Source organism: Pinus tabuliformis, chromosome 5_1, assembly GCF_031772625.1.
Source record: "Pinus tabuliformis cultivar Carrire ecotype Pingquan chromosome 5_1, CPIR1, whole genome shotgun sequence".
Lineage (NCBI taxonomy): Eukaryota > Viridiplantae > Streptophyta > Pinopsida > Pinales > Pinaceae > Pinus > Pinus tabuliformis.
The window spans coordinates 266,260,985-266,405,163 of NC_142305.1; the positions used below are offsets into that span (position 1 = coordinate 266,260,985).

General features: G+C 36.7%; 1 pseudogene; it reads left to right on the plus strand.

Annotated features, from left to right (window-relative positions):
* The first annotated feature begins 14,286 nt into the window (after positions 1-14,286).
* Positions 14,287-96,879, plus strand: LOC149164413 (putative histone H2A variant 2 pseudogene; annotated as a pseudogene).
* Positions 96,880-144,179: the final 47,300 nt, after the last annotated feature.

The window sequence follows — 144,179 nt, forward strand, 5'->3', positions numbered from 1 at the left end:
ATATTCGACAAGGAGGATGAGAATTTTATACAGAAGCATCCAGAACTACTAAAGAATTGAGGACAACAATCTTTTGAAGGAGAGGGGAATGTTAGGTCCCTATAATACTAGTGATTACCCCATTACTGATTTAGTTGTATCCCTTATTAAGATTTTTGTGCCCCTATTGTCCCCATATTGTTGTTATTGTGCCCCAAGAATCCCTCTATTGTTATTTCTGTGCCTTTATATTATTATTGTTAGGTCGGCTAGGTTATATTGTGACTCCTTAGACACCTATATATAGAAAGGAGGTTTTTTCATTTGAATCATCAAAGAATCATTCATTTGTGTAATGTAAATGTGGTTGCCCCCTCGAAGAGGCTGGATTCTAAGGCGTTGGTCTATCTTTTCTATCTTTTTGTGAGCTGGCTTCATAATAGCTAATAACCTACATATTAGATCTCATACTATATCATATATTCGATACCTGCACACTTGGCCTAATGATATTCTCCTCCTTTTATAATTTTAGGCCTTTCTCAATACCATGGACCAAAACCACTTACGACCAATACCTTGGACCTAATACTTGTGGTCCATACCTCAGACTCGATACCTTGGACCAATACAATGGATCAAAATACCATGGACCAACTGCTTCAGACCAAACATAGTTTTCCAAGGTATACACACCTTTCCTTTTGTGAAAGTGTGTGTGTACGTATACACGACTTGTATACAGTGAACCTGTGTGTATACACAACTTGGTCAACGATGAAACTGCATATACATCTCTTTCTTCATTCTATGTACTCTGATCTGTAACTGTGTGTTGTTAACCTGTATTAGCGTGATTTGTTATGTGAGTGAGTTGCTTTCTAAACTGATTCCTTGAAGCTGCCCCACATTTCATCACGTTCGCAAACACTCCTATCATGCATTCTGTCACATCTGATATCTCTTCTGCAGATTCATCTAGTTACCATATATAAGATATTTTTTCTACTACAAGTGGGTTTCCATCAAGTATAATAAATACATCATAATACCAACAATCTCCCACTTTTTACTTGATGGCAACAACCACACCAGGTCACTCTCCCACTTTGACATCAAGGGCAAAGTGTCATGCTCCACCTTAGTGCATGCTGAATTTTCTGATATGTTGTAGTGATGATTGAGCTCGCATGATCAATTCCATGGTCCCACTGAGCATAAGTAAAGTTTTCAAAAGGGTGTTCTAAAAGATGAACATGACTCTATACATACATCACAAATGACCTTCCTATCGTCAATGACTCATACATGCGTTCATCTCCCAACCAAGTGGGGATATACCAAATTTGACTCATCCACCCAACCAAGTGGGGTTATATCAATTGTTTATACAAGTCAAAAAACAAGAAACATTACATCATTCATCCCATGCATAGTGGGGTTACAAATTAGGTCTTTTCATGACCATTACATTAAAAGATATACATGACATATATAACAGAGACCAAATGTCGTAAACAAGACCATGATAGACATGAGAAACCAGCAACATTTGTCAATATCATCTAGGCCAACAACCTGTATATGTACATCAATAGTTCCCAAAATATCATCAACCATGTTCTCCCCCTGAACTTGTGCCACCTATTCACTGATAGATCTGATCATTGCATATGTGAGTAAAATATATCAAAGCAATATCATCAATGAGATATTCATCAAGTGATCAACAACACTATGAGGACCAATACATCAATGCATTGAAATCATCATCAAATAGAGCAGATAATTGACAAAACCATAGCAGACCCCGTTTTTCCTAAGTCAGACCTAATATTTTTTCTTCAAACTAAATTATACACGATTGTGTCAACAGAAACTCGCATATGTATGTGACTACACTTCATGAAACTCGCATATAACAACCTTTCTATGAAAAATAGGATTTAACAGCAAGATGATGCAGAAACTACTCCCAGCTTTTGTGTGAGGAATTCAAAGTCTCTTTGGTCAATGGTTTAGTGAATATATCAGCAACCTATTCTTCGGAGAGAACATAATCCAATTTCACCTTTTCTTTAATCACTTATTCATGTAGGAAATGATATTTGATGGGTATGTTCTTGGTCTTGCAGTGCATGACTCGATTCTTTGAAATACTAATGGCACTCATATTATCAAATAAAATGTAGATGGGTGGAGTACATGTGATCTGAATATCTTGCAAGGTTTGCATCATCCAAAGTAATTTTGTGCAGCAAGATGCAACAACCATGTATTCTGCTTCAGCTATAGATAATGAAATTGAGCTTTGTTTCTTGCTAAACCAAGACACTAACCTAGAACCCATATAGAATGCACCACCGCTAGTGCTTTTTCTATCATCAACACTTCCTACCCAATATTCATCTGTATATGAATGAAGTTTAAGATCTGTATCTCTAGGATACCATAAGCCAAAGTTCTGTGTTCCTTGAAGATATTTGAAAATTATTTTGACTACCGAAGATGTGATTCCTTTGGATTTTCTTGGAATCTTCCAACTATTCCCACTGCATGCATGATGCGTGGTCGGGTACCTGTTAGATAAAGCAAACTACCAAACATGGATCTGTAAGTTGGTTGATGAACTGCTGTTGATTCATCATTTGATTTGAGACTACTTCCTGTTACCATTGGAGTACATATTGGTTTAGAATCTTCCATGTCATACTTTTTCAGGATCTGTCTGAGATATTTGGTTTGTGAGAGAAAAATACCATATTTATTTTGCTACACTTGTAGACCAAGAATGTAGGTAAGCTCACCAAGCAAGGATATTTCAAATTCTTTTTGCATTACTGAAGCAAAATTCTAACTCATGGATTCTTCATTGCTACCAAAAATGATATCATCAACATACACAAAAATTATTAGAAATTTATCAGTGTCCATATTTGTATATAGATTGCTATTTGCTGACCCCTTTGAAAAACCTTATTGATGGAGATATTTTTCAAGACTAAAATACCATGCCCTTGGAGTAAATTTTAGAGCATAGAGAGATTTTCTGAGTTTGCATACAAGTTTTCCATCATTTCCAAGAATGAATCCTTCTGGTTGTTCAATACAAACTTCTTCTTCTAAGTCTCCATTAAGAAAGGCAAATTTTACATCAATTTGGTATACTTTGAATTTCTGAAAACTAGAAAGAGAAATAAACATTCTGATGGCTTCAAGTCTAGCAACAGGTGCAAAAGTTTCTTCAAAATCTATACCTTCTTGTTGAGCATATCCTTTACAAACAAGTATGGCCTTCTTTCTAGTAAGTTCTCCATTTTCATTCATCTTATATTTGAATATCCATTTAGTTCCTATGATATTCTTAACATGAGGTCTAGGAACTAATTCCCAAGTATTATTCTTTTCAATTTGCTCAAGTTCTTCATTCATGGCCTTGACCCAATGTTCATCTCTGCAAGCTTCATTTATATTTTGAGGTCCAGTGGAAGATACTAATGCTAGATAGCTTGAAGTTTCAGCAATGGTTCTTCTAGTCTACACACCTCCCCCTTTTTATCCTAACATTTGAGCTTCTGGATGATTTTTCCTAACTTACCTGGACGAAGTCTTTTCTTCTATCATTATATCTTCTTCTGGTGCTTCATTCGTTTCTTTTTCAGTATTAGTGTGATTTGATGTGGAAAATTGATCCTCATCATCTTCATCATCATACTCTTCGGTTTTTATCTGTTTTCGATTTTTGCATGCTTCATCAACAACAACATCAATACTTTCAATAATTTTCCCAAGTCTTTTATTGTAAAATTTATATCCTTTACTTTGGGAAGAGTAGCCAAGAAGAATACCTTCATCTACTCTGGGTTCAAACTTAGCAAGTTTTTCATCAGTCCTTTTCATGTAAAATTTTCTTCCAAAAACATTGAAGTATTTTAGTGTAAGAGCCTTACAATACCAAAGTTCATGTGGAGTTTGAGTGTTGTTTACCCCAACATTTTCTTGATTGAGAATAGTGATGACGACGAATGGAGGTTCACCCTAGAAGGTTGCAGGAGTTCCAGATTCATCTGGCATAGCACGAGCCATTTGTTGAACAATTATGTTCATCCTTTCTACCACTCCATTTTGTAGAGGAGTCCTTGCAGTGGAGAATTGTCTTTTTATTCCATGTTGTTCACAAAATTCAAAGAATTCATCCAAGCTAAATTCCCCTCCTTGATCAGAGCTCAGGAATTTGATTTTGCGATCTGATTCATTCTCAACCAAAGCTTTGAAGGCTTTGAACTTTTCAAATGCTTCATCTTTATGCTTTAGAAGACCTATCTAGCACATTCTACAAAAACCATCATTGAAAAATAAAAAGTGTTCTTCTCCACGAGGTGACCTTTTCCTTGATGGACCACATAAATTAGTATGAAAACGGTCAAGAGGCTTACTATCTGACCCTTCCATTTCGATGAATTGAGATCTACTTTTCTTACCGAATTGACATGATTTTCATATAGTATTTTCAGGAATGTTGATATTTGGAATATCACGAAAAACCTAGAATCTGCATGCTTTTCTTATTTGAGGAAAGCTTAGATGTCCCAATCTTCTCTGCCATAGCCAAATTTCATCATTTTTTCTTAGATAGCACTGTTGTTGTCCTCACTTGAGTAGTTATAGGTTGCTTGGAGTTCTTCTCCCTTTAATCATGGTTTCCCCTATATTATGCTCACAAACAAAACATCCATTTGATCGAAGCACTACTTCATTTCCTTGATCAAACATTTGACTCACACTCAGAAGATAATGCTTTAAGCCATCAACATACATAACATTCCCACCTTTAAATTTTTCTTTCAAGAAAATAGATCCTTTATGTTTTATGATAGCAGCAGTGTCCTTTCCAAATGAGACACTCTTTTCGTTTTCTAAGGCATTATATGAGTGTAGTTTTTCTCTGTCACCTGTCATGTGTTTTAAGCATCCACTGTCAATGTACCACGAGTTTTCTTGTCCTTCTGGATACAAGGCTATACCACATCTTTTTGTTTGTGGTTCTTTCTTTCTCCATATTTTGGGATTTAATGGAGTTTTCTCCTTCTGATCTATTTGCCAAAATTTACTCTTGCATTTAGATTCTTCATGGCCAATGTTGTTACACATTGAGCATTCTATTTCATTTTCAAGAAGAGAAAAGTTATTATAGGAACTTTTCTTGATCCCTATAACATTCCTTTGATTTCGTGCTTCTCTAGTCATGATAGTTTTGTAAGCAACACATTGAGCAGCTTTGTGTCCAAAATTATGACATGAGAAACATTGACCATTAAAGAAGTTCCTACGATTATTGAATCTATTGACCTGTTGATTGATATTCTTTGAAGCAAATTGAGTATGATTTACCCAAGATTTCTTGTGGCTTCTGTTCATCCTTGAATTAAAGTCATCCTGATTCACTTGGTGATCTGCATTATGCCTTTGCTGATGATTGTCGAAGTGTTCACTGCTCTTTTCTACACCGCGATAGCTTTTAGTGGAGGTTGATGGCTTTTGTGATTGAGATGATTCTTTAGTATATCCAAGACCTATCTTTATGAGAGGAGAACGCTGCACTTTGATAATTTCATTTAAGGTATCTAACCCTTTAGAAAATCTAAGATTGAGAGCTTTTGTTTTCTCAAGATCCTTTCTTAGACCCACAATTTCACATTTTAGCTTCTCATTGTGTTCTTCTCTTTCAGCAAGTTGGTATGTCAAGGTATCTATAATCATATTCTTTTCTTCTAAACATATTTTGACTTGAGAGATTTTTTCATCAAGGTCATCTTCAAAAGCCATCAGAAGTCTATAGTCATTACTATTTTCATGTTCATCACTATTTGATAAACCATCTCTATCTTCATGAGTGTAGTAGCTCCTTTTACTCACACTTTGTTTTCTATTCCATTTTGCAGATTGCTTCCCTTTATCATATTTATATATATGAGGACATTTGGTAGCATAATGATTGACTCTTCACCTAGATTCTTCATGCAATTAACAATCTCATCTATGCATAAGAAGTAACTAGCTATACTTTCATCATTGTGCATCTTGAGAGTTTCATATTGAATTCTGAGAGTTTGCAGTTTAGCACGTTTTACCTAAGAGTCTCCTTCATATCTTAGAAAAATTTTGTCGAATATTTCTTTGGCTGATTTGAGCTGCATAATTTTGAAAAACTCTGATTGTGACAAACTTCCCAATAATGTATTAACAGCCTTGGCATTGGTTTCATATTGTTTTCTACCTATTGTATCTGTAGGAATTGATGATGGAAATGTATATCCTCCTTCCACGATTTTCCAGACATCTGTTCCAAGAGATTGAAGATAGGTTGTGGTTCTTACTGTCCAATAAACAAAGTTGCTCCCATCAAAGATTGGTGGTCTAATGGATCGCCCGCTTTCTTGATTACTCATGATGATGGATCTTCCTTCAAGCGGTCAAGCTTATTCTCAAGGACTTGCTCAAATACAAATTGTTGGAAATAATACTAAGTGGGGGGGTCAATCAGTATTATCAAACTAATAATTTTTCATTTCCATAATGAGATTAATATACACTAATTCAATTAATTGAACTCACGTGTACACGCAACTGTGTTTAGTGCAACTAGCGTATATCCAACAAACTTATGATTCAGTTAATTCATCAAATATTGATCTTTAATCAATGCATGAGAACCATATAAACATTAACGAGGTGTAGTAAACACATGATAGATCATCACACATAAGAAACACATATTACACCAAGATATAAGGTGGAAACCCAATGTGGGTGAAAACCACCTGCTGCAATCATCTATGTCTTCTTTTAATAATAAGAGAAATCTATTTACAATTTTTGTATCAGTGTAGTCTTATACGAGTACGCAGGCTTCTACTTGTAGAAGGCTACAACCTTCTCTTTCATTCTAGGGACCATGTTTCATAAATTTTTAGACTGGATCCATTAACAACATCATTCAATCATCAAATATATCTGCATCAACCAATATTTTTTGAACCAACCACAACTAAACCAATCAATCACTCCATCAATCTAATCATTCAAAATGATGTCACCAGAATAGAGTAACCAGAACCCAAGCAATAACCCAAAACACTGTAATAGCCAACAAAAGAAACTAAATTTTTTTTTATAAGGTATACGCTACTTCCATGTGTCAAACCTGCATTCATACGCGCATTCCTCAAAGCGAAACAACATACAGATCTGCAAATCAAATTTATGATGTAAACGTTGTTTTGATACGTAGAACCAACATGTATATGCTCCTTTTATAAAGTGAACCTGCATATAGATCTGTAGAAGATGATTTAAACATAACAACTATTCTAAACTTCAATCATACCTAGAGCATCATATTTACAGACTACAACATGCGCCAGTTATTCAGATACATGACCAAAACACATTAAGATAATCCACATCAAGCCTTAAGATCTTGAAACATCATTAGATCTTATCCTTCATCAAGTGCTAAGGTTCTTCCTCGGTTCATATCAAGCACAACACCATAAGCTAGTAACCCGCATATTAGATCTCACACTATATCAAATATTCGATACTCGCACACTTGGCCTAATGATCTTCTCCTCCTTTTATAGTCTTAGGCCTTTCTCAATAAAATGGACCAGAACCACTTAGGACCAAAACCTTGGACCTAATACTTGGGGTCAAAACCTTAGACTCGATACCTTGGACCAATACCATGGATCAAAATACCATGGACCAAATACTTCGGACCAAACATTTAGTTTTCGAAGGTATACATGCTTTTCCTTTTGTGAAAGTGTGTGTGTATGTATATTCAAATTGTATACAGTGAACCCATGTGTATACGCGGCTTGCTCAATGGTGAAACTGTGTATACCTCTTTCTTCATTCTATATAGTGTGATCTATAACTTTGTGCTATTAACTTGCAGTACTATGATCTGTCATCTGAGTGAGTTGCTTTTTGAATTGATTCCATGAAGTTGTCCTGCATTTCATCACATTTGTAAGCATTCATGTCATGCATTCTGACACATCTGATATCTCTTCTGTAGATTCATCTAGTTACCATATAGATGCAGGAGCATCCAACACCCTTCTACAAAGGAGGAATCTGTTATGAAACCAGCTCAAGAAAAGATAGAAAAGATAGATCAATGCCTTAGAATTCAGCATCTTCGAGGGGGCAACCTCCTTTACATTACATAAATGAACAATTCTTGGATGATTCAAATGAAAAAACCTCCTTTCTATATATAGGAGTCTAAGAAGTCATAATATAATCTAGCCGACCTAACAATAATAATATAAAGCCACAAAAATAACAATAGAGGGATTCTATGGGCACATTAATAACAATATGGGGGCAATGGGGGCACAACAATATAAATAAGGGGTATAACTACAATAGTAATGGGGTAATAGTATTATAGGGACCCAACATGCCCCTCTCCTCCAAAAAAGTGTTGTCCTCAACGCTTGAATAGTTCTGGATATTTCTGCATAAAATTCTCATCCTCCCATGTGGAATCTTCAGCGGATAATTTTTCCACTTGATAAGGTACTCTAAAATTGATCGATTTCGTAGCTATCGAGTTCTTGTTTCTATAACTGCTTCCGGTTCCAATGTAATTTTTCCTTCCCCGTCAAGTTTTGGCAATATTGTTTGAACTGGGAGCTTGTCGCCTATAACCTTCTTTAAGCATGAAACATGGAAAATTGGGTGCAATCGAGAAGTTGCAGGAAGCTCCAATTTGTATGCCATAGTACTAGTTATCACCCAGGTTGTTCCCTATGACTCCCAAGGGAATACGACTGGGGTAACCACTAACCAATCTTTGGATTACAGCTCCTAGCCAAACTGTAATCAGAGAGGGCTCTCTCTTTATGATTTGTCTCTGTTCTGATAGTATTTTAGGCTAGTTATGATTTTCAAGATTTGTTTTTTGTATTTGGTTGGAGAATGTTTCAGTCAAGATATATATGTGCTCACAGTAGAATGTTATAGGTCATTGGGCATGGAGTCAGTGGTCCTTTAGATGTTTGGTGTGCTATGTTGATATGATAGTGATGCTGCAGAGCTGGATAACGTATCTGGGAAACAACGCTTTGGAATTTTGATTAAGTGTGATATATTCAGTTTATGAAAGGCAATTAAGAATCTTTCAATGAAAGGATGTGTGAAGAAGTGATAATATTATTTAGAAGCAACTAAGAATTTCTAGATAAACATTCACAGTTATTGAATTAACGCAAACATGAGCACTCAAGATTTCATGTCCATGGTTAATTCAGAAGAAAACATTTACATCAATAAAAGATTGAGCACAGAGTGTTATGAATCATGTCCTGTACTATTCCTTTTCTCTATTTCTAGATTTGATGAAAACATGAGTATGCAATAACATAAGAAGACAAACAAAGATTAAGAAGACTTATTATTCCACCACACAGCACAAGAATTCTGCAACAGCACACAGGTCATCAGCAAGACATCAAAACTTCAGGAAATCACTCAGCTAGTCCAGCCCTTTGTATCAGATAATTCTGAAAGTGTACAATATATTTTCCTCAGAGTAAAAATTACCAACCCCTTATGCGTTACTAAGGGGGGTATATATACAAAATTTACATGAAAAATATCAAGGAAATGAGTTAATAGCTCATTGATGTTATGCCAACTCCTGGAGCGTTGTAGCTGAGAAGGTTAATGCTGTAATAACTCTTCAGTGCTTTAGCTGTCAAAATGGTCAGAGATTGTTGACTTGGTGGCTGCTAGAGTCGGCTGAGGATACGCTATCAAAGATATGTGTTTTTTCTTATCCTTTGGGCTAGCTTTCGTTGTACATGTGCTGAGTCATTTTTCAGCTGCTTTAAATGCTAACCTTTTTCTGTTGTTTGTCTTCAAGTGAGCTGGGGATGGCAGTGACCGAGCAACTGAGGCTAACGTGGCAGAATTTGAAGCATTGCCTGCCACCAATCCTCCTTAGGCATTTGATGTCTTCGAATCTTAATCAAAGTTTCATCGGCCTCTGTATACCTGTAAAAATTAGGAGGAATTTCAAAAAGGTGCTTCACCTCACTCTTAATAAAAAACAGGCCTTCAAGTTTATTATATAAGCTTTGTCGTGTTGGAGGCCTTGTTTCCTGAGAGGTACTAGCAGATGCAGTGATTTGGTTTTCAATATAAGCTGCCATCCTGTTAGCAAATTGATCTCGGGAGATCAGCTTTCCTGCACCGCTTATTAGGCTGGGCAGTCCTTTTGCTTGCAGTGCTGCCATCTTGTGCTGGTAATCATGTACTTCAACTTGTATCTCAAAGCACTTTCTCTCCACTGTCTGTACATAATTCCTGAGAGTGAGTACTTTATTGGCTATAAGGACGACCTCTGTTCTGTTGACTATGCCCATGGCTGCCAGTTCCTCCTTTTCTTGCCTATTCAAAAAATCTATCATTCTGTTGGCCTGTTCTGGCTTGTCTCCCAGTGTTGTCTTGGCCCTCTGAATCTCTGTTTGTGATAGGCCAATTAAATCCATCTGCTCATGTATGGTTTTAATTGATCTCCATTGTTTATCGATGGATTGGCCAATTTTGGCCCACAGAATTCTCCTTATTTCGGCCATGGCACTTTCCAGATTCAGCTCCTTTTCCAAGGCCTTTATCTTTTCTTTTAGGGCCTTTATTTCTCTGCTTTGTTCTGCCACTGTCATCTTTGATTTGTCATACTTGGCATCCAATTCTGCCAATTTTTCTTTGGCCTTCTTTATTTCATCTGCCTGGAGCTCCATTTCCTTAATGGCCTTGGTTAATTCTTCCACACTTGCACTGAAGCTTGGAGCTGTTGTTGCTGCTTCTGTAGTAGGGGCCACTGCTGCCTCTGTAGTTGTTGCAGTGGTTGAAGTAGTTGGAGGAGCTTGGGATGTAGATTCTCCCTGTTTATCTTGCAATGCTCCTTCAAGCTCCTTCTCCAAATCGAGGACCTTTTGATTTAGCTGCATTATGAGGTCCAGTTGCTCATCAGCCTGTTTTTCCTTTTGTAGCTCAGCTGTTTGAGGGTGCTCTGTGGGCTGCAGCTTTAACCTCTTCTTCAATGCATTGAGGTCATCATCTTTTTTCTTCATAAGGGCCTTTACACCCTTTGGATCCTTAGGATCATGCCCTAGGTCAACAATAATGTCCTCTAGTGACTTTATTCTGTTATCTTTGGCTAGGGAGGACATTCTCTCAAAATCCAACTGAGTGTTGGTATTTTTGAGTGACTCTTTTAGTTCATGGGCCAAGGTTGCCCTCTCCACCAAGGTTGCATAGACCATTTCTCCAGTCTGTTTGTGGAGTTCAATCTGGTCCATTGGATGGATGTCTTTGGCTAAGACCTCCACCCTTGTCTTCACATAATCTGCTGTGGATTTTGGATGGGGCACTGTAGGCTTGAAATCGCTGAGGATCATTTTCTCCTCCTGGATGTCATACACAGACATTAGCCTTTCCTTTTGGGCTGGTGTGGCATTGAGAAATTGCTTATAAACCTCCACCCTCAGCAGGTCATTCTGTGCCTTTATTTGTTTGAAGAAGTCCTTAGTGCCTTTGGGCTTCTTGCTTTGCTGTGAGGAGGAGGACACCTACAAACCAAGTTGTAATCCTTGCTCCTGCTGAAAGGAGCTCGTACCTGTGTGCTGGCTGCCCTCCCTATTTTTCCTTGAACTGTCAAGGAATTCTTCAGTGATGTCTTCTACCTCTGGGGAATCAGCTCTTGGCCTCTTGGTCTGGGGTTGCTGGGAGGATCCACTAGCAGGAGTGGACTCTTCTCTGGCTCTCTTCGTACCCGTGTCCTCCTGTGCTGGGGTTTTCAAAATTGGAGCTGTGGGTGCCTCAGTTTGTGGAGGGGGAGTCTGCTCTTGCTGCTGCTCCGGTTGCTGCCCTTGTGGCTGCTCTTGTTGCTGTTCACTTGAAGGGGCAGACTTTTCTTTCATGGTTTCTTCCTCAGCACCCATTATGCCTTTCCCTTTATCTGTAGCTGGTGCTACTGTGGAAGGTGCCTGTGCGACTGGTGCAGTCCTTGAGGCCGAGGTCCCTTCTCCTGCTGAATAAGGTCATTTGAAAGGTACCTGCTGCACAGAGTCTAGGTCAATAGTTTTTTCAAGCTCCTTTACATTCTTTAGCATTGTCTCTTCTTCAGTTAGTTTTTCAACTAGAGTACCCTGCTGCCATTCTTGCTGGTTGGCATATCTTTGAATGTGTGGGTATTGACAATGCCTATAACCTAGAAGCCTGTACTTGGTTCTTCTAGCAGTAATGAAGCCTTGAGGGTCATAAGGGACCCACCGAAAACTATATGACAACTTGTATTTATCTTTGAGGATTAGGTCGGCATCTTCCCATCCTTCTTGCTTATTCATGATGAAGGGGCCCAACTGGTGTTTGAACTTGAGGTGGGCCTTCTTTTTGGAGCTGTGGAAGTGGGTGAGGTCGGACTGAATCAACTGCTTGTAATACTCCAAGGCAAATAACCTCATAGGCACATATTTTGGGAGCCTGTATGGACAGAGCTCACAGCCATAGACTCTGATGACTGTATGATTCTCATATAGGTACCAATCACCTATTTTGTATTTTTTGGAAAGATGCAGAGCTTTCTGTATCTCAGTTGATATTCTGGGAGGAGGGGACCTCATCAATAGGCAAGAGACTGGGTATACAAATTGGTCAACAAATTCACAATAGGAATAGTGTGAATTTGAGACTTTGTGATAGACAGAGGTCCTGAAGATAACATATCTTCTTTCCCCTCTATAATCTAGCTTTTTGATGTAGCATGGAAAAGCCTCAGACTGATAGTACATGAAAAGGTGATAGATATAGGCCGAGTACTTGAAGACACCCTGTCTATCCACTTTGCCCAACTGATCATGGATCTTGTTAGCTATGAACTTGGCAAAGTTATATTTGTGGGCAGGGGGTTGGCCTGGGCTGTAAGCAGCTAGCAATACTAGCATTGTTTCATCCACATGCTCATTGGTATTATATCCCAGCACATAAGCAATCATGTCTAGTAATAGTCTGCCTACTTCAGTAAAATAGACATCCAGATAAGGAGGTGGCCCTGTAGGCTGGCACTCAGGTCTCATGAATGTCCTGGTGACCTTTTGAATCTCCTCACTGGTCATCTTGGCACCAATTTCGAGCACATAATTCATGGAAAATGGGAACAGCAGCTCTGTCTGATCAAAATGGAGCATTTTATTGATGGATTCAGGATTAATGTAAAAGAGGATCCTCCCAGATGGAGAGCTAATAGCTCTGTGTTGCACATCATAGTTTTCTGCACATAGGCGAATGATCTCAGGAAAGACATTGACAGAGGGGAGACAATAGTATGGCAGGTTTGACTCCCATATCCCATATGTATCATGAACATTCAGGTAGTCCTCTCTCAATTGCCTGAAGGTCTGCAGAAAGTCCCTGTTACCCACAAAGTCTTCAATGAGGTAGTCCTTGTCAGCAAAGGGCAAGGCCTCCAGGTCTTTATTTGGTGGATTTAATGGAGCTACACTGAGGGTTGAGGGTGCAGGGGCAGCCATTGTATAATATGATTTTGAACAAGGTGAGCGCAATGGATTGCAAGGTTCCTCGGAGCTTAAGTGATAGACTCAATGTAGACAATGTTTGAAATGTTTTTCACAGTGGAAAGGGCAGGCTTGTTTCTGCAGTTTTTTGGTAAATTCACAGGAATTGTGAATTGCTAGGGGTAAATTGCAGAGGGTATGTGAGATTTACTTTTGTAAGAAGCTGCAGCTCGTCTACACCCAGCAAAAGGGAACAATGCCGGGCACCTCGAGGACAAATTTACAATTTTGGTCTGCGAATTGCCTGTTTTAATGTTAAATTATGGTGCTGGGGCAATGCAGGTTAGCTTAGCTCACTTGTAGGTAGGAGACAGAGTTTAATTTGGAATTTGAGAAGTTCTTTAATGGTAATTTGCAAAGAAATGGTATGTATGGGCAAAATGGGAAGATTATGGTGAATACCTGGATAAAATCGCTTGACAAGCCTGCGGGCCGAACTGTGAAGGCTCAATGTAGCTAAGTTGATGAGCATGGACGCGGTCGCAAATTCAAATTTGGAGGTTCGGGAACAATCTGGCGTGGAAGCAGTGACAAGAGCTCTATGTATTTCGCTCGAAAATGACATAAAACGACTATTTCGGGCGTTTATAGCGACAATTTTGGTAAAAACGGGTTATTGGCGCTTTTCCACCGATGACATCAGCATGACGTCATGGTGTGCCCGAGTACGGAGGGTGACATGGGCGCTGAGGTGGAGGCCAGCGTGGCCGGACATAGTGGCTGGCGGATAAGGTGGCAGGGCCACGCGGCACGGGGCGGGAGATGGTCCGACGTCATGGTGACGTGTGGGTGACGTAGGAGGGAAGGTGGTAACGGGGAGGGTGGTAAGCGGTTTCCCCGCACCACCTTTGGGCAAAGGCGGTATCGGGGAGGGGGGCTCCGAACAACCCCGCCGCCTGCCACGCGTCCCATGTACGGGGCAGAAAACCACCGTTCCCCGGACGCTAAAGGACGACAGATCCGAATCTGGAAATACCCGCCCACCGTTGGATCGGGGGTGGCAGACGATGGATGGCTGGTGGGACTCCCAACGGATCGTCCATGTTGGGGGGGTTCCGCCGGCATATTAAAATATTTAACTTAATATTTTGGGTGGAGAACTTTAGGTTTAAGGGCTTTTTGTGGGCTTTTTGGGGCAAGGGTTAATCTGAGGGGGGAAAAAGGGTTAAAAAGTGGGTTTTAAGCAGAGGGAAGGGGTTTTTGTGGAATTCTTGAGCAGAGGTGAGGTGAGGGCTTAGGGGGAGGTTATCACTCCAACCAGAGGTTAGAGCAATCCCATGTCAGGGTTGACCATATTCCCTGGTGGACTAATGTCTCCCTTTAGACAAACTTATTTAGCTATAGTCCTAAAAAGGGAGGATATCTATACAATGCTTGGGATTTATACACCATAGTGTTATAATAGTAGGGAAAGGGTAAGATAAGGGATTTAGATAATAGAAGCCAGGGGTTAATATGGATGGAAAAGTGAATGTGGAGTTATATTACTAAGTTAACTTGAAAACCACTTAGCTTAGGGAGTAGATCAAAATGAAAAGAATTTTACACAGGAAATGTGGCTTTTAAAGGTATAAGAACCAGCATAAAACCTCAAATTCTTCCATGGATCTTAACTGATGAAGGGAGGTTAGTTATGAATGTGAAAAGGGGAAAGAAGGGGGGTTAGACATGCTCCTTTACTTTGCTGCCCATGATGGAGAAGAGAACCTTCTCAATCCACTGATATTCCTTTTTGACTAGGTTATCAAACACTTAATTAAAAGGAATGACATTTCTGCAACCCCATCTACCTACCCATCTACTTGCCTAACATTTTTTTTGTTTCTTCATGGAGGGTGCACTTAGACTTGCAGACCCTTATTTGCCTTTTCTTTTCTCTTGGCTTTTTCTTTTGATTTTCTATCTAGAATTACCCTTATTGCTTCCAAGGTCCCAGATTAAGCAGTTGGGAACCTTAATTCTCTACCAAAGCTACTGGTCTGCCAAGATTAAACCGTTTTGACGGACTTCTTTCTCTATTCTACAACAGAAAATTGAAACATGGCATGATCCAGATTAGGCTATTGGACCATCCATCAAAATTTAGTCAACATAAAGCTATATACACACATTGTTTTTTCATGGAAATATGGGATCTTTGTATCACCAAAGCAGAGCATATTTGGAACTTTCTTTGCCAATCATGAAATATGAAACCTATTGATATAGGTATCCAACAGTATTAATCTTTTGCAACACCTTGTACAGACCATAATACTTTGGTGATAATTTATTATCCTTCTTAGCTTGCTTGAGGGACATTTGCTTATATGGTTGTAGCCGTAGGAATACCCAACCACCTACATCAAAACTTCTTTCACTGCGATGTTGATCTGCCTGTTGTTTCATTCTATTCTGTGCCAACACGAGGTTATCATTTAAGAGTTGGAGGACTTGTTGTTGATGTTCGATGTGATGTTCCACTGCCTGAACCTTAGAATTTTCTCTTAAATATGATGTGATGGATGGTGGTTGATACCCATAAAGTGCCATAAATGGGGTCATTTTTGTTGCTGTATGAAAGGAAGTGTTATACCACCATTCAGCCAGAGCCAACCATTTGACCCATTGTGTCTGTTTATCAGTTACAAAGCAACAAAGATATCCTTCCAAACATTTGTTTACTATCTCAGTTTGCCCATCAGATTGAGGATGATAAGATGAGCTATGAGCTAACTGAGTACCAAGACGAGAAAATAATTCTGTCCAAAAAAATCCACTCAAAATGGGATCTATGTCACTTACGATAATCTTTGGGTTTTCATGTAGCTTTTGAATTGTTTCCATAAATGCAGTAGAAAATGTACTGGCTCTAAGTGGATGTGATAATGCGCAAAAGTGTGCATACTTGGTAAGTCTGTCAACTACCACCATGATGACACTCTTTCCCTCAGACTTGGGTAAACCTGTGATAAAATCCATTGATACCTCCTCCCAAAGTTGGCTTGGAATGGATAAAGGTTGTAATAGACCCAGTGTCTTAATTGTTTCAACTTTATTTTGTTGGCAAACCAAACATTCTGCAACAAACTTTTGAATATCTGATTTAAGGCCATCCCAAAAAAATTCCTTCTTAATCCTATGGTAAGTTTTTAAAAATCATGAGTGCCCTCCTAAGGGAGAACTGTGAAATTCCATAAGAATCTTTTGTTTTAGCTGGGAATTCTTACAGAGGTATAAGCGATCTTTGTACCATAACGAATCATTTTTCCAGCTAAATGTATCAGACGTACTGGAATCTTGTTGTAGCTTTCAAATAAGTGCCCACACTTCTTCGTCATTTTTCCATTCCTCCCCTGCTTCATTTATCCAATCTCGTTGCATGATAGAAATAGCACACAACAATGCTTCCACATCCTCATACTTTCTTGAGAGTGCATCTGCCACCACATTTTGCTTCCCTTTTTTGTAGATGATTTCAAAGTCATAACCCAACATCTTTTTGACCCACTTTTGTTGCTCTTCAGAGGATAATCTTTGTTCTAAAAATTATTTAAGGCTATCATGATCCGTTTTTACCTTGAAGTGTCTTCCCATTAGGTAGGGTCACCATTTCTTAAGTGCATGGAGTATTGCCAACATTTCCTTCTCATAAATAGCTTTTCTTAGAAACTTTCCCTTGATTGGATGACTTTCAAAAGCAATGGGTCTTTCATCTTGCATTAGAACAGCACCAATTCCATTTCCTGAAGCATCACATTCCACAATAAAGGTTTTTGTGAAGTCCGGTGTAGCTAAGACCGGTGCTTGGCACATTGCCTCTTTAAGATGTTCAAAGGCCTTTGTTGCTTCCGGAGTCCATGAAAATGCATCTTTCTTCAATAATGTCGTTAGAGGTGCTGCTATTCTCCCATAATTCTTAACAAACTTGTGATAATACCTTGTCAACCCAAGAAATCAGCGCAAATGTTTTATGGATGTGGGGATTTTCCATTCCTTAATGGCTTTAATTTTGCTAGGGTCTACCTTAACTCCTTCATGAGATACAATATGACCCAAATATTCCACCTCCTGGACTCCAAAAAAACATTTGGATCTTTTGGCATATAATTGTTTCTCCTCCAATAGTTGTAGCACCCTGTCAACATGTTCAACATGATCCTTCCAAGACTTGTTGTAGATAAGTATATCATCAAAAAATACTAACACAAATTTTCTAAGGAATGGTTTGAAAATTGAATTCATCAAACCTTGAAATGTTGAAGGTGCATTGGTAAGGCCAAAAGGCATGACCAAAAATTCATAATGACCCTCATGAGTTCTAAATGCCGTTTTCAGAATGTCTTCAATCTTCATTCTGATTTGATGATATCTTGAACGAAGATCCAACTTGGTGAAGTAAATTGATCCATGCAATTCATCCAGTAATTCATCAATGACAGGAATGGGGAACTTATCTTTAATAGTGAGCTTGTTGAGCTCCCTATAATCCGGACACATGTGCCATGATCCATCCTTCTTGTGCACCAATACTACTGGAGCAGAGAAAGAACTTTGACTCAGTTGAATTATACCAGCCTCTAGCATTTCTGCAACCATACGTTCAATTTCACTTTTTTGGACATAGGGATATCTGTACGGCCTGATGTTTGGAGGAACACTTCCTGGAATCAGATGAATAGCATGATCATGATCACGCATAGGTGGGAGACCTTTGGGAGACTCAAATACCTTGGAATGATTTTCCAGGACTTTTTGGAGATCTGGAGAAATAGATGATTCTAATGTGGAAACATCTAGCGAACATAATTGTGCAATTACACCCCTTTGCTCCTTTTTTAGAAGCTTTGTCATACCATTAGAGCTGATTATCTTTCCTGGTTTCCCTGCAATACCCCTTAATTCAACTTCCTTTCCTTCTGTAGAAAATTTGATGGAAAGTTCTTGAAAATTAAAAGCTATTGTACCCAAGGATTGTAGCCATTGGACTCCTAGTACAACATCAGCACCTCCCATTGGAATGGAAAGCATTGGGCTAGTCAATACATATTCTGCCATGGATAGCTTGATATTATGGCACTTTCCAGAGCAATTTATTGTTCCTCCATTTGCAATCATCACTTGACACTCTGGTGCTGGATATAGGAAGCAATTCAATTCTTTTGCTACCCTACAATGAATAAAATTGTGGGTGCTTCCTGAATCAATCAACACTATTACCTTTTTCTTCTTGATTTGTCCTTCTATCTTGATGGTTTGAGGAGTGGTAATTCCCGCTAATGCATTACAAGATATGGTCGGATTTATTTGTTCTTCATCTATGCTTTATTCCTGGAGCATATCCTATTATTTTGACCTTTCTTGCTCCTTTTCTTCTTCCTCTTCACAATCTATGTAGAATAGTTTCTTCTCAGCACACTTATGACCTTTAGTGTATTTTCTATCACAACTATAACAAAGCGCTTTTGCTCTTTTTTCTTCCAATTGTTGTGGTGTCAACCTTATAGGTTGTGGAAGACTAGGGGCAACTGCACTTCCGTCTTTATAGTTGTGAGTGGTATGCTTCCTGGTTGCCATAATTTTGCTTTCCATTTTTCTTGCTAACCTGAATGCCTTCTCTAATGAATCAAGTTCCCAAAGTCGAACATCATGTTGGATATTATCCTTTAAAGACCCTATGAACACATCAATCCTATGCTCCTCTGGAATATCTTTTACCCTTATGTTCAATTTTTGGAACTCCTCAATGTGCTCCATTATTGAACCCTTTTGTTTGAGACTTATCAATTGGCTAAAAAAAGTGTTGCTTTTTGTATCCTCATAATGTGCTATCAATTCTTCCGTGAAAATTGCCCAAGTGATAAATTGTTTACGAGAGCAAAGCCATTGATACCATACAAACTGATTTGGTTCCAAATATAAAATGGCCATACGTACCTTTTGTGTGTTTTGCACATTATTGAGATCGACGAATTAATCCATCTGTAATATCCATGTGGTGGGATCCTTGCCATCAAACTTCCTCATATCGATTTTTGGAATATGGTGGGTCTTCGATCCAACATTAGAGTCTATGGAATCATTATTAACATTTCTTTTGTTCACATCATGAGTTTCCTTTACAACCTTTTCACCATTAGTAAGTATTTCTTGTAGAAAATTTGTCGAATCTGTCTTCAAATTTGCCATGTCTGTCTTCAAATTTGTCCTCAAATCTGACTTCATATCATCCATCTTAGCTTCCATTCCCTTTATCCTAGATTCCACGCCATTTATCTTAGCATCTGTTATCTTTTGTGAGCGTGACATTTGTTGCATTTGTTCTTGTAATTTTGATATATCATGTAGCATTTCTTCCTCTTCTTCATGAGTCAAGCTAGAGCTTTCAGGTTCCTTACTAGGTGTTTGAATTTTCTTTCCTCGGGGAATCAGTTACCGATAATAATGCTTTACTATGCGCTTTGAATTCCTTCAAACCAAGCTTATGCAAAAATTTAAAAAAAAAAACTACACACCTTTTCTTTTCTTTGTAGAAGCCTGATATTGAATCGGATGTATCTCTGTAATTTTGAATCATCCAGTTCTGAAATTGTGACCTGTAGTAGCCTTATATGTCCTCTTTCCAATGCCACTAGTCTTATCCAAATTGGATTCTCCAAGAAATAGTTATGCACAATCTCCCGCAGTGACCTGATTATAGACTAGTTCAGTAGAACGAACTTGTATGAAGTGCCACATGTCACTGTTTCAACCTTTGACTCTAAAAAATATACAAAAGAAAACTACAGTCCGTCCTATTTTTGTACCTTCTGACGAAATTTCAATCCTATGCTCAAAAAAGAAAGTTATGACAATTTTCCCCAGGTCACCTGTTTTGAGTGTAATTCAGGAGTCTGCAAAAGACCAACTTCCTCAAATCATATCTCCGAAAATATAGCGTGAAAAGCTATGAAATTCGGATCCAAGGTTCAGCGTGATTTCCTCTCAAATGGGTTTTTTTTACGACTTCTGAAACGTCACAGAAAAAAAGTTATAGCGAAAATTCCACGATGACCTGTTTCGAGCAGCGAAAACCTAGAATCCAAAGCTCTGATACCAAATGTTATGAAACCAGCTAAGGAAAAGATAGAAAAGATAGATCAACGCCTTAGAATTCAGCCTCTTCAAGGGGGTAACCTCCTTTACATTACATAAATGAACAATTCTTGGATGATTCAAATAACAAAACCTTCTTTCTATATATAGGAGTCTAAGGAGTCACAATATAATCTAGCCGACCTAACAATAATAATATAAAGCCACAAAAATAACAATAGAGGGATTCTATGGGCACATTAATAACAATATGGGGGCAATGGGGGCACAACAATATAAATAAGGGGTATAACTACAATAGTAATGGGGTAATCACTAGTATTATAGGGACCCAACAGAATCCAAAGCAAGTGAACGTGTGCCACAGGAGAAAAACAGAGGAGAGTCTTCTTTAAAGTAGAAAAATAGATTTAAAGTGGATTAAAGGTGTTGTTAACAGCCATGCATGCTTTTGGAGAGCTTTTGTTGGAGAAAAACAAGGAGAGGATCCGATCGATCCTTCCAATCTAACACTTCTTGTATATATATGTGACAGAGATAGAGTGCATGGGATATAGAATAATAGATATGACTTTTTGTAAGTTGGCAGAATGTAATCGAGAGCAAGCTTGTCTCTGAGGCTGAAATGCCTTAACGTGTAACTATTCTGTAAATATATAAAAGTATGTTCAGTGTTAATTTTCTACGCCTGCATGTGTGTGTCTTATAATTGAGTAAATCCTGTGTTGTGAGCTTGATCGACCATCGATCACTTAAAATATTGATGGCGATCAAAATATTCATTTAAGGTTATATGTGATTATCTGTTGATGGCAGAATTTATATGAACTGGGTGATAAATTTGTTACAGAGTGTGGCGCAGAGAACCACTCCACATCGTAACACATTAAAATGGGAGTAGATATAGGTAGATGGGTGTGATTATACGATGATGACGATTCAAAGGAAGGGAGCAGATTGCCTTTATCCGATGGGCAATGGAAGGAAAATGTTGGACCTTGCGCAACTCTCAACTTGAGTCATGTAGTTGGCAGTATCGATGACGTGTAATTACTATCTCATATCTTTTGAGAGACAGCCCATCCAGTATTTTTTGAATCCTTCATTCTGTTATTGAGAGTTTGATGGTATTCCAGCTTCTTTTAGACAATAGTGATTGTGAAAGAGTTTTTCTTATTAGACCATCTTTTCAATATTATAAGAGAGTTTTGTCGATTACCTTTGATCTTTGGAAACCACGAAGAAACAACCAGTTGCGTATTTGGGATATACTGAGAATTCAACATTTCTTATGATTTGGGTTATATATTGTCGCTGACAAAATATCTTCATATTTTAGAATGTAAGCGAATTGGAGTGGAATTATATACTCCGATGTGTTCGTATTATGTAAGGTGTGGGGTTTTAAACCTGAACATCTATATATTAATGATTGCGATGGTGATTTAGAATCCCATTAAGGAGATGGGTGTGTTGTAGGGAAAGGTATCCGATTCGGATGACCCTATCCCACTCTAAGGGTGATAGTACCTCAGCAACAACTATAAAGAAAACTACTTAAGGTTTACTTCTTTATGAAAGCAAGAGAGAATGAAGAAATGCACTAACCGTTGCCTTGCGCTTAATGTCGAATCCAAACTCTTCTCTTTGCTTGCTTGCTCCCAGCTCCTTGCTCTTTTACTGGCCCAGCTACAATGAGATCCTGTAAAATAACAAAGAAGGAAACTACAAGAAGCATGCAATCATAACTGATTCAAGGATTAGCATAAATCAAATATACAATTATCACAACACATCATTGAAACAAATGTATATAGAAGAACCTCAATAGCTTTTATTAATAGAAGAAGTAAAGTTCTGAGAGTGTTACAACCATTGAAGGCCCCAATCCAGCAACACCTCCCAGCAGAAAGAATTTCTCCTCTTCACCTCCTTCAAGCAATCACCCAATAGCTCTATAGTGAAACCAACAGCATATCGTTACTGTGCACAAAATTCCAGCCTCCTGAGCTCATAGGAGAGAGCTCAATATATAGATGAATTGAGAAAGGATGAGTCAGCTTGCAACTGATGTGTAGCTGCCTTGTGTCCTCTCTCTCTTCAGTTGATCTTCAGTTCTTGAGTCCACTTGGAGAACCTTGCTTCCACTTGGAGAAACAGAGCCTCTGACTCATCAGAAGGCGAAATCCCTGATCCAAGTGTCATTTTTGGAAGATTCCAGAGCAATGACTCAGTGTGCCACTTGTCCCATCTCGCTCAGCGCAGGTGGCCTTTGTTCTACCTGCTTTGCAACGCAGGTACACCATGGAGGAGTTGAGTTTCAGCGCAGAAGCCTAGTGGAGCACCTGCTTTGATTTCAGGATTGCTTGTTTTTGAGTGTTTTCAGGAGGAGAAATGATCTGAGAGCTGTTGGTTTTCTGACCTTGTTCCTCTAGGGGTAGGAACATCATGTTTAGGGACTTTGGATCCCTTGGATTATTGACAATTCATGCCTGATGCTGCAAGGCACAAAATTGTCTATAACAGATGCCCCCTAAAGTATGAGGTCGTTTATCAGGTGAAATGCTTTATTAGGAGGATCCGAAGTTCATTCAATCTGCTGAGAAGTGTCCTGTAATAAGATACAATACAATACATTATTCTTTCATACTTTTTCATGATCTAGCTGAGGCGGGAATTCCCATGCTCAGCTTTATAAATACATTTTGGTACATAGAACAGACGATTGTCTGATGATAGACTGATAATTCTCTGCTGAAATTATCATCCTTTGAGAAGGATGATCATCTGCTGCAATGATGTACATATCAAATGTCTTTATATCCTGAATATATATCGCAGCCCGGATGGATGAAACTAGATCCGGGGTCTTCAATCTCTTCCGATCTTCACTCGATGTACAAGTCGATCCATGTGAGAATTTCTTGAAGTCGAACATGGAAAGACATCGCTTGATTACCGGTCAATGATGTAAACCGTTAACAAGCGCGAGAGGAATCACCGATAAGGATGATGACCCTCAAGGTACGGCAGTACAATTCACATGGTGGGAATAAAGGACTTGGTGTCGACCACCATGCAAAATCTTCTGGTCGAAGGTCATTGATGTATACCTATCGCCGGAAGTGAGAAACTTGCCATTGAGGCATGCAAGCTTCAAAGTACTGAAGGGGTTGTTCCTAGATCAACTCCTTGGATAATGAGCTGATGTCGACAAGGAGGGATCCGTCAAAGGAGGGCCTTAATGAATCCCACATCATTGACACGGAACGGAGCTAGTGATTGTGATGAGGTGAAAACAAACTGTGATGTATGATTCAGGGTGGTGGTCATGAAATGGATGAAGGACAATGTATGGTAGTGGATGGGACACGGTTGACTCTTTGCAGAACAACATCTCTTGAACATATAACGACACTGATGTGATGGATCGGTAGCATTACCTCAAATGTGGATGGTGTGGCGAGGACCATGGTGATGAGACCGGTGAATGAAACAACCCAACCCGATGTGATACGGAGGACAAAGTGTCATGTTCAAGAGTGACTTGCTACCATTAAAGCTATGAGGTTCGCCCAATTTTTCCCCAGTCATTGCTGACCAGTACCTCTTTATTTTTGTCAAGCTTGAGGAGGATAACATATGCTTGTTCTATAACCTGCCCTTCGGGCAAGCCCATCGCTATGTTTTAACGAGCCTAGCGATATGGAAACTCGTTCTCGTCTAAAGACAAGTTTGTCGCTATTTAATGAATTTAACGAGTCTAACGACAAGGATAACTCGGTCCTTTTCATTTTTAGAGAGTCTGAAAAGGTACGTAAAGTCAACTCCAAAATTCCTTTTTCGTCATCTAATCCCTTGAGTCCGAAAAAGTATAAAACAATACAGAAGGGATGAATTTTCGATTTCTTTAACGAGCCGAACAAAACAAGCGCTCGATCTTTTTGTGCAATAATCCCTCAGGTCCAAAAAGATTAAAATCTAAAGGAGGGATAGCTCTTCCGGTCCTTTTAACGAGTTGGAAGGCCAAAACTCGGCAAACTTTTCATATTTTACGAGTCAGTGAAAAGAGCTCAAAGAAGACTCGTCTTTTGAGGAACGAGTGATAAACAGGGATAGCAGCAGATTCCAGGTATAGGTTGGAATTTTCCAATCACGGCAGTGTCACAAGGATGGCTAAGTGAAATCACTCTTCGCAGCTGTTCCTCAAAATGGGTAAACAAACATATGGAGATGAACGATTGGCCAAATGAACGGATGGAGGTGATGGCATATAAACACGACCAAGGGCTTTTAATATGGCTATCAAAGGTTACATTTCTCAAGGTTATTTACCGGTTCATTTTTCCTGGATGAGCTTGAACTGTAGGGAAAGATTGCTCACAATTTATGTTTATTTTTTAACGAGCATGAACTCTGTACAAAAACTGCTCGAATTCTTGCGTTTATTTTTTTAACGAGCATGAACATTGCTAAAACTGCTCGATGATGCCCCCAGCATAATAATGCAGACGAGGCACATGTCCCTTAATCCCTAAGGGAACATTTCATTTTTTAATGAGGTTGACCTTGTAAAGAACTGTCCTCTTGACTCCTTATTTCATTTTTTAACGAGGTTGACATAATATAAGAACTATCCTCGTAACTTTTAGATCCATTAAAAATAGAAGGCTTCATATTCCGTTGCACCCATCTCCGTAAGATTACTCGACGGTGGTGGGGCAAAAGTGCCCATTAAAGAAGGGCCTTTTAGGAAAATTACTCCGATATATTGGAGAGGATGATTGCCTCCATGGATCGTTGGAATGCTTCTCGTGTTGGATGGCGGCACAAATTCTTTTGAAGTTGTTGTCGAACTGCCTATTCGACCTTTTCTCTCGCCATTCAACAACTGCGGGTTCCCGTTCATTGTCAAAGTTAAAGCATTGTTTGGTCGCTTAGCACTTGACAACATTAGAACTTGGCACCCGGAAGTGTTTCCACTATCAACCAGATTTTGACTTGGGTCGGGAAAAGGATCAGTCAACACAGCCGGAGTATGCGGATTCTTTACGAATCTTTTAAACTCAGCTTTGTACGGGCAATCTGCCGTCCAATGATCATCATCACATATGTGACATCTCCTAGGTGTTTTCTCCTTTCTACGAGGAGTTTTTCGAGGAGATGACTTTCTTTGATCTTTCTTCCCTTCGTTTTGATTCTTCTTGCTTCCTGGTTGATTGGTTTCTTTGCCCTTATCTGTTGATACGGCATTTACTTCCGAAGCAAGAACTTCTTCATGCGCATTTTGATTCGAATCCTTACGGGCCTTCTTTTGATTGGTCCTTTTCGGATTCGTGTTTGCCGTGCCAATCACGCCATCGCCAGCATGAGAGTCACTATTTGATTTAGGAGGAGGAGGGATTGAAAACTCTGGTCTAGGGACGTCTGGTATTTTGTCATAGAGCGTGCCGGACTGAGTATATACTAAGTCCAAATATTGGGCACGAGCGATAACCTGCTCTTCTGTTACGACTCCTCCCTTTGCCACATCTTCCGTTATGGCCGGAAGTAACGACTTTATAAACCACTCAGCTAAAAGCTGATCAGGAACGTATGTTTTAACCATTCTTCGTCGACGTCGCCACTCATGTATATGATCTGATATATGAGTTGCGGTTGTCTGTTTGAAGTTGGTCAATATCTCTGTTCCCGTTTCATACCTTATTGGTAATTGAAAGTGGGTTAAGAATGTCGTGGCAAGGGAGCTAAAATTGTCGAACGAAGATCTAGGCAATTCTATATACCATTTTGCCGCTGGACCTGTCAATGTCCTCTGAAAGAGGCGAAGCCTTATCGAATCGTCATTTAAAGTGTTCGACGAACACCATAGATGAAATGTCATCACATGATTCGCCGGGTCTTCACCTGGATTTCCATTGAATTTAGGAATGTCGGATGGAAGTTTGTGCGGAATCACTGGCCACCATGGGGCGTAAGCAATTGGATCATTGGTTAACCGATGTAAATCAGGCAACTCTAAAGTCGCCACGAATGGTAACTGTTGATTCAAGTTAGGTGAAGCGTAACCAGGATACGACGGAATCGCCTGAACAGTTGGTCTTTGCATACCAGCATAATGGAGTTGATGTTGGTATGATTGATACGGTTGATGGACTTGACCACTATAAAGTGGTTGATTTTGACCATTTTGGATATATGGTTTTCCAGTATTCGCAAAGATTTGTTGTTCAGAACCTTGGTACACTTGTTGGAATTGTGGCTGTTGGTACTGTACTATCCACGGTTGTGATACCATGGGTTGTTGCGCTACACTAACCATTGGACCAAGATGTGAGGTGATTGTACCCGATTGTACTTGTGTCGCCCCACCAGTAGGCGATTGTGGTTGGGTCGCAGGGTCAAAGGGCTGTTGCATGAGAACCTGAGAAATCTGAGGTTGACATACAACAGGCATTGTTTGAGCTTGCGACACGGTTACAATAGCCGGTGTAGTTGGGATGTTCGCCACAGTTACACATTGTTGCATAGAATATACAACTCTTGGTGGCTGGGATAGCATAGGTACCCAACTACTCGCTGCAATTCCACCATAACTTGAATAAGGTTGAGAACTCCCGTATGGGTACCCTCCCGGAGGGGGTAATGAAAGGGCATACTGCCCCCCATACGGTAGCAATCCAGAACTCAAGGCGATTGATTGTCCTAGAGGACTGGATGGCCTAATTAGATTCCCAAAAGGGTCAATTTGATGAGTCTCACCATAAGAGTTACCAGACATTACTCCGGAACAAACAGGAATAGACCATACTGTCGAGATAGTCCCTTGGTGGACTCCTTCTAGCGATTGAGAGCTAGTTGGGACAGATGGTATGCCGGCGAACATTGTTGGATTCGCAGCAGGTACTTCTGCTGTCGCCGTGTCATTTGACACAGTCCTAGATGTCGACGGTTGTTCAGACATTTTGAGTCTATCCAATTGATTGCCTAGTGATTCTACAGGAGCTTCCACTGGTGATGGACAAACTTCTGTTGTAGCAGGAAATAGAGTGACCCCTACTCCAAAATGAATTGGAGTGGATACTTGCGGTTCCTCTATAATTTCCTCTATCGCAATCAGACCAGGTGGAAGAGGAAGACCGTCAGGTCCGTAAAAGATTTCCGGTGCCGAAGAAGGGGTTGTATCAACAGCGACAGATGTTTGAGGAACAAAACTCTTTGGACCAGTTACAGATGGAACTGGTTCAGTTATACAAGTATTTGCCCCCAGACTAGGATCAGTATTACTGTCCTTCTGTGGCGGTTGAACTTCTTCTATAGAGGCAGGATTTCCGGAAATGTTTGGAGTAACCAGAATCTCAGATGTTGTCGGAACACTTGTTCTAACTTTTAAAGGAGATTTTGAACTGGTTCGACGAGCTCGCTTTGTCCGGATTGTTTTCGATTCCGGAGACAAAGATGGTTGACTCGCAAGCCTCTGAGAACGACGGATATTCAATTGACTTTCTTCCACGATTGCGGATTACTCGATCAACTAAAATATAAAGGGGGAAATTTGTGTTTCCGATTTGAATGAATTTTATTAGACGCTTTTAAATATAACTTTGCTTTTTCATGTTTTAAGAGTCGAGAAAAAGCTAAAGATGACTCTAGTCTCCTTCGATGTATTAACGAGCCCGAAGTGACAAATGCTTGGTTGGACCTTTTCAGTTATAGAGTTTGAAAAGGGCCAAAAGAAACTGCTCTGGAGATCTAGGCAGAGGGTGTGCCAAACCTTTCGCGAAACCACAGAATACGTTTTACGGTACGGGTGGTCGATCTTCGTGAATGTTGTGTTCACTGCATCGCGATTAGTAGGGCGGCCGACACGGCTTCCTAAGGATAAAGGATAAATGCCTATAGGGGTCTCCCAATATATACGCAACGGTACGTGGGAGCACAAGTCCGTATTAGTGCCACCGACTCTCAGGAGGAATCACCCACCTTCGTAGAGATCGACAGTCACTATGTTTAACGACGCCGGAACACGTCTCTACCTAGACCTCTATGTGTTTGCATTATGTTTCAAATGCGTTGTTAGGTTCATTCAGTATATTTTAAGTTGATCTTTTTAAAGTTTGCCTTTCAAGGTTCACCACGAGATGTATATGAACAATTCCTAAATGCAGCCTAAGATGAGAAGCAAGCTTTTCAAATCTTTTTGACTGATGAAAATCTTAACTACTGAGAGAGAAGAAAGGCAACTCTTTTCACACAGTTCATACAGCACAAACTAATGCACTTTCTCCTAAATCATCATGCAAACTTTCTCAAATGCAAAATGCACAATGCATGTATTTTTCTTTTCCCTTTCTTAATGTTGATGTATTACAAAAAGAAAGTTGTTATATAACTTTGATTTCGATTTAAAGTGAAAACAAACAAGTTTGTCCAAAATCAAAAGACACCTTTTACTTGTTTAATCACTGGAAATACATGAAATCAAACCATAATGATGAAAGTAAAAAGACTAATCAGCTATGGACAGCAAACAAGCTAACTCTTTAGACCAGCAAAATGCCTAACACAGGTTCAGATCTAAGAGGCCAAAGCAAGACTAGTTCACTTTCGTTATGGGAAATTGTAAATGATGTAAGAAATACAAAAGAATAAGTACAATTTCGCTATATAACAGAGGCGGAATGATGGCAAGTAAGGTTGGTTTCAGAACAGGTACAATACTGGTAACTGGCAGCCAAATTTATAGTGAAAACAGTCAAGAAAAAGGGAGGAAACCCCAACTGCACTAGGCAAAATTGGGCCAACGCAGGTGCTGCACAGCCAGTCTGGCTCTCAGCGCAGGTAGCCCCTTCGGGACCTGCGTTGCAAAGCAGGTAGCCTGTGTACTACCTGCTTTGGAAAACGAAAGTTGCGTTTTCACAGTTTCCGGGTCACAATTTTCTCAAAAATGCACAATTTTTGCTCAAATCAGAAGCAATCAGTCAAGCACACACAAAGGGATGATTAGGAGGATGAAAAGCTATCACTAAGAGCTTACAAGGATCCTTGTAGATCAGCTCTTCAAATCATGAACAGGCTCAGAAATGAGCTAGAGTAGCTGCCCTCTACTTCGCTTTTGATATAGTCAAAAGCTTTTCGATTTGGTACTCTTTTGTTTAGGAAATGAATAGCAAAATACTACAAACAATCAAACAGATACGGTCCCCAATGGAGTCGCCAGTTTGTTGTAGGGAAAAGTATCCGATTCGGATGACCCTATCCCATTCTAAGGGTGATAGTACCTCAGCAACAACTGTAAAGAAAACTACTTAAGGTTTACTTCTTTATGAAAGCAAGAGAGAATGAAGAAATGCACTAACCGTTGCCTTGCGCTTAATGTCGAATCCAAACTCTTCTCTTTGCTTGCTTGCTCCCAGCTCCTTGCTCTTTTACTGGCCCAGCTACAATGAGATCCTGTAAAATAACAAAGAAGGAAACTACAAGAAGCATGCAATCATAACTGATTCAAGGATTAGCATAAATCAAATATACAATTATCACAACACATCATTGAAACAAATGTATATAGAAGAACCTCAATAGCTTTTATTAATAGAAGAAGTAAAGTTCTGAGAGTGTTACAACCATTGAAGGCCCCAATCCAGCAACACCTCCCAGCAGAAAGAATTTCTCCTCTTCACCTCCTTCAAGCAATCACCCAATAGCTCTATAGTGAAACCAACAGCATATCGTTACTTTGCACAAAATTCCAGCCTCCTGAGCTCATAGGAGAGAGCTCAATATATAGATGACTTGAGAAAGGATGAGTCAGCTTGCAACTGATGTGTAGCTGCCTTGTGTCCTCTCTCTCTTCAGTTGATCTTCAGTTCTTGAGTCCACTTGGAGAACCTTGCTTCCACTTGGAGAAACAGAGCCTCTCACTCATCACAAGGCGAAATCCCTGATCCAAGTGTCATTTTTGGAAGATTCCAGAGCAATGACTCAGTGTGCCACTTGTCCCATCTCGCTCAGCGCAGGTGGCCTTTGTTCTACCTGCTTTGCAACGCAGGTACACCATGGAGGAGTTGAGTTTCAGCGCAGAAGCCTAGTGGAGCACCTGCTTTGATTTCAGGATTGCTTGTTTTTTAGTGTTTTCATGTGGAGAACTGATCTGAGAGCTGTTGGTTTGCTGACCTTGTTCCTCTAGGGGTAGGAACATCATGTTTAGGGACTTTGGATCCCTTGGATTATTGACAATTCATGCCTGATGCTGCAAGGCACAAAATTGTCTATAACAGGGTGATGTTATAAAGAGTTGCGTCACATAATGAGAAGTCTAAGACGCTTCCATTTAGGCTTAGTGGTCCATAACCCACAGGCCCAGGTTAGAGATTTTTACATGAAAAAGGGATTTTGGCTTTACCCCAAGATCTCATTTTCATCATTTTGGTATCAAAGCAGGGAAAGTTTCATGCGAGGAGAAGGATTCCATAGAGGAAGAAGAAGAAGCAAGAGGCACAGTTGGCTAAAGCTGGAGAGTTTGTGGTCTTACTATTGTGCAGATGGCGGTAGCGGAAGGTGAGAAAATTTGCAGCAACCTAGAGCAAGGTATGCTCAATTGGTTCGAGAGAAAAGAACCAGAAGGATGCCAAAAGACCGAGTGCGGAGGGCTTGGTGAGGTATCGTGTAACAAAAGAGACTGTTACTGTAGAGGTTGGCTGTAGCTCAAAAAGATAATAAAAGCAGTTCCACTGAAGATATGCAGTGGTAGAATTACTAAGGACAAGGAGAACCATATGACCAAGAGGTCATGAATTTTTGTGCCTCGAGAGTCTGATGCAGGAGCATCCAACACCCTTGTACAAAGGGAGGAATCCAAAGCAAGTGAACGTGGGTCACGGGAGAAAAACAGAGGAAAGTCTGCTTTAAAGCAGAAAAACAGATTTAAAGTGGATTAAATCAGTTGTTAACAGCCATGCACGCTTTTGGAGAGCTTTTGTTGGAGAAAAACAAGGAGAGGATCTGATCGATCCTTCCAATCTAACACTTCTTGTATATATATGTGATAGAGATAGAGTGCATGGGATATAGAATAATAGATAGGCATTTTTGTGAGTGGGCAGAATGTAATCGAGAGCAAACTTGTCTCTGAGGCTGAAATGACTTAACTTGTAACTGTTCTGTAAATATATAAAAGTATGTTCAGTGTTAATTGTGTACGCCTGCATGTGTGTGTCTTATAATTGAGTAAATCCTGTGTTTTGAGATTGATCAACCATCGATCACTTAAAAGATTGATGGCGATCAAAATATTCCTTTAACGTTATATGTGATTATCTCTTGATGGTGGAATTTATATGAACTGTGTGATAAATTTGTTACAGAGTGTGGCGCAGAGAACCACTCCACATCCTAACACATTAAAGTGGGAGCAGATATAGATAGATGGGTGTGATTATACGATGATCACGATTCAAAGGAAGGAAAATGCTGGACCTTGCGCAACTCTCAACTTGATGCATGTAGTTGACAATATCGATGACGTGTAATTACTCTCTCATATCTTTTGAGATACAACCCGTCCAATATTTTTAGAATCGTTGATTCGATTATTAAGAGTTTTAGGGTATTCCAGTTTCTTTTAGACAATAGTGATTATGAAAGAGTTTCTCTTATTAGAGCATCTTTGCAATATTATAAGAGAGTTTTTCCGATTACCTTTGATCTTTGGAAACCACGAAGAAACAACTAGTTTCTTGTTTGGGATATACTGAGAATTCAACATTTCTTATGATTTGGGTTATATATTGTGGTTGACAAAATATCTTCATCTTTTAGAATGTAAGCAAATTGGATCGGAATTATATACTCCCGTGTGTTCGTATTATGTAAGGTGTGGGGTTCTAAACCTTAACGTCTATATATTAATTATTTCAATGGTGATTTAGAATCCCATTAAGGAGATGGGTGATGTTATAAAGAGCCACATCACATAATGAGAAGTTTAAGACGCTTCAGTTTAGGCTTAGTGGGCCATAACCCACAGGCCCAGGTTCGAGATTTTTACATGAAAGGGATTTTGGCTTTACCCCAAGATCTCATTTTCATCACATATACAAGAGATTTGTTCTGCTATAAGTGGGTTTCCATCAAGTACAATACATACATCATAATGCCAACAAAAGGCCACGTCATGCCTCTGGTGTAGTTTAGACTCATGAATAGACTTCCAACCACCTCTTGTAACCTCATCCTGAGCTTTCATGTGTTGCAAATATCCTACATGAAGAGATTTGACCCTAGTGAAGAAGATCACCAACAAACAATCTTCAAACCTCCTCGAAGACCAAGGTTACCTTAGAAATATTTTCTAGCAAGTGGATATATCCAAAAATGATGGATAAGACTCCTCTATCTATACAATTCGATGTAGTTGAAGAGACCTTATTTTGGTTTTATTGAGGTGACATATAGGAGGCCAACCTTGTTAATTTTTACATAAATTCAAAATCATACTTCTCCTTAACCAAATTTTATGATCTTTAGGTTGATTTTCATCCTATTTAATTCCATAACTATCTTCACCAAAGAAGCATTTCAAAGTGGAATTTTGCCTTAGTTTCCACTTTTAACAATATATAATAAATACTAAGTCAAATTTGATAATATAGAATTGAAATTTAGTAACTCAATGTATGTAAAAGATAAAATAAAATAAAAAATAACTCATACATTTTTTATATCAAGATAACAAATTTGTGGGTTAATATTTTTTTCCATTATCCTATGAGCCACTAAAATAACCATTAGATCGGGTGGAGAAATAGTTCTAAAGATAAATGTTGAAAAGTTTTAGTAGAATTTGGTATTGATTGTTGCTATCAAATCTAAGGGAGGCCTATCATTACTCTACATATCCATTTTAACATAATCTTGTAATCATTGAGCTAAGAGGTAGAATATGCTTTTAAATGTAATGGAATTATTATGTATTCTAGGATTCTCAATATTTGAACTAATGATATTAGCATTTTAAAATAGTTCATAATGTGTTCAAAATATGGGGACTAAGGGGGCATCATTACTTTTTTTTCATGAAAAACCTTTTACAATTTCATTTAACATAAAGAGAACTACGTTTATGACATATTTTTTATCATGCATGTGATCCTTCATTATTATCCCAATATTGGAAAATGAACTATGATCTCTAAATGAAAAATAAAATTCTCCACTAAATTAGAGTCTAACCACATAGGACCTCTAATGGAACTTGAAAAAATATTCACAATATAGTCATATAAAACATTCAATATAGTTCTCTATATCATGCATTAGATCTCGAAAAAATATATTCTAACTAAATATTTAGCAGCTAAAGTACTTCAATGACTCTAATATTTATCAAATGTCACCACATGTCTTCACATAAGAGTGAAATAATCTTCTAAAAGTGTAGTAATTAAATTAACAAAGTTCCACAATAGAATAATCATATTAAAGATCGATCGTCAAATTTAGTGGATTGGTTATCCACTTCCTCCCAAGTGTGACATTGTCTACAAGGTGATGATAATCTAACCTTTGCTATATTTATAAAACAAATTGGGCACCACAATTTATGTTTTTTTAATTCAAATATTTTTTTGAGCAGACCTCCCAAAGCATCCCCACTATCATTACCTTCGAAGGGGCTTGCTAATTAGAATAAAATAAATGAGTGATTTAATCTTTTCCACTCTTAGTGTTTTCGATAAACTAAATAAATATTCATTTATTGTGTATGCATTATGATGAGGTTGAGTATTGCTACAAGGGTTCTTGAACTCCTAGGGATACCAACATTACTTCATCAACCTGTGGTTTGTAGAAACTTCAGGTGACAATTACGTACACACATTAGATGCAACGATATACTCTCATCACTTTTCAATTATGGGGATAGACCACTAGGGTTTTTCAAACCACTCTTCTATTGACTAGAAAGGAAATTTTTCCTACTCTAGGGAATGAAAGTGCTCAACGGAAAAGTGTTATCAAGTGACATGAAATCATCTAGCTAAGAATCTACACATATTTCTTGCAAAAGAAACCTTACTTAACCTTGATTCTAAAATCTAGTTATCTCAACTAAATAAGCATGGAAATTATCCAAAAACTATTGTGAATGATTCATGCATGTACTAACTAGAAATTGTAGAAAAGCATTTTTGATTTTCTATTTTGTGAATGTAAATGATAATTGAACCAATTTTATTTTTGGCAGGGGATACAAGTACTAGGAAAAGGGTCTATAATGGTTTTAAGGATATGAAATCCAAGTGAAGGCCTAAACTAGGCTCATATGATCATTTCTACTCAAGTCAAGCTTAAAACATGTTGTTACAGGGTTTTGTGTAGTACTATAAGATGCCCTAGTTCTACTATGTGATGCCTTCTTTTAATACGGGAAATAGGTTGAAAGCCATAGGGAGGTAGGAAAGGTAGAATAATGTGTGGGGAAGGTGTGTGATGGGCCAATAAGGAAGAGAGGATGTGCACACTATCCAATGCTTATCCCAAGTCTTTAATAGGGTTGAACTTGGTCAACGAAGATGTCCACTTTGCTACAAAAAAGAAACTTAGATCAGGGTTTGGTGGATATTGACAGCATAGGTGGAGAAGACTTGGACGAGGCAAGTGAGATGAATCTCTGTGGAGATTAGAAACTCCTACAACAACATACATTATTTTCTTCATTTATGCACAACTTCATTTACATATGGAAAAGATGAGCTCAATTTAGGAAAAAAAGAGTTATTAATGTCTAATGTCAAAGTCTATGAATAGAAGTGCTTCTAAACCATATAAAACTCAAGACACCAAAATGAAAGCTGCAGGTACTTCTAAGGAATTGAGAAATGATGATCTATTCAACAAGAAATCCTATGCTATGCAGTGATCAATCAATAAATCTATTTTTACATTGTGAAAATGGGACACTCATGCCATGATCCCATAATGGAGATGAGGCAGAGGCGAGTAACACAAGCTTTTCTGAAGTATTTACTCTCACTATTGTACCGTAGATCTATTTGTTCACTAATTGAAGCCAACTGAGTAATCATCCAAATAATCATTGATTAAAGAAAACATAAATCACTTCAGTAGATAACCATTAACATAATCTGAGTAGACATATACAAAATTCAACAATTTTAGGGGGTCAAGTACTCCAATTGGATTTTCAACCTACACGATTTTGATTTGGAATTCATCAAATCCGAGTTGACGAAATCCTTCATTTTTGCTGAGCTAATTTTCGACCTTCCCACTGATGAAACTAAGACAATTTCTAATGATTATATTATGGATGAGTTTTTCCTCCTAATTTTGTCATTTGACCCATGATATGGAGACATTCTCATATATCTCAAAACCTATACATTTTGGTTTGATACCTGTTAGTATGTTTAATTGCATATACGATATAAATCCAAAAGTTACATTATAATCGATGAAACCCTTTATCGTCGTCATATCAATATTGTACTTTGAAGGTATCTCACTCATGAGGATGTTAATAAAATATTAAATGAATGGCATTGTGGGGCATGTGGTGGTCATATCCTTGGTTATGACACCACACAGAAGATCATGTGTGTAGGTTACTTTTAGCCTACCATATTTTGCAACTACATCCTCGCCATCCAAAATTGTAATGTTTCCCTGATATAAGATCGTAAGAACCGTGTTGTTCCTACTCCTTTCCATCTTCTTATGGTCGTTGGGCTATTTGAAAAATGGGGCATTGATTTCATGACATGAAAACCTGACTTGGTTGGGGGGCATGGCTATATCATTGTAGTGTTTGACTATTTTACCAAGCTGATCGATGTGATGGCTACATACAATAATACCAAAGAAAAAATAACTCTCTATTTATTCAACCATGTCATCAAAGGGTTCAGTGTTGGAGAGGCTATATTTAGGGAGCATGAAATTTTTTTACACAATCAGATGATGTGTGAATTGACTTCCAAGCTCAGACTCTCCCATGAGAGTTCCACTCCCTACATTCCTCAAGTGAATAGGAAAGTTCAGGAAATCAAAAAAATTCTCAAAGCAATGCTTCAATGCATGTTAGGGGTCCATAAATCACATCGTGGGTGTATTGAACCTCCATTAGGAATACTATCGAATTGACACCATTCCAAATGTTTTATGGTTTGGAAGCATTCCCCTCAATCGAATGTGAAATTATATGTCTCAGACTTGTTTTTGAACTCCTTCCTCCCACTTCCATAGAAGAGGAACATATTTTACATATGCCACACTTAGATGAAACTCGGCGTGATGCTGCAATGGTTAATGAAGCTCATAAGAAACGTATCAAGGTGAAATATGACAAGAGTGTCAAGTTCTATGTCTTCTCGGAAGGAGACCTTATTTTGTAATACAATAAAGATTCTGATAAATTAAGATTGTGGATGTTTGAGCCAATGTGGCTAGGTATATATAATGTTAAATGTGTTCTTGCTAAAGGGGGCCTATGAGCTTGTTGATTTTCATGGAGTTCTCTTCATGCAGCCTAGAAATGGGTTATACATTAATGAATACTATGGTTGATATTTTTCGTAGTGCATTGTGTACATGTTCTATATAGGTGTGCCGAGCGTATTTTTAGTTTGTCCCCTTCAAATTTTCCTACAGTTTTTTTTAATTATGTTTAAATTTTTTTCGCAGATGTCAACATCCAATGAACCATACATTGGTGATGCTGATGGTGCTAGTCGTAGTACCTAAAACCTTTCTTCTGCATCATGGGCTACATATCCTCTAAATGGTGATTTAGTGAGTTTACAAGGGATTTTTATCAGTCTCTCTACCAATAATAACGTTGAGTAAAACAGAGTGTTCAAACTATTGTTTGAATCTATTTCCTAGGGTATATGTGATATAGTTATCAAACTGAACTTGCAGTACTAGAGTTAACTAAGGTCTATTCAGTTAGCAGTCCAATTATGCTTCACATGTTCTTTGGGGTTCACCTTCTAGAAATATATTTTGATTTCATCCAATATCGACATATTTATAGAAATCTAAGAACATTTAAAGATGCATTTTCTAATCATGTTTTATATAGACATTTGTGACACATGTAAATTAAATTGAATACACATCACATACATTGAAAGAGACAATAGAACCATAAGAATCATTGGATATAGTCGTAGATATATAAAAATATATATACGATTTTTGTTTTAAAAAAAAATTCCGAGACACATATGGCCACACAGCCTAAAATATACATGCAATCAAAATATGGTTATAAGCCTCCTAGTAGACTAGTGATAGTGATGATGGTATCATGCCACTTTGATGCAACAAAGTTATATCTCTACAAAACTTGCTGACCTATGGGTTATGGGTCCATGTCTGGATAAAATATTTCGTTACGTAGGGAAACTAGAAATGGGTGGCCACACTTCGCGACAACTACCACACTAAGATCTCACCCCATGCTACTGCCTTACAAAAAACCTCTCACAGAATATATGTTTAAACCTGAAATGTATTCCAATAAATGCACATAAATAATACGTTAACGAGAATACGTAAAAAAACACATCAATTTCATTAGTATTTCGAACTCGATTACAACTATGTGGCGTCGACGGGCACACACTCGCCTTGGTATTACATTACATCGGCCTCCCCCTTCTACAAAATCAAACTCTTATAGTTAAATAGAATAACACAATATAGATCGGATCAAGTGAGATCTAATCAATCCTATCTTCACTCGCATCCTTAAAAATATGCGTAAAATAACAAATTACAAACAAACTCAATAAGATTTGGACAAAATCTCTTCCTCATGCCATGCATTCTCCTTTGGAAGGTTCGAAAAATCGATTTCGACTTTTGTCATTGATGCTCTTGCATCAGACTCCGGAGGTACAAAAGTTTTTATGGCCTCCTCGTCATATGCCTACTTCATCCCATAGCAATTCTACCCACATCCTTTGTGGAACTACCATTATGATCTTTCTGTGAGCTACAAGATAACCTCTGCAGTAAGAAGTCCTTCCTGCTACTTGATACTTCACCAATCTTCTCTCCACTGAGCTCAGTCTTTTGGCATCTCTCAGGTTCTCTCTCCTTTGGAACCATTTGAGCACTCCTACTCTAGGCTGCTGCAATATCCTCACCTTCTTCTATCACTATCTGTACAACAATGTAAAGACCACATAATCACCAATATTCAACATATTTTCACCTCTATGCAGAATCATTTTCAGCTCTGATACCACTTTGATGCAACAAAGTTACATCTTTACACAACTCGCGGACATGTGCATTATGGGTCCACGTTTGGACGAAATTTTCCGTTATGCAGTGAAAGTGGAAATGGGTGGCCATGCTTTACGATAGCTACAATACCAAGATCTCACCCCACGCTGCTGTGTTACAAAAGTCTTCTCCCAAAATATATGTTTAAACCTGAAACTTATTCCAATAAATGCACACAAATAATACATGAACCAGAATACATAAAAAAAACACATCAGTTTCATTAATAATTTGAGCTTGATCACAACAATGTGGTCTTGATGGGAACATACTCACCCTGGTATTACATTGCATCAGTCTCCTGCTTCTACACACTCACTCTTACAGTTAAATAGAGTAACACAATATGGATCGAATCAAGTGAGATATGATCAATCCCTATCTTTGCTGAGATCCCCCAAAATCTACGTAAACTAACAAATTACAAACAAACTCAATCAGATTTGGAGAAAATATCTTCCTCATGCCATGCATTCTCCTTTAGAAGGTTCCAAAATTCTATTTTGACATGGGTCCTAAATGCTCCTGCATCACACTGCATGACCCATATTACACAATAGCCGACTGATACAGTAGCTTGTAGACCGTAGTCTCAGTTATGTTGTGGGTCAATTCTCCATGTGATGTTAGACCTCCGCAAGGGTCGACATTGCGATCCTTTTGTACCTGTTTTCCTGCTACAACAACTTATGCTATTGTTGGTGCCTATTGTGGGCCTTATACATGATGAAGATAAGAAGAACCCACGTGTGGAATGGGTCCAATATCTGCATGTGTACACTTCAATAGTTTAGTCTTGTATACATAAAAAATCACAAAAAAATGTAGAAATTTAAAATATAAAAACTATCGAAATGTTTCTTACTTTAACTATGGCACCCCATCTCTTTCCATTAGGAAGCACAAGCTACAAGTCTTTACAAAAGTCCATTCCTACATATGGATAGTCCCCTATCATAACTATTTTCATGCATGAGTCACCTACACTAGTGTGAAATTCATCGATGTCTCACCTACATTTCTAGACATGAGATCTGCATGCCTCCTCATCTGTGGGACTCTTAGATCTTTGGGATCAAGCGAGATATTTTGTGGCCTAAGCAACAAAATCTTCTCTAAGGTGAAAGGAATCAATATCAAACAATAGCCCATAACCCATAGGTCCACACAAAATTCTTTTGTAAAGATGAAACTTTGTTGCATTAAAGCAATTTCATTGTCATTAGAACAACTACAGGATTATAGCTTGCAGAATAGCACTTGACAACTTAGAGGAGCCACAAAAGTCAAATGTATCATTATGGAGAAAGTGCAAGGAATGGATGATAAAGCAGAACAAAGATGCATGAGTAGGACCACATGCTCAAGCCATAGATTTGAATAGCGAGCAACAATCACCAATCATACTCTAATTCCTGTTACTTCTTGTTATCCTGTTTTCTTGGGAACAATGAGGTGTCTTTTACCCTTGAATTTAATATTTTGTAATGACTTTTACTTTAGATAGTTAGGAGATAGTTAAGAGGTTTGAGAGTTTTTCATGGTTACCGACTACCCCATGATGTATAAAAACAGGTGAAACTGTAGAAAAAAGGTATGAATTTTGAAGAGTCTGAAGACTATGCTATTGTATTCTTGATAAATTGATGATTAATGAGAGAGTGAGGAGTTTTCCACACATTGTGGGGTATGATTTTGTAATTACTTTTTTATGTGTCATCATGTGTCTTCCTTTCTTTAAATATGGTAACGAAGCTACAAGTATTTGTTTACTTATGTAAATGAAGTTAAAATCCCTTAAAAGAGTGCTTTCGTATTTAAAGTACCTACCTCTACATTTATTCTAAGTAGTCAAACTATTCTTCACTAACCATTTATATTCAACAATCATATGGCATTCTGAGACTTTCATATCATATAAGTATTAAGGGTTAAAAATCTGGCCGTTCAGGTCCTTCACTTGAGGATCCATCATACAGATAAGTGACAAGAATAATCAACATTATTGTCTTAAGCACAATTTCTGCACAACTAAGAAATTGGTTTCTTGAGGGACAAAAGAGGCTACTTCTTGCAAATGATAACCAATAGGGGATGATGGTAGGATTGGAGCCATATGGTGACCGATGAATGATAATTTATCAGTGGTCACTATTCTCCATTTTTGTGGATAACAAACCACATGGAAGAGTGAAGAAAAAAGAGCTCCCATGACATAAACATAGTCGCGCCCAAGGAGATGATTGAAATCTAATGGACCTTGCACTACCATCATGTATATATAGACAATATTTCCTCCCAATGTAATAGGGAACTTCAAAAGGATCCCTAAGGGCTAAATGGTTCCTCCGTTGAAAGAAAACATATTCTGGGTGACAGGCACAAGATTTTGGGAACCCAAAGCTTTCCAAGTAGTATAAGACATGATGATATTACATGCGCCTTCATCTAATATAGTGCATGTACTACCATATTATAGGCTTGTATTATGATCTAGAAAAGGAGATAAGATGGAAGGTGAAAAGTAGTCAATTAACTCCAATCAAAAGAAATGACAAAACTACTTGGTAGGGGTATCATATGACTTCCCACATGCTATACAAGAATAGGAGAAGGACTCTCCTAAATAGCTAGGACAGCAGGGCCACTCTTTACTTCATGAGAATCAAAGGAGACAAGAATAACATGAGCAGTATGATCACTACTCTCTTCGGGAACAAGGTGAGCAAATGAATGCAGAGCTAAGTTGACACTCTTTTTTACCAATGGTTGGTCAGGAGCAGACACAAGAGAGTCATTTTCAAGAAGAACAGGATGGGCAAGATATGAATCAAAGTCAATCTCTCTACCAACTAGGAGAGGGTTAGAAGAAAGCCTTTAATAATGAATAAGAAGTTGGGGTTGAGGTGGTGTAAGGTTTCCCAAAACTTTGGAATGTTTATTCATAAGAGTACAAAGGTGAAAAATATACTCTCCTTCACATAACCTACATGGGAATTTATTTTTTCCCTTCTTCTTACCATCGCTAGCGAAGGGTGTAGCATCGACATGATCTCCAGAGGTCAATGGGCATGGTTGATCCAGAGTCTGAGAGGAATCCTTGACTGCTAGACTCTGGAAATGTTTCCATTAGAATCAACCCTAAAAAATAATTAAGGAATATAACTAACTTTAACGAGGAATATTTTGTGGGTAGTTCATTATAAGAGTCTGAAACAAAAATTCTCCTTTTAATATTTTAAGAGTTCAGAAAAGGGTGAAAGGTGACTCTAGTCGCTTTCAAAGTTGACGAGCTCGAAAGGACAAGTGCTCGATGACATTTCCAAATTTGAAGAGTTAGTAAAGATAAAAAATTGCTACTTAGGGTACTCTAAGCATAAAGGATTATGAGGTAACCATGAACTACAAAATTTCTCCCAGCGAACCGAAAAGTACGAGCAAGCAATCTTCCCGAATATTGTGTTCGGCGTATCACATTTACAAGGCAGCAAACTCGGCTTCCTATGGATAAAGGCTTGCAACCTATAGGGGTCCCCCATTATATACATGATGTTACGTGGAACACAAGTTCGTGCTAGTGTTGTCTAAAGTTAACCACAACTACTAGGTTTAAAGGCATCAGAACATGTCTCTAGCATAGACCACTAATTGTGAGTGTTAAGTTTAAATGCCTGCTTAGGTTAATTCAATAACTTTTAACGGTTAATCTCAAATTAGGTTTCAATTCCAAGGACCTATCACTATCATATGAAAAATCCTATATGCAGCTATGAAAACTCCTCAATGAAATTTTATATTAATTGAGGAATAGAGAACACATGATCAACACAACAACCAAAGAATGAAATATTTTACTAATGCATATCCTAAATGCACTTAATATTCCTTTAACAAAAAAAAAAATCTATTTCATTTATCTTGCCTATGATGATGCAATTCTAGCTTCTCAATAATGCTACTGATGCAATATTTTATCTTAAGTAAACTAGAATGATGTTCTTCTTTTAGTAAAATGCAAAATGAATCTTTCACATAAAGCACTTTTATGAAAATTTTCACAATTCTAAAAAAAAAATCATCGATCAAATCCAAAGCTTTGTAAATGAATCTAAAAGCAACTTCTTCCCTGAATCAAGCAAACCAAACACATAAATGTAATCGACAACCAAGCAATGTTATCTATGATTGTAAAGAGAAAAGAGACAGTCAGAATAAGAGAACAAATGAGAATATTTCACTCATTTAATTGAAAATGAAGCAATGAAGATGTTGTGACTAAAAGATGGATTAAATGAAGCAGCAAATCAAAAACTTGACACAATGAGTAAAAAAACAAATGAGCAATAATTGACCTAGATTCCCTATGGTCATAGAAACCGTCCAAAAAATGCAAAAAATAAAGCAATGAAACTTCAAGCCAATCAATCAACCAAACCAAGAAAAAAAAGCATCCCAGTAACCTCTAGGCGGAAGAAGACAGTACGAGGGTCAAGACACACTGTCACTCGAATGGGAGAAACTTTGATTTTTTCTTAAATCAACGACTGCCAGGACTTTTGGGCTGAAGCTAGAGCTGATCAACATGACCGATATGACTATCAAAAGAAAACTAGCATTGATATGCCTCATCGGTACGACTGTTTCGCCAAAAATAGTGTTGATCGCAGGATTCAAAGAAAAAAAAAGAACTTCACACAAAGTCAGAATTAAGACATAAACGGGTGGGTTAGTGTCTATATGCCTTCAAACTAGCCAAGATAAATCTATAAGACCATAAATAAACAAACTAGGCACACAAGTAGACAAAACAAAGTGATGAAAAGGAGATGTATTTCGTGAGCAAAGTCGCCAATTTGTGGTGTAGGAAAATTCTCTCTACAGAAAGAGTCAATCCCTCTAGCCCAAGAGAGTGGGTCTAGCCACAAACAAGATAATACAATGTAAATTTACTTATATTAGAATCAAATAAGAGGGCCTACCTCTTATAATCCTAATCCACTTGATGGAGATCTTTCTTCCCTGCTCCAACTTCCTTTCGTTCCTTTCGTTCAAGTACATGAGACAAACATGCAAGAAACAACAACTAACATGATAACATCAAATCGAATTCAATATACTTAAAATATCAATTAGTTATAAGCTATCGAATATAATATTACACCTGATATAGGAAATAAACATTAGTTGTATTAAAATAAACTTCAAAGGGAAATGCAAATAAAGCTTTGACATTGAAGATCTCCGTTGCGGTATCCAAGTCCTGCTACATGCCTTTTCAACAGTCTTTCCCTACGCTTGCGTGACATGAAATGTATTCCAAGCTCTAACACTCCCTCGTTATGTTTTAGCTACCAAATACTAGCCTTTTTTCATCTAAGACTAATCTTCTTCTATCAAAAGACAAAGATTTTAGAACTTTGCAGTTGGTTCTATCTCTCCACCACTTTCACTATGTCATTGTTGTATTGTGTTGTATTGTGTCATATTGTAGCTTCTAACCAAAAAGGGTAAGAGGAAGTGGTTTATATAGGGAGAGGAGGATAAGAGTGAGATCCACTTGAGGGAAAAAAAGAACTTATCTCCTTGGGAAGGTCCACTTTTAAGGGGGAAAGAACCTTATATGGAGTTCTCGGCCCTCATCCAACCAAACAAATAACTAACGCATTGGCACTAGAATTTTCTAGACATGAAACTTCATTTACTTTTATAAAAGCTTCCCAAAAGTAGACCGGTGTGGGTATTGGGCTAATAGTAGCGTCAATCAGCATGGGTCACAGTGTAAAACTTTTTAATTAGCGCGGGTGAGACACTTGGAAAGAGTGTTAATATTAAAAACTAGGTTTAAGAAGGACTCTCTTGAAATGATTTGAAGGGAGTGGGGATTAGTTTATTTAAACATCATGGGATGCAAGAGCATAGGCTTCATGGTGAACGTATAACAAAATAGTCACTACTACGGTTCTCCAGGATCATGACTGGGGAGTGACAGGTGAGTGAAAAATTACTGTGTAATAAGTATTCCTACTAAAGCATCCTCATCGTGCTTTCCTTCCTTGATCCTTTCTTTCTTTTCCATTCCTTGGTTCAAATTAGAGTGCTCCAAGAAAACTCTAAGTGACCAAGAGTGAGAGCGAGAGATAGAATAATGAGAGATCTATAAAGATAAACTCAAAAAAGGTTACCAACTAATCCGCATAATCCTTTTTATGAATGACGCCTCTATTTTCTTCATTTTCCATTATTTTCCTTCATCTTCCTCCTCTCATGCAACCTATGACCTTCCACATTCCTTTTCTCCTAATTTCCTTAATTTCATAAATAAATGTGAAAAATTCCTTTTTCCTTTTAATTCCTTTACCTTGGCCTTTGCTATTTTCCCTTAGCCAAAACAAACATTGAGTGATGCCCACTAGGATACCTTTTCCCAATCATTCATCTTGGAATAAGTCTCCCTTAACCGTGGTCTTATTTTTCCTTTATTAACTTTTATTACATGTAATTTTGATGATGGTTGTTATGGAACCCTCCCCCTTAGGGAACACCATCGTTGGTGTTAAATGACAACATGACCTTGGCAAAACCACTGAAAAGAAAACATAATTCCCATGGAGATTTATAACTTAGGTCGATGCAGTATTTACACTAAAATGACCGCTCAAAAGCAAACCACCATGACAACATGACAATATAGCAACCATACTAACATGACACCCATACCGCTTATTAGAAATTTATACCTTAGCTCAAGGCATTATTTACATCCATATATATATACCTACATATACAAAAACATTAAAAAGGCATATGCCAAACATATTCCAACGCAAATGAAAATGACTTTTCCTCAACAGACAAATAATCAAGGATATTGGGCCCACATCTCGTCTGTCATCTCCGATGTACCTTCTTAAGGCATAAAGTGTTTCCTGTACACTTTAACATGCTCTATGGCTATGTTCCTAAGAACGAAATGTTTCTCCTGTAGTATGCAGTGAGGCTCTAACTACAACTATCCTTTTTGCTCCACCTGCAATATAGACCAATCAATAGCATGATCAACATCCTTTATATATTTCTTAAGGAATGAAATATGGAAAACCTTATGGAATTTCACTGCTGGAGGCAGTGGAAGTCAATATGCCATTTGTCCAATCCTCTTAGGGATCTTGAAAGGTCTAAAATACTATGCTACCACCTTAGTAGATGAACCAATCCTCAAAGAGATTTTCTTCGCCTTGATGCGCAAATACACATGCTCGCCACCCTCACACTCCTTGAATACCTTGTGCTGATCAACATAACCCTTCTGTCTATCCTTTGCTACCTTTTGATTCTTCTTTATAACGTGCATTTCCTTCTCCATGTCTACCAACATGTCTGATCCAATAAGAACCTCGTCCACTAGATCACTCGAGCTGATGGGAGTATTACAATTCCACCCATAATGCCTCTTAAGGAATCATCCTCAATGATTCCTGATAACCATTGTTGTATATGAACTCCACCAATGGTAGATAATATTGCCACTTTCTCTACAAGTGCATCACGTACATCCTCAACATATCTTCCAAGATCATACTGACACTCTCTATCTATCCATCTACCTGTGGATGATAAGTTGTACTGAAGGAAAATAGCTCCTTCCAAAACATGGAAGTGACATATGCATCCCTGTCTGACACAATATTCTTTGGAACACCCTGTAGTCTCACCATCTATGTGATGAACACCTATGCAACCTCACTGGCTAAATATGTAGTCTTTACTTGAATGAAATGAGCTTCCTTGCTCAACCTCTCAATGGTGACCATCATATAATCATGTTTCTTCACTGTCTTTGGAATACGTGTATTAAAATCCATCGAAATGGCCTCCCATTTCCATTCTCGAATTAGAATATTTTATATTTAACCACATGGATGCTTTGATTTCGACTTCACCAACTGAAAATCTAAACATCTTGCCATGAACTCTTCCACTTCCTTCTTCAAATTCGACCAATAGTAAAGTTTCATCACCATCGTGAATGTATATTGATATCTTGGATGACTCGAATATGGCTTCATCTGAAACTCCATCAATATAATATTCTTTAGATCACAACAATTTGTCACGTAGATCCTGTACCTAAACCTCATCAAACCATCCATAATGAGACAGTAGTTTACATCTTAATCCCCTGTACATGTTGTTGGCATTATTACACAGGTTTGGCACTATGGCACAGGTGTTGTCCGTGATGTCAATTCACTCAAAGGGAAGATCATAGTTCAGGCTCTCAGAATGACAAAAAATAAGGTATACATAAGTTCCTCTTAACAAAATCACGTATACACGCAGCTGTACCGATCAAAAGGCACGTATACGTATGCACATACTTTCATGCAAAGAAAAGCGCGTACATGTGGGAAAACTTATGGTTGGTCCATGGTATTTAGTCTGACACATTTGAACCTATGGTTTTGGTCCTTGGTATTGCATCCAAAGTATTGAACACAGGTATTGAGTCCCTGATATTGGATCTCTATGGTTTTGGACCTTGGTTTGAGTAAGGCCTAACTCTATAAAAAGGGAAGGAGATCATTTGGCAAGGAATGAACTAACGAATTGAATATCTTATGAAGAGCAAGATCTAGAATACTATCATTGGGTTATGGTGCATAACTAGATCTGAATCAAGGAGGAACTTGAGCACAAGGAGAAGGATAAGTTCTATTGATGGGTCAAGATCTTACGGCGGTTTGAAGGAAATTATCTTTGTGTAATTTTTGATCTGTTATATTTAGTGCATGATGTGATCTATAAATATGATAATCTGGGTATAACTAATGGTTGAATAAGTAAAAAGGATACATTATCTTTTATAGATCTGTATGCAGGTTTAACACAGCAGAGGCACGTATACACGCTAGTTCACTAACTTAAAACAACATATACGTAGGATGGCCTTGATATAGAAGCATATGCATGCAGGTTCCACATATTGAAGTAGCGTACATCTCATGAAATATGTTTTAGTTGCTTTTGTTTATTGTTGCAGTGTTCTGGGTTGAGAATTGGTGTTTGGTTAACGGTACTGTTTTCTGGTTACAACATTCTGAGAAGTTATTGGTTGATTCAGTATTTTTTTGTACAAAGGAGTTTGGTTAATGCAAATATACTTGATGTTTGATTGATATTCATGGATCTAGTTGAAAATTTATGAAACATGGTCCCTGGAAGAAAAGAGAAGGTTGTATCCTTCTGTAGGTCAGTACCTACGTACTAGTACCTCAACTAGTACAGGAGCTAAGGAGGTTGTAGCTCCCCTCCAGGAGAAGCTGGAGAACGAGAGAAGGTTGTAGCCATCTTTAGGTAGTAGCCTGCATACTAGTATAAGACTGCACCAGTACAAAATCATTGTAAAAGGAAGTTTCTAATTTAAAAGAAGATAGAGACAAATTGCAACATGTGGTTTTCACCCACATTGGGTTTCCACCTTACATCTTGGTGTTCATGTGTGTTGATTATGTGTGATGATTTGCTCTGCTTTACTACTCCTGTTTACTGATCATATGGTTAAATAATGTTCTAATGCACTCATTAAGAAGCAACTAACTAATTTATAAGTTCACTACATATACGTTGGTTGCATTATACACAGTTGCATATACATGTTGTTTTACTTAACTAAAGTAGCCTATATGAATCTGAATATGGAAATGAAAAGGTTTTATTGACTAGATAATACTGATTCACGCCCCCACTCTTAGCATTATTTCCAACAATTGATATCAGAGTAGGTCCTTCAGAAAAAACTTGATCGCTTGAAGGAAGATCTATCATCATGAGAAATTACGAGAAAGAAGCATCAATGAGGCCACCAATTTTTTATGGGAGCAACTTCATCTATTGGAAGGTAAGAATCACAACATATCTTCAATCTCCTGGTACAGAAGTCTGGGATATCATGGAAACAGGATACACATTTCCATCAACAACTCCTACATATATGGTTGGTAAGAAGAAGTATGAAACAAATGTAAAGGCTATAAATACTCTATTAGGGAGTCTATCTCAATCATAATTCGTCAAGGTTATGCAGCTCAAAACCACAAAAGAGATATGGGACAAGATCGTTCTGAGATATGAAGGAGATGATCAGGTAAAATGAGCAAAAGTACAAACTCTCAGAATTCAATATGAAAATCTCAAAATGTACAATGATGAAAGTGTGGCTAACTATTTCCTACGTATAGATGAGATTGTTAATTGTATGAAAAATTTGGGTGAAGAAATAAAAGAAGTTGTTTTTGTTGAAAAGGTTGTAAGATATTTGTCTTCTAAGTTTGAATCAAAAGTTCTACCATAGAAGAAAAACAGAATCTACAAAGCCTTACCATGTCAAAGCTACACGGAATCCAAACCACTTACGAAATGAGAAAAGGGGGACCATCAGACAAGAGAGAAGCCGCATTCAAAGCCTCAAGAAAAGGAGATTACTATGACTCAGGACATATGTCAGAAGAAAAGGAAGAATTAAATTTTGTCAAGAACCTTCAACAGGGTTCAGGAAGATTCAGAGGTAAGCTACCTTTCAAATTTTTTGCTTGTGGAAGTGTCAATCACTATGCTGCCAAGTGTCCTCATAAAGATAAGCTTGACGAAGGTAAGGAACCAGTTAGATGTAACAAAAAATGGAATGTAAGTAAGAAGAGCTAATACACACATGAAAACAATGATGGACTTTCAAATAGTGATGAAGATGAACAAGGTAATGATTATAGACTTTTGATGGCTTTTGAAGATGATGATTTTTTGGATGCTATAGATGAAGAAGGTCTTTATGAAGAAATTTCTAAACTCAAAATTTGCTTACAAGAAAAGAATATGATTATAGATACTCCGACACTCCATCTTGCTGAAATGGGGAAACACAATGAAAAGTTAGAATGTGAAATTGTGGGACTTAGAAAGGACATTGAGAAAAAAAAATCTCTTAATCTTAGATTTGCTAAAGGATCTGAAACTTTAGATGAGATTATCAAATTGCAGCGTTCTCCTCTACTCAAGACAGGTAGTGGGTATACTGAAGAGACATCTCAAGCACAGAAGCCATCTACCTCCAAAAGTTATCTTGAAGCTGCAAGGAGAAGTGAACAGGTTGACAATTGACAACAAAGGCACAATGAAGATCACCAGGTAAAGAAGGGCAAATTTATTTCAAGAATGAATAGAAATCACCAAGTAAATCGAGGGTAGTCTACTTCAAGGATGAACATAAGTTACAATCAACCACAGGTAAATCATTCTCAATTTTCCTCAAGAACGAATGGTTATTACAACCGTCTAGATGGAAAGTTTGATGATCGCAGGAATTTCTTCGATGGCCAATGCTTCTCTTGTCATAACTTTGGACATAAAATAGCTCAATGTGTCGCCTACAAGACCATCATGACCAGAGAAGCACGAAATCAAAGGAGTGTGACTGGAATCATGAAAAGAAGCTACAATAACTTTTTTGCTCTTGAAAATGAAATAGAATGTTATATTTGTAACAACTTTGGTCATGAAGATTTTGAATGTAGGAGTAGGTTTCGGAAAACAACTCAGAAGGAGCAAGCTTCATTGGTCCCCAAACCATGGGGGAAGAAAGAACTGCAACCAAAAATATGTGGCATAGCCTTATATATGGAAGGGCAGGAAAATCATTAGTACATTGACAGTGGATGCTCGAAACATATGACAGGTGATAAAGAAAAACTTCAATCATATTGTGCCTTAGAAAAGGAAAATAAGGTCTCATTTGGAAATCACACCCCTGCATTCATAAAAGTTAAAGGTTCTGTTGTTTTGAAAGAAAAGGTAAAAGTTGGTAATGTTATGTATGTTGATGGTTTAAAGCATAATCTATTAAGTGTCATTCAAATGTGTGATCGAGGAAATGAGGTAATATTTCGATCAAATGGATGTATTGTTCGTGAGCTTGATACAGGAGAAACAGTGATCAAAGGCATAAGAACTCCAAATAATTTATACATACTCAAGGGAGGACAACAACAATGCTATCTAAGAAAGAATTATGAACATTGGCTATGGCATAGAGGATTGGGGCATCTAAGCTTCTCTCAGATAAATAAAGCATGCAAATATCAGGCGGTTTGTGATCTCCCCGACATCAGAATTCCAGACAATAAGATATGTAAATCATGTCAGCTTGGGAAGCAAACCAGAACAAATTTCCCTGAGAAGGAAGGATCAACTAGTAGGCCACTTGAACTTGTTCATACTGATGTATATGGTCCATCTAGGAAAAGGACACCTCGAAGAGAAAAATACTTTATATTATTCATTGAAAACTTTTCCAGGATGTGTTGGATAGGACTTATGAAGCATAAAGACAAAGCTTTCGAAAAGTTCAAAGCATTCAAAGCCTTGCTGGAAAATGAATTAGATCACATAATCAAATGCCTCAGGTCTGATAGAGTGGGACATTTTCCTAGAATGAATTTTTTGATTTTTGTGAAGAACATGGAATAAGAAGAGAATTCTATACTACTAGGACTCGTCAGCAAAATTGAGTAGTAGAAACGATGAACATAACAGTTCAACAAATGGCTTGAGCAATGCTTGATGAGTGTGGGACTCCTGCAACCTTCTAGGGTGAAGTTTCTTTTGTTGCTATCACTATTCTCAACAAGACAAATGTCCGGGTGAATAGCACTCAAACTCCTCATGAACTTTGGTATGGTAAGACTCCCACAGTTAAACCCTTCAAAATTTTTGGAAGCAAATGTTACATCAAAAAGACTAAAGAAAACCTTGGTAAGTTTGAACCTAGAGTACATGAAGGCATTCTTCTTGGTTACTCTCCCCACAGCAAAGCATATAAGTGTTACAATAAAAGACTTGGAAAAATTGTTGAAAGTATTTATGTAGTGGTTGATGAAGAAGGAAACATTCCAAGGCAAGTAAAATCTAAATATTTCGAAGATTATGAGGACTATCCTTCAACAACAAATCAAACTCATAATGAAGAAGAAACCCATGAGGCACTAGAAGAACAGATAAGGATAGAAGAAAAGACTCCATCCAGGTATGTTCAGAAGGATCATCTAGAAACTCAAATTTTGGGGCAGAAAGAGGCAGGCGTACAAACAAGAAGAACCATTTCAGAAGCTTCAAGTTATCTAGCATTAGTCTCCTCAACTGAACCACAAAATGTAAGAGAGACATGCAAAGATGAATGTTGGGTAAAGGCCATGGATGAAAAACTTGAGCAGATTGAAACGAATAACACTTGGGAGTTTGTTTCTAGACCAAAAGATAAGAATGTCATAGGAACAAAATGGATATTCAAAAATAAGCTAAATGAAAATGGAGATGTGATTAGAAAGAAGGCCAGACTTGCTTATGAAGGGTATGCTCAACAAGAAGGTATAGACTTTGAAGAAGATTTTGCACCAGTTTCTAGACTTGAGGCCATTAGAATGTTCCTTGCTCTTTCTATCTTTCAAAAGTTCAAAGTATTTCAAATGGATGTGAAATCTACTTTCTTGAATGGAGACTTGGATGAAGAAGTATATATTGAGCAACTAGATGGGTTTATTCTTGGAAATGATCCAAAACTTGTATGCAGACTCAAAAAGGCTCTCTATGGCCTTAAACAGGCTCTGAGGGCTTGGTATCATCGGTTGGATAAGTGCCTCCATCAACAAGGTTTTACAAAAGGATCAACAGATAATAATCTATATATAAAAATTGACAATGATAAGATGCTACTACTTGTTGTGTTTGTTGACGATATCATCTTTGGTAGCAATGAAGAAGACATGAGTCAAAATTTTTCCTTGGTGATGCAAAAAGAATTTGAAATGTCCATGCTTGGTGAGCTCACATATTTTCTTGGTTTACAAGTCCAACAAAACAAAGATGGTATTTTTCTATCACAAACCAAGTATCTGAAGTAGATCTTGAAGAAATATGGGATGGAGGATTCGAAACGAGTATGTACCCCTATGGTAATAGGATGCAGCCTTAGAAAAAATGATGAATCAGCAGCAATGCATCAACAAACCTATAGATCCATGATTGGTAGTCTACTCTATCTAACAGGTACCTGACCAAACATTATGCATGCAGTGGGAATAGTTGGAAGGTTTAAGGCAAATCCAAAGGAAATTCATCTTCAGGCAGTTAAGAGAACTTTCAAGTATCTTCAAGGAACTTAAAACTATGGCTTATGTTATCCTAGAAGTACAGATCTCACACTTCATGCATATACAGATGTAGATTGGGCACGAAGCATGGATGACAAAAAAATCACTAGTCATGGTGCATTCTTCATGGGTCCTAGATTAGTATCTTGGTTTAGCAAGAAACAAAGTTCAATTCCATTATCTACAGCTGAAGCAGAATATGAAGCTATTGCATCTTACTGCACACAACTCCTTTGGATGATGAAAACATTGCAAGACACACAAATCTCTTGTAATCCACCTATCTCCATTTTTTCTAATAATACAAGTGAAATAAGTATTTCAAAGAATACCGTCATGCATTCAAAGACCAAGCACATACCTATCAAGTATCATTTTCTTCGGGAACAAGTGCTTGAACAAAAGGTTAAATTGGAGTATGTTCCCTCTAAAGAACAAGTTGCTGACATACTCAACAAACCATTACCCAGGGAGACATTTGAATACCTCAGACAGAAGCTGGGGGTAGTTGATGCATTATCTTGCTGCTGAATCTTGTTTGTTTTAGAGGAAAGTGGTTTTACGTGAGTTTCACGAGGATTATCCATGTACATATGCCGGTTTATGAAGATACAGACGCGTATATGTTGTTTCAAAGAAAAATAGTGGGCCAGCCTCAAGATGAAAAGAGTCTGATATAGGTCTCGCAGAGACCATCTGGCACAGGTTCAGGGGGAGCATATACTCTTCTAATAATGCATTGTTGGCATTATCTTAGAAGATATTGGTTTACATTCATAGTTGCTTTAACTTCAGGTGGAATAGGTGCATGCGGAAGATCATGGTTGCTGGTCTGAATGATGATTGAGGGTTGATGATTGACAGATGCTAGTCTTGCTGTAGATATTTCATCTCTATGTCATGAATTTCTTTTCTTAACAAGGCCATGTAAAGGCCTATCTTGGTTTCCTTGCTACGGCTGGAATGGATGAAGTAATGTTCTTGTTGTTATCATGTGTAAATTCTTGGTGTATCCCCACTTGATTGGGTCGATGAGTCAGTCCCCACTTGGTTCGGAGATGGATGTATGTATAAGTCTTTGGTCGTAGGAAGGTCATTTATAATGTCATGTTCTTTTTGTAGAACATCTTGTTGTAGACCTTGCCTACAGTCAGGGGGAGCTTGGATATCATAGAAGAGCAGATATTTCAGCATGTATTAAGGGGGAGCATAACCCTTTTCCCTTGATGTCAAAGTGGGAGAATGATTTTGAGTGACTTGGGGTTGCCATCAAGTCCAAAGGGGGAGATTGTTGGAAATATGACATAGGTTTGGTACTATGGCACAGGTGTTGTCCTTGATGGCAACTCACTCAAAGAGCAAATCAAAACTCAAGCTCTCAGAATGACAGAAAATGAGGTATACGCAATTTCCTCTTAACAAAATCATGTATACACATGGGTGTACCGATAAAAAGGTGCGTATACATATGCACACACTTTCATGCAAAGGAAAGCGCGTACATGTGGGAAAACTTATGGTTGGTCCATGGTATTTAGTCTGACATATTTAACCTATGGTTTTGGTGCTTGGTATTGCATCCAAAGTGTTGAACCCAGGTATTGAGTCCCTAGTATTGGATCTCTATGGTTTTGGACCTTGGTCTGAGTAAAGCCTAAGTCCATAAAAAGGGAAGGAGATCATTTGGAAAGGAATGAATTGAGGCATTGAATATCTTATGAAGAGAAAGATCTAGAATACTATAATTGGGTTATGGTGCACAACTAGATCTGAATCAAGGAGGAACCTAAGTGCAAGGAGAAGGATAAGTTCTATTGATGGGTCAAGATCTTAAGGTGGTTTCAAGAGAATTATCTTTGTGTAATTTTTGATCTGTTATATCTGGCGCATGACGTGATCTATAAAAATGATAATCTAGGTATAACTAATGTGTGAATAAGTAAAGAGGATAAATTATCTTTTATAGATCTATACGTAGGTTCAACGCAGCAGAGGCACGTATACACGTTGGTCTACTAACTTAAAACATCATATACGCAGGATGGCCTTGATACAGAAGCGTATGCATGCAGGTTCCACATATTGAAGTAGCGTAGATCTCATGAAATATGTTTTAGCTACTTCTGTTTATTGCTATAGTGTTCTTGGTTTAGAATTGGTGTTTGGTTACTTGTACTGTTTTCTGGTTACAGCATTCTGAGAAGTTATTGGTTGATTCAGTATTTTTTTGTACAAAGGAGTTTGGTTAATGTAGATATACTAAGAGTTTGATTGATATTCATGGATCCAGTCTAAAAATTTATGAAACGTGGTCCTTGGAAGAAAAGAGAAGGTCGTAGCCTTCTGAAGGTCAGCACCTACGTACTAGTACCTCAACTAGTGCAAGAGCTAAGGGGGTTGTAGCGCCCCTCCAGGACAAGCTAGAGAATGAGAGAAGGTTGTAGCCTTCTTCAGGTAGCAGCCTGCGTACTGGTATAATACTGCACCAATATAGAATCATTGTAAAAGGAAGTTTCTAATTTAAAAGAAGATAGAGACAAATTGGAGTACGTGGCTTTCACCCACATTGGGTTTCCACCTTACATCTTGGTGTTCCTGTGTGTTGATTATGTGTGATGATTTTCTCTACTTTACTGCTCCTGTTTAGTGATCATATGGTTAAATAATGTTATGATGCACTCATTAAGAAGAAACTAACTGATTTATAAGTTTACTGCATATACGCTGGTTGCAGTATACATAGTTGTGTATACACACTATTTTACTTAATTGAAGTAGCGTCTATGAATCTGAATATGGAAATGAAAAGTTTTTATTGATTAGATAATACTAATTCACCCCCCTAGTATTATTTCCAACACATATACCTTCACCTGTACCCTCACTGGAACCTGTACCTATACCTGTACTCTGCTGTAATATGTGCATCATCTCCATGTATTTGCCATCCTGTTGACCTCCTTGCAAGATTCTATCTTATAACTCTATCCCATAATAGATTAGAGATGTTATATGATTTACCACTACCTTCCTGATAACCCAATTCTCTTTCCCTTTTATGTATCTGATCTAGAAGTTGAAACCAGTAAGAGTATCTAACTATCTAGCTTTCCTGACATTTAGATTCAGCTGGTTGAACAAATACCTCAACTTAGTGTGACCACTCATCAATGTGAACATCTTGCATAGAAGATAATGTGTCAACATATTCAATGAATGTATAAACGCTTCTAGCTCAATATCATGTGTTGGATAGTTCTTCTCATGCTCATTCAGTTTCCGTGACTCATAACACACTACATGTCCTTTTTGCGTAATATCTCCACAAATTCATCTCTTGTAAGCATCTGTATACACTAAAAAATCATTGTATAGATCCACAATATTTAGCATTACTGCATGTGTCAACGACTGCTTAAGTTGTTCAAAACTAGCCTCACATTCTTCTATCCATTCGAACATGTTACCTCCCCATTGGAATGGCGTGATAGAATATGCATTGTGTGAGAAGTTCCTCGTGGACCTCCTGTAGTAACTTGTCAATCCCATGAATGATATCACCTCATCCACAATCTTAGTAGTTGCCCACTCCATGATAGCCCTTATATTTTCTAGATCCACTGTTGTACCATTCTCTAAGACGACATGTCCCAAATAATGTACACCAATCTGAAAGAAGCTACACTTGTTGAGCTTTTCATACAATTGATGTTGTCTTAGTAACCTCAACACTGTTGCTAAATGTTCATCATGTTATTCCTCATTATTAGAATATCCCAGTATGTCATCAATGGATATAATAAAAGACTTATCCAAATAAGGATGCAACACAATATTCATCAAACACATGAATGTAGCTAGAGCATTAGTCAAGCCAAATGGAACAAAAGCAAACTCATAATGCCCATACCTGGTCTGGAACCCATTCTTGAATATATCTTCTTCCTTAATGTCTACTTGGTGGTATCCCAATCTCATGTCGATCTTAGAGAACAATGCTGCTCCCATTAACACATCAAAGAAATCATCAGTCCTCAACAAAGCATACCTATTCTTGATCGTTACCTTATTCAACTGCCTGTAGTCAATGCACAGTCTAAGAGTACCATCTTTCTTCTTTACAAACAACATTGGTGCACCCCAAGTCGATACACTCGGTCTGATGTATCCTTTGTCCAACATTTCCTATAACTGCAACTTCAACTGTACGAACTTAGTTGTGCTCATCCTGTAAGGTGCTTTCGATGCTGGAGATGCCCCTAGCGCCAAATGAATAGAAATGTCTACCTCCATGTGATGTGGAAAATTTGAAATTTCCTCACTAAATACATCTCGAAACTGTTGCAATATTGGGCACCTGCTTATTGCAACAATATCCTCAACCTCCTTACCCTTGTCATTAGAAATGTGTAATACAAACATCATACAACCTTTTTTTTGAACTATGATTAGCCTACATAGCTGTAACCATCCTCACTAATGTAGGTTTATTTTTTCTCTGCAAAGTCCACTTTTCACCAATATTAAGCAGACACTCAATGGCCTTGTCGAAGAAATCAACTTTGGTTCTATGTTGGTATATCTAATCCATACCCAAAACAATACTATATGATCCCAATGGAAATACATTCAAAAATTTTACTGTATGCATACCATTTAAGTTGAATGCACAAGCTCTTACCCAATGGTGAACTCACTTCTTTGTACCTATAGCCAACTATACCAACCCAGATTCTGCATGGACTTATCTTCTCAAACCATAATTATCCATGAGGTCATGGTTCATATGACTATATTTATATTCAAAATCAATAAAAATGGAAATAAATTGATCACAAAGCTTACCATCCATGTCAATAATTGATGTGTGATGACCTGCTTGCATGTTGTCCACATATGCATAGATATGAGGAATACTATGACCAACATCACCAACTGTATGCGCCTCCTCAGCACTATAGATCTAAAGTCTACCACCACTCTGATGGTACAAACAATCCCTCTTATGAACATCCTTACCACATATCCAACACTGCAATGGTTCCCTAGCACCGCCTCAAGTATATTGCTCTCCATGTCGCTTCTCAGTTGTATTGAATCTTTTGTGAGGAACAATATTTTATTTATCATTTTCATCTTGAGAAATTCCTTTCTTTGGTGTCCATTTTCCTTTATATTTGTAAGATCTTTTCAATTCATTCTTAGGCTCAACTTTACATTTCAACTTCTCCTAACAATGCTTCAACTTGTAGATGGCCTCCTCCAACGATCTAGGTTCATCGAACTCAATTCGGTCTCTGTATGCAGCTATAAATCCACATATGAATCTATGAACCTTGGCCTTCTCCTCCTTGACGTAAGGAACATATCTCAATAGCTCTAATAACCCTCTATTATACTGATCATCTGTCATATAAACCATCCGCAACTCATAAAACTCCTTAGATTTGCCATCATAGTAACTTTCCAATAAACACTTCTTCTTCAAGAACCTTTGAAATGAATGCCAAGTAAAACCGTCTCCATTAATACCTTTAACATTCTTCACATATTCCAACCAAATATCCGCTTTACCTTTGAGAGTGAAAGTGGCTATTCTTGCTTTCATGTTTTTTGAGAAATCTTGCAATATAAAGAATTTCATCATATCAAGAAACTAAGCCTCCGCATCTTGTGATTCCTTCATTTTCCCATCAAAGGTAGGTGGCTTTGATTTCTTAAACTCATCTGGAAAGTATCCCTTAACACCATCCTATAATCATGATAAGGATGACAATCACAATGCCTATCAGAACTAGAAATACAATAATACATATTTCGAGTACCTCTCCTATCTATAGTGTCCAACATCCTGCCATCTCTAATCGTGTCAGATCTATCTGACCTATGTCTACTATGAGACATGTTGCCATATGCCCCATTAGTCTTGTCCTCCTATCCATTTCTGATCTAAATTGGTCCCTGTCACTACAAATATGGAAAACTCTAAAGTACTACTACATTCCCCTCTGCTTATTCCTATTATGCCTACATGATTCCGTCTTTGTCTTGTTTGCAACCCCTTATTTATTCCTTCAAGATTCTCAATGTAACATCCAAACGGGAAGGATTCCCACCGCCATATTGCTCTTTGGATTCATAAGGAGACTCTGTGTAATCAACCATACTTCTATTCGTTGATGTTTCCTCCCATAATTCATAATATGTCAGATAAACAAAATTACAATAAATCGGCGTACCTTAGCATAGCTTAGGGAGGCTAACTTGTCGACAAGATCAGCAAAATCAATGTGATACATTTATAACAAAATCCTAGTCAACTACGGATACACATAAACTCATGTAGTCGAACATAACTGATCAATTCTCATAATTAAGCTACAATACTAATACATGTAATCAAAATATTCAAAATTGTAACGTAACATACAATAATGTATTCAAGTTGCATAAAATTAATTTTCACATAATCAAGTAACCAGTCATGTACTTCTGATGATGCATTCCACAAAATCAATTGTCAAATTTCCCATCGAACCTTACTACAATCATGATAGACATGATGCAATTCTTAAGGAACATGGAAACAAGTCTAAGAGACACACATGCAACTGACATGCATGCCTGACCGACACACACTGCCCATCCAGTTTGAGGGGTGAACCATGTTTGGATAAAAATCTATAACACCCCCTCCTAGGTCTACCCAAATAAATCAAGCCAACATTGGTAAACATGAGAAGAGAGGCTAATATGATGGGATTCAACCTCCTATGTTTCCTTAAGTGAGTGGAATTGATAGAACATCACACACAATCATCCAACACAATCAGAAAACCCCTCAAGGGACAAGTGAGCCACACAAACAACGTGTCTCTAAGTTCCACTATTGTTGGAGAAACTTAGGCAAGAGTAACATACTCTAGCAACAACCAATGTGAGTTATAATTCTTCCCAACCATCACCAAAAAATGCTAGTCCCTAGGGTTATGCACTATGGGCTAGAAATCCCAAAAGTTGACCCATTTTTCTAGCCTAGACTTCTCAGGCTCGGCCCATAACCTATTGTAACCTTCGAGGTCCATTAAAAATAAGATAACAATTCTAATGAATTGAACTCAACCTGAGGATTAGGCATGAGCATCCCCAACCTGGACTGACATTTTGTTAACCACTTGGCATTAATACAACCTACAGGTCTAGGATACAAAACATAGCATAAATGACTGAAATAACCTATGAAACATAACCAGAAGGGTCACCTCCTTATCCAAGGAACTATTATATCATCAATGATTTATTTCATCCATTCATTTAACATTTTCAAGTAAATAAATAAACTAAACATGATATGAAATAGTAATTTACCCATGTTTATAACTCCATGCAAATATTAGACGTAATACAACGATTTAATCCACATATACACAAGTGAAAAAGTAAGAGAGCTTAGCTTTTATTAATAATAGGAAAATATTACTCGGTTTGGGACCTCTAGGCAACATCTAACGATAGACATGGCTAAACCAAATCTCTCTTCCGAGGATGAATGTGGTATCTCATAGAACAACCATTCCAATCACAACCAAGTGAATATAAAGGCTAAACCATCTCCAACCTCATCAAACTGTGATCACATAAAAATGAGTGCTCCAATAACAACTAAGCCAAACTTGGAATGCCATCTTAAATCCATCACTATCCTTGAGAAATTTTCCTTCTCCTTGTCTCTTATGCTTTATCTCAATTGAAATGAGATCACTAGCCCTACACCGAGACTTCTCCCTCAGGCTTTATCCTGTGTCTTGCTAAAGCCAATTGTTATAGACATTTTTGGGCAATGTAACCCCAATCAAACATGTCCATAAACCAAGGGCTCCTATGTCCCTAAAAGTGTTGTTCCATACCCTAAAAGAACAAGGTCATCTGATTACATCATCTCCCAGAAGTTCTCCATGAAAAACTGCTCAGAACTGGTCAAAACTAGACCATCTCACCTGCTCCATGGTCAATGTGTGATGCATCCCACCTAATTCACATAGGAGGTGCGATGCATACTGAAAAGCCCTTCTATGGGGTGTGATGGGAAAGAGTGGACAAATGGCAGAGACAGTTTGCGAGGTGGATGATCATGGAATCTTTCAGAAACTTCTCCTATGACACTTGCCTCTCTGAATTCGCCCAGGGATGAGTAAGAGATCATCAATCTCCAAGTGGAATTGATAACTATCAGAGGGAGGACACTAATCGAAATCCAAAAAGCTGACTCACCCCCCTACAATCATCTATATATGGATCCCTCATCCCAGAGGTCCAGAGGATGGAATTTTGTATCTTGTTAGGAAGTCATGTTGGTTTCTTGTTGGAATATCATAGTGTTGGGTGATCTAATATTTTCATGAGGTGAAAGAAGGGCTTTCATGCTGGAGGGTGACGCTGGGTCAGAATAATTGGTTATAATCCTCTTTGCTTATTCTTGATATTAATAAAGCTATTCAAGTTTTCCTCCACATTCTTGTATGTTTGATGATATATGCACTTGTGTGGTGCATATACATCTGGTCCTATATTGTTTATGATTGTACAACTCTGTTCTTTGATAGTATTATGCTGCTTTTATTCCACAGGTGCTCTTTGAACCTGGGAAGGTGAAGGAGAAGCAACAAGGATCTGCCAGAAGGGAGAGGAATCGAGCAAGGAACCAAGTGCAAGACTGAGGTCGGTGTCCTTCATTCCACTCTTATCTACTTCTCATAAAGGAAAACGAAAGTAGTTTTAGCTTCTTTGTTTCTAAGATAGCTACCAGTCTTAGTGCAACTAGCAGCTCCGAGTGGACACTAGATTTCGCGATAACAAAATGGCGACTCCACTGGGAGCGAATAGATTGTTTTTTTGTCTACATTTGTTTGTTTTAAAAACTTACATATGGAGCCTGAAGTCAAACCAGCTAGCCTTCGAACTACATTTACTATGCAAGTGCAAAGTAGATAAATGTTGCTTCAGTCTATCTCCAGGTTTTGTTTATAAACTGAACAATCAATTTACAAACTTTCTAATTTCCCTAGTGGTGGCTCTAGTAACCTCATTAGATCAGCCCCTGTGATTTCTATTTACTGTACATCACTTGCCTGACCTAAATCCCTGAACTGAGCTGCAAACTGTCACCTGAAACCCAATTGAAGTCTCATCCCTAGATTATCACACCTTTTACTCTTGGGAATCTGGATGCATCACACTTCCCATGTGTTGTAGGTATGCTGCATCACCCTTTCCATGTGTTACAGGTGCACTGATCAAACATGACCTCTTCTTCTCAGACATTTTGGTTTCTATGTTCAATCTCTTTAGCTCTATTCATGAGTTTTGTTGTCTGTGATCAGTATACCGCTGTGGAAACCCCCTTCCTTTCCATTATTTTTCCTCCATTGTGCAAATAACCGTGAAATTTTTTCTATATTTTCTGCCATTTTGAGTTCTCTTTTACAAAGTAGTAGCATAGTCGAACTGTCGTCTTTTGATTTGAAAGTGTCACAACTCTCCTTTTCAGTCAAAGAAAAGAATTCTATTGTTATTGATGCTCGATTATACAGTTACCCCTGTATTTGATTTGAATTAGTAGTTTGTCAAGTGTTGAAAGCAGTTTTCAATTCAAAATAGTAAAGTGTTGTCATTATCTTCCTTTTGATTTTTGAAGAGAAATTTGTTAGTACTATCTCTTTGAAAAGATAATTCAGATTTGTACTTAGCATTATTCTTGTCATTCACACATTAAGAAAGCTAAAAACAAATACATGCATGTGCATTTTCATTTAGACTGCTTGTCGGTTTGATTTAGGACAGTGCATCTAGTGTGTGCTCTCTACTCTATGTTGAAAGAATATCATCTCTCTTTCTTTAGTAGCTAGGATTTTCATTACAAAAAGAAGATTAAACGATTGTTTATCATCTTAGATTGCATTTTAGGAATTGTACATCTACATCACGTGGTGAACCTGAAAGGAAAATTTCTTAAGAAATATCAACTGTAAAATAAATTTAATGAACCTAAAAATTCTTTGGAACCTAATGCACAACATCTAGAAGTGTAGGCTAGAGACATATTCCGGCATCGTAAAGCCTGGTAACTGTCGCTTTCACTGTTGGTTGGGCGATTCCTCCTCTTTGAGATGACAAGTGCCAGTATAGACTGGTGCTCCCACGTACCATCGAGTATATATTGGGAGACCACAATAGGCTATATCCTTTACCCATAGCAAGCTGTGTCTGCTGCTCTATCGATCGTAATGCACTGAACACAACATTCGAGAAGATTGACTGCCATACCATAAAAAGTATTCTCTAGTTTTGCAATTGGTTTGGTAATCCCTCTGTCTAGATTTCCAGAGTAGTCTCTTTTTCCCTTTTCAGACGCTTTAAAGGAAAAGGTCCATTTGAGCAATTGTCACTTCAGGCTCATTAAAAGTCGAAGGCAACTAGCGTCATCTTTTTCTTTTCTTGACTCTTAAAAATTGAAAAAACAAGTTGTGTCAAAGCGTCTAAAATTTATTTTAATCGGAATAATATCACCATTCCCGCATTGGTCTTAGGTTGAGGAAAATGGAGTCCACCAAAGAAGTAGTTCCCCTTGGAGGAAATCCTAGTCCTTTCTCCTCTTGGGGAGATGTTGTGGCACCTCATATGGCCACACTATCACTTCCAGTTTTGACGATTGGCTTGCCAATGTGGCTCTTCTCGACCTCCGTCATTCAGAACACCGTGACTCCTGAATAATCGAGTCAGCAACTAGATGATGCTAAAGTTACCCCCCAACCTTCTACTTCATCCGATTCTCCCTCTCCTCCTTCCTCTTCAATTGATAAAGTCGGTAAGGCCCAAAACCAAGTAACTGAGAAGAAGAAGTAGAAGAAGAAGAAAGAGAAGAAGAAGAAGGAGCTAAATGCGAAAAGGGGCAACCATGCATCATGTAGTGAAAATCCACACGCTACACCATCCGGGCCTAAATCTCCATATGTCATTTGCAAAGGAGACCACTATCATCGAGTTTGTCCTTGTATCCCTCGGATCTTAAGGCACTGGTCTCCCCGTTTGCACAATCTGGTGTCATAGACCTCTAAAGATCATGTTGAAAGTACACCATCAACTAGTGACAGCGAAGCATTTGGACAAAAAGGGAAATGTAAATTTCCTTGTAAACTGTCTGAAGACAATGATTTTTTCCATCATTGTCCCTTCCTAGACGAAGCTAAAAGAGTTTTGGATGACCATACGGCTTCACCGCTACGGCTTCCTTCTGGATATAAGAAACTCTTGCCGAGTCCGTCGCTACCTGAAAATCTGACTGACATGCCATTGTGGTTGGTCGAAGAGTCTGTCATTGAAGATAAATCTGCTGAACCCATGTACCAGAAAAAAGTCAAAAGGTTGAGGTGGCAGTCGACCCAGCCTTGTCTTCGTAAGGTCCATCTTTAGATGACACAATCACCGAAGAGAATGAGAACGACACCGTCCAAATTCTTTCTATAAACACAAACTCCGATGAACATGGGGGCAGTCCACCGATTCCTTTACCGCAGGAAGGAAGTTCGTCAGACTCATATCCGGTCGTCTATTCGATCCCACCTCCAAGCAACCTAGTTGTTTCTTTTGATTGCAATCTACTAGGCAGACCCCAGGTACCGACCAATGTACCATTCTAAATCATTATACAAGCTTACAAAATGATCATGGTTGGTACCATCATAGATGAAGGGGATTCTGTAAGTATCCTTTCCTCAATTGCTTGCGAAGCACTTGGTTTGCCATTACTTCTACCTAAAATGAGAAATCCGATAGGCTTCGACAAAGGAACCAATCGACCATTCGGGATCCTTCCCAATGTGCCCATAACATTGAGAAGGAAAACCATTTACATGAACATAATGGTAGTCTGAGGACCTCTAGATTATAATATACTCCTTGGGTGAAACTATATTTATAGCATAGGAGCCATTGTCTCGCTACTCTTTAGAGTAATGTGTTTTCCGAATGAAGGAAGAGTGGTCAGGCTCGTAGACCAGCTGTCATTTCCTGGCTCACACATAGCTAATAGTCAAATACCATCCCTAAATGGTATTTTCTTGCAGGGAATGTCTCATCAATCTCTAGTCTATCCACCTGATCAGTGCGAGTGATTCAGAAGGACATGACTAAGTCCCAGGGGGCATGCACCCTGCCCTACTCCAACAGGTAAAATCTACGTATAGAGTAGGTTTCCGTGAAGGAAAATGACTGATCCGATACCCATCTGAGATTGGACCGGAATAAGATTCCTTTGTCAAGGTTAGGAGGTTGGGATTTAGAACCACCCTGGTCTAGATGGACTAAGCCAGGAAGTGTTTCTGTCTGCGGTGTGGATGGAAACTATCTTGCGAAAGAAGGAACTTCTATATGGTAACTTGGAAATTTTTCACTATACCTGAGGGCATGAAAACCTTTTTGCATGCAAGTGAAGAGTGACCATTTATTTTCTTAGTTTGTAGATTCTCAAACCCTTTAAACTCGTAGGACTGGTCGTTCCAAACTTGCATAAATAAAGGATTCTGGGTAAAGCTTTGAAAGGTCCAAGCTCCATAAAAAAATGGCATCTCAGATGAGATATCCTTATTATACGACTAGCACGAGTAGTTTTTATGTGGAGTTCAAGCTTGTTAAAAATTAAACATAAGTAATGAGCAAACGTTCCCCCAAAGTTTAAGCTCATTAAAAAATGAACCAATTTCCCACAAATAACCATTGTGAATGTATTATCATCAGCTTTGGGGTCGTCGTCATGTTCTCATCATCACCTCCACTCTATTTTTGTCGATCATTCACCTCCATTTTATTGTTTACCCCTTTTGAGGAACAACAGTATGAAGAGTGATCCTGTTAGCCATTCTTATGACACTGCCATGATTGGAAAACTCCAAACCTTACGTGGAATCAGCTGCTAGGCAAAATTATCACTTGTTCCTCAAAAATGAGTATCCATTAAGCTCTTTTCACCTGACTCGTAAAACATGAAAACATTGCCAAGCGATTGGCCTCTCTAGCTCATTATGATGACCATAAGTGCCATCCCTCCTCTAGATTTTAATCTTTTTGGACCCGAAGGATTATTACACAAAATGATCAAGCCTTTGTCTTGTTCGGCTCGTTAAAATTACCAAAAATTCGTCCCTTTCGTATTATTTTATAATTTTTTGGACTTAAGGGATTATATGATAAAAAGGATTATTGGAGTTTCCTTTACGTCCCTTTCAGACTCTCTAAAATTGGAAAGGACTGAGTTATCTTTGTCGTTAAACTCGTTAAAACCCAATAGCAACAAACTTGTCCATACAGACAAGAACGAGTTTCATTATCACTAGGCTCGTTAAAATATAGTGACGGTTTTTCCTGAAGGGAAAATTATAGAACAAGCATATGTTATCCTCCTCAAGATTGACAAAAATAAAGGGGTACTGGTCAGCAATGACTAGGGAAAAATTGGGAAGAAAACTTGAAAAAACTTTATTGGTAGCAAGGTGCTCTTGAACATTACACTTTCACTCCACATCCGAGTCGGGTTGGGTTTTTCCGTTCACTAGTAATATCACCATTGGTCCATCACACCATCCATATTTGGGGTTAAAGCTACCAATCCATGTCAGTCTCACCAGTATGTTCAAAAGAAGTCGCTCAGAGAATTCACTTGTGCCTCGTCCGCTGCAATACATTAATGCTCCATTCTTTCCTGATTGCCACCCTAAACCCTGTATCATCATATCGTTTTCACGTCCAAAATCATTTACTATGTTCCGTGTCGTAGATGTCGGATTAATTAAGGCCCTCCTATGTAAGGTCACTTCTTGTCGACATCAGCTCATTATCCAAGAAGTCAACTTAGGAACAACCGTTTCAGTACTTTGAAGCTTGCATGCCCCAATGGCAAGTTTCTCACTTTCGGCGACAGGTTTACATCAATGGCCTTCGACCGAAAGAATTTTCACAGTGTTCGATGCCAAGTCCGTTACTCACACCGCACGAATTGTACTGTAGTACCTTAAGGGACATCATCATTATCGGTGATTCCTCTCGTGCCTGTTAACAGCTTACATCATTGGCTAGTAATCAGGCGATGTCTTTCCATGTTCGACTCCAGAACATCTTTCACATGGATAGACTTGTACTCCAAGTGAAGATTGAATGAGTCTGAAGACCCCGAATCTAGTTTCATCCATCTGGGCTACGATATATTCAGGAAAATAAAGACATCAAATGTACATTTTTGTTGCACAGATGATCATCCGAATCAAAGGATGATGATTCTATTAGAATCATCAGTCTCCCGCGCAGACGGTTGTTTGTCTTATGTACATGAAAATGAATTTATAAAGCTGATCATGGGAATGCTCGCCTCAGCTAGATCATGAAAAATATTATGAAGATAATGTATTGTATTGTATCTTATTACATGTCGTCTTCCAGCTCGAAAAAACTTCGGATCCGCATGATAAAGCATTTCACCCCACATCAAAAGATTAACAACCTCATGCTTTAGGGGGAAACTGTTATAGACATTTTTGGGAACTGCAACCCCAATCAAACATGTCCATAAACCAAGGGATCCTATGTCCCTAAATGTGTTGTTCCATACCCTAAACGAACAAGGTCAGCTCATTACATCATCTCCGAGAAGTTATCCATGAAAAACTACTCAGAACTGGTCAAAACTGGACCATCTCACCTGCTCCATGGTCAAAGTGCGATGCATCCCACCTAATGCACATGGGAGGTGTGATGCATACTGAAAAGCCCTTCTATGGGGTGTGATGGGCGAGAGTGGACAAATGGCAGAGACAGTTTGCGAGTTGGATGATCATGGAATCTTCCAAAAACTTCTCCTATGACACTTGCCTCTCTCAATTCACCCAGGGATGAGTAAGAGATCATCAATCTCCAAGTGGAATCAAGAAATATCAGAGAGAGGACACTAATCAAAATCCGAGAAGCTGACTCACCCCCCTGTAATCATCTATATATGGATCCCTCATCCCAGAGATCCAAAGGCTGGAATTTTGTATCTTGTAAGGAACTGTTGTTGGTTTCTTGTTGGAATATCATCGTGTTGGCTGATCTAAGATTTTCATGAGGTGAAAGAAGGGCTTTCATGCTGGAGGGTGATGCTGGGTCAGAACAATTGGTTGTAATCCTCTTTTATTATTATTGATATTAATAAAGCTATTCAAATTTTCCTCCACATTCTTGTATGTTTGATGATATGTGCACTTGTGTGGTCAATATACATCTAGTCCTATATTTTTTATGATTGTAGATCTATGTTCTTCGATAGTATTATGTTGCTTTGATTCCACAGGTGCTCTTTGAAGCTAGGTAGATGAAGGAGAAGCGGCAAGGATAGTATTATGCTGCTTTGATTCCATATGTGTTCTTTGGTGTCCTTCATTCCACTCTTATCTACTTCTCATAAAGGAAAATGAAAGTAGTTTTACTTTGTTTATTTCTATGATAGCTGCGAGTCTTAGTGGGACTAGTAGCTCTGAGTGGACACTAAATTTCTCGATAACACCAATCAAGGGATTCCTATGCCTTTGGGAATGGAACATGAGACCACCTCTGCCCTGAATTCTGAAATCCATCCAGCAAACCAAACCTCAAAAACAAAAATAATCATCCAAACAACATGGAATCTAGAAAAATGCAACGCTAGTCTAAAATCCACTTTCATAACCCAACTAAACAATGCCAACAATAACAAGAGAATAATATACCAACATGTAAATGGATGCATGTACAAACCAACTAGGAAATCACATGCAAAAGGTTACCTACAAGTATTCCTACTGAAGGTGCTTGATTATTCTTTCCTTCCTTGATACTTGCATGGTTTTACTTTCGTTCCTTCAAACTATAGTGCTCCAAGAAAACTGTATGTGACGAAGAGTGAGAGAGAGAATAATGAGAGAGTGCTAAAGCTAAACTGATAAATGGTTACCAACTAATCGTCACAAGCATTTTTATTAATGAGGCCTCTATTTTCTTCATTTTCCATTATTTTCCTTCATTTTCCTCCTCACATGAAATTTGTGACCATTCACCTTCATTTTCTCCTAATTTCCTTTATTTTCATAAATAAATGTGTCAAAAATTCCTTTTTGCCTTATAATCCCTTTTGCCTTTTCCAATTTTCTTTATCGAAACCACACATCAAGTGATGCCCACTAGGATATCTTTTGCCAATCATTCAACTTCGAATAAGTGTCCCTTAACAGTGGTCTTATTTTTCATTTATTAACTTTTATTGCATTAAATTTCTACCGGGGTTGTTACACGAAACTTTTGATGTGTGGGAGATTACCTTGAAATTGAAGGAGGGCCTTTTTGAATGGTTTGTTATGGCATTTGGTTTGAAGGATGCCCCACAAACTTCGTGAGATTGATGGAGGACATCTTGTGACCTTCAGCATCCATGGTGGTGTATTTAAATGACATCTTGTTCATCAACTAGATTTGGGAAGGGAACCTCCCCCATATTGGATAGGTCCTTCAAATATTGCCACAACACAAGCTGTGTGCCAATTTGGAGAAATACAATTTTGGCATGACCCATGTTCAATATCTAGGGTAGATAACTAATAAGCATGATTTGCATGTTAACCCAGGAAAAATACAAGTCTTTTATGGTTTGCCACCCCCAACTAGTCTAACAGAGCCTCGTAGTTTTTTTGGTCTTATCAATTTCTACCGTAGGTTCATATCACTGGGCCATTAGGTCAAGTCACCAAGGGCAGAGAAAAAGCATTTTTTTTTGTGGGAAACCCAACACAAGGTATTTGTAGAGTTGAATAATCCCCGGTCCTCTAGACTAATGCTCAAATTACTAGAACTGCAACAACCATTTGAGATTGAGACAAAAACCTCCGACTATCCTATTGGTGCAAATCTTACTCGAGAGGGGCATCCAATGGCTTACCACTGTGAGACACTTTGAGACAGAGTCTGAAAGTATCTAACTTACAAAAAAGACATGTATTCCATTGTCTAGGCCTATCATCAGTGGAATCATTACATTAAGGGGAAGGAAACTGTCATCCACATATACCATTGACCCCTACAACTCATATAGACACAAGGGAAGTTGCATGATGATCGCCATCATAAATGGTCCACATACATGCAACAATTCCATTTGAACATTAAGTACAAGAAGGGAAACAACAATAATGTTGTAGACTCCCTTAGTCGATCACCAGAAACTGCTTAAAGGTAAGAAAGTTCCAAATTTTGACCTCTATGATGTGTTATTATGCCACCTAGAACATATATTTTCTCCTTCAAGCAACTGTGACAAGATGATTTGGGAGGTGCACTATGGTGAGGTCACTCGACATTTCGGAGTAGAGAAAATAATGCTAGTACTACAAAAGTATTTTTATCGACAGATTCTTCATTGGAATGTTGGGAGGTATATTAAATCCTCCACTACCTCCACCATTACCAAACCAACCATAAATAAGCAATACCTATATGCTCCTATTCCTACTACTTGTCGACCTTGGGAGTTCATGTCCATGGATTACATGTGAGGGCTCCCTTCTACTAAATACAGGAACAACTGCGTTTTCGTGGTCATCGATAGATTCTCTAAAATGGCCATTATGGCGACTTGCAAGAAGAGAATCACAACCAATACCACTACTAAGGTCTTCTCTAAGCAATTGTGGGTACACTTTGGGATCCCAAATTCCATTGTCTCTAATTGGGACAATGGATTCCTAAGGGAATTTTGGTCAAGTATTTGGTCGATGCTAGATACAAAACTCTCTAAGTCCATGGCTTTCCATCCCGAAACTAAGTCAAAGCATCCACACACATGGGATGAAATCCTCCCATATTTCTGTCACAACAACAAAAAATCTCTCCACAGCTCAAGAGACCAAACCCCTTTTAGGTATGGCTGGGATTTTAGCCATTATGTCCCACTAATGTGGCCATACCATTTTCAAATTCTTAGGCATATTCATCTCATGTCGAGTCCGAAGCTGGCATGGATAACAGTTCATTGAGAATATTCAACACATCCGCGAGTAGGTCCATGATATATTAGACAAATCCAATGATAAGTAAAAGTAGTGCCATGATGATGAGTGCGTCTTGTACAACTTCCACATGGGAAACAAAGTTTGGCTACATTTTCAGAAGGAGTGTGTCACTGGACCCCATCGCAAGCTTTTCCCACTCCAATATCGGCCATACTCCATGAAGAAGGTTATAGGGGATAGTTCTCTTTATCTCAACATTCCACTATTCCTTGGTTTGCACCAAATGTTCAATGTAAACTACCTTATGCCACACTTTCCACCATTGTTAGACACATCTCACATTGAAAAACAACTCACACCGAAAGAGCTAAATCTAGATTGCATGGAACATGACACAAGTGATTGAACAATGGATACACAAATGAAGAACACTCACCACCAGAAGCTCCAAATGTACCATGTTGTCAAAGTTGACCAACTCTTGTACCAAGGAAAGTGGTTCACTAGGGACGAAGTTCAACACAAGTTTCCCCATCTCATGGAGGCACTCAATGCAATGTAGACCATTTCATCATAAGGGGGACAGAGAATGAAGGTGGATATTAGTGGCCACCCACCTATTCCACTTGCACCCTGAACAGTATTTCTTTCATTTTTTTAGTTTCCTTAATTGTAGCACAATTCACTATCTTTGGGAGTTTTTCACGTCCTGAACTTTCGAATCTGTTTTTAGGTCCTAAGCCATTTCTCTAAGGTATTCGGAGAAATTGAATAATTCTTAGATTAAAGGGCCTTATTTCTTTACGGCCTTCTCTTTGACATCTTCGAAACATGGTATTATGATATAACAAAGGAGATCATATGCCAAAGTTATGTCCCTAATCAAATTAATGTACCAATTTACCCAAATGAGGCTTGCAACTTTGGTGCTTCATATCCTAGGGTAAGGTTTTTGGATAATTTGGGTTTTCCATTGTTTCTCAATAGAAAATAGACCTTGGAGCCTCATTGTAACATAGTTCAGAGCCATATAGCCACCACATCACTTTTCATAGATAAGCTACCATCACTTGAGCTAGTTTATTTCCATTCTGTTTGTAACCATATTTTAGTATTGTGATATTAAATAAATGGAGTTTTATTTTTGTTGCATTTCTCTATTTATTGTTATATCTGTAATTTCATTTGTTCCTATTTAAGTTCGGATCAAGTTTATACTAGGACGACATTCTATGTAAGTGTTCAGATTAGAGTCGTGGAATATTGTTGTGTTAAATAAACCATTTTGGCTTGGAACAAAGGGATCCAATGAATGCTAACACACGATTTTCTTTGGTTAAGCACCTCATCCCTAAACTAAGGGCTTAACTCCATGATGACTTGGGATTGAAGAATTTGGTATGTATACCGAATTTGAGGGTTTTGAACTAAAGGAACAGAGCACTAATGTTTGAAAATGAATGCATGAATGAGTTTCCAACTCAGATGGTCAAATGGGTAACTTAGAGGAAATTTTAACAAATTCACTAAATTTGGAGTCTACCAAAATTAGAAAAAAAACTACTAAACATTGTAAAATGCAAGAATGGAGGAAAACAATAATTGACTTCATATTTTCTTATAGAGACATCAAATGAGCGATTGAAGACTTATTCTACACATCAATAAGGCATTATAGAAATATAAAAACAAGAAGTTAATGAGATCAAAACCTATGATATTGGAAATTAAGTGCAAGTTCAATAATTTAAAATATCCCTCCTACTTTCTATATAAGAATAATAGAATTTTTAAGAGCATTTTGTTAGTTGAGTGGGTGTGTTGGTTACATATTAGTGATTCTCATGTGCATTGTTGATTGATCAATGATTAGAGGTTGATAAAGTTATAATATGTTGTCTATGTTAACAATTTGAAATTTGAAATTTATTTTTTTATGTAAGGAAGTAACCTTCATGATTCTAGTGAAAAAATTCTATGAAAGATGAATCGTTTAGGTCAAGAAAGTGGTAGCTTGTTGTTGAAAGGTTTTAGCTCTTTCAAGTAGTGGTTGTTAAATAGTTAAGGGTTGGATATCCTTTCGATGATAGCTCATAAACTAGATGTTGTAGCTCCTTTGAGTTGTAATTGATGAATTGGGGAATAATATATTCCTTTTGGTTGTAGCCGGAGAACATTGTAATAGTAAGTAGAATCTCTCCTTTGTGAAGTAGACGAAGAAATTTTTTAAGAATCTATGTGTGATAATTTTTCTTCTAATGGTTGATTCTTGCAATGCTAATATATACAATTGTTGAAGTATTTATTGGTGTCCCAATATCTTTACTAAATAAAAGAAAATTTTAAAATTCCTTCAATACTCATTCACCTCTACTCTCAGTATTTTCCTGGTTTCTAACACATCTCCTTCACCGTATTAGTCACTACGCCAAGAGTTTTGTTGGTTATATATAAAGGTCAATTAAGATACGTTTCTTAGGTATAATTTTCTTTGAAATTAGATATGCCTTATTAGTGATAGTCATGGAGGGCTTGCAATTTCACTCTTTTTTTCATACTAAGCATTTTGATTCACATAAGAAGAAATGGAGGGAAATTATTTTTCAATAATTGCATCCAACTACAGCGGTCACATTCCATGACGATTTTTTTGAATATCCTTACTAAATTAACAATAAATTTAGACGAAGAGAGAGGTAGATGTTAGTAAATCTAGTATCTCTAGAGTAAAAACAATAAAGGTACCTACAACATTATGCAATTCTTTCATATATTTTGCATGTAGGAATTAAATAGGTAAGATGGGAAATCCCAACCATATAGAAAATGAAGATAGAGAATATACAAACAATAAAGAGTGGTTTTGATTTCTTCATGAACTCCATGAACTCCATGTGTAAATCAAAAATCTTGATATAAAGATAAATTAATCATAAAGCTAAATTTTATGACTAAAATTTCTTTCATTCAAGGATAGATAACCATATTGTTATCTATAGCAAAACCCTATTGATTGTAAATCCAAGAAAAGTGATATTAAATATTTAATAATATTCCATTAGATTCATAACTCAATCCACATGCTAAGAAATGGAAATATTCTTTCTCCTCGGTTAAAGATAGTTTGAATTTAATAATTTAGTCACATAAATCTTTTGCGATGGAGAAATATTGGAAGTGAGGCTTCTTGGGCTTCTTGCAAGAGAAGGAAGGGGGAATTTCCCTAGGTATGTTCCTTCAATATGAGGATCTTGATGCGAAAGATATTTTAAGGTATTGACATTAGAAGGTCCTTATCCCAAATGTTAAAATTTGATGGAAACCACAAGGCAAAACATCCCTCAGAAGGAAGGCAAAACCCCTATGAAATTCAAAGAGGTTTTATATAGTCTCACCCTACAAATACATATGTCCTTGGTAATCATGTTCAAATGTTAGATAAGTCTAATTGTGAAATGATCGTGTGATTGGTACAATGGGATGTTAGCTCATCCACCTCGTTTCAAATGACAAGTTGTTATCCTCGGTCTACTATGACAAGGCTCAAGGAGTAGGTTCCCCACCATCATGGAGTCTTGAGTCTTGCTAAGTCATAAATTCCTAGGATGTCTTCCATAAAAGCTATCAAATATATTGTTTGTCTTATTATGGAACCCGCTAGATTTAATATTGGGCCTATATTATATCAATTTACCTAATTAATAATTCATCATGATATACAAAAATTAAACAATAAATGAAATGTATAAATGAGTTAATATATATATATATATATATATATATATATATATATATATATATATATATATATATATATATATATATATATATATAATCACAAATTACTAATTTTGAAAAGGCATAGTCTAGTTCCCCTTATGACATTTGCTCATGGGTCACCTTGCTAAGAAGGCCCATCCTCAACCACATGTACTAGTTAGACTTGACTTTTTCACTTTTAATTATTATTGTAATATTTTTTTAGCTTAACTTTATTAAATATATTTTCTTTATGAATAAAAATTTAAATCTTTTTTAATTTATACATATCACTTGTTTTTTGGTTTGCTAGATAAAGTGAGTGCTAAGATGACTTGTTCCTCCAAAGTGTGGCTTGATTCATAGAGGTATAGCTCCATTTAAGTCATGAAAATCACGAAGGGATAACACCTCGCTTCGGCCACAATAACTTGGCTAGATTTTTTTGAAGTGAATTCAAACTGGTATAGGCCATGTGGACCATTTATCTATATAAATTTAAATCCTATGGTTAGGGAAATTCGATTTCTAAGTCTTCCTAGTGTGATTAGGTTTTATTAAAGGAATTATGTCAAAACATAAAACTAGTTATTTTACTATTATTTCTAATGTAGTTTTTTTTTTCAAAATAAATGGTCAATGGGGAACTAGTGATGGCGGTCTGGGTGAAGGCCGGAGTGTTAATCTCTCAAATTGTGAGATTATATATTCTATCTCTATTTTCATGTGTATTTATTGGTTCAATGGGCTTTGTGTCATCCACTGACCACTTTAGAGCTTCCACTAAGTTAGCAGGTCCCGCCAAAAGTCACAGGGTTCCGCTAAACTTCCACTAGTCCAGACATGACAATAATAAAAACCATATTTTAATAAATTTGAAAAGTGCCTTCTAAAAACTTGTCAAGACTTCTTCACCATTGATCTATTCAGGATCTAAGGTTCACAACACTCCCTAAGTTCAAACTTGCTTCTCGTCTGTCAATCGTCGATCTTTCTCCACCAGATCTAATGACTCACATGCATATCAACCCGTTAACTTGCACACTCCAAATCTACCCAAAAAATAGTTTCCCTCTCTCACCTAGTTGCTACATGTAATTGTGTGTATGGAATCCAAGCCAACAGGGAATTACCATGTACAACCTTTCCTCCTCCCAAAATCCACTTGTGGTTTTCTCCAACTCTCTTCTACTCGTTAACTGTTGGGTAGCTTCCTTACTCCAACACCATTGATCTATCTCGATCGAGATTCATTGGTCTAAAATCAATCTTCATGCATTGCATCCTTGATCTTCCTCCACTAATCTCGACCATCTACTCAATACACTCAGAAATCACGAGAAACTCAGTTAAGAGGAAAACACAAAATTTAACATAGTCAACACAATTTCATTCAATCTCACATAACACCATTTAAACGTTGAATTTCACAATAGCATAGATATTTTGAAGGAGATTATCCTTTGCGATTTGACAAGGAATTTCTCATCCACATACACAGAAACTAAATTTTCCAAAATTACTGGATTCGCTCCACGGAAGCCAAATTTCTTCAATGACCAAAATCCCCTTACAATAGTGTGGAAATTACATAAGTAATGGTTCATCCTAACAACCAGATCCTAATACAAAGGCTAAAATTTATGAACGCTATGTCTCGTGTGAGGTATTCTCCTCGAGAATCTCCACTACATCTAACTAACTAGAATTTATTACATCATGATCAAACCTATGTTATAGCTCCATGCTTAACTAGAAAAACATAGAAATTGATGGCTAAAGGATCCCATTCCTTTGCCTATAATATTTTTTTGTATTTTTGGAATAATTCCTCGAATTCTTCTTCAAGCCTTATGCTCCTACATCAGACTCCTGAGGACAAAATTCTTCATGGCCTCCCGTTCATGAGCTCTTCTACAAAACTGTCCAATTTCTATAGCATGTTTTTTGTTACCCAAGTAGCTTCGGCAATTGGCTGATCCTTCCATTTGACCAAATACTAAAATTACTCCCGTCCTCTAGTTTTCTTGAACACTTTCCTGTCTAGAATCCTTTCTCGCTGTAATTCCTTTGTTGTAGGTAATTGTTTTACCCAGTCAATTTCCTGTGTCTCTTGGTCTTCCTTTGTATCATTTGTAATTTCAACTTCATACTTGTACAAATCAGCAACATTAAAAACTGGAGATATTCCAACATCAAGGGGTAATTCAATTTCATATGCACTTGTAGAAAATTTCCTCAATACTCTGCATGGTCCAATTTTCTTGAACTTCAATTTGTTATACTCCCTCTTTGGAAATCTTTCCTTTCTTAGGTGTCCTAAAACCAAATCCCCAACTTCAAAGTTCACTTCTTTTCTTCTCATGTCTACTCTATTTTTGTACTTGATGTTCCTATCGTGTAGTTGTTATTTGACCTGTTCATGTATTGCTTGTATTTTCTCAAGAAAAATCTTCTCCCTCTACACTTCTCATCTCATATTTTCCCAAGTTTCTTAACTCGTGCACTACTCTTGGATGTATTCCATAAACTATATGGAATGGACTCTATCCTGTACTCGTGTTAGGTGAGTCATTATATGCATATTCAACATGTGCCAATACTTGATCCAATTCCTTTGGATTTTTCCCAGTAAGACTCCTTAAAAGATTTCCCAAACCCCTGTTCACAACTTTAGTCTGTCCATCAGTATGTGGATGATAGGCAGAACTGAAACTCAATTTAGTTCCCACCTTCTTCGATAGTGTCCTACAAAACTTTCCAAGAAAGTTGGAATCCCTGTCTGAGACAATACTCTTAGGCAACCCATGCAATCTTACAATCTCCTTGAAAAAGAAATTAGCAATGTGAGTAGCATCACTAGTTTTATAAAATGGAATAAAATGTGCCATTTTTGAAAATGTGTCCACTACAATCCTATCTTTTGCCTTCTTCCCTTTGCATATTGATAGACTTTACAAGTTTTCACATTCTTTTCCACTTCAAATCTCATTTTTGGCGGGAAATAAAATCTGTTGAACTGCTCGTAAGTCTTATCTATACCAAAATGTCTCACAAGTCCACCACTATGTTTCTCTTTGATTAAATTCTCCCTCATAGAGAAATTTGGTATGGAGAGCTGATTTCTCTTAAACAATAGTCCATCTTGTAAGAAATAATCCAACCATTTATTGCTATCCATCAAAACAAGATTCTTACAAGCTTCAAATGCCTCTTTAAAATCTAAATCTCTCTCATACAATTCATTTTATAAAATCAAAACCCAACACTTGAATTTGACTCTCTTGAAATAAAGTATTTCTCCTACTTAAAGCATCTGCAACTTTGTTTGATTGGCCATTTATATGCTTCAGGACAAAATTGTAGCCTTTAAGATACTCTACCCATTTGGCATGTTTCTAGTTAACCTTTGGTTGTTCCATAATATATTATAATGCATGGTTATCTGAATAAAGTATGAACTCTTTTGTCATTAGATAACGTCTCCATTTCTTCAATGATTGCACAACTGCATAAAACTCTTTATCATAATAAGAATAATTCTTCTTTGAATCATTTAGTTATTCACTAAAATAAGCTATAGGTCTGTCTTCCTCATTAAAACACCTCCAATAGCTTCGCTACATACATCACATTTCACTTGGAAAGGTTTACTAAAATCAAGTAGAATCAAAATAGGATTTTGAGTGATATTTTTCTTCAACAACTAAAATTCTTTTCCTCCTTCAGTAGTCCATCTAAATGGTTGCTTATCCTTCTTTATAGTCTCAACAATAGGAGCATTGGTCTTACTCAAATTCTTTATGAATTTCCTATAAAAACAAGCAAGACCATGAAAACTTCTTACCTCAAAGATACTTTTAGGTGAAGGCCACTCCATGGTTGCCTTGATCTTCTGGGGATCCATCTTCAACCCTTTAGTAGAAATAATGAAACTCAAATACATTAATTCCTCTTTCATGAATGAAAATTTCTTCAAATTTAGCAATAATTTCTCTTTCTGCAACCTTTGTAAGACATAATTGAGATGTCTCATGTGCTCCTCCTTAGACTCGCTCTAAACTAGTATATTGTCCAGAAAACTATTACAAATTTATCAATAATCTCTTTAAGAACTTCATTCATGAGTCTCATAAATGTACTTGGTGCATTTGACAACCTAAAACGCATTACTCTCCATTCATACAATCCTTCGTTTGTCTTAAAAGCAGTTTTCAACTCATCCCCTTCTCTTATCCTTATCTGATGATACCCACTCTTAAGATCTATTTTTGTAAAATACTTTTCTCCACTCAAACAATCCATCAAATCTTCAATTCTAGGTAAAGAAAATCTATATCTCATTGTGATTCTATTGATGGCCCTTGAATCAGTACACATTCTCTAGCCTCCATCTTTCTTTGGACTCAACACTATTGGTACTGCACAAGCACTCAAACTCAATCTCATCAGTCTTTTTTCCAACAGTTCTTGAACCTACTTTCTAACCTCTTCTTTTTCTGTGGGAGTCATTCTGTAAGCTGCTCTTTTTGGTAGATTTTCTCTAGGAATCAAATCTATATGACGACTAATCCTTTTAATGGGTGGTAACTCATTAGGAAAATCATCAACAATGATATCACAATAGTTGTCCAACATTTATTGAATTTCAAAGGGTAAATCACAAACTTTAGTAGAAATCATTATTACCTTGGGCTTGCAAATTACAACAAAATTTACCTCATTTTCTTCCATAAGCAGCAATGTACGATTGACACCATATTTACCATACTTGTAGGCATTTATTTTCCCATTATGCATAGCTCCTATATCATATTGCCAAGGTCTCCCAAGCAATATGTGACACACATCCATAGGCGTCAAATCACACACAATTTTATCCTTATATTTGCCCAACTCCAACTCCACTTCACACTGTTCATTCACTAACAACTAATGTCCCTTCTGTAAACAAGACAACTTGTAAGGTGTTGGATGTCTCATTGTCTTCAACTTCAATTTCTCTAGCACTTCCTTAGAGACCAAATTATCAGTGTTGCCACTATCAATAATCATCTTGCAACATTTCCCTTGAACCGTATGCACTGTTCTGAACAAATTCTTCCTTTGTGATGGTCCAACTATCTACTTTGCTCGCTGGAGCAAAACTTTATTAACTACCAAAGATTCTCCTCTCTCTCGTACATTTTCTTCTTCTGTCACTGCTAGTACTTCTTCCTCAACTTCAGGCACAATTGCATTCCTCTCACTTGTTCGTACATTCTCTGGGCATTCAAAAGCTGTGTGTCCCAATTTGTTACATCTATAACATCTTACTTCTCTTCCTCTACCTCTACCTCCTCTTCCTCTAGAAAAACTCCCTCTTCCACTTGCATCCCCTCCCGTGGTTGCATGCTAGGTTGAGTTGCTGCTAGCTCCATCTCTAGGTGTTGTAGATCTTCCTCTAACACCTTGACTGCCTTTTCCTTGGAAAGTACCTCTTCCTCTGGAATACTACTTCCTCATGAGTTTTTCTTCAGCTTTTAGTACCATCTCATAAGATTCTTCTACTGTTTTACTATACAATACACTTATCTCATCTTGAATGTCAGTTCTAAGACCATTCACATATCTAGCCACCTTGTCATATATATCCTAATTTTTTCTAGCTCTTATACTTACCTTATAGAATTCCTTTATATATTATCTCACTGTCATAGACCTCTGTCTGAACAAGGTTTGCTGATAATTGCTTGGTGAAAACTTACCTCTTAGCTTTGCTACCATCCTATTCCAATTTCTGATTGGTTGTTTGCCAAGACTCTTTCTTTCTGCCTGCACTCCATCCCACCAAAGTGCCACATGTCCTTTTAGCTTGGTGATAGCAAACTTTACTTTCTTCTCAACTTATGTTGTTCATAATCAAAGAATTTGTCCATGTCATAATCGAGTCTATAAATTCTTCTCGATTTAATCCTCCTGCATATATTAAAACCTCAGTTTTTGGCCTAGCTGTGGATCTCAACACTGATTTGAAGAATCTCATCTCAGGAGTAAATCCTATAGTTTCCTCCTCTTCTTTAGTTTCAACCTCAGGCTCACTAACATCTCCATCATCTATATTTCTTCATGCTCTTAATGCTTCTAATCTAGCTTGCATTTTTTGCATAGCTTCCATCACCTCACCACTTGCAACTTGTCGTCCTCTTCTGCCACATACTCATCCTCTTCCAACTCTAAACGCCATATTGGTTTTCCTTCTCTTGCTTCTAAGATTCAATTCATTGTCAACAAGTTGCTCTGATACCACTAATGATGGCACTCTCGATACAAGCAGGAATTTTAATCTCCCAAATTGTGAGATTATATCTTCTATCTTTTTTTGGAGGTGTATTTGTTGGTTCAATGGGCTCTCTGTCATCCACTCACCACTTTAGACCTTATTCTAAGTTAGGAGATTCCTCCACAAGTCGCAGAGTTCCGCTAAACTTCCACTAGTCCCGACGCGACAAAATACAAACCATAGTTTAATAAATTTGAAATCTGCCTTCTAAAAATTCATTGGCACTTCTTCACCATTGATCTATTCAAGATCCAACATTCACAACACTCCCCAAATTCAAACCTGCTTCTCTCCTCTCAATCGTCGATCTCACTCCACCAAATCTAACGACTCACACTCATATCGACCCGTGTTAACTTGCACACTCCAAATCAACGTGAAAAGCAATTTTCCTCTCTCTCCTCAATGCTATGTGTGTGTGTGTGTATGGAATTAGAGCCAATGAGGAATTACCACTTGCACCCTTTACTCCGCCCGAAATCCACTTATGGTTTTCTCCAACTCGCTTCTACTCGTTAACTGTTGGGTAGCTTCCTCATACGAACACTGTTGATCTATATCGATCAAGAGCTATTGGTATAAAACCAATCTTCATGGGTCGTGTCCTTGATCTTACTCCGCTCATCTCGACCATTCGCTCAATACACTCGGAATTGACGTGAAACTTAGTTAAAAGAAAAACACACAATTTAACACAATCAACATAATTTCATTCAAGCTCAGAGAACAACGTTTAAAATTTGAATTTCACAATAACACGAAGATTTCGAAGGAGATTATCCTTAGGAATTTGATAGGGAATTTCTCATCCACATATAGAGAACCTAAATTTTCCCAATTTACTCGATTCGCTCCAGGAAAGCCAAATTTCTTCAACAGTCAAAATCCCTTGCAATAGTGTGAAAACTACATAAGTATTGGTTCATCCTAACAACTAGATCCTAATTCAACGACTAAAATTTATTAACCCTGTGTGTTGTGCAAGGCATTCTCCTTGAGAATCTCCACTACAACTAACTAACTGAAATTTATTACATCATGATCCAACCTATATTCTAGCTCTATGCTTAACTAGAAAAACATGGAAATTGATGGCTAAAGGATCCCACTCCTTTGTGTGTAATGTTTTTTTGTATTTTGGAATAATTCCTCGAATTCATCTTCAAGCCATATGCTCGTGCATCAACTAGTGACCTTCCTAGATATATTCAAAGACCTCCAAGCCACATCTCTTAGAGGCCCATAGTTCATTCCAAGACTCAAATGTCTAAATACCACCTAAAACAATACCGAGAAGTCACTAACTCCCGATATTTTCATTTGAATTTTTAATATATTATTATATAATGGTGATGTGGCAACATCCCCCTTATGCCTACTTCCCAACCCAATTATTAATTATTCGGGGAAATTTTTAAGATGAAAATAAATTAATAATTATTAGACTCAAATGACAAGTTATCATTGACTTAGTGTGACTTATCCATGAAACTACCCTTTTCCCCATCCAATCTAGGCATACAATTTGAAGTATGAATATGAACATTTGTTGTTTAAAATATATTTTTGAATGCATAATGGTTTCAAAAAGCTCTCATATTTTGTATATTAAACAGTTCAAATTCAAACTCTTAAAAATCCTTATTTGATTTTGATTAAAAATACCTAGAAATATGTCATGAAAAAAACCATCTCATAAAGTTAGACTACACCTAATCTACATATTAGCTTAATTTCTCTAAATAGTTTGACTTCTTTTACAATATTTAAAATTTATGTATATAACTTTAAATTGTATGGTTAACCCAAATCAATTTCTAATTGGTCATTTATCATAATGTACTAAATGAATCAAGTCGGCACCTAAACATGCTTAATTTTCTTATTATTATTTTTAATGTAGTTTAATTTTTTTTTTACTTTTTAAACATAAATGGTTGATGGAGAACAAAAAAACCTCCCTAGATACATGAAAAAACCTCAAAGCCACATCTATTAAGGTATTTTCCATGGAGAACACAATTTTGCAGAGTGGTTTTTAGCCATTCAATTAATGGATTCAAAACTATAAGAAAAAACATTTAAGGCACCCAAAATAGTGAAGCTAAATTGGTGTAAACATTTCCCAAAATTTAATGCTAGTCAAAATCTTTTTGGAAGTTTGGCTATTTGCCACATTTTTTTTTTTTAAATCCAACCAAGGGAGTATATAAATAATTTTTTGATGGTGTAATGGATTCAAAATAGTGAACTCGTGTAAAAATTTCCCAAATTTTCTATGGAATGGTAGTCAAAATATTTTTGGAAGTTTTTATATTTTCCACCAAATTTTTTGGAGTAGTTTGACTACTCTCATTTAATTAAAAACTCATAATTCATCGTAAGACTGAGATGTATGTATGAAAACAACTAAAACTAAAAACTAACAACCTACCCATATTTTTAGATTCTTTAATATATTACTATTTAATGCAAGGGTGACAATATCTCCCCTATACCCATATTATGAGCGATATAACACCTCTCAACCCAATTATCCATTATTAGGCACAACTTTTAAGATGAAAAATATTTATTAATTATTAGATACAAATGACAAATGATCATTTAAGACACTCTGTACATATTCACTTTAATTCTCTGAATATATTGACTTGTGTTATAATATTGAAAATCTATTTATATAACATTAAATCATATGGTTAACCCATATTAAATTCTAGTTTAGGATTTATAGTGTTATACTAAATATAGATAACCCTTCTCTCCCTCATTATGTCTTATTAAAAGAATCTTGTCGAGGCATAAACTTAATTATTTTTTTTTATAATTTTTAATGAAATTTAATTTTTGTTTGAACTTTTCAAAACAAATGGTTGATGGGGAACTAACAACCTCCCTAAATATATGCAAACCACATCTATTATAATTTAATATTTCATCCTAACACCAAGACTTTTGAAAACCATCAAAAACAATAATTTACAATAAGCACATCCAAAAAAATTTATTTGAATTTCAAATATAATATTATTTAATACCAATATGGAAACATCTCCACTATACCCTTATATGAAATGGTATAGTACCTTTCAAGAGAATTATTAATGGGTAGTCTAATGATTATGTTTTTTAAAGTTATGGAAATTCAAGCTATATTTTGAAAAAAAACCCCATAGACATTATAATTTTAGGTGTTGTAGAAGTTTTTGATGTTCCTCAATCCAATTCCACTATCAAAAACATATTCAAACACTCCCTCTTCAAGAATTTTTCAAATGTTTGGATTTTTCGAATGTTTTTGCCCTCATTCCTGCCACTTTTGACACTCCTAACAATTCCTCCTCCTCCATAGAAGACAACAATTATTAACCATTAAAAACAACTTTTAAAACACAAATAATTCTTAATAACCAACTCTAAATCCAATTATTAATTATCAAACACATCTTTTAAAATAACAAGTAATTATTAATTATAAATACAAATAAAAATTATCATTTGAGACATAGGTTTTTAACTAATTTAACAATAAATTTATTGTCTATCATTTACAATATAATTTTCTATACCGATTAGGAAAAAATGTTATACTATAAAATTTATATCCTCTAATAATTTTACTCATTTCTTAAACTTATTTAACAATATCCATATTTTAAAAAATAAATAAAATTTTACATTATTTTAAAAATTTTATCTTCCCTTCCTTAAATTTGACACAATGTTTTCTTATTTTACAACATTTAACCTCTCCTTTCAATTCAATTTCACACCCTTATTTAAAGTCTTTTATAATATTTAATATTTTAAAAGTACTATTTAATTTTAACGGAAAGTTATTTCAAAGTTAAACTTAACCTTACTCAAAGGTACTTTTACAGCCCTCGAAACCCTACCCAATCCTCCATGCACCTTTTATATATATAAATAAGCACAGAGAGAACATATAAATGACCTATATATAAAGAGATTACAAGGGCTCAATAGCATTGCTGATTGCTCGGAACAGGTACTCATCAACCTTTTCTGAAAACCGAAAAGCATTGTCCAGGTATTCTAGTAATACTAACTTCCGCATCATGAGGTACTTATTATCAACTAGGTCATGTCTTCGATCAACTGGATTTGATGCTCAAATACAAATAGTGATGGTGAGGGTGCTGGCTTTAGAGACAGTCTCCATAATCTGTCGGCAAGCTCTTCAATATTTCGATCAACTTCCCTTTCTTCTTCTGCTCTCCGCGCATCAGTCATTAAACTGATGTTTCATCTTTTTTTGAAAAACTCACTATCAGTCTTATTACAAACAGTGACTTTCCGGAAGCGCTTAAAGAAGTGTCCAACTCGCGGATTTACACAACGCAACATATATATATACGCTACATTATATAGCGTTTATGCCTCCGCTCACATATATCCACTATAGCAAGTGATCCCCACGACTCTAAACCGCTTACGCAGAAGAAATTATATAAAATAGTAATGGCTGTGTAAATCGAGCATATAAATAATAGTTTTAAAGAACCTTTCAACGCCAATGCAGCTTCAGAGGTGATTATATATAACAACCGCATATAAATAACAGTTTTAAAGAACCTTCCAACACCAATACAGCTTCAGACGTAATTATATATAACAGCGGCATATAAATAACAGTTTTAACGAACCTTTCAACGCCAATACAGCCTCAGACATATATGGTAAGAACTTCAGTTATAAAATTCCAAAATCTACTACAGACACTTAATGGAAGCCGCAAGAATTCTTAGAACCAACAGAAACATGTGCGCATTTGTAAAATCAAGCCTGTATTCAACAAAATGAAAGGAAGGTGCTTTCAATGCTTAATACACAGTACCACAGCATGTGCAAACCCAGGCACAGATTCAATATTTTTTTTAAACAGCCACACAAAAACCCCATATGCATATAAAAAGTCGTTTTCATCAGCCCAAACCGAGAGAACAAATTTCCCCAAAATAATAATATGCACTCCCCCCTCTCCTCTCTCACCTTGAGAGCTTTTCTGGCTTTTTTTTTTTTTTTTTTTTTTTTATTTTATCTAAGGATAGGCCCTCTCGTCCTTATCCAATACAAAGAAAAGCATGTTTAATAGAATGATTTAATGTTTAATAGAATGATTTAAAGCTTGAAAGCTTTATTACAATGCATGATTTATTGCTAGGATTTATTCTATTTCAAATTAAGAAAGCATATAAATTGAAGGTTAAAGAATCGCACTCCATTGCCTGTAGCACATGCTCCTCCATCATACTCCTCAGACAAAATTCTTCATGGGTTTTTGTCCATGAGCTCATCTACAGACTTGCCCAATTTCTGTAGAATGTCTTCTGTAACCCAAATAGCTTCAGCGATCGGCTGTGCCTTCCATTTCATTAGATATTGGAAATATTCTCATCCCCTTGTCTTTTTATACACTTTCTTATCCAAAATTCTTTCTGGCTGTAAATCCTTGGCTGTGGGTAACTGTTTTACCTAGTCAATCTCCAGAGTCTCTTGTTCATGTGCTGTATCATCTGCAGCTTCATTCTCATACTTGTACAGGTCTCCAACATTAAAAATTGGTGATATTCCCACACCAGGTGGTAATTCAATCTCATAAGCATTTGAAGAGAATTTCCTGAGCACCCTGCATGGTCCAATTTTATTGGATTTTAATTTATTATAATTTCCCTTTGGAAATCTCTCCTTTCTGACGTGTGCTAAAACCAAGTCTCCAACTTCAAAGTTCATTTCTCTTCTCCTCATGTCTCCTCTCATTTTATATTGAATATTGATGTCTTGTAGCTGTTACTTCACCTGTTCATGTATCACCTCCATTCTTGAAGCAAAGTCTTCACCTTCTGCACTTCTCATTTCTTCCTTTCCCAAATTCCTTAATTGAGATATTCCCCTTGGGTGCATTCCATACACAATATGGAATGGACTATGTCGTTTCATCTTGTTTGGTGAATCATTATATGCATATTCAACTTGTGGTAACACTTGATCCCATTGCTTTGAATGTTCTGCAGTAAAGCTCCTCAAAAGATTGCATAAACTTCTTTCACAACTTCAGTCTGTCCATCAGTTTGTGGATGATAGGCAGAACTGAAACTTAATTTAGTTCCGAGCTTCTTCCATAGTGTTCTCGAGAAATGTCCAATGAACTTTGAATCCTTGTGTGAAATAATGCTTTTGGGCAATCCATGTAATCTTACAATTTCTCTAAAAAAGAAGTTAGCAATATGAGAAGCATCACTAGTTTTATAACATCGAATAAAGTGTGCCATTTTTGAAAATCTGTCTAGTACCACAAAAATTGAATCATAGCCTCTTTGAGTCTTTGGCAATCCTAACACAAAATCCATACTTACCATATCCCAAGGTCTATTTCAAATTGGCAATGGAATATACAATCCTATGTTCTCGCTCCTTCCTTTTGCATACTGGAAGACTTTACAATTTCTTACATACTTCTCTACTTTAGATTTCATTTTCGGCGAGAAGTAAAATCTGTTGAGTTGTTCAAAGGTCTTCTCTCTACCAAAATGTCGTGCAAGTCCTCCACTATGCTTCTCTTTGATTAAATTCTCTCTCATTGAACAATTGGGTATGCACAACTGATTTTTCTTAAACAACAGACCATCTTGTATAAAATAACCCAGCCACTTGCTCCTGTCTACCAAAACACGATTCTTACAAGCCTCAAATGCCTCCTTAAAATCTCTATCGGTCTCATATAATTCCTTAAGAAAATCAAAACCCAACACTTGGATTTGACTTTCTTGCACCAATACACTTCTCCCACTTAAGGCATCTGCGACTTTGTTTGATTGTCCAGTTCTATGCTTCAACACAAAATGAAAGCCTTGAAAATACTCTACCCATTTAGCATGTCTCTCGGTGAGTTTTGGCTGCTGCATGATAAACTGCAATGCATGGTTATCTGAATAAATAATAAATTCTTTCGACATTAAATAATGCCTCCACTTCTTTAATGTGTGCACAACTACGTAAAACTCCTTATCATAAGAAGAGTACTTCCTTTTTGCATCATTTAACTTTTCACTGAAATAAGTTATTGGTCTATCTTCTTGGCTTAAAACGCCTCCAATTGCTTTCGTGTTGGCATCACACTTAACTTGAAAAGTTTTGTTAAAATCAGGAAAAACCAAAAGAGGATTTTCATTTATTTTCCTCTTTAACAACTGAAAATTTCTCTCTGCTTCAACAGTCCACTTAAATGGTTGTTTATCTTTATTTATGGTCTCAAGAATAGGTGCATTAATCTTATTAAAATTCTTAATGAATTTTCTATAAAAACTAGCAAGACCATGAAAACTCCTTACCTCAAAAATACTCTTGGGTGAAGGCCACTCCACAATTGCTTTGATCTTGTCTCGATCCATCTTCAATCCTTCAGCTGAGATAACAAATCCAAAGTACACGAGCTCCTTTTTCATAAATAAACACTTCTTGAGATTCAACAGTAATTTTTCTTGCTCCAGCTTCTGTACAACATAATTTAAATGCATCAAGTGTTCCTCTTTGGACCTCCTATAGATTAATATGTCGTCTAGATATACTATTACAAATTTACCAACGAATTCTTTGAGAACTTCATTCATGAGCCTCATGAATGTACTTGGTGAATTGGACAACCCAAAAGGCATCACTCTCCACTCATATAATCCTTCATTGGTCTTAAAAGCGGTTTTCCATTCATCTCCTTCTCTTATTCTTATCTCATGATAACCACTTTTAAGATCTAACTTTGAAAAATACTTTGCGCCACAGAAGCAATCCATTAAATCTTCAATCCTGGGTAATGGAAATCTGCACCTGATTGTAATATTATTGATAGCTCTTGAATCTGTACACATCCTCCAGCCTCCATATTTCTTCGGACTCAGCACTGTTGGCACCGCACAAGGACTCAGCTTTCCTTTATCAACCCCTTGTCAAGCAATTCTTGCACCTGTTTCTTAACTTCTTCATTTTCTGCAAGAGTCATTCTATATGCTGCTTTGTTAGGTAGGCTCGCTCGAGGAATCAAGTCTATATGGTGACTGATTTTTTGAATTGGCGGTAATTCATTAGGCAAATCATCAACAATAATATCATAATAATTCTCGATCATTTCTTGAATTTCAATGGGTAATTCAAAAATTTTAGTAGAAGTCAATCTTACCTTAGGCTTGCAAATTATAGCAAAATTTACTTCATTTTCTTCAATCTGCTTCAAGTATTTCTTCCCTCCAAGTAACAGAGTTTTTGGATCAGTCTTCTGTCCCGGTGCATCTTCTTCTTGTAGAGGCAACAATGTATGATTAACACCATCTTTTCCAAACTTGTAGGTGTTTCTCTTCCCGTCATGTATGGCTCCTCTGTCATATTGCCAAGGCCTTCCAAGCAATATGTGACACACATCCATAGGCATCACATCACAAACAATTTTATCTTTGTACTTGCCCACTTGAAATTCCACCTCACATTGTTCACTTACCAATAGTTGATGTCCCTTTTGTAACCATGACACCTTATAAGGTGTGGCATGCTTCCTTGTCTTCAGCTTCAATTTCTCCACTACTTCTCTAGAGACCAAATTATCAGTTCTGCCACTATCAATGATTATCTTGCAACATTTCCCTTGGACTTTGCACAGTGTCCTGAATAAAGTTTTCCTTTGTGGCGGTTCACAAGACACCTCCTACATTGGCTTAAGTAAGACTTTATTAACCACGAGAGATTCTCCTCTTTCTGGTGTATTTTCTTCTTCTGTTACCGCTGTCGCTGGTGCTTCTTCTTCAGCTGGAGTAACAATTGCATTCCTGTGCTTGATGTCTGCATTCTCTGGGCACTCAAAAGCTCTGTGTCCGAGCTTGTTACATCTGTAACATCTTAATTCTCTTCCTCTGCCTCCTCTTCCTCTAGGAAAACTCCCTCTGCCTCTTGCATCACCTTCTGTGGGTGCATGCTCAGTTGAGCTACTGCTAGCTCCATCTCTAGGTGCTGTATTTCTTCCTCTACCACCTTGACTTCCTTTTCCTCTGAATGTCCCTCTCCCTTTGGCACACTCCTCCCTTATGAGTTTCTCGTCAGCTTTCAGCGCTATCTCATAAGCTTTCTCTACTGTTTTACGAGACAACACACTTATCTCATCCTGAATATCCATCGTGAGGCCATTCATGTATCTAGCCACCTTCTCATCTGTGTCTTGGGCTTCTTCAACTCTTATGCTCACTTTATAAAACTCTCATGTATATTCTTTTAGTGTTAAAGCTCTTTGTCTAAGATTTTGCATTTGTCTAAACAATGTTTGGTGATAATTACTTGGCAATAACTTACCTCTTAATCTACTTATTTATTTATAAGAGAGATCTACTTGATTAGAGTCCAGGAGTATATGCCAGGCAGACACAATGGTTGTTGTAGAGAATCAAATTGGCAAAGGTGCCAAGGGCCTACCTCAAGTGAAAGGCAATCAATTAGGCCTAAAAATGAGAGGAAAAATCCGGTTTCTCGGTGGCGTGATCTACAGTTTCTAGTGTTTTCCAATATTTATATTGCATTGAATAGTTAGTTACATGATTATAGCATTTCGGGTCTGTTTTCCAATATTGATATTGTATTTGAATAGTTAAGTTACATGATTATAGCATTCTCCGTATTTTTGTTAATTCATGTGCTCATAAAAATGTAATTTCCTTCGGATTTTTCCTACCTTTATGTGGATAATTGTTTTTAATTTATATATATATATATATATATATATATATATATATATATATATATATAATAATGTGAGGGAACTTTACTATTGAAGTAGAGATCTTTGTAAGATTTAGGTTCATTTTCAAGGAGTTTGTTTCTATTTTCCAATTTTAACAAATGTTATCCCGAGGATTTCAACATAAATGTTATCTTGACTGTTTTCCAATATTAATATTGCATTGAATAGTTACTTTACATGATTATGGCTTTTTCGGTCTTTTTGTTAATTCATGTGTTCATAAAAATGTAATTTCTTTCTGATTTTTCCTATGTTGCTAATTATTTTGAATTCATATATATATATATATATATATATAATGTCAACTTTACAATTGAATCAGAGATCCATGTAAGAGCTAGATTCATTTCCAAGGAGTTTGGCTTTAGTTCCCAATTTCAACAAATGTTATCCCAAAGATTTCAATATAAATCAACATAGTTTTACATATTACAGAGTAACCCAAGGTTGGAGACTAGTGTCTTTACCACAGCTATATAGAAATTATGACATATGGATTTGAACTCCCTCCTTACATATTACTAGTTTTTCTGCCAAGAATAATCATTGCCTTAAAACACATTAGGAAGATGATGAATATGGATGACTTGCTTTTTGTATCAAGGTAGAAAAATGCACATTTTAAGTTGAAGGCATAGATTGGGCCTTTCTTCCTCAATAGCATACCAAAAACAAAGGTATATGTTTTACTGAAGTAAATGAAATTAAAATTGAGTTTCACATTGGTATTATGATCCTTTAGGGGTAATTTCAAAATTAAGAGTGGAGCAGAAGACCCCACCTTATGTACATACACATAGACTAGAAATAAAGCAATATGCAAATCATGAGTGGAAACATAATACAATACATTAGGTTGAAGAACAAATTGTGAGTAAGACATCCCTACAAACTCCTATATCAAAAAAAAAACTAATAGGTCAAGGGAAGGTATATCTCCTACAGAGATTTCAAGTTGTAGACTTTTTAGTTTAGAAGAGAAGAAAGAAAAAAACATTCAGGAAGAGAAAAGGGTTCACACTAGAAAACTATATCCTTTCTAACTACAAAAAAAAATTGTTAGGTACACAGGAATTAAGAGGAAGAATAAAGCATTGAAGATCACAAATTATTTAGAATTCTAGAAACTATCTTCTACTACCCAACATACATTGTTGTATTCATTTGACACATAGAAGAGACATTCCCAATTATCTTTATTGGAACCTATAGTTCTAGTGGCTGAATGTGAATCTTACAAAACATGCGTCTTTGCTTTTGACACCAAGAATATTCATGCAATTAATTAGATTGACTTCCATAAACAAGATGGTGAGATGAGATATTCAACACTAACAAGTTCAACCATGGAATCATACAATATTCATTCACATCTTAAGATGGAAAGAATGTCATACTTGGCCAAAGACACTAGAACTAAATCTCTTGAAGATTTAGTGACTAAACTAATATATGATCCTAGTCACATTAAAGCAGCTGAGTAAATGATAAAAAAAAACAAAAAAAACTCAAGATTGTAGCTATAAAGCACCCACTGACCAAATAAATTATTGAGCTCCAAGTACAGTTTTTTTTTTTTTCATGTGGATAGTTGAACAAAATCTTCAAATTGAGAATATTAAGGTAGATATGGAGGTACTTTTAAGAGACAAGGAACAATTAGAAGCCACAAGTACATTAGAAAATCAAACAATGACAACAACCTCAACACTGAAAGAAAAGGGACATTAGAAGCCACAAGTAAATTAGAAAATCAAACAATGATAACATCCTCAATAGAAAGAATAGAGTCAATCACTGCAAATTCCTCTGAAAATTAGTGAAACCCTTCATAGATTTATCATTGACCAACAAATAAAATAAAATATTGTTAGCATCATTGAATAGAAGCCACAAGTACATTAGAAAATCAAACAATGACAACAACCTCAACAAAAAGAATGGAGTCAACCACTACAAATTCGTCTCAAAAATTAGTGAAATCCCTCACAAATTTATCATTGAACAACAAAGAAAATAAAAAATTGTTAGCAACATTGAATAGAAGCCACAAGTACATTAGAGAATCAAACAATGACAACAGCCTCAAAAGAAAGAAGAGAGTCAACCATTCTAAAAAATTAGTGAAATCCCTCACAAATTTATCATTGACCAACAAAGAAAATAAAATATTGTTAGCACCATTGAAAAGATTAGAAGACAATAAAATTAAAGCTCACAATGTATATATATCATAAGGGCAGAAAACTTCAAGCTCACTCAACATCTTGAAAAGTATGAACACCAATCATTAATAGCTAATATAATATTGGTAGAAGATAAGCAAGACATACCCTATAATATTAATGCCATTATAACTGAACTATTCTCATTCTTTAAAATTATATTTCAACAAGAAGATTTGGTAGAGAATGTTAAGGAAACAATTGAACAAACAAAAGTTGAGACAGAACACAGGCCAATAGAAACACATAAAATCATCAAGGTGTTGAACTCAAAAACCAAGGATAAGGTGGAATAACTACAACACAAAATTCAGTCTATTGCACTAGAAAGGGCTTCCACCTTTAAGAGCTTCTAATGGAAAATTGATTCCATTAGAAGCTTACTATGATCAGTTATGTAGTGTAGTTAGGGATAGATCTAAATTTTCCAAATTAAGAAGGATAATAAATGGATAAGCTCTCATTTAAGGTTTACAATACCAACTTTTTATCTAGCATGATATTTATCACATGTTTCTTAATAAATGAACTTTTGAAACATATACATAAGTGGATGAAACATTTAGAAGCATGGTAAACTTCCTTATTCTTAGAGAAAATATATGGGATAAAATATTGGAGCTCATCCAACAAAACAAGTACAATTCTAGTAGAGTGACAAGAAAAGGGAAAGAAAATCCTAAATATGAGGAGCATTCAACATAGGAGGAAAATTATAGGCACAGTCATCAACAAAAATCCTAGAAGTTTGTGCAAAACATCTAAATATCTAGATCATTTTAGTAGATATTATTTTTGTAATAAATTTTACTTCAAGTTGGAATATTTCTGGGACAAACTATAAATATTTTGTTAAAAAAGTGGAAAGGATTAATTGCCGAGAAAAGAGAACGAAGTTGTGTAGTTTTATTGAAGTAATCAATTCAACACTACAAAGGCAGTTTGTTTCAATATTTTGGTGGAAGATAAATGATGATGTCTCGCTACTTGTAAATTTTTCTTTTGTTCTAGTTTATACATGGATGCACCATGTTAATTGTTTACAAGAATATTTTGAGTGTAATTTAGTCACAATTTATTTTATCCTTGTTAATTAATATAAATGTTTCCCTTTTGAAATTAAATATAAAACTCATCATTGCAAACTTTTATATTTAATAGATCATCATTCTTATTCATATCATCCTTAGCACAACAACTTTGTAAGATCAAAGAATTTTCCTACATGGCCCTTTTTTAAGATGCTCTGTATATTTGTGATTGGTTGCTAAAAACTCTTATGAATCTATGCCTAATGGACCTCTCCTTTATCACCCAACCACAATTTTAAAACCTAGCTTTTGATGTTAATAACTCACCTAAATCCTAAGAATGAGATTGAGAATTCACAAAGAGAGAGCCCTCATTATGGTAGAGAAGAGGTTTGTGGTTACCCCTCCAATTTTCCTCTTGAGCCTAGAAAAATATATAGTGCTAATAGTATCAAAGCTTAGATTAAAAAGAGAAGGTATCATGAAGCAAGAAGGGTGTGGTTGTTAAAGGGAGTAGTTTGTAAAAGAACAAAATCCTCCTATACAATGTTCAATCAAATGCTAGTCAATCCTCCTTGCTAAATTTTGTTTGCATTGCAATAGTGTTAATTTTAAGAGTTAGGTCAATATATTTTCAAGATTATTAATTACATCAGCATTAAATTACAGTTGAGACAGAACATAAACATAGATAGCAGAAGACAATACAATACAAAACAACACAAGATGTGGACTTAGCAGGGACAAACCCCAATATGGTGAAACCATTGATCAATTCTTCTTATATGTTCTTCAATATATCAGCAGATATAGAGAGACATAGAGAGAGATAGGACATTTACAACAGAAGTCAAAACTTTGACTTGTCTAGGTAAGAACATATATCATACTTTGAATTGTCTAAATAATAGAATAGACATGTCTAAGAAGATGATACATGAGATCATTTGAAGACAAGTTGTTTATTGTCATCATGCTACACTTCAGGGTGGTGCACCATGTTGCACTATTGTCCCAGTGTTTGGCATTGTTGTAAGTTGTGCCACTGGGTCACCCATGTCCTTGTTGCACCATTGCTGCTTTTTGTACTTGCTGCGCCATATACTATATTGTTGTCCATGCACCATGCTTACAGCTATCCAATGTGTCATCATGCTTGCAACTGTCCTATTTTGTTGCTGCCCCAAGCTTCATGGATGTCCCATTGTCATCATTCTTGCAATTGTCCTATTTGCTTGCTCCACCAAGCTTCAGTGCAGTCCCATTGTCATCATGCTTGCAACTATCCTATTTAGACATGTTATGCCTTGCTGTCCATGTATTGATCATGTACCCCTTCTATATTTGAAATACTAGCCTCTGTTAATTTCTGGAGCATGTTTTTAGTTCTTTTAATTGCATTTGCATTTATCATTTTTCTACAGATTTGACTATCAAAATCTTGATTCAACTTAAGTTATTCAGTGTTTGGCACCCTATTAATTTTCCAATGCACCTACCAAATTACATATTCTTCATGCCACTATGGATACCATTCCTTCAACCCTTCAACATTCTTAAGAAAAATTTGCTACAAGATAACATTTGCTTGCCATCTATGCAAACTAGCTTTGGCTAACCCCAAAACTAGTGGCTCACTTCAATCAAAAGGGTAGATGAACTACCTTGTGCCAATGTATAACAAGCTAAAAGGAAAACAAATCAAATGTAGATTATATGACCTCAATCAATTATGTACAATGTGTATCTATTAATACATACACTAAACTGTTAAATTAGTTTCTCAATGTTCTTGTACTCCAATACCAATAAACCATAATATGAAATAACGGAATTTTTAATAAAAAGAAATAGTTTTCTAACAATTCCATTGAATTTTTTTTATGAAAAAGACATCTTCAATGAAGCTATATAATAATTCAAATACTATGAAGCATTCTGTGAAAGATTCCTCTAATATTTTGAACTCTATCCAACTGTTTCCGTTTTTTTTCTTGCATTTCTATCCATTTATTTTCTTTAAACTTTTGAGTCTAAATCTTCATTCTAATGAATTAATGCTAGCAACATTTTTCCTTGAGAGAAATATCTTCTTTGAAGCTTTGCCACAATTCAAATACTCTCACAAAGGATTCCTGTAATATGTGGATTGAAATGTTTTTCTTATTGCAGTTTCCAGTGGGACGGATCCACCGTCAGTTGAAGTCGCGAGTACCTGAAAATCAAAAGGTGGGAGCTGCTGCAGCCACTCCGGAGTATATTACTGCAGAGATCTTAGAGTTGGCAGGAAATGCTGCTAAAGATCTCAACGTGAAACGTATCACCCCAAGGCACCTGCAGCTGGCCATCAGAGGAGATGAAGAACTTGATACCTTGATCAAACGTACCATCTCAGGTGGAGGTGTGATCCCTTACATTCACAAGTCTCTTATTTGTAAATCCACAAAGAAAGATTAGTTTCTATGTTTGGGGATGGTTACAATGCTTAGCTAAACGGAGTGCTGAATCGGTACACACAAGTGAATTTAGTGAATTTAGGAGTCTACCTTATTTTGTTGTATGCGGTTGGTTTGAACCTTATTCCCTTGTGTTTTTCTATATGTGTGTTTTTTAAACTTATGGAGACTGTGATATTTCATACAGTTATTTTAATTTTTATTATGAGAAAATATATAAAGCATGTTATTTTTTTTTGGATGTTTAGATAATTATATTTATTGTGATGTAGTAGTATGTAATTATGTTGAGGCCAGCATTGATTCAAAATAATATGTGATTTATATCATTATTATTTTGTGCTTAGGTTCTATTGTAAATGTTTATTTTTTTAATCATTTTTTTATAAGAATGTTGTTATTTTTTTATAAGAATGTTGTTATGTATTTAGTATATTGTGATAGAATTATGTTGGGTAAAGGATTGATTCAAAATAATATATGATTTTTATTATTATTATTCTTAGTTTATGTTTTATTTTAAATGCTTTTATTTTTTTTAATTAATTTTTTTAGAGAAATATTTTTTTTTAATTAATTTTTTAATTAATTAAGGATATAAAGTAATATAGGTTTGAATTTAAAAATAATCTAATGTAAGAATTTTCTGTTATATATAATTAACTAAAATTCTTTTGATTATTAAAACAACTTTAGATGAACATTCAGTATAAATATGTACTTGTTAAATGAAAAAATATTTTGAACTTGTTATTCTCAAATTAATAAAACTAAAAAAAATCTAATTTTAAGGAGAAAAAGAAATGTAAATATGTAATATATTTTTACTAGAATAATAAAAAAATATAATATATAATGGCATTTATGTTTTCAAAAGTTTAATGGATTACTCTTTTTAAGATAATAGGAGAATTAACTTAAGGAAGATATACTTATCACATTTTTTATTTTTTTAAATAAAATATTCAAATTTATGTTGTGAAAATATATTTTAGATTTAATAATTATATTAAATATTTTTAAAATTTAATAAAAACAATATTATTCAAAGTTTATATTAAATTTGATATTCAATCAAATTTTAAAAAATAAAATTATAATTTAAACATTTCGAGAAAATAAAAATAAAAATAAATAATAAATAAACTTTAATATAAACTAAATCCAATAAATATGAGTGCAAATTTAATTATTATAAATTCTTAAAAAAGTGATAATTAATTCACTATAACATAACTAGCCCAAATATAATTCCTTTTTATGCCCTCCTTTAATCCTAGGTAATAATAGTAACCACATCAAAAATATTAATATATTTACATATATATGTAAACATATATGCAAAATATTAATAACTTTTTCTTGTATAACATATTAAATATATGAGTAGTCACTTACTCAACATATCCATTTAATGTTGTTATTTTTAGTTACTAGTGGAGAGAGAGGAAGATAGTTAAATTAATAATATGAGGATATTCAATAATCTTCATATTATTTTTAAAATAAATAAGTTTGTTTCTATTCCAAAAGATCCAATATCTATAGCAACAACAAGTGTCATAGTGTTTAGGTTGATTATAATGATGATAAATAGGTCTCTTCCTAGCAGTTCTCATTGAAACCTATACCCAAATATTAATTACTATGGGTTCATTGTATTTTTGAGCTAAGTGATTGGTAGGAGTTTCTTTTTTTTTGCTAAAGTAAGAGTACGTCCTTCTATTCAACTAAATAAAAAGAGTTACATAATATACATGAAAACCCAATGCTATGTGGCCCACATAATAGTAAGGCCCCTCAACACCTTAGTTACCAAGCCAAAGTCTCACAAACCGGGACAAGGGCCCACAAAACATCACAAACCTTTGTCAATCGTGCAATCTGTCTTTGAATATCTAACGGTTGAGAGGCTATTTTGGGAATCCTTCATGCTCGCCCTTTATCCTTCTAATGAGACGTGAAGGGACGTGTGAACTCACTCTATAACCATTTCGGGTCCGTTTGGGGAGATATTCCACTGGAATTTTAACTGCCCAAAATCCAGGTCATGCATGCAATCCTAATAGGAATGTGAAACTACCACGGAAATTAAGTGCTATTGCGGACCCGAAGCCTTATAAATAAATCGTCTAAACAACTTTCGGGTCTGTATAGGTTGTTAACCGTCTCGCTGTTTGCCACGTGAAATACATATGATTACTTTGATTTTGCCAACTTGCCAACATTTTAGCTAAATCCACATCGCCACTAGTTAAAAGGTCGTAGTTAATGTAATTTGGGTCAATGTGAAGACTTGTCCTATATAAGCTTTCCCACCCGAGAACCATAGGTTTATATAGTTTCACGTACATTTTCCCTCATGAAAACCAAAGGCATACTTTAGAAGTGTAGACTTTAGGAGTTCCCGATATATTCCACTCGCATTTTACCAAGAGCTCCTTACTCCTATAGACAAAAATTACTTTGTTTCCATCACTATTCATCGTGTTTATTTCCTTTTCTCTCATAGAACTCTTTCTCTAAGTTTGCTTGTCTCTAACACTACTCCTTCAATTATCCATGGGGAGTCCTTGTGCATTCATATTTCATGTAGCCCTTGGAGGAGAGTACTCCTTCGTTTGCCAATATATCCGCTAATCTGTTGGTTTTCTCGCACACATGAAAAAAACTAAGGGTTTTGATGGTTTGGAGGTGGGATTGTATGCATTGATAGACTAGTAGTAAATGCTAGCGTCTCGACACTTTGTCTCGTGCTAAGCCATTGTAAATTTTCTTGACTCAATTAATTATCAATTCGGAATGAGCTTCAATTATGGTATTATGTAAATTTGAGTTGCTCAGGATTTCTAGGCATTGCTCAAGGGCCATGAGCTCTGCCATATTACTAGTGGCCTTCTGCAAAATGACAGTCAAAGACGGTTTTTATGAAACCCTTATCATTCGTTATGACTCCTCCATAATGAGCCATACAAGAGTTTCGTTTTGAGGCTCCATCTATGTTGCATTTCATAAAACCATTAGGGGGAGGTTGCTAAAAGTCATTACTAATGGTTATATGACATACATAGTTGTTTATACCCTTAGGGAAAAGATGATTTAGTCCCAACTGAAGAAGTATCTGCGCCTCGTCATCTTGAGGTTTGTTCTCGCAGATGTTTTTTCTGAGGGTTCCTACAGTCTCTCTAATTTTCCTCATAATATGATCCATGATGCTCTGAGATGAACCAATCTTGTTCTTGAAGATTTTGTTTCTCCATTCTTTCTAGACATCCGAGATTAGAAAGCATGGAACCAAAGACCACACTTTGTTGATTACTTCATTCTGAGAGAAATTTTTCCTCCAATTCCTCAAAGTACTCGTGATGTTGTCGATGTCCCTGTTTGTTTGTCTGAAGATTGAAGCCACCCAATTCAATAGGCTGGAGGTGAATGGGCATAGGTTCAATAGGTGTTCCATAATTTCTATGGACCAGCTACCCCTCTTTTCCTGAGTTTTTTCGAAGTCATAATCTTTTTATGTTGCACTAACCACATGCAAAATTTGATTTTTATCCATTTTTAGTTCTTCCATAACTCCTTCCATACTTTATCAAGGTTTGGCAAGTCAATCCCAAGGGCTATTCTCTTGGCCTTTCAAGGTTAAAGTTGTCTTCAATATTTTTTCCCCATCTTAGTTGGTCTGAAGATGTTGATGTCAGAATCTCTCTATTCCAAGATGGTTGTAAGAGCTTCTCCCTAGGCTTTCAACAGGGATTCACCAATGTATATCAGGTTCTTCCAGATATCAGTATCATTCTTGAGATTGACAAACTATTCTTTTATTACTTTAGGTTCTTGTTGCCAATTATCTTCCCAAAACCAAGCAAGGTTTCCATCTCTGGTTTCCGAGAAATTGTGTTTCTGAACAATGGCTCTATTCTCCAAAGCTTTGTTCCAAATGTGGGAGCCTTTCATGATCCCAGAAATTATAATGTAATCCGTTTCTTAACCATTGTTTGCATTTTTCTGTTTCCATACTTTAACCCAAGGGGAAACCGATTGTTTTAGCCATCTCCACCAAAGTTTTTCCCCCAAAACTGTGTTTAGGGTTTCAGGGTCATCAAGTCCCAAACCTCCATGTGTCTTAGGTTTACATATCCTTTGCCATGCTAACAAAGCCCATTTCATTTTCTCTTCCCTTTTTCCCCAAAGTAAATCTCTTTGGATATTTCTCATGTCTTGCACAACTCCCTTTGGAGCTGGAAGCACTGAAAATGAAGATGGGGATAGTTTGAAGGATAGCTTTTGTAAGCACTAACCAACCTGCTAAATTGAGAGACCTATTTTTCCATTCCTAGATTTTGTCATGGAGTTTATTAGTAACAGGCTCCCACACTGCCTTGCTAAGAGGTTTGTCTATTAGAGGTACTCCTAGATATTTCGAGGGTAGAATATCTCTTTGAAGGCCTAGAATTGTGGTGAGGCTTCTCTGAATAGAAATATCAGTATTAAAAAATAAAATCTTGGATTTGGTAAGGCTTACCTCTCTGCCCACACCCATAGCATAGTCGTTCAGTATTTTTTTGAAGCATTGAGCTTCCTTGACTATAGGTGTACCCTGCAGTATGGTGTCGTCCACAAATTGTTGATGGGTCAAGGCATCCCCATTCAGACTGAGTTTAAGACCCTTGATTTTTCCTTCGACTTTAGCATGTTTGATCGCATTTCCTAGCCCTTCCATCATGAGAATAAAGAGGAAGGGTGAAACCACATCTCCTTGTTTAAGTTCTCTTGAAGGCTTAAATGTTCTAGATGTTGAGCCATTAAGCACGATTGAAAATCTTGAGGTAGTTACAAGGGCCATTACCCATCTTATCCAGTTATGGTCAAAGCCAAATGCTATTAGTACTTCCGTCAGATATGCTGAGCTTAGCTTATCATAAGCCTTCTCTAGGTCAAGTTGTATGATCATACCTACCTACTTATTTCTCTTAAGTGACTCAACAACCTTGTGAGCTTGAATGATATTATTAAGAATTTGCCTGCCTTCCACATATCGAGTTTGCTCGTTAGACACTAGATTTGGAAGAAGGGGCTTAAGCCTCTTTGCATTTATTTTGGAAATAATTTTGTACACCACATTGCATAATGCTAAGGGTCTAAATCTATCTCGTTTCATGGAATTATCCTGCTTTGGAATCAAGGCTATGAAAGAGGTGTTGAGTGCCTTCAGAATAATTTTGTTTTCCCTTGAGTCCCCCACCACATCGAGGATATCTTGTTTAACTATATCCCAACAGGCTTTGAAGAATTCCATGTTGAAACCATCCGGACCTCGAGCTTTCCCATTTGGCATTTATTTAATGACTACACTAACCTCCTCATCATTCACTCGCCTCTTAATATTATAATTGTCTTCTCTTGTCACTAGCTTGGGAATGTGCTTTGTGAAGTCATTGATAAATTTTGATCTATCTATGAGAGGCTCCTCTGCTATGGCTTGGAAATGTTGGACCAAAGGAGCTTCTATTTCTTGGTGAGTATTGAGCTTCTTTCCTTGAATATCTTTGATTTTTGTAATCCTCTTTTGAGACCTATGCTCCATGGTGGATTTGTGAAAAACCTTGTATTCCTATCCCTTCCTTTAACCATTGAACCCTTGATTTGTATTTCCAAAAGATATTCCCTTGCTTGCATAAGCCCTGCCATTTCTATTGAAGATAGTCAACTTGTCCCTTACTCTCCTCGTTGAAGCCATCTGTGATGAGGACCTAGTTAATTTCCTATAGCTTCTATTCAACTACTTTTCTTTCTTTGAAGATATTTCCAAAATCAATCTTATTCCAATATTTAAGCCTGTTTTTGATGTGTTTTAATCTTTGATGTAGGAGGAACATCTTTGTGCCCTGAACATGCATATCTTTTGTCCACCATTTTCCAATGTTGCTGATGAAGTTTGGATGGGTAAGCCAGATGTTTTCAAACTTGAAAGGTCTATTTCTCAGAGTTTCTATAAAGGACACTTCAAGTTTAATAGGCCAGTGATATGAGCCTCCAAAAGGTAGTACCATAGCTGATAAGTTAAGGCCTGTGAGGATAAGGTCCTTTGAAATAATCAATCTGTCAAGTTTAGAGGCCACTTGAGCCACTCCTGCCCTCTCATTATTCCAGGTGAAAATACCATTACATGTCTCTGTATCTACTAGCCTCATGTTGTTTATGAAATTCAGAAACGCTATGGAATCTACCTAGCGATCTAGTCCCACCTTTTTTTCCGATAGAGATTTGATCGTATTAAAGTCCCTACCGAGAATCTAGGGGGTACCCAGATGTCTTTCTCTTAGCTCCTCCAGTGAGGTTAGGTGCCTGAGTTTATCTTCACGCTTTTGTGGACCATATACATTTGTGAACAAATAAACTTCCTTGTCCCCCAAAGGTTGGATGACCATTGATAGATACTTCTTCGATGCTTCAAAATCTAGGATTCCAAGTTTCAGAGGGTTCCAAAATGTGAGAATTCCCCCTGCTTCTTTGTCTACTTTAACTTCTAGATATTCATACTTAGTAAACCATTTGATATGTATTTCTCTTATTTTGTCCTTTGAACATTTTGTTTCCTGTATAAATACCATGTCTGGTTTTTCGTTTTTCATTCTATTACTGGGATTTCTTTGTTTCCTTTTACTTCCTAGACCTCTAATATTCCATGTTGCAAGCGTCATTAAGAAATATTCGTAAATGAGTAACTTGTTAGGTCTTTCATCTTACCTAAGTTCATCATGAGTTTTCCACACTCTATCAGCAGCTTATTTTGTCTCTTTGTTCCTCTATTTCTACCTGGGTTCTTACGAGCTTGTCCCAATGTTGCCTCCATCATTTTAACCCCTCGGTTGTCATGACTATCATGATTTCTTTTGAACCACACACCTTTTGCCTCATTTCTCTAGAGGAATAGTTTTTGCACTCTTCTAAAGTCCTCTTGATGTAATGAATCCACTCCTTTGGTTAGTCCCTGCTCCAGGAACTTTTCCATATCAAGATGCTCCCTTTTAAGAATATCTTGCAGTTCATGATCCTCCATTCCCACTTCACGTGGGGTCATCTCTTAGTCCCTGTCAAATTCTATAGTGCTCTGTAGATCCTCCTTGTGTTGGCTGTTTTCAGGTCTATCCTCCATACTGTCCTCCTTTGCCTTCTCTGCATGGCTATCCTCCACTTCCTGGTTCTCTTTATTGTGCCCATCTTCTTCTTCTAATATCTTGGACCTATTCTGACTAAGGTGATTTTCCTCATTGAATTTCTTCTGGTTCTTTCTCCCTCCTCTAACTCTACCTCCCACTTTGGTAAAACTTTCTGTTTCTTTCCCTAAGGTGGCTTTAATACTGCTCTCGATTTTGTTTTAAGGGAATTCTCTAAAGAGGTGCCCGTTTTCATGGTATTTGTGGCATCAGAAAGGAACATGCTCATAGTCCTTCGGCTACAACCATTCTTCATCATATACTTCTAGATTTATCTCATCAAGTAGAGCTCCATAAAGGTCAATTTCTATGCATATGTGGGCGAAGGAGGTGTATTTCCCTCATAGTGTGGCCTCTGATATTTTTAAAAAATGCCCTAGTTTATTGCCTATGGCTTTTAATGATTCTAGCTGCCAATAATCTAGAGGTAGGGAATAGAGTCTTATCCATACGAGAATCGAAGTGATTTTGTCTCATTCTGGGACAAAACTCATCATCCATGGCTACATATAGAGGCATGTAGTAGCATAGAGGTATGGTCCTCCTTCAAACACCATGTCTTTATCCTCTAGGTTTGTAAAAACAACTTTGAAGAAACCCTTGGATTTAAGGTGTCGATCTATTTCTCCCTTAGGTTTCCAATGAATCTTTATCCGTGCATTTAAATCTTTCTCTGTAAGCCATAACCCCATGAATCTACATATTACATATCACTGCATAATTTCCCATGTGCCCCCTATGCGCCTGTAGGGCTAGATCACTTAAGACCACCCAGGGTGTGATGGTCGCCCCAGGTTTACATGGTCCTGTCTGACTTATGTTATCAGCTTTCTGACTGTCTCCCTCTATTCGCCTCTTTTTTCTCACTTCTTCCTACCTAGATTCTTGCCCCTCTGAGCTTCTCTTTTCCTCTTTCCCTTTTCTTGAACTCCCAGTTTCAACTTCCAGTGGCTTCTTGAAGCGATTGGAGATTGCTTGCCTATAGGAGGGAGTATATCTCCCCCCTCTCGCCCTTCCATGGTACGCAACACTGATCTTCTTCTACAAACCTTAGCTTCACACATTTTTTTTCTCCCAATTTCAAAACAAGTGATTGGTAGGAGTTTCAATAAAATGGTCATGCTTTGAAGATTTTTCTTTTAGTATTTTTTGAGTAGAAAAAAAATGTATAAGTTATCCTAACGAAATATGGTTTATGTTGATCTTAATGAAATCCAAGTGGGATCAATCATGTTGTACTAAAAAGAAGAAATCCAAATAAAATAACTATGGGGAAATCAACCATAATTGTTGGCATTTCATCAAAAACTACAATGTGTTTCAACTAGTTATTTATTTTTTAGGTATGACTACTCGAATGATGGTTACAACCATGAAGGATATTTCATTTTTCATGTTTGTACACTTTTTAAGTGATTTTCATACATCTCAAATTAATATGATAAATTCCAATCCAATGAGAAGAGAGAAGAGTAATTTCAATTGTTATAAATAATATAATATTCAGAAGTCCATCTAATTATTAAAAATTACATGCACACACGAATGCCACCATATAATAGACACAAATATGATATAATTTTTATTTTTCAAATTTACTAATATATTAATAAGGTATTGATAACATGGTTTTGATTTTCTTATATACTCATAAGATATATTATAAACCTATTACATTATGACTTGACATGGTTCAATATATAGTAGATAAGATGAGTGAATTATAGTAATAACACATATATTTCTACTTTAACTTTACATATATATCTACTTATTATTATTATTATTATTATTATTATAGAATGTAACTAATACAAATCTATGGACATATATTACATCATATTGATACATTGTTTAAATTTTTTATAAGATTCTTACAATGGAAATGAACATTTCTTTAGATTGTGATGTTCATGAATGGTTACCTACAATTGGAACAAACATTTATTTACATTGTGATTTTCATGAATGGTTACATTTGATTGCAACATTCATGTTTTTTTACTTATGTAAAACTACTACATTTTGAAATGGTTATGTGGCATTATAATGTTGATTAGGGGTTACCATGCATCATGAGATATTTTGGGGATTCTCTTGGCTTGCAATATTACTTAATGGTAATTCCACATTATGATATTCAACCTTGTCTATGAATTTTGAATTGCTACATTCTTCATGGTTATGCTACATTGTAAAATTCAGGAAGGATTGTGTCACATTGTTTCTCAATGGTTACATTTCATTGTGAGATTTATCTTTCGTTGCATTACAAAGTTTATTAAAGGTTATGCCACATTGGAACATTCTTAAAGGGTTGTGTTGGACAATAATGTTCTTCAACAATTATGTGACCCTATGGAATTAATCTTGGTTGATTTATGTCAAATTTCTAGATTCCTCAACAATTACCCGAAGAGTGGGGGATATATTGTGGGGATAGTACATGATATAACAATTAGTGGGGCATATGTGGGGTTAAATGCATATAAAATAACCATTATCCTGTCATATATATAGGGCTAAATGCATATATAATAGTGGTTAGTGTAATAAATGATCACATGTGTAAATTGTGAATAACTATATACACAAGTTGTATAGTCATTATTCAAGGAATAATTATTTGTATGAATAAAATAATTTGGGTACTTGATGAATGAAAAAATAGTTTGCCAAGGGATGCCCTAGCACAGGCTAAAAATGGTTGTAGTAATTATGCCTCAAACCAGATTTGTAAAGAGCATCAAAACATGAGTAACACTTAAAACAAGATACATCAATATCATAATTATGTTATCTCTGGGATCTCTCATTAGGGAACTCAACAAGGTGTTAAAATAACAAAATAATTAGGTTGAAACCCTGTAAATACCTTGTTCAAAGAATAGAAGAGAGGCCATAGATTTCCAACAACTCCTTATGGGAACCTTAAACAACAACAAACTATAATCTTGTTTAGACCATCAAATCATATTCAAGAGAATCCAGTCCTCATAAAATTCAGTGTGAAAAAATCTCACTACACTTTGTTCTTTTCTAGGGTAGAAGAATGTGATTGAATGAGTCGTGAAACTCAGACATAAGAGCTTCTATACCTAGGTCTGTAATATTCTCGAAAATCCCCATATAGGAATGGATTGCAATTTTGAAAGTGAGATTTGCTTGAGGTGAAGTCACTCTTGAAACATAGACAAGCATGAAGTCTCCTCATCGTATAGCGATGACTCATGTAGATGTCAAATATTTGTCAAGAAATGTACGTAGATAGAGCCCCCAGAGTCTCTAATACACTTGCATGTATGCAACAAAACTTGTATCATAATAGGACTATTACTTCTTCACAGTTCGAGTTATTTTATAGCATATCCACTTGAAATCCAAAAAAAGGTTTTTCCTTGAGCTTCCAATGACTGCTTTAGGATGGAGGGAAGGTTTAGTATTTCATTCTTACAGTGGTACTACAACAATTCTAGTAATACTCTTCACTATTTTTCAGTGTATAAGAACCTGGTAAATACTAGGCCTGTTATTTTGACATCTAATTATAGCTAGACTATTATACTCAAATTGTCTTATGCAAAATCATGTAACTATGAAACTTCAAGGGTTACTTAAAATTTCCATAGTTAATGCAAGGAGGTGAGAGGAACATATTTCCTATGCTATCTCTCACTCCAACTACATACATGATGAAAATAGTTACTTCATGTTAGCTTGATTTTAATTACATCCATTTCCTTAAGAAATCACATAAAACATTATCACATGATTGTAACTAAGAAAGAACATGAACCATAAATGTAGGATAGATAGAGCACAGAATTTGGTTGAAGCCGTGAACCAACTCTAAGATGGGAAACCCTTGATCAATTATTCTTTTTTTTATATCAAATATTCAATAAGGAGAGAGACATATACATATTGCAAAGATAGTAGGAAAAGAAGCAACAAATATTATTTGAAGAGGACCACATAGAGCAATCTTCTTTACCTAATATAAAAAGCCCAATTACAAAAGTCTAATCATGTTAACATGATGATGAAATAACAATGGATTTGGAAGTTGATTAGGGTCATATTGTAGACTATGTCAACCCATTAAATTTCCGTCAACGCTGCCTTAAATCACTACGACTAACCTCCTTCTTCTTTCCTATCCCATCTTCCTATAGCTTGACTTTAGCTATAGTAATAGGCCATAACTTCCCTTTCAACTAGCCCATAAGAGGCCTGCAGTTCTCCTCCAATAATCTTAGGGATTGTGGCCTATCTAAACACGAAGAACGCAACCCAAACCATTCATCGATTAGACTAGAAGGTGTTGGAAATAATACTGAGAGGGGGGGTGAATTAGTATTATCAAAGTGATAATTTTTCGTTTCAATAATGAGATTCATATATGCTACTTCAGTTAAGGGAACTCATGTACACGCGACTGTGTTTTGTGTAACTAGTGTATATCCAACAAACTTATGATTCAGTTCATTCATCATATATTGATCTTTAATCAGTGCATCATAACCATATAAACAGTAACAAGGTGTAGTAAAGACATAACAGATCATCACACATAAGAAACACACATGAAAACCAAGGTATAAGGTGGAAACCCAATGTGGGTGAAAACCACCTGCTGCAATCGTCTCTGTCTTCTTTTAATAATAAGAGAATTCTATTTACAATTTTTGTGCTTGTGCATTCTTATATGAGTATGCAAGCTTCTACCTGCAGAAGGCTACAACCTTCTCTCATTCTCCAGCTTCTAATGCAAAGGAGCTACAACCCCCTAGCTCTTGTACTAGTTGATATGTTTACTAGTACCTAGGTGCCAACCTATGGAAGGCTACAACCTTCTCTTTTCTTCCAGGGACCATGTTTCATAAATTTTCAGAATGGACACATTAACAACATCATTCGATCATCAAATATATGTACATCAACCAATCTTCTTTTGAACCAACCACAACTGAATCAATCAATCATTCCATCAATTCGATCATTCAGAATGTTGTCACTAGAATATAGTAAGGAGAACCCAAGCGATAACCCAAAACACTGCAAGAGCAAACAGAAACAACTAAAACATATTTTATAGGGTATACGCTAGTTCCATGTGTCAAAGCTACATGCATACATGCTTTCCTCAAAGCGAACTAGCATACATATCTGCAAATCAAATTTATGATGTATACACTGCTTTGATATGCAGAACCAGCATGTATATAGTCCTTTTCTAAAGTGAACCTGCATACAGATTTGTAGAAGATGATTTAAACATAACAACTATTCTAGACTTCAATCATACCCAAATCATCATATTTAGCGTAAAACACGTGTCAGTTATTCAGATACATTATCAAACCACATAAATATAATTCACTACAATCCTTAAGATCCTGAAACATCATTACATATTATCCTTCATCAAGACTAAGGTTCTTCCTTAGTTCACATCAAGCACGACACGATAAGCTCATGTTAGGTCCCTATAATACTAGTGATTTCCCCATTACTATTGTAGTTGTATCCCTTGTTAATATTGTTTTTCCCCTATTGTCCCCACATTGTTATTACTGTGCCCCATAGAATCCCTCTATTGTTATTTTTGTGCCTTTATATTATTATTGTTAGGTCGGATGGGTTATATTGTGACTCCTTAGACTCCTATATATAGAAAGGAGGTTTTTTTATTTGAATCATCAAAGAATCATTCATTTGTGTAACGTAAAGGAGGTTTCTCCCTAGAAGAGGCTGAATTCTAAGGCATTGATCTATCTTTCCTATCTTTTTGTGAGCTGGTTTCATAACATTTGGTATGAGATCTTTGAATTCTAGGGTTTTGGTGCTCGAAGCAGGTCATCGTGGCATTTGCGCTATAACTTTTTTTCTGCAATGTTTAGATGCCAAAAGAAAAACCCATTTGGGACAAAATCATTCTAAACCGCACTTCAGAATTTCACAGCTTTTCGCACTATATTTGCATAGATATGATCTGAGGAAGTTGGCATTTTTGCAATCTCCCGAATTACATTCCAAATAGATGACCTGGGGAAAATAGTCATAACTTTTGTTTTGAGCATCAGATTGAAATTTCATTAGAGGTTAGAGAAAAGGATGGAATGTAGTTTCTTTTGTATATTTTTCAGATCCTAAGGTCGAAATAGTGACACGTGGCACTTCCTACAAGTTCGTTCTTCCGAAAAGGCCTATAATCGGGTCACCTTGGGAGATTGTGCATAACTCTGCCTTGGAGAATCTAAATTCAATCAGACTGGTGGAATTGGAAAGAGAACACAGAGGGCTACTACAGATCACAATTTCAGAATTGGATGATCCGAAATTAGAGAGATACATCAGAGACAATATCGAGCTCCTACAATGTGAAAAAAGGTGTGTAGATTTTTTTAAATTTTTTGCTCAAGCTTGGTTTGAAAAATTATTTTGAAGGAATTCAAAGGGCATAGTAAAGCATTATTATCGGTAACTGATGCCCATAGGAAATAAAATGAGAACACCTAGTAAGCAACCTGAAAGCTCTAGCATGACTTATGAAGAAGAGGAAGAAATGCAACATGATATATCAAAATTACGAGACCAAGTGCAACAAATTCCACTCGCACAAAAATTAATAGAATCTAAGATGGATGGTTTAAAGAAAGAGGTAGAAGCTAAGATGAATGATGTGGAAGCTAAGATGGATGATTTGAAGATAGATTTGAAGACAGATTTGAAGACAAACATGGTAGATTTGAAAACAGATTTGACAAATTTTCTATAAGAAATAATTACTAATGGTGAAAGGGTAGTAAAGGAAACTCATGATGAGAACAAAAGAAATGTTAATGATGATTTCACAGACTCTGATGTTGGATCGAAGACCCACCATATTCAGAAAATCGATATCAGGGAGTTTGATGGCAAGGATCCCGCAACATGGATATTATAGATGGAACAATTTTTCGATCTCAATAATGTGCAAAACACACAAAAGGTGCGTATTGTAACTTTATATTTTGAACCAAATCAGTTTGTATGGTATATATGGCTTTTCTCTTGTAAACAAATTATCACGTGGGACATTTTTACAGAAGAATTGACAGCACATTATGAGGATACAAAAAGAAACACTTTTTTTAGCCAATTTATAAGTCTCAAACAAAAGGGTTCAATAATAGAGCACATTGAGGAGTTCCAAAAATTGAACATAAGGGTAAAAAATATTCGAGAGGAGCATAGGATTGATGTGCTCATAGGGACATTAGAGGATAATATCCAACATGATGTTTGCCTTTGGGAACCTGATTCACTAGAGAAGGCATTCAGGTTAGTAATAAAAATGGAAAGAAAAATTATGGAAACTAGGAAGCATATTACTAACAACTATAAAGATCGAAGTGTTTTTGCCCCTATTCTTCCACAAGCTATAAGGTTGACACAACAAAAATTGGAAGAATATAGAGTAAAAGGGAATTGTTACAGTTGTGATAGCAAATACACTAAAGGTCATAAGTGTGCTGAGAAGAAATTATTCTACATAGATTGTGAAAAGGAAGAAGAAAAGGAGCAAGAGAGGTCAAAAGAAGAGGATATACTCCACGAACAAGGCCTAGATAAAGAAGAAATGAATCCGACCATATCTTATAATGCATTGGGTGAAATTACCACTCCTCAAACCATCAATATAGAAGGACAAATCAAGAAGAAAAAGGTAACAGTGTTGATTGATTCAGGAAGTACCCATAATTTTATTCATTGTAAGATAGCAAAAGAATTGAATTACTTCCTATATCCAGCACCAGAGTGTCAAGTGATGGTTGCAAATGGAGGAATGCTAAATTTCTTTGGAAAGTGCCATAATATCAAGATATCCTTGGGAGAATATGTATTGACTAGCCCAATGCTTTCCATTCCAATGGGAGGTGCTCATGTTGTACTAGGAGTCGAATGGCTACAATGCTTGGGTATAGTAGCGTTTAATTTTCAAGAAATTTTCATGAAATTTTCTACATAAGGAAAGGAAGTTAAATTAACGGGTATTGCAAGGAAATCCGGAAAGATAATCAGCTCTAACGGTATGACAAAGCTTCTAGAAAAGGAACAAAGAGGTCTAATTGCACAATTATGTTCGCTAGATGTTTCCACATCGAAATCATCTATTTCTCGAGATCGCCAAAAAGTCTTGGAAAATCATTCCAAGGTATTTGAGACTCCCAGAGGTCTCACACCTATTCGTGATCATGATCATGCTATTCATCTGATTCCAGAAAGTGTTCCTCAAAACATCAGGCCATACATATATCCCTATGCCCAAAAGATTGAAATTGAACGTATGGTTGCAGAAATGCTAGAGGCTAGTATAATTCAACCTAGTCAAATTTCTTTCTCTGCTCCAGTAGTGTTGGTGCACAAGAAGGATGGATCATGGCGCATGTGTCCGGATTATAAGGAGCTCAACAAGCTCACTATTAAGGACAAGTTTCCCATTCCCGTCATTGATGAATTACTGGATGAATTGCATGGATCAATTTACTTCACCAAGTTGAATCTTTGTTCAGGATATCATCAAATCAGAATTAAGACTGAAGACATTCCAAAAATAACATTTAAAACTCATGAGGCTCATTATGAATTTTTGTCATGCCTTTTGGCCTTACCAATGCACCTTCTACATTTCAAGGTTTGATGAATTCCATTTTCAAAGCCTCCCTTAGAAAATTTGTGTTAGTATTTTTTGATGATGTACTAATCTACAGCAAGTCGTGGAAGGATCATGTGGAACATGTTGACAAGGTTCTACAACTATTGGAGAAGAAACAATTATATGCAAAAATATCCAAATGTTTCTTTGGAGTATAAGAGGTGGAATATCTGGGTCGTATTGTATCTCATGAAGGAGCTGAGGTAGACCCTAGCAAAATTAAAGCCATTAACAAATGGAAAATCCCCACATCCATAAAGAATCTGCGAGGATTTCTCCGGTTGAGAGGGTATTATCGCAAGTTTGTTAAGAATTATGGGAGAATAGCAGCACCTCTAACAACATTATTGAAGGAAGATGCATTTTCATGGACTCCAGAATCAACAAACGCCCTCAAGCGTCTTAAAGAGGCAATGTGCCAAGCACTGGTCTTAGCTACACCAGACTTCACAAAAACCTTTATTGTGGAACGTGATGCTTCAGGAAATGGAATTGGTGTTGTTTTAATGGAAGTTGAACCCATACCTTTTGAAAGTCATCCAATCAAGGGAATTTTTTACACAAAGCTATTTATGAGAAGGAAATGTTGGAAATACAACATACACTTAAGGAATGGCGACCCTACCTAATGGGAAGACACTTCAAGGTAAACATTGATCATGATAACCTTAAATGATTTTTAGAACAAATATTATCCTCTGAAGAGCAACAAAAGTGGGTCACAAGGATGTTGGGTTATGACTTTGAAATCATCTACAAAAAAGGGAAGCAAAATATGGTGGCAGGTGCACTCTTAAGAAAGGATGATGATTTGGAAGCATTGTTGCTCACCATTTCTATTATCCAACCAGATTGGATACAAATCAAGGGAGGAACAGAAGAATGATGAAGAAATGTGGGCACTTATTCGAAAGTTGCAACAAGATTCCAATACATTTGATACATTTAGCTAGAAAAATGATTCATTATGGTACAAAGATCGCTTATACCTCTGTAAGAATTCTCAACTCAAACAAAATATTATTATGGAATTACACACTTCTCCCTTATGAGGGCACTCAATATTTTTAAAAACTTACCACATGGTTAAGAAGGAATTTGTTTGGGATGGCCTTAAATTGGACATTCAAAAGTTTGTGGCAGAATGTTTGGTTTGCCAACAAATTAAAGTTGAAATAGTTAAGACCCTGGGTCTATTACAACATTTATCCATTCCAATTCAATGTTGGAAGGAGGATTCAATGGATTTTATCATAGGTTTACCCAAGTCTGAGGGAAAGAGTGTCATCATGGTGGTTGTTGATAGACTTACCAAGTATTCACACTTTTGTGCATTATCACATCCATTTAAAGCCAGTACAGTTTCTATTGCATTTATGGAAACAATTCAAAAGCTACTTGGAAACCCAAATATTATTGTAAGAGACAGAGATCCCATTTTCACTGGAAATTTTTGGACAAAATTATTTTCTTTTCTTGGTACTCAGTTAGCTCATAGTTCATCTTATTATCCTCAATCTGATGGGCAAACTAAGATAGTAAACAAATTTTTGGAAGGATATGTTCGTTGCTTTGTATCTGATAAACATACACAATGGGTCAAGTGGTTGCCTCTGGCTGAATGGTGGTATAACACTTCCTTCCATACAACAACAAAAATGACCCCATTTATGGAACTTTATGGATATCAACCACCATCAATCACATCATATTTAAGAGAAAATTCTAAGGTTCAAGCAGTGGAACATCACATCGAGCATCAACAACAAGTCATCCAACTCTTAAAGGGTAACCTCGTGTTGGCACAGAATACAATAAAACAATAGGTAGATCAACATCGCAGTGAAAGAAGTTTTGACGTAGGTGATTGGGTATTCCTATGACTACAACCATATAAACAAATGTACCTCGAGCAAGCTAAGAAGGATAATAAATTATCACCAAAGTATTATGGTCCGTACAAGGTGTTGCAAAAGATTGGTACTATGGCATACAAATTGGAGCTTCCTGCAGGTTCTCGAGTGCACCCAATTTTCCATGTTTCATGTTTAAAGAAGCTTATAGGAGACAAGCTCTTTGTTCAAAAATTTTACTAGAACTTGATGAGGAAGGAAAACTTATATTGGAATGAGAAGCAGTCACAGAAACAAGAACTCGACAACTATGAAATCAATCAATTTTGGAGTATCTCATCAAGTGGAAGAACTTATCCGCTGAATATTCCACATGGGAGGATGAGAATTTTATACATAAGCATCTAGGACTACTAAAGAATTGAGGACAACACTTTTTTGAAGGAGAGGGGAATGTTAGGTCCCTATAATACTAGTGATTACCCCATTACTATTTTATTTGTATCCCTTATTAAGATTGTTGTGCCCCTATTGTCCCCATATTATTATTACTGTGCCCCATAGAATTCCCCTATTGTTATTTTTGTGCCTTTATATTATTATTGTTAGGTCATCTAGGTTATATTGTGACTCCTTAGACACCTATATATAGAAAGGAGGTTTTGTCATTTGAATCATCAAAGAATCATTCATTTGTGTAATGTAAATGAGGTTGCCCCCTCAAAGACGCTGAATTCTAAGGCGTTGATCTATCTTTTCTATCTTTTTGTGAGCTGGTTTCATAACAGCTAATAACCTACATATTAGATCTCATACTATATCAGATATCCGATACTTGCACACTTGGCCTAATGATCTTCTCCTCCTTTTATAATTTTAGGCCTTTCTCAATACCACGGACCAAAACCACTGACGACCAATACCTTGGACCTAATACCTGTGGTCCATACCTCAGACTCAATACCTTGGACCAACACCATGGATCAAAATACCATGGACCAACTACTTCAGACCAAACTTAGTTTTCCAAGGTATACACGCCTTTCCTTTTGTGAAAGTGTGTGTGTATGTATACGCGACTTGTATACAATGAACCTGTGTGTATACACAACTTGGTCAACGATGAAACTGCATATACCTCCCTTTCTTCATTCTATGTACACTGATCTGTAACTGTGTGTTGTTAACCTGTATTAGTGTGATTTGTTATCTAAGTGAGTTGCTTTCTAAACTGATTCCTTGAAGCTGCCCTACATTTCATCACATTTGCAAACACTCCTATCATGCATTTTGTCACATCTGATATCCCTTCTGCAGATTCATCTAGTTACCATATATAAGAGATTTTTTCTACTACAAGTGGGTTTCCCTCAAGTAAAATACATACATCATAATACCAACAATCTCCCCCTTTTTACTTGATGGCAACAACCACACCAGGTCACTCTCCCACTTTGACATCAAGGGCAAAGTGTCATGCTCCACCTTAGTGCATGCTGAATTCTCTGATATGCTGTAGTGATGATTGAGCTCGCATGATCAATTCCATGGTCCCACTGAGCATAAGTAAAGTCTGCAAAAAGGTGTTCTAAAAGAATAACATGACTCTATACATACATCACAAATGACCTTCCTATCATCAATGACTCATACATGCATGCATCTCCCAACCAAGTGGGGATATAACAAATTTGACTCATCCACCCAACCAAGTGGGATATATCAATTGTTTATACAAGTCAAAAAACAAGAAACATTACATCATTCATCCCATCCATAGTGGGGTTACAAATTAGGTATTTTCATGACCATTACATTAAAAGATATACATGACATATATAACAAAGGCCAGATGTCTTAAACAAGACCATGATAGTCATGAGAAACCATCATCAACAACATTCGTCAATAGCATCTAGGCTAGCAACCTGTATATGTACATCAATAATTCCCAAAATATCATCAACCATGTTCTCCCCCTGAACCTGTGCCACATATTCACTGATAGATCTGATCATTGCATATGTCGATAATAGATATCAAAGCATTATCATCAATCAGATATTTATCAATTGATCAACAACACTATGAGGACCAATACATCAATGCATTGAAATCATCATCAAATAGAGCAAATAATTGACAAAACCATAGCAGACCCCATTTTTCCTAAGTCTAACCTAATATTTTTTCTTCAAACTAACTTATACATGATGGCGTCAACAGAAAATCGCGTATGTATGTGACTACACTTCATGAAACTTTCGTATAACAACCTTTCTGTGAAAAATAGGATTTAACAGCAAGATGATGCAGAAACTACTCCCAGCTTTTGTCTCAGGTATTCAAAGTCTCTCTGGGTAATGGTTTAGTGAATATATCAACAACCTATTCTTTGGAGGGAACATAATCCAATTTGACCTTTTGTTTAAGCGCTTATTCATGTAGGAAATGATATTTGATGGGTATGTTCTTGGTCTTGCAGTGCATGACTCGATTCTTTGAAATACTAATGGCACTCATATTATCACATAGAATGTAGATGGGTGGAGTACATGTGATCTGAATATCTTTCAAGGTTTGCATCATCCAAAGTAATTGTGTGCAACAAGATGCAACAACCACATATTCTGCTTCAGTAGTAGATAACGAAATTGAGCTTTGTTTCTTGCTAAACCAAGACACTAACCTAGAACCCATATAGAATGCACCACCACTAGTGTTTTTTCTATCATCAACACTTCCTACCCAATCTGCATCTGTATATGCATGAATTTTAAGATCTGTATCTCTAGGATACCATAAGTCAAAGTTCTGTGTTCCTTGACGATATTTGAAAATTCTTTTGACTTCCCGAAGACGTGATTCCTTTGGATTTGCTTGGAATCCTCCAACTATTCCCACTGCATGCATGATGTGTGGTTAGGTACCTGTTAGATAAAGCAAACTACCAAACATGGACCTGTAAGGTTGTTGATGAACTGTTGCCGATTCATCATTTGATCTGAGACTACTTCCTGTTACCATTGGAGTACATATTGGTTTAGAATATTGCATGTCATACTTTTTCAGGATCTGTCTGAGATATTTGGTTTGTGAGAGAAAAATACCATATTTATTTTGCTACACTTGTAGACCAAGAAAGTAGGTAAGCTCACCAAGCAAGGGTATTTCAAATTCTTGATGCATTACTGAAGCAAAATTCTAACACATGGATTCTTCATTGCTACCAAAAATGATATCATCAACATACACAACAATTATTAGCAATTTATGAGTGTCCATCTTTATATATAGATTGCTATTTGCTGACCCCTTTGAAAAACCTTGTTGAGGGAGATATTTGTCAAGACGGCAATACCATGCCCTTGGAGTATGTTTTAGACCATAGAGAGCTTTTCTGAGTTTGCATACAAGTTTTCCATCATTTCCAAGAATGAATCCTTCTGGTTGTCCAATACAAACTTCTTCTTCTAAGTATCCATTAAGAAAAGCAAATTTTACATCCATTTTGCATACTTCGAATTTCTAAAAACTAGAAAGAGAAAGAAACATTCTAATGGCTTCAAGTCTAGCAACAGATGCAAACGTTTCTTCAAAATCTATACCTTCCTGTTGAGCATATCCTTTACAAACAAGTATGGCGTTGTTTCTAGTAACTTCTCCATTTTCATTCAGCTTGTATTTAAATATCCATTTAGTTCCTATGATATTCTTATCATGAGGTCTAGGAACTAATTCCCAAGTATTATTCTTTTCAATTTTCTCAAGTTCTTCATTCATGGCCTTGACCCAACATTCATCTCTGCATGCTTCATTTATATTTTGAGGTCCAGTGGAAGATACTAATGCTAGATAGCTTAAAGTTTCAGCAATTGTTCTTCTAGTCTACACACCTCCCCCTTTTTATCCTAACATTTGAGCTTCTGGATGATTTTTCTGAACTTACCTAGACAAAGTCTTTTCTTCTATCGTTATATCTTCTTCTGGTGCTTCATTGGATTCTTTTTCAGAATCAATGTGATTTGATGTGGAAAAATGATCCTCATCATCTTCATCATCATACTCTTTGGTTTTTATCTGTTTTGGATTTGTGCATGCTTCATCAACAACAACATCAATACTTTCAATAATTTTCCCAAGTCTTTTATTGTAAAATTTATATCCTTTACTTCGGGAAGAGTAGCCAAGAAGAATACCTGCATCTGCTCTGGGTTCAAACTTACCAAGTTTTTCATCAGTCCTTTTCATGTAATATTTTCTTCCAAAAACATTGAAGTATTTTACAGTAAGAGACTTAAAATACCAAAGTTCATGTGGAGTTTGAGTGTTGTTTAACCCAACATTTTCTTAATTGAGAATAGTGATGACGACGAATGCAGCTTCACCCTAGAAGGTTGTAGGAGTTCCAGATTTGTTTGGCATAGCACGAGCCATTTGTTGAACAATTGTGTTCATCCTTTCTACCACTCCATTTTGTAGAGGAGTCCTTGCAGTGGAGAATTGCCTTTTTATTCCATGTTGTTCACAAAAGTCAAAGAATTCATCCGAGGTAAATTCCCCTCCTTGATCAGAGCTCATGAATTTGATTTTGCGATCTGATTCATTCTCAACCAAAGCTTTTAAGGCTTTGAACTTTTCAAATGCTTCATCTTTATGCTTTGGAAGACGTATCCAGCACATTGTGGAAAAATCATCAATGAAAAATAAAAAGTGTTCCTCTCCACGAGGTGTTTTCTTGATGGACCACATAAATTAGTATGAAAAAATTCAAGAGGCTTACTAGCTGACCCTTCCTTTTCAATGAATTGAGATCTAATTTTCTTACCAAATTGACATGATTTTCATATAGTATTTTCAGGAATGTTGATATTGGAAGATCACGAACAACCTAGAATCTACATGCTTTTCTTAATTGAGAAAAGCTTAGATGTCCCAATCTTCTGTGCTATAGCTAGTTTTCATCATTTTTTCTTAGATAGCATTGTTGTTGTTATCACTTGAGTAGTTATAGGTTGCTTGGAGTTCTTGTCCCTTTAATCATGTTTCCCTTATATTATGCTCACGAACAACACATACATTTGATCGAAACACTACTTCATTTCCTTGATCACACATTTGACTCACACTCATCATATTATGTTTTAAGCCATCAACATAAATAACATTCCCAGCTTTAAATTTTTCTTTCAAGAAAATAGATCCTTTACCTTTTATGATAGTAGCAGTGTCCTTTCCAAATGAGACACTCTTTTCCTTTTCTAAGGCATTATATGAGTGTAGTTTTTCTCTGTCACCTGTCATGTGTTTTAAGCATCCACAGTCAATGTACCACTAGTTTTCTCGTCCTTCTGCATACAAGGCTATACCACATCTTTTTGTTTGTGGTTCTTTCTTTCTCCATATTTTGGGATTTAATGGATTTTTCTCCTTCTAAGCTATTTGGCGAAATTTACTCTTGCGTTCAGATTCTTCATGCCCAATGTTGTTACACATTGAGCATTCTATTTCATTTTCAAGAAGAGAAAAGTTATTATAGGAACTTTTCTTGATCCCTGTCACATTCACTTGATTTCGTGCTTCTCTAGTCATGATAGTTTTGTAAGAAACACATTGAGTAGCTTTGTGTCCAAAATTATGACATGAGAAACATTGACCATTAAAGAAGTTCTTGCAATTATTGAATCTATTGACCTGTTGATTGTAGCTGAAGTTCCTGCTACTGACCTGTTGATTGATATTATTTGAAGCAAATTGAGTATGATTTACCCAAGATTGATTGTGGCTTCTGTTCATCCTTGAAGTAAATTCAGCTTGATTCACCTGGTGATCTACTTTATGCCTTTGCTGACGATTGTCAAATTGTTCACTCCTCTTTTCTGCATCGTAATAGCTTTTAGTGGAGGTTGATGGCTTTTGTGATTGAGATGTTTCTTTAGTATATCCAATGCCTGTCTTTATGAGAGGAGAACGTTACACTTTGATAATTTCATTTAAGGTATCTGACCCTTTAGCAAATCTAAGATTGAGAGCTTTTGTTTTCTCAAGAGCCTTTCTTAGACCCACAATTTCACATTCTAGCTTTTCATTGTGTTCTTCTCTTTCAGCAAGTTGGTATGTCAAGATATCTATAATCATATTATTTTCTTATAAACATATTTTGACTTTAGATATTTCTTCATCAAGGTCATCTTCAAAAGCCAACAGAAGTCTATAGTCATTACTATTTTCATCTTCATCACTATTTGATAAACCATCTCTATCTTCATGAGTGTAGTAGCTCTTTTTACTCACACTTTGTTTTCTATTCCATTCTACAGATTGCTTCCCTTTATCATATTCATATATATGAGGACATTTGGTAGCATAATGACTGACTCTTCACCTAGATTCTTCATGCAATTAACAATCTCATCTATGCGTAAGAAGTAACTAGCTATACTTTCATCATTGTGTATCTTGAGAGTTTCATATTGAATTACGAGAGTTTGCAGTTTAGCACGTTTTACCTAAGAGTCTCCTTCGTAGATTAGAACGATTTTGTCCCATATTTCTTTGGCTGATTTGAGCTGCATAATTTTGAAAAACTCTAATTGTGACAAACTTCCCAATAATGTATTAATAGCCTTGGCATTGGTTTCATATTGTTTTCTACCTATTGTATATGTAGGAATTGTTGATGGAAATGTATATCCTCCTTCCATTATTTTCGAGACATCTGTTCCAAGAGATTGAAGATACGTTGTGGTTCTTAGTGTCCAATAAACAAAACTGCTCCCATCAAAGATTGGTGGTCTAATGGATCGCCCACTTTCTTGATTACTCATGATGATGGATCTTCCTTCAAGCGATCAAGCTTCTTCTGAAGGACCTACTCAGATACAAATTTTTGGAAATAATACTGAGAGGGGGGGTCAATTAGTATTATCAAACTAATAATTTTTTATTTCCATAAAGAGATTAATATATGCTACTTCAATTAGTGGAACTCACATGTACACACAACTGTGTTTAGTGCAACTAGCATATATCCAACAAACATATGATTCAGTTAGTTCATCAAATATTGATCTTTAATCAATGCATGAGAAACATATAAACATTAACCAGGTGTAGTAAAGACATAATAGATCATCACACATAAGAAACACATATTACACCAAGATATCAGGTGGAAACCCAATGTGGGTGAAAACCACCTGCTGGAATCATCTCTGTCTTCTTTTAATAATAAGAGAATTCTATTTACAATTTTTTTACCGGTGCAGTCTTATACCAGTTCACAGGCTTCTACCTGTAGAAGGCTACAACCTTCTTTCTTTCTCCTACTTCTACTGGAAGGGAGCTACAACCCCCTAGCTCTTGTACTAGCTAATATGTTTACTAGTACGTAGGTGTTGGCCTACAGAAGGCTACAACCTTCTCTTTCATTGTAGGGACCATGTTTCATAAATATCCATTAACAACATCATTCAATCATCAAATATATCTACATCAACCAATCTTCTTTTGAGCAAACCACAACTGAATCAATCAAGCACTCCATCAATCTGATCATTCAAAATGATGTCACCAGAATAGAGTAACTAGAACCCAAGCAATAACCCAAAACACTGTAATAGTCAACAGAAGCAACTAAAACATATACTATAAGGTATATGCTACTTCCATGTGTCAAACCTGCATGCATACGTGCTTTCCTCAAAGCGAAACAACATACAGATCTGCAAATCAAAATTTATGATGTAAACGTTGTTTTGATATGCAGAACCAGCGTGTATATGCTCCTTTTCTAAAGTGAACCTGCGTATATATCTGTAGAAGATGATTTAAACATAACAACTATTCTACACTTCAATCATGCCTAGAGCATCACATTTACAGACTACAACATGCGCCAGTTATTCAGATACATGACCAAACCACATAAAGATAATTCACTTCAAGCCTTAAGATCTTGAAACATCATTAGATCTTATCCTTCATCAAGTGCTAAGGTTCTTCCTCGGTTCAGATAAAGCACAACACCATAAGCTAGTAACCTGCATATTAGATCTCACACTATATCAGATATTCGATACTTGCACACTTGGCCTAATGATCTTCTCCTCCTTTTATAGTCTTAGGCCTTTCTCAGTACCATGGACCAGAACCAATTAGGACCAATACCTTGGACCTAATACTTGGGGTCAAAACCTCAGACTCGATACATTGGACCAATACCATGGATCAAAATACCATGGACCAAATACTTCGGACCAAACATTTAGTTTTCGAAGGTATACATGCTTTTCCTTTTGTAAAAGTGTGTGTGTATGTATATGAAACTTGTATACAGTGAACCCATGTGTATACATGGCTTGCTCAATGGTGAAACTGTGTATACCTCTTTCTTCATTCTATGTAGTCTGATCTATAACTATGTGCTATTAACTTGCAGTACTGTGATCTCTCATCTGAGTGAGTTTATTTATGAACTGATTCCATGAAGTTGTCCTGCATTTCATCACATTTGTAAACACTCCTATCATGCATTCTGACACATCTGATATCTCTTCTGTAGATTAATCTAGTTACCATATACAAGAGATTTGTTCTGCTATAAGTGGGTTGCCATCAAGTACAATGCATACATCATAATGCCAACAGAAGGCCACGTCATGCCTCTGGTGTAATTTAGAGTCATGAATAGACTTCCAACCACCTCTTGTAACCTCATCCTAAGCCTTCATGTGTTGCAAATATCCTACTTGAAGAGATTTGACCCTAGTGAAGAAGATCACCAACAAACAATCTTCAAACCTCCTCGAAGACCACGGTTACCTTAGAAATATTTTCTAGAAACTGGATATATCCAAAAATGATGGATAAGACTCCTCTATATATACAATTCGATGTAGTTGGAGAGACGTGATTTTGGTTTTATTGAGGTGACATATAGGAGGCCAACCTTGTTAATTTTTACATCAATTCAAAATCGTACTTCTCCTTAACCAAATTTTATGGTCTTTAGGTTGATTTTCGTCCTATTTAATGCCATCACTATCTTCACCAAAGGAGCTTTTCAAAGTGGAATTTTGCCTTAGTTTCCACTTTTAACCATATATAATAAATACTAAGTCGAATTTGATAATATAGAATTGAAATTTAGTAACTCAATGTATGTAAAAGATAAAATAAAATAAAAAATAACTCATACATTTTACATATCAAGATAACAAATTTGTGGGTTAATATTTCTTTCCATTTTCCTATGAGCCACTAAAATAACCATTAGATCGGGTGGAGAAATAGTTCTAAAGATAAATGTTGAAAAGTTTTAGTAGAATTTGGTATTGATTGTTGCTATCAAATATAAGGGAGGCCTATCATTACTCTACATGTCCATTTTAACATAATCTTGTAATCGTTGAGCTAAGAGGTAGAATATGGTTTTAAATGTAATGGAATTATTATGTATTCTAGGATTCTCAATATTTGAACTAATGATATTAGCATTTTAAAATAGTTCATAATGTGTTCAAAATATGGGAACTAAGGGGGCATCATCACTTTTTTTTAATGAAAAACCTTTTACAATTTCATTTAACATAAAAGAGAACTACATTTATGACATATTTTTTATCATGCATGTGATCCTTCATTATTATCCCAATATGGGAAAATGAACTATGATCTCTAAATGAAAAATAAAATTAGAGTCTAACCACATAGGACCTCTAATGGAACTTGAAAAATTATTCACAATATAGTCATATAAAACATTCAATACAGTTCTCTATATCATGCATTAGATCTCGAAAAAATATATTCTAACTAAATATTTAGGAGCTAAAGTACTTAAATGACTGTAAGATTTATCAAATGTCACCACATGTCTTCAGAGCCAAATAATCTTCTAAAAGTATAGTAATTAAATTAACAAAGTTCCACAATAGAATAATCATATTAACGATGGATCGTCAAATTTAGAGGATTGGTTATCCACTTTCTCCCAAGTGTGCCATTGTCTACAAGGTGATGATAATCTAACCTTTGATATATTTATAAAACAAATTGGGCACCACAATTTATGTTTTTTTAATTCAAATATTTTTTTGACTAGACCTCCCAAAGCATCCCCACTATCATTATCTTCGAAGGGGCTTGCTATTAAGAATAAACCAAATGAGTGATTTAATCTTTTCCACTCTTAGTGTTTCGATAAACTAAATAAATATTCATTTATTGTGTATGCATTATGATGAGGTTGAGTATTGCTACAAGGATTCTTGAACTCCTAGGGATACCAAATTTACTTCATCAACCCGTGGTTTGTAGAAACTTGAGGTGACAATTATGTATACACATTAGGTTCAATGATATACTCTCATCACTTTTCAATTATGGGGATAGACCACTAGGGTTTTTCAAACTACTCTTCTATTGACTAGAAAGGAAATTTTTCCTACTCTAGGGAATGAAAGTGCTCAATTGAAAAGTGTTATCAAGTGACATGAAATCATCTAGCTAAGAATCTACACATATTTCTTGCAAAATACACCTAACTTAACCTTCATTCTAAAATCTAGTTATCTCGACTAAATAAGCATGGAAATTATCCAAAAACTATTGTGAATGATTCATGCGTGTACTAACTAGAAATTGTAGAAAAGTATTTTTGATTTTCTATTTTATGAATGTAAATGATAATTGAAACAATTTTATTTTTGGCAAGGGATACAAGTACTCGGAAAGGGGTCTATAATGGTGTTAAGGATATGAAATCCAAGTGAAGGCATAAACTAGGCTCATATGATCATTTCTACTCAATTTGAGCTTAAAACATGTTGTTATAGGGTTTCGTGTAGTACTATAAGATGCCCTAGTTCTACTACGTGATGCCTTCTTTTAATACGGGAAATAGGTTGAAAGCCATAGGGAGGTAGGAAAGGTATAATAATGTGTGGGGAAGGTGTGTGACGGGCCAATAAGGAAGAGAGGAGGTGCACACTATCCAATGCTTAGCCCAAGTCTTTAATATGGTTGAACTTGGTCAACGAAGATGTCCACTTAGCTAAAAAAAGAAACTGAGATTAGTGTTTGGTGGATATTGACAACGTAGGTGGAGAAGACTTGGACGAGGCAAGTGAGATGAATCTATGTGGAGATTAGAAACTCCTACAACAACATACATTATGTTCTTCTTTTATGCACAACTTCATTTACATATGGAAAAGATGAGTTGAATTTAGGAAAAATAGAGTTATTAATGTCTAATGTCAAAGTCTATGAATAGAAGTGCTTCTAAACCATATAAAACTCAAGACACCAAAATGAAAACTACAGGTACTTCTAAGGAATTGAGAAATGGTGATCTATTCAACAAGAAATCCTATGCTATGTAGTGATCAAACAATAAATCTGTTTTTGGATTGTCAAAATGGGACACTCATGCCATGATCCCATAATGGAGATGAGGCACAAGCGAGTAACACAAGCTTTTTTGAAGTATTTACTCTAACTATTGTACCATAGGTCTATTTGTTCACTAATTGAAGCCAACTAAGTAATCATCCAAATAATCATTGATTAAAGAAAACATGAATCACTTATATAGATAACCATTAACGTAATCTAAGTAGACATATACAAAATTCAACAATTTTAGGGGGTCAAGTACTCCAATTGGATTTTCAACCTACATGATTTTGATTTGGAATTCATCAAATCCGAGTTGAAGAAATCCTTCATTTTTGCTGAGCTAATTTTCGACCTTCCCACTGTTGAAAGTAAGAGAATGTCTAATGATTATATTATGGATGAGTTTTTCCTCCTAATTTTGTCATTTGACCAATGATATGGAGACATTCTCATATATCTCAAAAGGTATACATTTTGGTTTGATACCTCTTAGTATGGTCAATTGCATATCCGATATAAAGGCAAAAGTTACATTATAATCGATGAAACCGTTTATCGTCGTTGTATCAATATGGTATTTTGAAGGTATCTCACTCATGAGGAGGTTAATAAAATCTTAAATGAATGGAATTGTGGGGCATGTGGTGGTCATATCCTTGGTTATGCCACCACACAGAGGATCATGTGTGTTGGTTACTTTTAGCCTACCATATTTTGCAACTACATCCTCGCCATCCAAAAGTGTAATGTTTCCCTGATATAAGATCGTAAGAACCATGTTGTTCCTACTCCTTTCCATCTTCTTATGGTCGTTGGGCTATTTGAAAAATGGGGCATTGATTTCATGACATGAAACCCTCACTTGGTTGGGGGGCATGGCTATATCATTGTAGTGTTTGACTATTTTACCAAGTTGATCGATGTGATGGCTACATACAATAATACCAACGAAGAAACAACTCTCTATTTATTCAACCATGTCATTAAAGGGTTCAGTGTTGGAGAGGCTATATTTAGGGAGCATGAAATTTTTTTACACAATCACATGATGTGTGAATTGACTTCCAAGCTCAGACTCTCCCATGAGAGTTCCACTCCCTACTTTCCTCAAGTGAATGGGAAAGTTCAGGAAATCAAAAAAATTCTCAAAGCAATGCTTCAATGCATGTTAGGGGTCCATAAATCACATTGTCATCTCTTCCTTTATAGGATCTTGTGGGTGTATTGAACCTCCATTAGGAATACTATCGAATTGACACCATTCCAAATGTTCTATGGTTTGGAAGCATTCCTTTCAATCGAATGTGAAATTATATCTCTCCGACTTGTTGTTGAACTCCTTCCTCCCACTTACATAGAAGAGGAACATATTTTACTATGCCACACTTAGATGAAACTCGGAGTGATGCCGCAATGGTTAATGAAGCCCATATGAAACGTATCAAGGTGCAATATGACAAGAGTGTCAAGTTTCGTGTCTTCTCGGAAGGAGACCTTATTTTGTAATAGAATAAAGATTCGGATAAATTAAGATTGTGGATCTTTGAGCCAATGTGGCTAGGTACATATAATGTTGAATGTGTTCTTGCTGAAGGGGGCCTATGAGCTTGTTGATTTTCATGGTATTCTCTTTGTGCAACCTAGAAATGGGTTATACATTAATGAATACTATGGTTGATATTTTTCATAGTGCATTGTGTACATGTTCTATATAGGTGTGTTGAGCATATTTTTAGTGTGTCCCCTTCAAATTTTCCTACATTTTTTTTAATTATGCTTAAATTTTGTTCGCAGATGTCAACATCCCTTGAACCATACATTGGTGATGCTGATGGTGCTAGTCATAGTACCTGAAACCTTTCTTTTGCATCCTGGGCTACATATCCTCTAAATGGTGCTTTAGTGAGTTTACAAGGGATTTTTATCAGTCTCTCTACCAATAATAATGTTGAGTATAACAGAGTGTTCGAACTATTGTTTTAATCTATTTCCCAGGATATCTATGATATAGTTATCAAACTCAACTCACAACTTGTAGTACTACAGTTAACTAATGTCTAATCAATTAGTAGTCCAACTATGCTTCACATGTTCTTTGGGGTTCACCTTCTAGAAATATATTTTGATTTCATCCAATATCAACATATTTATAGAAATATAACAACATTTACAGATGCATTTTCTAATCATGTTTTATATAGACATTTGTGACACATGTAAATTAAACTGAATACACATCACATACATTGAAAGAGACAATAGAACCATAAGAAACATTGGATATATTCGTAGATATATATATATATATATATATATATATATATTTTTGTTTTACAAAAAAATTTCGAGACACATATGGTCACACAGCCTAAAATATACATGCAATCAAAATATGGTGATAAGCCTCCTACTAGACTAATGATAGTGATGATGGTATCATGCCACTTTGATGCAGCAAAGTTATATCTTTACAAAAATTGCTGACCTATGGGTTATGGGTCCACGTTTGGATAAAAAAATTCGTTACATAGGGAAACTAGAAATGGGTGGCCACACTTCACGACAACTACCACACTAAGATCTCACCCCTTGCTACTGCCTTAAGAAAATCCTCACGCAGAATATATGTTTAAACCTGAAACTTATTCCAATAAATGCACACAAATAATACATTAACTAGAATACATAAAAAAACACATCGATTTCATTAATATTTCGAACTCGATTACAACTATGTGGCCTCGATGGGCACACACTCACCTTGGTATTACAATGCATCAGCATCCCCCTTCTACAAAATCGAACTCTTATAGTTAAATAAAATAACACAATATAGATCGGATCAAGTGAGATCTAATAAATCCCTATCTTCACTCGCATCCCTGAAACTATGCGTAAAGTAACAAATTACAAACAAAATCAATAAGATTTGGACGAAATCTCTTCCTCATGCCACACATTCTCCTTTGGAAGGTTCCTAAATTCGATTTCGACTTGTGTCATTGATGCTCTTGCATCAGACTCCATAGCAATTCTACCCACTTCCTTTGTGGAACTACCTTTATGATCTTTCTGTGAGCTACAACAAAACCTCTGTAGTAAGGAGTCCTCCCTGCTACTTGATACTTCACTAAGCTTCTCTCCAATGAGCTCAATCTTTTGGCATCTCTCAGGGTCTCTCTCCTTTGGAACCATTTGAGCACTCCTGCTCTAGGGTGCTGCAATATTCTCACCTTCTTCTGTCACTATATGTACAACAATATAAAGACCACATAATCACTAATCTTCAACATATTTTCACCTCTAGGCAGAATCATTTTCAGCTCTGATACCACTTTGACACAACAAAGTTGCATCTTTACACAACTCACGGACCTGTGCATTATGGGTCCACGTTTCGACGAAATTTTCTGTTATGCAGTGAAAGTGGAAATGGGTGGCCATGCTTCACGATAGCTACCATACCAAGATCTCACCCCATGCTACTGTGTTACAAAATTCCTCTCCCAGAATATATGTTTAAACCTGAAACTTATTCCAATAAATCCACACAAATAATGCATGAACAAGAATACATGAAAAAAAAACATCGATTTCATTGATAATTTGAGCTCAATTACAACAATGTGGTCTTGATGGGCACACACTCAACCTAGTATTACATTGCATCAGATTCCTTCTTCTACAAACTCACTCTTACAGTTAAATAGAGTAACACAATATGGATCAAATCAAGTGAGATCTCATCAATCCCTATCTTTGCTCAGATCCCTCAAAATCTACATAAACTAAAAAATTACAAACAAACTCAATTAGATATGGAGGAAATATCGTCCTCATGCCATGAATTCTCCTTTAGAAGGTTCCAAAATTCTATTTTGACATGGGTCCTTAATGTTCTTGCATAACACTGCATGACCCATATTACACAGTAGCCAACTGATACAGTAGCTTGTAGACCCTAGTCTCAGTTATGTCGTGGGTCAATGCTCCATGTGATGTCCAACCTCTGCAAGGGTCTGAGCCACATTGAGATCCTTTTGTACCTATCGTCCTGCTATAACAACTTATGCTATTGTTGGTGCCTATTGTGGGCCTTATACATGATGAAGATGAGAAGAACCCACGTGTGGAACGGGTCCAATATCTGCATGTGTGGACATCAATAGTTTAGTCTCGTATACATCCAAAATCACAAAAAAAATGTAAAACTTTAAAATATAAAAACTATCAAAATGTTTCTTACTTTAACTATGGCACCCCATCTCTTTCCATTAGGAAGCACAAGCTACAAGTCATTACGAAAGTCCATTCCTGTATATGGATAGTCCCCTTGTTATAGACATTTTTGTGCCTTACATCTATAAGCATGAAATGTCCATAATCCAAGGGATCCAAAGTCCCTAAAGATGTTGTTACAGCTCCTAAAGGAACAAGGTCAACCAATGACAACTCCTCCCAGAATTTCTCCACCAGAAACTGCTCAAAACTAGTCAAATCAGGATCAATTCAGAAGCTCCACTAGCTAGGTGCGTTGCAACACACTTGAATGCACTACCCATGTGTGTTGAGCGGGAAATGACAAGTGGCAGAGTCATTCAACAAGGTGGAAAGACCATGGAAGCTTCGAGAATCTTCTCCAATGACACTTGCCTCACTGAATTCGACCAAGTGATGAGTAAGAGGCTCTCAGTCTCCAAGTGGAAGCAAGAACTGACAGAGAGAAGCCACAAGTCAAAACATAAGCTGACTCATCCTCTCAGCTTACATCTATATATGGATCCCTCATCCCAGAGATCCAGAGGCTGGAATTTTGTACTTTGCAGAGAATTGTTGTTAGTTTGAGATTGAGATTAGTACATTGGGTGATTTATGCTTTGTTGGAGGAGAGGAAGGGATTCCTTTGCTGGGAGGTAGATGCTGGATCGGGACTCACTTGGTTGTATCTCCTCTTGGACTTTCTTATCATATCAATAAAATTATTTGAGTTTCTCCTACATGCTGTGTATCAATAATGTTTTGTTATATTTGCATGTTTAGCTTAATCTGATCCTGAGATTTCTATGAATGTATATCCATATCTTCATGTAGTTTCTCTCTCTTGTGATCTTGCAGGAATTCGGTGAAGTTGGGCCGGTAAGGGTTCATGGAGCTGGGAGCTATTGAAGAGAGGAGCGATTGGATCAACAAACTAGCGAAAGACACAGGTTAGTTAAATCCTTTCTCCTCATTTACATTTCATAAAGAAGAATACTCAAGTAGTTTTCCTTGTTTGTTGCTAAGGCACTATCACACCTTAGAGTGGGATAGGGGCGTTCTGAATAGATACTTTTCCCAACAACACCCCTATCATAATTATTTTCATGGATGAGTCACCTACACTAGTGTGAAACTCATCGATGACTCACCTACATTTCTAGACATGAGATCCACATGCCTCCTCATCTGTGGGACTTTTAGATCTTTGGGATCAAGCGAGATATTTTGTGGCGTAAGCAACAAAATCTTCTCTAAGGTGCAAGGAATCAATATCAAACAACAGCCATAGTTCATTAACTTTCCATGTTTTTTGTTGGTCAGCTGCTCCTTCATATTTACCAGTACTCCTTTGCTCGAGTTGAATACTATATGCTCCAGACACTATAAAGCATATTTCATATGAGACTTATTGGCCACATGTAGAGCTGCACTACTGATCAATATAGAAATGATAAACATGATCATTCTTAGAGTCAAATGGACCACATCCTTGACATCTATTTTCCTATATTTAGTTATTTAGGATCTTCGTCTAAAGTGTGCACTGACATAATCCTTGAATGTATCTCCATAACTCGTAGAACCAGACAAAGACATGGGGAAACGACACCTAGATAGACTAGTCAGGATGTATATATATTCCACATGTATTTCAAGTATACGTGCAACAAGTCTAATTTCATGTTCCTGAACATCTTATGCACAAAGAAAGATACCTCAAAGATTCCATTTGTTGCCTCATACGAGGAAGCCAGAACAATTTTAAGATCCCACAATCTCTTAAAGTATGGATAGTGGTAGGCTTATTAGTTGTAGTTAAATATTACTCCTCATGTTCTATTGCCCTCAATATGAAAGCAATTTTGTTCCAAAAGATACCTGAAAAATCACAAGGATCATTAGGATAACCTTCATACTCAAAATTAGAAAGGTTTTAAGGGAAGCAGAAAAAAAAGGCAGGGAATTACTCTTAACGCACCCTGGTAAGGATATATAATGCATTTTTGCACCCCCATAAGTGTATTTTCTTCCTTTCCAATGCTTTTTTCGACATGTTGGGGGTGTGTTGGTCGTAGGGCAAGAAATTAGATCCCTAGGTGCCTCAAAAACTAAAATATATTGCGTGAAATCACAAAATGGATGTAGAAGAAATAAGAGAAAGTTTATAGCTCCAAACTAGAAGTGACAACACTAAAAATGATCTACTCGATTGATCACAATTAGCTACAAAATGTTTGGGTGAAAAAATACTCTGAACTCACTCTTGAAGAGGTTAAATGTGAAATTATAAAAATGAATTACATTTTTCCTATTTTATTTTCATTTTCCTCGGTATTTTATTAATACATTAATATTTTGACCCGAATCTGATTCAATTTTATAATGAAAAATGTATTTTTAATCTTTTTGTGGTGTTTATAGCATGTTAACAATTGTTTAATGGATTTGATGATGTCTAGATTAAAATAGATCATTTTGACCACATAGCGTACTTTTATAGTTTTTTCACACACTATAAACTTACCAAAAAGGAACCCCTAGACTATCATTTCATCTCTTTTTATACTCACAAAATATGAAAAAAATCGAGTACTTGTCTCTTTCAACTTGTTACACTAAATGAAAATACATCTACTCAGTATAAGTGTAAGCCTTTTTTAGACTAAGCTAGAGTATCCATGAAAAATGAATACCTTAGTTGAACATGGCTAAGAGGTTCTCATGAGTATTATTTTCTACATTTTCAGACTCAAGATACTATCTATGAAAAGAAACATTTGGAATTTTGCTTTTCTCCTTTTTTTTTCAAAATCTCTAAATAGGACAAAAATGTCGAGTTTCACCTTTGGTGGACTCATAAAAACATCAAACAATGAAGGAAGCATTGACCATTATGGTTCGTTAAATATAATTAGAAGGATTCAATTGAAGGATGAACTTATAGATCAAGTATATGTTATCCTCCTCAAGATTGTTAAAAAATGAAGATGTGCTGACCAAAAATGTTTGGGGAAATTGGAAAAATAGAGTACTCCACCTTAATGGCAACGAGTCGCTCTTGAACACGAAACTCTTCATCTTCATCTTTGTGGTTGTTATATTGGAAAAGTTTCTTGTATTTTGGTCCATAACACCATTTCAAAGTCTCCATTTTTAGTTTTCGGTCAATGCTGCCAAGTCCATTCACTGTTATCGATGTGTTCAAGAGAAATCATTCAGTTTATATCTTCTACAATATTCTTAGGCCTTCATTGCATATCTGTCATTCCTGAACCAATTCCAAATCAATATCATTTTGTGTCAAATCATGATACCTGTTTCATTTCATTGATGAGGGATACATTATGGGCCTCCTATGACGAGACGCTTCCTATTGAGATCATTTCATTATCGAGGAAGTTTACTTAGAAACTTTTTATTTAGTACCTTGGGGCTTGCGTATATATATGGAAATTTTCCTCACTCTCAACGACAAGATTTCATCATTGGCCTTCGACTAAAAAATTATGTGTGGTGTTCGCATTCAACTCATTCATTCACGCCATATGAATTATACTACTGTACCTTGAGAACCATTAACATCAATGGTGGTTTCTATCACATCTCGTAATGAATTGCATAATTTGATGGTAATTATATGGTGTCTACCATGTTTGACTCTAACTCCTTTATTCACATGGTTAGAATCGTACAACTGAATGGTCGAGTGAATGAGATAGAAGACCTGAGGTTTAGTTACATAAAACTTGGTTGTAGTTTCAGGATCAATGCAAAATTATGAAACATGATGGCTATGACCATATAGCCATCTAACCATAGATTCACACTTTTTCATCAGTGGACATGTCTTCTTTTTCATTTTACATGTGATGTTAACTTATGTGCTAATAATGGGTATGTGTCACTCAGAAAAGATGTCATGATGTAAATGTATTATAACCAATGATGATCTCCACTAGTTCTTCTCAATATTAACTTGTCACAGGATAAATCACTTCAGTCATTAGCCGATGTTTCTAACATTGTGCTTTAGGTGGCGATTTGTTACTAGCCATGTTGTCGCATCTTGTCAATAGTCTCGCAAACTGAATTAATCCACATCCATGAACACCTTTTCATCATCCATACAAAAATCCCCAAGTATGACCCTCCAAAATCCTTGAGTTTCTGTGTCCAACTACCTCAAATCAATGCTTTTAAGGCCAAACGTAGCATGACCCTTTAGGGATCTTTTTTCAGCAACAAGTTTCTAAGTTTTGCACCAGTGCTAATGAAAAACAAGTTGTCCCTTGTTGGGGATGAGTTGATTGTATAATTTTAGGAAATTAAAAATAAACCCTAAGCTTCCTATTATAGAAGATTCCATCATTTTTTCAACCATTTACCTTGAATAGGAACTTCGAATCCAATATGATCCTACCTTAGATATTTCGCCTCTTACCCCCTCAGCTCATCCTCCCATCAAGGTGTATCCCAAGCTAAGAATTGTAAGTGGAAAATAATTCCTAAAATACCACACTCTCCTATAAATTTACAACGATATAAACCATCAAGGTTGGATTTTGTAGACTAGTCATATGGGAATGTTCCTAATAGCTCTATTGCTTTAAAGTTTGATGATTTGTTTGGTGCTATCCTTAGCGATGAAATGCAATAGAAAAGCTTAGGTGCGACAACATGTAATTATTTTCTGCAAAGACTAGGGGAAGAAATATACAGAGAGGAAAGATCCTCGAACATTGAAATAAGTGAAGTAAAGGGAGATCATAATCCATATCGAGGATTATGTGTTGGAACTGTGTGAAGAATGGACATGTGAATAAAGACTACAAATCTCGAACTGGAAAAGAAGGAGATGGACAAAAATAGAACAACCATGAAGTAAATGTAACATGTGATGTGTTGCAAGATGCCTTGATTCTTTCATTAAAAAAAAAATTGTTCTTGGGTGGTACATTCAAGGGATTCATTCCATGCCACACCTAATAGGAAACATTTTCATGGCTTTGTTCAAGGAGATTTTGGCCAGGTTCATTAGAGTGATGATAAGCCATGTAAAATAGTTAGAATGGGTAAGGTATTTATAAATAAATATAATGGAAACCAATGGCTATTAAAGGAGGCAAGGCATGTTCTATATCCAAATAAAAATCTAATTTTATCAAGGCAGTTGGGAGGTGATGGATGTGTAACTACATTTCCAGACAACACCTAGAAGGTCACTAAAGGAGCCTTGGTAATATCAAAAGGAGAAAAGGTTGGTACATTGTATCTATGCAATGGTATTTCTAATTTCCCAATACCTTAACCTCCATAAGAGAATATGTGATATTGTGGCATCATGGTCTTGCGAAAATGACTGAGAAGGGGATGTATATTATTCACTCACGAAAGTTTGAATCATGTTGATTTGGAATTTTTTGAGAATTTTGTTTATGGAAAATGAAAAGCCAAATTTCTCGAACCTGCTAAAGAAAAAAAGAGCGAAAAATTAGAGCTTGTGCATAAAAATGTATGGGGACCTTCTCAGTGTCATCAATCAGTGGTTCTCACTATTATGTTACTTTTCTTGATGATGCAACTAAGAAAAATGGTTTTCTTGTATCGAAAATAAATCCGATGTTTTTGATACCCTTAAGAAATGTAAATATTTGGTTCAGAATGAGATAGGAAAGAAGATGAAGTGTCCCAGATCATATAATGGATGTGAATACTAAACAATGAGTTTGATAATTACTATTCACAACATGGAATTTATAGCAAGAAGACAATTGTAGGTACACCACAAGAAAATGGTGTGTAATAAAGGATGAAGAGGATAATCATGGAGCATGTAAGGTGCATGAGATTGTATGTAGGATTTCCCTTACAATTTTGGGTAGATGTTGTAGATAATTTTGTTTATCTAATAAAAGGAGGGCCTTCAAGTTCCTTGGATGGTGGTATTCTAGAGGAGGCATGGACTAGTATAAAGGTAGACTACTCATTTCTAAAGACTTTTTATTGTGAAGAATTTTTCGATATTATTAAATAGAATCGAACAAAGCTTGAGGAAAAATCAAGGAAGTGTCCCTTTATTTGATATGGATTTAATGATTTTGGTTATTGCTTATATTTTTATGAGAACCATAAAATTAATAGGAGTAGAGATGTGGTATTCAATGAAATGCTTTTATAAAAGATTAGTTGTAGGGAAAGAAACAAGAACAAGAAAACATAGAGTAGATGGTTCTTGAGGAGATCATAGTAAAAGTAAATTTCAAGGTGCAAGGAAATCATAAAGATCAACAACAACAACAAAAACAATAACATGCACCTCAAACTCCTCCTAGTGTTGTTACAATATCTACCAAGATAAGTAGACCCCCTCAATGATATTGGCCTTCATTATATTATATATTAGATATCATTTTGGGATTCAACTCGGTTAAGTAATTCATTCATCTATGACCATTTCCATTAGAGGTAGTCATAACTGGCTAATTTCTCATGATTTTTGAATAGTCCACTTAACACTCATTGCATTGGGTGATGCGCACATGGGTGGAGAAGTGGGATTGAAACTAGTGAAATGAGTCACATAGCGTCAATCATCACTTCCGAGGCTTGCACTCGGTGACCAGGACTTCTCCGGAGGTCATCCATCCCAGATCTCATTTGGCTCAAGCATGCTTAACTATGGAGTTTTCCCCACAATCCAACCCACATAGCTTGCTACCACACTTGCAAAACCTTAGCAAGTATTGTGCCTCATGAACCATTCAAGAAGATTTCCCTTCACTCTTTTAGAAATGAGTATTGGGGGTTTCCGTAGTGCATTATATTAGATATCATTTTGGGATTTGACTATGTTAAGTAAGTCATTCATCTATGACCATTTCCATAAGAGGTAGTCGTAATTGACTAATTTCTCATTATTTATGAATACTCCACTTAGCACTCATTGCATCAATTGATGCTCACAGTGGTGGGGAAGTCGGATTGAAAATAGTGAAATGAATCGCATAGCACCAATCATCACTTCTGGTGCTTGCACCTCATAACCAGGACTTCCCTGGAGGTCACCCATCCCTTTGGTCTAGACTAATTCTAGTGAATGAGAAGGATATGAAGAAGCAATGTAGGTAGAAACTAGAAGTAAGTGGGAGAATTCCATGAAAGGAGATATGGAATCCTTTGTACATAACGAGACATGGGACTTAGTCATGTTTCCTGGAAGTAAAACAAAATTGGACAATAGATGGGTTTACAGGTTGAAGGAAGAAGATCAAGGAAAATAAACGTATAAGGATAAAGTTGTGGTGAAGGGGTTTGCACAAAAGAATGCTATAGATATTCGTGAAATATTTTATCATGTTGCTAAAATAACATCAATCAAAGGTATTTTTATTCTAGTGGCAACAAAATATTTTCATACTGAACAACTAGATGTAAATAAAACCTTTCTCCATGGGGATATGGATGAAGAGATTTATATGCAATAACACAAATGAAATGAGGTCAAAGGGAAGGATAAATTAGTGTGAAAGTTGAAGAATAACTTGCATGGCTTAAAACAGGCTCCAAGTTGGTGGTATCTAAAACTTGACAGGTTTATGCGTGAGAAATGTCATACTAGACGCCACTCTAACCACAGTATTTATCTTAAGAAACAAAATAATGGAAATTGTATTATATTTGTATTGTATGTAGATGAAATTATGATTGTAGTGTCTAACATGAAAGAAATAAATTTGCTCAAAGGGAAATTGGCTAATTCATTTGCAATGAAGAATTTGGGTGTTGCAAAGTAAATCCTTGGTATGAGAACAGAGAAAGGAAAAAAAAAATTCAAATTAACATTGTCTCAGAGAGTACATAAAAAAAAATGTTAGAAGCATTTATTATGCATAATGCAAAACTAGTCAGTTCACCTTTGGAGAGCCATTTTGTACTAACCAAGGAAATGTGTCCTAAGGACAATGAAGAGATGGATTATATGTATAATGTTCTATATGAATAAGCAGGTGGAAAATTAATGTATGCAATGTGAGCAAAATCATGATATTGCACATGTAGTGGGAGTTGTAAGAAGATATACAAAGAATTCGAGGAAACAGAATTGGATGGAAGTGAAGTGGATTCTTAGGTATTTAAGAACTATCACTAAACAATAATTATGTCTTGGAGGTTCAAACATTGTTCTACAGTGATATGTCGATGTCAATATGGAATTTTATGCTCTTAACCTGCAAAGCGATACCCAAACAGAGAATTTGCGAAGAAAAGATACCGAGAACACAAAATATGCGAAGAAAATATACCCAGAGCACATAATAGAAATGATTTTATTATCCAGAGAGAAATGTTCACAGGCCTCTTCGAGGGGGCAACCTCCAATAGAGCAGAGCTCGATTACAAAACAAGACACAATACTCCTCGCAGGGAGTCTCTATCCTTTATATATGACTCATACATGCAATACCACGAGCCAATATCGTGGATTTTATTAATACCATCTATCTAATACTACCGCCCATTTACCATCTAACTAATAATTCCGCCCATTTGCAACTAACTGTGGTCCCGTCATTAATTGCGGGTTAACCACTTACAATTATTAATATGGGTTTTATTGACTCTTGACTATGACGTGATCCCATGACATAAATAAGGGGGTTAGGGTGGGACCCTAACATGCCCTCCCCCTTAAGACTAGACTTGTCCTCAAGGCTGAAGCTGCGGAAACTTCTGAAGAATAGCGGCTAGTTCCCAAGTTGCATCTTCCGGCGAGGTGTCTTTCCATTTGACTAGGACCTCCTTAATCACGCGGCCATGCAAGTGCTTGTCTCGTGTTTCTAGAACCTGTTCAGGTTGAAGCCAGATTGATCCTTCTTCATCCAATTCAGGTAGACTGGTTTGAACTCGGCAATTGTTCCCAATCACTTTCTTGAGGCACGATACATGGAAAACTGGGTGGATTTTTGCTGTAGGTGGCAAAGCCAGCTTGTAAGCCACTTCTCCAATGCGCTGAAGTACTTGATATGGTCCGTAGAATTTTGGAGAGAGCTTTTGACAGCCCTTGTCTTTGAGTGATGTTTGCTTATATGGTTGCAGCTTCCAAAAGACCTGATCCCCTTCTTGAAATTGGCGCTCTGAGCGATGTTGGTCAGCCTGTTGCTTCATACTGTTCTGAGCTTGATGAAGATTCTCGCGCAAGTGGGCCAGCATGGTTGCATGGTGTTGTAAGAGTTGATCCACTGCTTGTACTTTGGAGCACCCCGTGAGATAAGAAGTAGGGGACGGCGGAAGTTATCCATAGACTGCTTCATAGGGAGTCATTTTGGTGGTGGCATGATAGTTGGTGTTAGACCACCATTCTGCCAGAGGTAACCACTGTGCCCAAAGGTGTTGTTTTTCTGAAGTGAAACACCTCAGGTAGGTTTCTAGGCATTTGTTGACGGCTTCGGTTTGACCATCTATTTGCGGATGATATGAAGTACTGAGTTTGAGTTGAGTTCCTTGTATTCTGAAGAGCTCCTGCCAAAAATTACTGGTGAAGATTGGGTCGCAGTCGGACACAATCGAAGTGGGCATGCCATGCAATTTGAAGATTTGATCCATGAAAGTTTGAGCAACCAAAGTAGGTGTGAATGGTTGGGGTAGAGCGCAGAAATGAGCATACTTCGATAGTCGGTCCACAACCACCATGATGACTGATTTGTTCCCAGACTTTGGAAGACCTGTAATGAAATCCATGGAGACCTCAATCCAAATTGATGCCGGAATGGGCAATGGTTGTAATGTGCCTGGTGTGTTGACGGTTTCCCCCTTGTGGCGTTGACAGACGTCACATTCTGCTACAAAAGTAAGGATGTCCTGTTTCATGCCAGTCCAAAAAAATGATCTTCTGGTGCGAGCGTATGTCTTCTGAAAGCCCGAATGTCCTGCAATGGGAGAGGAGTGCAATTCTGCCAAAATGCGACTTTTGAGGGTGGATGTTGGTGATATGACGACTCTGTCCTTGTAGCGAAGAATATCATTCTGCCATGAGTAGCCCTTGCTGGAATTAGGATCTGCCTGTAATTGTGAAATGAGTTGGGAGAGATTAGGATGTGAAAACCATTCCCCGCGAGCCTCTTCAATCCAGTCTGGAATGGGGAGGGATATTGCGAGCAGAGTACTTTCCTCCTCAAATTGGCGTGACAATGCATCTGCTACCCTGTTGTCTTTCCCTTTCTTGTAAATGATCTCATAATCATAACCCAGCATTTTGGCTAACCATTTATTTTGTTGGGGGGAAGATAGGCGTTGCTCTAAAAAATATTTAAGACTGTGATGATTTGTGCGGATTTGGAAACGTCGCCCCAACAAGTAAGGTCGCCAGGTCTCAACTGCATGTAAGATGGCCATCATTTCCTTCTCATAGGTAGATTGGCCCAAGTTCTTCCCACTTAGTTGTTGGCTGGTGAAGGCCAATGGTCACCCTTCCTACATTAAGACTGCTCCAATAACTGTTCCCGAAGCATCAGATTCAATGACAAATTTTTTGGTGAAGTCCGGTAGTGCTAAGACCGGAGTGGAACACATGGCGGTTTTGAGAGCGGTAAATGCCTGTTGTGCTTCTTCGTTCCAGAAGAAGGAATTTTTCTTGAGAAGTTGCGTCAGGGACTTCGCTATGCGGCCATAGTTGTGGAAAAATTTACGATAATAGCCTGTGAGACCCAAAAATCCTCTCAAGCTTTTCAAGGTCTTAGGTTGATGCCATTCTTGCATTGCCTGGATCTTTTTGGGATCAACCTTGACACCTTCACGGCCCACAATGTGGCCTAAATACTCAACTTCTTCCATGCCAAACGCACACTTAGACATTTTGACAAATAGTTTATGCTTGCTGAGCAGTTGCAAGAGGATATCTACATGCTTAAGATGTGCCGCCCAAGTGCCACTATAGATGAGGATGTCATCGAAGAAGACCAGGACAAATTTTCTGAGATATGGTCTGAGGAGGTGATTCATAAGGCTCTGAAAAGTAGAGGGGGCATTACAGAGACCAAATGGCATGACCAAGAACTCATAATGGCCTTCATGAGTTCTGAAAGCTGTCTTGGGAATGTCAACTTCCTTCATGCGAATTTGGTGGTAGCCTGAGTGAAGATCCAATTTAGTGAAGAATTGAGCCCCATTGAGTTCGTCCAGCAAATCATCAACCACTGGGATGGGAAATTTATCTTTGACTGTTAACTTATTGAGGGCCCTGAAGTCTAGACACATCCGCCACTTCCCATCTTTCTTGAGGACCATGACGACTGGAGATGAGTAAGGACTAATACTAGGACGAATGGCACCTGCTTCCAACAATTCCTTGATGATTTTTTCTATTTCATTCTTTTGGGTGAACGACAATGTGATGCTATGATCATGTTCCCCTCGCGAGGGTTGAAGTTCATGAGGTTTGTCAAAGACCGTTCGATTTTTATTCAAAATCTGTTGCATCTCAGGATGAATTGGCGAAGACATGGTATCTACTACCTGGATGGCATTAAATTGAGCTACTACTCCATGATGGCCCTTTTTTAACAATTTTTCCATACGATGCGAGCTTATGATAGAAGGGGCTCCCGCTTGTAGCCCACGGAGGGTATGTGTGTAGTCGTTCTGCTTAAAACTCATATATAACTCCTAGAAATCCATTGTGATTGGCCCAAGAGTGCGGAGCCATTCCGCACCTAGGACAATGTCGCAACCCCCCATGTGTATTGCAAACATATGGGTTTTCAATTGATAATCCCCCATTTGAATTTTGACATTTTCACAACGACCTTCACATTTCATTGTGCCTCCATCTGCAATCTAGACTTGGAAGTTAGAAACTGCTCGGACATAACAATGTGCCGCTTCAGCGATCTTTTGGTGGATGAAATTATGGGTACTTCCACTATCAATCAAAACTATTACTGGTCGATGTTTAAGAAAACCCCTGATTTTGAGAGTTTGAGGTGAAGAAATTCCTGCCAATGCATGTAGCGAAATCATTGGTTCATCAGATACCATCTCCTGTTAGTTATCTTCTTCGGTCGCCTCTGGTTCCTCAAGTGGTGGATATTCCTCGGTGGAGCTGTAGTCAGTGGCATCTATTTGAAAAAACTTGTGCTCTTTGCATTTATGACCCGGGGAATATTTTTCATCACAGTAGTAACATAGTCCTTGCTTCCTTCTTTCGGCCATTTCTACAGGTGACACCTTTTGAATCTTAAGTGTTTGGGTCATATTGGGAGCCTGTGAGGGATGACCTTTAGCGGGAAAGTTGGGGCGGCTGGATTGAGCTGCTAATGCCCGTTCCACCTTACGGGCTACCTGGCAAGCCTCGTTCCATGTGGGGGGGTGGTGGAGTAGAACCTGAGCTTTGATGGCTTCTTTAAGATCGCTGATAAAGCATTCCATGTAGAATTCATCTGTGAGACCCTTAGTGTGGAAGGCTAAGGCTTCAAAAGCGGTAATATATTCATCCACTGTACCCGCCTGTCGGAGCTTAGTGAGACGCCCCAAAAAAGAGTCTTCCTGTTCAAAGCGATTTCGAAGAGCTTTGGTAAATTGGCCCCAATTCTTAAATTGTCCATTGCAACGCTGATACCATTCCTTCCATTGCCATCATTCACTGTCCAAGTACATGGTGCCCACCATAAGCTTAGTCCCCTCCTCTATGATATGATTCAATTGAAAATACTACTCCATTTGTGCTAGCCATGCGGACGTGTGAGAACCGTAAAATTTTTTCATATCCAACTTCGGAGGTCTCTGACTGGGTGGTGGATGGGTGTGCCAGACGTGAGGAGAGTGGCTAGACTCCCCCTCATGGTATTCATGAGCCTTATACGCCTCCTCGTGGGCTGGCTCCTTGCCCTTGTCCTGTAGTAGGCAATCTAATCCTTTAAGATGATTTTCGATCCTTTCCACCACAGAGTGGAGGGAGTGCACCTCTTCTTCTAGTTTTTCTACCCTTTCATTGGCCATTGCTTGAGCGCGAGTTTCTACCATACACCCGTCTGACGAAAATTTGGGACCGCCGAAATTTTTTTTACTAAGAATTGAATGGTACCACCTTGCTCAGCTCGTCGTCCTGATTCTGATGGGCTAGGTCACCAATAAGTGCCTTGGAAGTTTTTTATTTTTTTTGAAAACTCCTAACGGAGTTTTACTCCTTTCTGATCAATACTGCAGTCGCCAAATCCTCAAAATGTCAATGCCACCAAAAGTCATGCGAAAATTATATCCAGGTACAGGAACCCTTTCCCACTACTCTGATCTGGCGAATCTGGGAGATCCGAATGGTGGAACAACTGCTGCTGCTGATCTGGAATGTCCAATCTGGTGGATCTGAGAGATCTGAATGGTGGAACAACTGCTGCCGCTGATCTGGAGATGATGTGTGATCCCTCGAGAGAAAGGGAACTATGGTCTTGGGGAGTGTCAGGTGCTACAGATCGCAATACACATAAGGGTCTGACAGTAGTACTTGGCCCAATGTTTCAATGCTCTAACTAAGGAGGATCGTCCGTACCCTTAGCCGTACCACCTGACTACCCTATCGTATGGGCGAGTAATCTCTCCGAGTGCTGTTCTCGGTGTACTGTAGCCACAAGACGGTCGAATTTTTATCTATGGCGAGGTTTCAAGGGAGCTAGGGGGCTTCCTATATACCCAGAGGGTACGTGGAAGACAGTCTGTGCGCGGTTCTGTCTAATGCGCTACTACTCGAAGGGGTACCCAGAGGGGTTACAAGGGAGTCCAACACACGTGACCACCTCTTGTATTTCTTGCGTGCATGCCTCCCCAAATCCGCAGGTTTATGTGCTTAACGACAGATCTCGTGGTTTAAAGACGC